General features: G+C 52.5%; 3 protein-coding genes and 1 pseudogene across 19 annotated transcripts; 2 read left to right on the forward strand and 2 right to left on the reverse strand.

Annotated features, from left to right (window-relative positions):
- Positions 1-7,151: 7,151 nt before the first annotated feature.
- Positions 7,152-58,171, forward strand: SHANK3 (SH3 and multiple ankyrin repeat domains 3). 6 transcript variants are annotated; one of them, XM_036867394.1, is made up of 22 exons: positions 7,152-7,430; positions 7,738-7,941; positions 8,732-8,803; positions 10,897-11,005; positions 11,081-11,232; positions 11,326-11,493; positions 11,596-11,712; positions 12,096-12,173; positions 13,121-13,187; positions 18,858-19,131; positions 22,075-22,277; positions 23,406-23,519; positions 29,651-29,726; positions 29,919-30,001; positions 30,464-30,588; positions 30,685-30,817; positions 31,740-31,820; positions 35,883-35,906; positions 39,851-39,981; positions 40,624-40,708; positions 45,116-47,366; positions 55,618-58,171. In XM_036867394.1, the coding sequence occupies exons 1-22, from the start codon at positions 7,152-7,154 to the stop codon at positions 56,207-56,209; spliced, it is 5,418 nt and encodes a 1,805-aa protein (XP_036723289.1). In that variant the 3' UTR covers positions 56,210-58,171. The 6 variants fall into 6 exon arrangements, with proteins under 6 accessions (XP_036723289.1, XP_036723291.1, XP_036723295.1 ...); XM_036867396.1 differs by lacking the exon at positions 55,618-58,171 and adding an exon at positions 54,402-55,565; XM_036867400.1 differs by lacking the exon at positions 55,618-58,171 and adding an exon at positions 48,618-54,494.
- Positions 58,172-63,298: 5,127 nt separating this feature from the next.
- ACR (acrosin) lies at positions 63,299-69,317 on the forward strand. Its single transcript, XM_036867405.1, has 5 exons — positions 63,299-63,375; positions 64,384-64,590; positions 64,812-65,095; positions 67,990-68,135; positions 68,664-69,317. Exons 1-5 carry the CDS (start codon positions 63,308-63,310, stop codon positions 69,219-69,221), a joined length of 1,263 nt encoding a protein of 420 aa, XP_036723300.1. The 5' UTR covers positions 63,299-63,307; the 3' UTR covers positions 69,222-69,317.
- A 6,552-nt stretch (positions 69,318-75,869) lies between these two features.
- On the reverse strand, positions 75,870-83,510 carry LOC118902836 (annotated as a pseudogene).
- Positions 83,511-84,342: 832 nt separating this feature from the next.
- RABL2B (RAB, member of RAS oncogene family like 2B) lies at positions 84,343-97,086 on the reverse strand. Of its 12 annotated transcripts, none has more exons than XM_036866724.1 (9): positions 97,031-97,083; positions 95,157-95,319; positions 90,212-90,241; positions 88,970-89,049; positions 88,251-88,330; positions 85,921-86,032; positions 85,482-85,576; positions 84,998-85,081; positions 84,343-84,826 (listed from the first exon to the last, which is right to left on the reverse strand). In XM_036866724.1, exons 2-9 carry the CDS (start codon positions 95,261-95,263, stop codon positions 84,746-84,748), a joined length of 669 nt encoding a protein of 222 aa, XP_036722619.1. In that variant the 5' UTR covers positions 95,264-95,319; positions 97,031-97,083; the 3' UTR covers positions 84,343-84,745. The 12 variants fall into 12 exon arrangements, with proteins under 12 accessions (XP_036722619.1, XP_036722617.1, XP_036722614.1 ...); XM_036866722.1 differs by having other exon boundaries at positions 85,482-85,579; XM_036866719.1 differs by having other exon boundaries at positions 85,482-85,609.
- Between the last annotated feature and the right edge of the window lie 13,731 nt (positions 97,087-110,817).

The raw sequence follows: 110,817 nt of genomic DNA on the forward strand, positions 1-110,817 counted from the left end.
CTGGAATCTCGGTCACTAGCAGTTGCCGAGCTACATCTCTCCTGTGAATCCCAAGAGTAGAAAAAGGGTTTCTTCCCTTAGTTACAAGAGTAGGACTCCAGGGCAGGATTCTCATTGGTCCTGCTTGGGTCAGATGCCCACTGATGTGTTTCAAATCTTGGTTTCTCCACTGATGAGCCACATGTGATTCTGGACAAGTTAAGTTACTTCTAGTTTGCTTTGTTTCCTCATCTGTTACATGAGGACAATAATGGGCTTGCTTACTGATTTTGTGATGACTGAATGAGTTAATACGTGTCATACACTTAGGATGACATGCAGTGCTCAAAAACCTGGTGAGTAATCTATTTTCATAATTCTTATATTTCTCTTTTATTTAAGCAATTTTCATAAAGCTTTGTGGTGATCTCGCTGTGGAGAAGTCTCCCTATGAAGTTGTAACCACTGCCTGTCCCCAACAATTTTGGAGTCTGAACTGTATTACTCTTTGTAGCCCCCAGGACCACCAAGCCAAGAAATTAACATAAAACAGGTCCTGGGCTAGTCGTACTCCTCTGAGGGACACATCTAGGCTGCCCAGGATTTCCACATAAATACAGGCCCAGCTGAGTCCGTAACCCCAAGTCACAACACTGTCACAGAAAGAACCTACAGTCCCCCTACAGTGAGTGAGTCGGTGGACACCGCAAACAGGATTAGACCACCAAAAATTTCACATAAGGGAACTACTGACTAGAATTTTAAAATAAATGTTTTTAAAATAATTAAAGACAAAAGAAATCTAAAAATTGCATTAAACAAAGAAGAAAAAACCAATATAAAGAAAGAGCAAGGAGATTTGATAATGTACCAAACAGGGCTTACAGAAATAAAACCTATGGTCATTGAAATTTAAAATTCTATGGGAAAAAAACCAACAACAACCCTATGGATGGGATTAACAGCAGATTAAAATCAAACAGAATCAGTGAGATGGAAGTCAGCATTGGGAAAATTACCCAGAATACAGCACACAGAGAGAAAAGTCTTCCAAGTATTGAGAAAAAAATAATTTGTCAATTTAGAATTCTACACTGGCTAAATTATCACTCAAAATGAGGGTGAAATAAGACATTTCAAAGACTGAAATTTGTCACTACTTTCAGGAAGAAGAAAATTCAAGCCAGAAGGAAAGTGAGTAAAGAGCGGGTTGACATGTGACTCCTCAAGCAGCCTCACTGGAGTGAGGACGATGTGGACAAAGACCTGCAGCTAAAGCATCTGCAACTCCCACTAGTGCACGAGGTGGGTGGAGACAGTAATTAACCTCAGGCTTTGTTAATCCCACATGCTGAAAATGTAAGTGTGTTTATGAAAATGATAGAAAGAGAATGCTGGGCCCCCCTTCCGAGGCGGCAGCGTGGGTGCCACCCGCTGGGGCTCCGCTCCCCCTGCGCGAGCCCACGCGTCCTTCCCGGGGAGGTCCCTCCGCGGCGCGGCCAGGCCCAGTGGCACGGATGTTTCCTTGCAGGCGATTTTGACAGCAATCATCATACCAAGCTATTATGAAGTGTGATGTCAGTCTGGAGGACGGATAATATATAAGCCAGTTCTTGACACGCTATCTTACAAGGAAACATCTGAGACCATCCGTCCACTTCACTTTGCCATTGAACATGAGCCCTATAGGCATATAATACATAATTGTTGAAATGTAACTAAAATGTGGAAAATATATCTTCTTCTGGCTCAAGGAATATTATTATAAAAGAGTTAAAAACTGTGGCCTTTCATTTATACAAACGGAAAATTGTATTGACTTCTCTCAAGTAGTAAGGTAAGAAAAATGAGAAATCAGAAAGTTTTCTCCAGCCTATGCCCTAGTCACAGTACCATATATTTTTCTCCTTAAGACTTTCAAAGCAAAGTTTAAAGGACCTGCATGATTGAATGGGTTTATGATGTCCTTTTTTTTTTTATTTTTATTTTTTATGATGCCCTTTTAATAATTTTAGAATATAAAGTTTTCCTTAAAAGGTAAAAAAAAAAAAAAAAAAAAAAAAGAGAATGCTGGACTTCCAAAACAATGGGAGTTGAGGGAAAAAGGAATAAAGATAGTGTGATCAATCAAACGGAGGGCCCAAAGGGAGAAAAAAGCAGCACAGAGGAAAAACAAAAACAAAAAACCAACCGACAACACAAAATAAGATGGTAAAAATCAGTGAAAACATATCAGTAATCAATAATCACAATAAAACACCATCAAAAGTTGAAAATTGTAAGATTGGTTTTCACAAAAATCTGGCCACACATACTATTTACCACAAGCACACCTAGGAATGTAAGATGTAGAAAGGATAAAAGGAAAATGAGGGGAAAAGACATACGAGGTCAATACTCACAGAGAAGTGCTGTGCCTAGGCTAATTACGGAAAAAAAATAAAATTAAGGCAAAAAGCATAGGGATAAAGAAGGGTACCATATAATAATAAAAGGAATAATTTATCAGGAAGCTATAATACTCCTAAACCTGTTAGCATTAAAAACAAAGTCTGGAAAGACATATAAATCCCAAATTGGCAAAATTTCATGGTGAGACTGCTAAAGTGGGATTTTATCCCACTTCTTTTTTTTAAAATTGATTAATTAATTAATTTATTTTTGGCTGCATTGGGTCTTCGTGGCTGCACGTGGGCTTTCTTTTTTTAGTTGTGGTGAGCGGGGGCTACTCTTCATTGCCACGCGCGGGCCTCTCATTGCGGTGGCCTCTCTCGTCACGGAGTACCGGCTCTATAGCGCAGGCTCAGTAGTTGTGGCGCATGGACCTAGCTGCTCTGCGGCATGTGGGATCTTCCTGAACCAGGGCTCGAACCCGTGTCCCCTGCATTGGCAGGCGGATTCCTAACCACTGCGCCACCAGGGAAGCCCATCCGACTTCTTTTAGTAACTTATAAATCAAGCAAACGGAACATTAGAAAGGACATAGGATATTTGAATAATACAATTAACAATCTTGATATAATGGAGATATATATATATATATATATATATATATATATATATATATCTGCATTATGCAGATCACCTTCTGACCACAACACAATAAAAAAAGAAATCAGTAGCTAAGGGTTAGTCCTCCCTCCAAAGAAAACCTAGTATACATTTGAAAATTTAAGTAAGCATATTTTTCAGCAATTCCTAAAGCAAACAATACAATTGATATTAGAAAATCAACAAGATGAAATTAAAAATACTACTTTTCAAGACTTACTGGACATAACTAAAGTCACACTTGGAAATTTATAACCTTAAATACTCATTGTCAGAGAAGAGAAAGACTAAAAATTGAGTTGAGTACCCAGCTGAAGAAATAAGAAAAAGAATCTTAACAACAACCAAAACAGTAGAAAGAAATAAACAAAATAGAAATAGAGATGATTAACAGAATGAAAAGTTGATTCTTTAGAAATAGATTTGTATTCCTAGAGAGATAAAACTTAACAAATCAGACTCAGGATGAAACAGAATCTAAATATACTGATAGATGTTAAATAACTAGAAGCAAAACAACAACAACAACAGCAACAACAGACAAACAAACAAAACCCCAAAACCCTACCCACAAAAATTACACCAGATCCGGACAGTCAACTGAACAATCAGGTCTTCTGCCCCTACAATCTGCTCTGGAGGTTGGAGAGGGTCTGCTCTGAAGAAAGTTGGGCGTGAACAGTCTGTAGATGAAGGTTCAGCAAATACACGCTGAGCATCGACTGAGCACCAGGGCCTTGGACACAGCAGTGAACCAAACAGGCAAAGCTCCCTCTCCACAGGGAGCCTACATTCTGGGGGGAAAGACAGATCCTAAACAGTGAGCAACAAGTAAGTGAATTACAGGGCAGGTAGACACTAGGGTGCTGCCGAGGAAAGATCAGAGTGGAGGGCAGAGGAAGAGTATAGACTGCGAGAGAAGACCAAGGGCAGCTAGGGGAGCACCTGACAGCAGGACACTCATCTGCCCCACACCCCCAGTTGTCAAGGAAACCAGGGGGTGAGGGGAGATAGGAGAGAAAGCAGGCCTGTGGGGTTTTCAGCAAGAGGCGGAGTGTGGGGCCAGGCCACTGTAGGCCGAGGGGTGAGAGGGAGGGAAGGGTTAGGGTTTGGGTGAGGAGGTGGCCCCAGGAATGTAAAAGGAGGGAGGGATGGCATGGTGAGGGAGGGGGACACAAACGGGCTCACCAGGAAGGGCCAGGAGTTGGGGGTGGACCACCCACGCTGGGGGGGGTGGGCTTAAGACTTTGAGGGTGTGGGGCACCAAGGGTGTCAGATGGCCTATGCAGTGGCCGGTGTGCAGGGGTTCACCCACGGATGGGTTTAACCCTGTGCCAGGCACTGTTCTGGACGCTTTGCCCACATGAGCTCCCAAAGGCCCTGGGCGTCTGAACATGTGTGGTGGGAAGAAGTGGGGATGGGAGAACCATGGGTCATTCTGGAATCTTAGCCCTGATGGAAGGAGTGGAGATGCAGAAGGGCCATGGAGTCTGGGGAATCCTCACCTTCAAGGACAGAGACAGGAGAGCAGAGGGGTGAGTCCGGGAGGTGGTGAGGAGCCTGGGGGTCTTTTATTCTCAACAAAACAGCTTGTCCCGGGGCTTCCTCCTCTGTAAACCCACCATGCTGCAGGGACAGGAGGACATTGTGCGGGTAAGGTGCTTCTGGGTGTTGGAATTTTTGCCGTTTGCCAGGGTGGTGGTGGGTCCAGAGGAGTGGTGCCGGTTTGGCATTCGTTCATTATGTACCCATCCTTTGCAGCGGGTGCTCTGTGGGAACAGCCCTGGCAATGCAGGCCCGTCTGAGCCTGGAGACCAGGAATGTGGCCATCAGCAAGGCTGTGAGGTTTTCTCCTGAAAGCTCGGCATTCATGGTGCTGGACTCACCGAGGACAGTGGGTTGCTGGGGAGGCCGAGGGGGCCTCCGTGAGGTCCAGGCGGGGTGGCCAGGCGGGCGCCTGGCTCTCCAGGTCAGGGGCAGGTTTGCGGGGAGAGCTCTGAGGCCGGGGGCCGCTCTGCGGCTGGGTGTGCGCCTCCTCCTTCAGTCCCATGGCGAATCGGGGACTCCGGTGAGCACGGTCCGGCCTTTCAGCCGCCACAGCGGGAGGGATGAGGGACACGGAGGGGGGGGGGGTGGGGGCAGCTCTGGGTGACTCAGGGAGGGGAGAACAGGGGCAGGAAGGCAGTGGAGACAGGAGGGGGGCCGGGAAGCACTAGTTTCCTCTCTCCAGGGCTGGGCCACGTGCTTCCCAAGGTGCTTCCTGCAGATAAGTGGGCTTCCGACAGCCCCTTCCTGCTCCCCCCTTCCCCTACCCCTCCCATCCTGCTCCAGCCCCTGGGGACCCTCAGCTCCCCCACTCAGGCCAGGCCAGTGGCCTTGGGAAGAGCCTGGACATCCTGGGGCCGCATTTCTAGGCAGGCAGGGTCCGCCCAGGCTCGGGAAGAAAGTGGGCCCAGACCACAGACAGCGCTGGAGACTCGGCTCTGCGGGGTCAGTGAAACCCTGGGAGGCAGAGATTTTTTCTGAAGGGGGGCTGGCTGGGCAGGGAGAGAGCCCGGTTTCCCTCAGGGGTCAGGGCTGGTCCTGGGGAAGAGGGCCGCGCTCTGGGGTGAACAGAGGCTGTTCTGGGGGAAGGAGGGGTGGGTATTGCGGGGCTCTGTGGGCAGGAGGCTGTCCTTGGAGGGGGTGTCGAGCGCTGGTCCGTGTGGGGTAAGGCTGCTTCCAGGTTGTCATGGGGAGGGGTAGGGAGGCTTTCTGTGTGTGTGTGTGTGGGGTGGAGGTTCATTCAAGTTTATTCCCGGGAGGCTCAGGGGACCCAGGGCTGCTCTTGGAGAAGGTAGGTGAGGCTGGGCTGTCTTCTGCCAGGGGCCGGAAGGTGTCCTCATGCTGGGGTGTTCTGTGAAGGTCGGCCAGGGTGTCTTGTGCGAGGGTGAGCGGCTGCGGGGGTCAGGGCCTGTTTCTGGGGAGGAGTCAGGCATGTTGGGGGAGTTCTGTGGGAGTCAGAAGCTGTTTCTCGGGAAATCAGGGCTATTTTGACGTTAAGCGGCCGCTTTTCGCTTTTAGGGACCTTGGGGGCACAGCGTTTCCCAGCACTGGGGTAGTTCTGTGAGGCTGATGAGTGTTGGGGGGACCTGGCCAGCTCCAGTGGGGCGGTGGCGCCTGAGCTAGTTTCTTTACTGCGCTCCCCTCTCCTCCGCCTACTCATCACCCCCTCCCGCGTTGCCACGACAACGCGTGAAACTAAAATTCACTTCCCGGTTGCAGGTGGAGGCTAGTGGCGCCCCCTCCCCTAAGCCCTTCCTCTCAGGTCGCGCCCCCATCTTGTCGTCGCTAAGGTGACTGGGAGGGCGTGACAGGCGTTGGAGCTAGGCGGACTAGGGGACCTGAGGAGGGGGGCAGAAGAGGCGGGCCTCAGAGTCCGGAGTGAACTCCTCAGCCTCGGCCAGGGGTGGGGGAGCCGGGAGCCGCGTGGCACACTGTTCGGCGTGGTCCTAAGGGTTAAGTTGTAAGGTTAATTGGTTCTGGCTGTGGGAGAAGCCCCGGCCCCTCCAGGGCTCCGAGGTCCCCACCGTCCCACCCCAGGACTGAGGCAGTGTTGGTCCCTGTCATCTCCTCCGGGGCTTGAGTGGGGTGGGGAGGGGAGGTCGGTAGGGTGGTAGAGAAGCTGCCACCCCCGGAAATTAATTTTCCTGTTTTTCTCTCCCCTTCCTGCCCTGCCTCTGGTCCCTGTGCCCAAGGCGGCCCCCACGCCAGGTCCAAGACCCCCTCCTCGCCGCATCTTCCCCTGTGGGCCACAGATGCTCTTCCGCAGCCGAACGGCGGCGCGGCCCTCGCTGCTGAGCCACTCTCCCCACACTGAGGCCTAGGACTCCCCACACCCCCGGCGCAGCCCCTAGGCCCCCGCCCTGCTGCGCGGCCCTCGCCCTTCGCACCAACCCCACCCCTCACCCCTCACCCCGGGACCCCGCAAAGTCCCCCTCGCCCTCGGCTGGCTCTGAGCCCTCCCGGCCCCCGCCTCCGGCGCAGCCCCCTTGCCACCCCCGCTTCCCTCGCCGCTCAGGCCCCCTCCCCCCGCCGCCCCCGCCCCCGGGGAAGGCAGGCGCCGAGCGGAGCCGGGGCCGATGCAGCTGAGCTGCGCCGCCGCCGCCGCCGCCGCCGCCGCCCCTGCGGAGCCCTCGGCGCCGCTGTCCCCCGTGCCGGCCCCGGCCCCCCCCGGCCCCCTCCCGCGCAGCGCGGCCGACGGGGCTCCGGTGGGGGGGCAGGGGGGGCCGGGGCGCCGCGAGGAGCCCCGGGGCGCCCAGCTCCCGGCCGCGAGCGGCCACGGCCGGGGCGCGGGGATGGACGGTCCCGGGGCCAGCGCCGTGATCGTGCGCGTCGGCATCCCGGACCTTCAGCAGACGGTGAGCCTCGCAGCCCGGATCCCGGCGGCACCCCCGCCCTCCTCTCCCAGCCCCCCACCCGCGCGCTCGGAGCCCGGCGCGGGAGACCCCAGGCCCGCGGCTACTCACCCCTCCCCCGCCACCTCCGCCGGGACCCTCCCCACCTCCAGGGCGGGGGCGGGGCCCGGGGAAGCACCGCCCTCGGGGCGAGGCCTAGCCGGCGGGGCGCGGAGGCTCGGGGTCCGCGGCCTGGGCGCGCGGGGCCCGGGGGCTCAGTACTCAGCGCCGCGCGGGGCCGATCCGCGCTCACGCTCCCGCTCCGCCGCAGAAATGCCTGCGCCTGGACCCGGCCGCGCCGGTGTGGGCAGCCAAGCAGCGCGTGCTCTGCGCCCTCAACCACAGCCTCCAGGACGCGCTCAACTACGGGCTCTTTCAGCCGCCCTCCCGGGGCCGCGCGGGCAAGTTCCTGGACGAGGAGCGGCTCCTGCAGGAATACCCGCCCAACCTGGACACGCCCCTGCCCTACCTGGAGGTGAGCGGCGGCCGGGGGCGCGGCAGGGGGCGGGCTGAGAGCTCCGAGCTCCGGGACGGGAGCGGCTGAGGGCGCGGCAGCGAGGGGCACGGACGCGGGGAGTTAGTGTGGAAGCGGCGGGCGGGGGGGTTGAGTTGTGTGTCTGGCGCGTGAGGTGTGAGCCGCGGCACGTGCGATGGGGTGTGAGCAGGAGTGAGTGCCCGGAGCGCTGTGTGGAGTAAGCCAGCCGTGGTCTGTGTGCACGTCGGTGTCAGCGTCTCCCCCTCCCCGCCCGTGAAGTTGTCCGAAGGGCGACCTAAGCTTCCTCGTTTGCGCACCCGTCCACGGTGTAAAGGCTGTTGAGCGCCCTGTGAGCAAGGGGACCCAGACCCACGGTTTGGAGGTGGGGGTGGCAAGTGCAATGAGCACTGAAGCAAGAATTACGGTGGCTGAGCTCAGAGCCGGCTTGGCCTCCGTGGTGGCCCAGGCAAGTAGGGACAATTCTTCCCAGACACGGGATGTCTCGGAAGGTCAGCCTGGAACCTGGTCTTGGAAGAGGCCTGAGGTTTCCAGGGAATCCCGGGGATGGGAATGAGACAGAAAGGGCACTGCAGGCGGGCAACTGGGCCTACATCGCGCCTGACCTCTGCCTTGGTGGCGTCCATGGTAGTGTGCATGGCTTTGTGTGACGGGGGCGGCGAGCAGTGTGGGGCCCTAGCCGCACGGAAGTGGGCAGGACTCGGTTCTGTGCATACTGTCACTCACTCAGCCCAGGTGGATGCCTTTTTCTGCCTTGTCTTTACCTGAGCAGTTTCGATACAAGCGGCGAGTTTATGCCCAGAACCTCATTGACGATAAGCAGTTTGCAAAGCTTCACACAAAGGTAAGGAGGCAGCCACGGGGAGTGGACTCCAAGGTCACCTTCTACACCCCCTCCGGCCGCCCCCCCCCATGACCAGTGTTCACCCACCCCAGCCTTAACTGGGTTTTGTGGCGTCAAAAATGTTGTTTAAAAATTCCCTTCTTGAGGCCCTCCCCCTGTTCCCAGAACCCCCCCACCCGATCTTGGTTGGGGCTGACCAGTCAGTCCTGCCAGCCTTGGCTCAGTCTGCTTTCTCTTGTTGTCAGGGGCCCAGAGTGGGCGTTGGGGACGGCTAGAGGACTGGGTGCAGACTCCGGGCACCATGGCTTTGGGGTGGTCGGTCTGGTGATGGGTTCTAGTCAGATCAGACTCTGGCTGACCCCTCTGGTGGGCCCCTGGCTAAGGGGTGGAGTGCGGTAGGGCACGGTGTCTTTGTGGGGGAGAAGTGAGCAGGCACCAGATGTGGTTGTTGCGGGGAGCTGGGTAGCGGTGGGGAGAACAGGGAGCCCAGCACTTAGTGGTCATCCAGTGCTGGGCACTTTAGGCATCTCATTAATTTTTTCTGTGAGGGACTATTATTATCCCATTTCACAGATGAAGATACTGAGTCCCAGGGAAGTTAAGTGACTTACTTACAGCTCTGCATCCAGTGATGCTGGGGCTGAACCCAGATCTGTCTGACTCTGGGGCCCTCTCCCTAGGCATACTTGTGGAGTCTTTACTCGTTGGTACTGTTGCTAGGAGGGTCTGACCCCAAGTGCTCTTTGGGGGGCACCTCCCTGTCTTCTCTGAATGTAGGAGGGGCAGGGTGGGTGCCGCGGCCCTTCCCACAGGCAGACTCCCTGAGCTCCCACCCCAGGCTCCCCTAGGCCAATGGACATTTGCTTGCTGGATACTTCATTGACAGTCTCTGGAGCCTAAGAGAGGGATCTGAACATTCACCCCTGTGGCCCAGTGACCGCGCTGTGATCCTGGAGCCTCCGTGCCAGACTTCTCTGCTACCCCGGGGCATGTGGTGGTCAGTAGCCATGACTCTGTGGCTGGGCAGAGACTCCCTCACTGGCCCCGGTGTGACCTATCACCCTGGGTTCCTCCTGTAGTTGCCCCTCCTCCAGAACTGTCCCCAGTGACCCACAGGACACCAGTGACTCCTGACCTTCAGTGAGTCCCACTCGTTTTTAGGATGAGTTTCAACTCCTTGCCACAGTCCCGTGTTTCTGCCTGCCTGGGCTCCAGCTGGCCCCCACCATCACACCGCCCCCCTCCCTCCCTGCCGGCTGCAGCTGAGGTCTTTCCTCTCAGCCACGGGCATCGTTCCTCCTGTCTCATTGCCTGACCCCCCGAGGATGCTGCCTCCTATGGAGCTGTCCCTGTGGCACCCTGTCTTACTTCTGATGCACTTTGTTTCTAGAGGGCCTGGGGCCTCTGGCCAGGGCACCTTGCCTTGTGCACGTGGCATTGTAGCACCAGCAGGAGCTCAGTGAGGCTTTGCTGAGTAAATTAGCGCACGACTGGGGGTATGAATGAAAGGCAGTCAAGGTCACGTGACAGGAGGCGACACCTGGTGATGGGGGAGGGCCCCGGAGTTGGGAGTCTGCCATGGGGCGAGCTTGTGAAGAGAACGGGCTGGATAAGGAACAGGCTACCTTGGGAGTGATGGGGATGTGGGCTGCCCTGGGCTGGCCCCTGCCCATGTGGCCTCGGGCTCTTCCAGGCTGGACAGGTTGGGGCCCCTGGGCCAGGGAGAGAAGCCAGGGCAGGGGCTGAGCTTGGGGTAGGGAACTCACTCAGGCGGCGTGAGTGAGGGCAGCCTGGCCTTGTCGAGGGGCTGGCTGGGCTCAGGCTGACAGCTGTGTTGGGCTTGGGATGCAGGGAAGGACTTGGAGCAGCACGTGGGTCCAGCTGAGCTGGGATCGGGGCCACAGCGGGAGTGCAGGGCTTAGGGTGACGCGAGAGGAGTGACAAGGTCATGATGTAGGCTGATAGGTCAGACTGAGGGCGGGGTGGGGTGGCAGATGCCCCACAGGTAACCTGAGGCTCCCTGGTGGAAGGTGGGTGATGGTCAGATGATGGTGGCCGTGCTGTGGGCTGATCAGGATGGCTGGGTGTTCCAGGCGAACCTGAAGAAGTTTATGGAATACGTCCAGCTGCACAACACGGAAAAGGTGGCACGCCTGCTGGACAAGGGGCTGGACCCCAATTTCCACGATCCTGACTCAGGAGGTGAGAAGCAGAGCAGGAAGGGGCATGGCCTTGGAATGGCCAGGACTATAGCCTTCTTCTATCCCTTGAACCCAGAGTGTCCTCTGAGCCTTGCGGCCCAGCTAGACGATGCCACGGACCTGCTGAAGGTGCTGAGGAACGGCGGCGCTCACCTGGACTTCCGCACCCGCGACGGGCTCACCGCCGTGCACTGTGCCGCGCGCCAGCGGAATGCGGCGGCCTTGACGGTCAGTGCGGGCACAGCCCTGGCCTGGAGGGGCACGCGGCCCGGTAGCGGGAGGAGGCTGGCCTGGCGTGAACACTGAGGTTCTCGCTCTCAGACCCTGCTGGACCTGGGCGCTTCCCCCGACTACAAGGACAGCCGCGGCCTGACGCCCTTGTACCACAGCGCCCTGGGCGGGGGGGACGCGCTCTGCTGTGAGCTGCTCCTGCACGACCACGCTCAGCTGGGGACCAGCGACGAGAACGGCTGGCAGGAGGTCCACCAGGTGGGCGGGGAGCGTGAAGGTGGGGGCGTCCCCGGCTCCGCCTCTGGGGTTTGGGGCGTGGGCTCCGTCCAGGGGCCCAGCAGCACCTCTTCCCTCCCCAAGGCCTGCCGCTTTGGGCACGTGCAGCACCTGGAGCACCTGCTGTTCTACGGAGCCAACATGGGGGCCCAGAACGCCTCGGGGAACACAGCCCTGCATATCTGCGCCCTCTACAACCAGGTGTGCCTGCGCCTGTGCACACGTGTGTGTACACACAGGTGATGCTGTACAGTGACTACCTGTGTGTGCACGTCTGACCCGGTGTGTCGCGCCACAAGTGTGTCTTCTGCCTCCTGCAGTGAGCTGTGGCCTTGCAGGCCTACGTGTGTGTATCAGTTCCCTGCACACACGTGTCACACGTGTGTGTTCTGCACAACCAGGTGTGAATTGTGTGCATCTGGGCCCTCTGGGCCAGGTGGGACCTGCACATGTACACCTGACCTGCTTGTCCCTGTGCTACAAATGTGTGCGCTGAACATGTAGGCGTGGGTGTGTGTGCCCTGCACTCCTGTGTGCGCATGTGCTGTCGCCCAGTTGCAACCCCTACTCCGACCCTCCCACAGGAGAGCTGTGCCCGCGTCCTGCTTTTCCGTGGAGCCAATAAGGATGTCCGCAATTATAACAGCCAGACAGCCTTCCAGGTACACCAGTGCCTACAGGAGCACGAGGCTGCCCCAGGGCGTGTTTGTCTGTCTATATGTGGCTTGGTCTCTCTAGACCTTGCTTTTTTGCCCTGTAGAGTAATAAGGGAGCTCTGACCCCAGGATCGCCCCAGGGTGGGGCGGAGGAAGGGGGTGAGCCAGTGCAGTGCCCAGCTCGTGGTGGGGGTGTTCGTTGAGGGTGGTTCCCTTGGTCCCCCTTCCAGGGAGAAGAGAAGAGGGTTAGAGGGCTCTGGGGCCAAGGGAGAGCAGGTGTGGGCCTGACCTACCAGAGACAGGTGGGGTGCAGAGGCCAAACCAGGGGCGAGAGGGGTGGTCCCAGATCCCGACTGAACTCAGGTCATGTTTCTGGGCCTTTTCTCTGGCCAGGTTTGGTTCTTAGCACCAGGATGACCAGATGGATGGGTCTCTGTGTGGCCTGGAGTTGGTGGGGGGAGTCGGGGACCACGTCCTGGGGACTTTGGACACGGAGGGAGCTGGGACTGCACTCTCAGTGGGAGCAAGGGCCTTGATAGGAGACGTGGGAAGAACAGGTCTGGCCACTGATCGTCCAGTCAAGGGGGCAGAGGCAGCAGTGGAGGGCTTTCTGGATGATGAGAGGCAGGGGTGAGGGCACGGAGGAGAGAGGGTGACAGGAGTAAGGTAGTGGTGGGCCATGTCTGAGACAGAAAAGATGGTGTGTGGAGGGGCCATTAAGGGAACAGGCAGAGTGGCCAGCGTGTCCCAGCTTTAGCTCCGAGAGTCTCGTGTCCCAGGAGACCCCTCAGTCCCGTGCAGACTGGGGTGGTGAGTTTAGGCAGGGGACAGGGTCCGAACCTGGGGCCCCCAACTGAGGAAGACCCCACACAGGGGTCGAGAAGGAGCCACCAGGGCCGAGGGGAGGCGAGTTTGGTGCTGCTGAGCCTTCCTCCTGCCCCTCCCCCCCTCAGGTGGCCATCATAGCAGGGAACTTTGAGCTTGCGGAGGTCATCAAGACTCACAAAGATTCGGATGTTGGTGAGTTCTGCCCACCCAGGTCCCTGCTGAATGTGGGTTTGTGGGGGTCGTCGGGGCCCAGCAGTGCAAGGGTCAGTGGGGATGTTACAAGGAAGCCCCCATACCCTGAGCCTTTTCCTCCAGTTCTCCCAGTACAACTGGGGTGGTCCATTAGTGGCCCTTGCAGGTATGGGGAATGTGCTGAGGGAAGGGCCTGTGTAGGGTGGACAAAGGGTCAGGGTCAAGGTCATGGTTAGGTGAGGGCTGTGGATTGGGGTTAGAGTCAGGTCAGGGTCAAGGGTATGGTTATAATGGCTAGGGCTGTGGCTTGGCGCCAGTGCTGGGTTTAGAGATCAACTTAGGTTGAAAGCAGGTTTGAAGTTAGGGTCAAGGTTTGTTTTCCTGTTAGGTCGTGTGAAGGGCCAGCAGGGGACATGTGGCAGTGGACCCTCAGTGTTTCACTTCATCCTGGCACATAAAGCGGTTCACGTGGCCCATAGCAAGCCTCGACCGTTGTATGCACGCGTAAAGAAATCAGAACACGGTGGGGATGCACGTGGGAAAGGGTGGCAGCGGTCTCGGGGCAAAAGGGGCTCAGCCTTCGGCAGCCAGTGCTTCAGGGGGAGCCCCGGACGTGCCCCAGAGGGAGAACCAGGGGGTGCCCTGTAGTCTGAACCTCAGGGCAGGCGGGCTCACGTCGGGCCTGGGTCGGGGGGCACCCACTCCTATATCAGTCCTCCAAATCCTGCCGCCCCTCCCTGTGTGGGGTGGCTGGGGGGTGGGCCTCTCTTCCTGGAAAGCATATTTTCTGGCCACAGGCTGCCCCCTCCAGCCAGCTAGCCATAGAGGGACTTCCTGCTCAGCTCCCCCTGTCCTTGATGGACAAGGCTTTTCTGCCCACGGCTCTCTTTGGAACACAGACTCCCAGGCTCCCCTTTCTGCTGGGACTGCGATATCCCGATTTTTATAAAATTTAAAGTGACAGTGGACAGCAGAGGGCTAGAGCTGGTCTCAGGTTTTGAGTCCTTGTTGATTCTAATGTGAGGTTGTGGTCAGGCAGGGGTTAAGACTAAGGCCAAGTTCATGTTTAAGAAGTCTTCCTATATAGAGTCTCTCCTGAACAGTCCTCCCCACAGTGAGGCTTGGTTAGGAGCCCCTTGTTCCCCAAGCAGGGTCAGTGGACCGTGAGAGTGGGTAGGCTGCAGAATCAGTAGGTGTGAGTCGAGCTCATAACTGAGCTAATGAAGTGGTGTAGGCTTGGGGCCCAGGTTCTGCTTGGGAGAGAACCGTGATGAAGTTTGAGGTGTGAATTAGGGGTGAGGGAGCAAGGGCTCCAGTTAGGGTCTGGTAGGGGCTGCTGAGTGTTTGGAGGTGGTTGTTAGCCTGGGAGAAGCCTGGTTTGCGGATGTGGGTTCCCTCTTCTGCTTGTGAGGTCACCTTGGGAAAGCTGCTTGGGACCTCTGTGCCTCAGTTCCTTTCAGTAAAATATGGTTATTTGCAGCGCCTTCCCCCTCTGACCTCATGTGGGATTCGATACCGTGGGTCTGGACTCTGGCAGGTGGCCTTGAGGGTGGGGGCCAGGCCACGGTGCAGGCGGAGAGGCAGGCAGGCCTCAGCTGCCCCTCTTCTCTGGACAGACATGCTAGGGCTCCTGGGGTCACCATTATCTCAGCTTCCTGTCTGCCTGATCCAGAGTGAGCTCACCTGGCTGGGGTTAGGCATTTGTCGCTGAGCTGGGAGGTCCATATCAGTTAGTCCCATTGTGGGCATCAGCTCTGCTGGCCATGTACCCTTACCTGCTCAGGTGTCACACATACACTCAGAAGACACAGCCAGATGTTCATGAGTATTTATGATAAACCCTGTTATTTTAATTCACTCTTTTAACAACCCCCCAATGAGTGATTGTTGTTAGTCCATTTTTACAGAGGAGGAAAGTGAGGCACAGAACGGTTAATGGCAAAGCCTGTCTTCAGTCCTGAGCAATCCAGGGATCCATCCTTGTTACCCGACTCCCTCTGCACACCCTCCCTCCATGAGTCAGTTGTCATGTCCCACCCCAGCTTGGGGACCCGGGTGGGACCTGCACACAGAGGAGGAGCAGCAGGGAGGCCTTGCCCAGTCATCCTTCCTTTTCCTCAGGCACGAAGCCCACCTGGAGGGATCTGGTAGGCTGAGACCTGTCACCCTTCCGGGGACAGGTCACCTGGAAGCCTCTTGGCAGCCTCACCTTCCCCCTCTAGACTGACCAGCTGGAAGCAGGGGTCCTACCTGGGACCAGCCACCTCTGCTTCCTCACCTGTTGCCTTGGGCTACCTCTGGGTCCACAGGCTCTCCCGCCCTCTCTTGTGTGTACACTTTCAAGTACACGGCTCTCACTGACTTGCTATCCCAGAGTGCTTTTGAAGAGTGCCCTAGGGAAGTGCTTCTCACTTTGCAATGTACATTTGAGTCACCCAGGGATCTAGTTAAATGTAGATTCTGACTCAGAGGGTCTGGGTGGAGCCTGAGATTCTGCATTTCTAAAAGCTGGAGGTGAGGTCCAAGGCCCACACCTTGCATAACAGGAGTCTAGAATAGGGCTTGGCAAACAATGCCCCCAGGCCAAATCCAGCCCACCGTCTGTTGTTGTTGTTTTTTAATCGAGGCTTTAAAATTGAGGATTTAAATTCAGTTAAAATCAGATTCTCGTAAGGTAAAATTAACTATTTTAAATTGAATAATTCAGTGGTATTTAGTACATTCACAACCAACTCTATTGAATTCCAAAACATTTTCATCCTCCCAAATGGAAACAACATATATATTAAGCAACTATTCCACATTCCCCTCTCCCTCAACCCCTGTCAACTATTAACATACTTTCTGTCTGTATAGATTTACCTATTCTGGATATTTCATTTAAGTGGAATGACCCTTAGTATTTGGCTTCCTTGTTTTCAAGCTTTATCCATATTGTAGGATGTATCACTACTTCATTCCTTTTTATGGCTGAATAATATTCCATTGTTTGTATATGTGACATTTTGTTTATCCATTCATCCTTTGATGGACACTTGGGTTGTTTCCACCCTTTGTCTATTGTGAATATTGCCGCTACGAAGATGTGTGAAATGTATTTGCTTGAATACCTGTTTTCAATTATTTTGGGTGTACACTTAGGAGTGGAATTGCTGGGTCATATGATAATTCTATATTTAATTTTTTGAGGAACTACCAAATTGTTTTTCACCATTTTACATTCCCACCAGCAATGTATGAGGGTTCCAAATTCTTCAAATCCTCACCAACACTTGTTATTATCTTTAAAAGAATTTTTTTTATTAAAAAATTTTTTTATTATAGCCATTCTAGTCCAAGTGAAGTGGTATCTCATTGTGGTTTTGATTTGCATTTCCCTAATGGGTATTGATGCATCTTTTCATGTGCTTATTGGCTGTTTGTACATCTTTTTTGGAGAAATGTCAGGTTCTTTGCTCATTTTTATTTATTTATTTTATTTATTTAAAAACATATTTATTTATTTATTTATTTTGGCTTTGCCTGGTCTTAGTTGCGGCACGCGGGATCTTTTAGGTGCGGCATGCGGGCTTCTTAGTTGCGGCATGCATGTGGGACCTAGTTCCCTCACCAGGGATAGAACCTGGGCCCCCTGCATTGGGAGCACGGAGTCTTACCCACTGAACCACCAGGGAAGTCCCTTTGCTCATTTTTAAATTGCTCATAGAATAAGTTAGGAAGTGTTCCTACCTCTTCCATTTTTTTGGAAGAACTTGAGAAGGATTTTGCTAATTCTTCTTTAAATGTTTGGTGGAATTCATTAGCGATGCCATTTCATGCTGGATTTTTCTTTGTTGGGAGATTTGTGATTACTGATCCAATCTCCTTGCTTTTTATGGGTCTGTTTAGATTTTCTATTTCTTCTTGAGTCAGTTTTGGTAATTTATGTTTTTCTAGAATTTGTCCATCTAGTTTATCTAATTTGTTGACATACAGTTATTCATGGTATTCTCTTATATTTCTTTTTACTTGTATAAGGTTGGTAGTAATACCCCAATTTTCATTTCTGATTTCAGTTATTTGTGTCCCCCTTCTCTTTTTTTTCTTAGTCAGTCTAGCTAAAGGTTTGTCAATTTTGTTGATATTTTCAAAGAAACAACTTTTGGTGTCATTGATTCTCTCTGTATTTCTATTCTCTATTTTGTTTATCTCGTGTAAGCTTTATTATTTCCTTCCTCTGCTAGCTTTGGGTTTGGTTTGCTTCTCTTTTTCTAGTTCCTTAAATAGGTTATTGATTTGAGAACTTTATCCCTTTTTAATGTAGGTGCTTACAGCTATAAATTTCCCTTTTAGTACTGCTTTTACTACATCCCATAAGTTTTGGTATGTTGTATTTTTGTTTTTATTTTCTCAAAGTGTTTTCAATTTTCCTTATGATTTCTATTTTGACACATTGATTGTTTAAGAGTGTTGTTTAATTTTTCACATATTTGGGAATTTTCCAGTTTTTTTTCCTGTTCTTAATTTCTAGCTTCATTCCATTGTCATTGCAGAAGATACTTTGTATGATTTCAGTCTTTTTAAATTTATTGACGCTTTTTTGGTGACCTCATTAATGATCTATCCCGGAGAATGTTCCATGTGCACTTGAGAATAATGTGTATTCTGCTCTTGTTCTGTGGAGTGTCCTATATATATATATCTGTTAGGTCTAATTGGTTCAAGTCTTCTATGTTCTTACTGATCTTCTCTCTAGATGTTCTATCCATTATTGAAGGTGGGGTGTTAAAGTCTTAAATATATTGTAGAACTGTCTATTTCTCCAAATATATCAATGTTTGTTTCATATATTTTGATGCTTTGTTGTTTGGTGCATATGTATTAATAATTGTTAATCTATTTGACGAATCGACACTTTTATCAATATATAATGTCCTCTGTCTCTTGTAACACTTTTTATCTTTAAGTCTATTTTGTCTGATATTAATGTAGCTACTTAGCTCTCTTTTGGTTACTATTTACATGAAATATCTTCCTTTATCCTTTTATTTTAAGCCTACTTGTGTCTTTGGATCTAAAGTGATTCTTTTGTAAATAGCACATAGTTGGATCATGTTTTTAAAATCACCATCTGCTATTTAAATAAAGTTTTATTGGAACTCAGCCACACCCATCTGCTTATACATCATTTGAGGCTGTTTTCATGCCGCAGTGGCCGTGCTGAGTCCTTGCAACAGAGACTGTATGGCTTGCAAAGCCTGAAATGGTTACTATCTGATTCATTACAGATGTTTGCCAACCCCTGGTCTAGAACATCTTTTACAGTTTCTCTGGTTATGGTCAACTGCAAACAGTTCTATACAGTGGTAGTCTGGTGAGATTTGTCACATGTGGCCGTCTTTGTCTCTCTGGAAGCCTGTGAAATAGGCAGTTCCAAGACCTCATTTGGCTGACAGGAAGGGCAGGCTTTTACTCCTGAAGGTAGAGGTAGAGGCAGTTTGGTATGTGACCCGCCCCGCATCATAGTTTCAGTCATGGGGTGACCAGCTGTCCTGGTTTGCCTGGGACTGAGGCAGTTCCTGGGACATAGGATTCTACTTTTAAAATCTGGAAATACCAGGCAAACCAGGACAAGTTGGTCACCCTTTCTGGCTGCCCAGAGTCTCACCTGTCCCCCCTCCCCCCTCCCAGTACCATTCAGGGAAACCCCCAGCTATGCGAAGCGGCGGCGGCTGGCTGGCCCTAGCGGCCTTGCCTCTCCTCGGCCCCTGCAGCGCTCAGCCAGTGACATCAACCTGAAGGGTGAGGGGCAGCCAGCAGCTTCTCCTGGACCTTCACTGCGAAGCCTCCCCCACCAGCTGCTGCTGCAGCGGCTGCAGGAAGAGAAAGGCCGGGACCGGGATGGCGACCAGCAGAGTGACGGCAGTGGCCCCGCAGCAGGCAGGGGCAGCCAGAGTAAGATCAGGTATGTGGGGGCCGGGACCTGAGCCAGGAGGAGCCAGCATTAGGCGGGCAGGGAGAGGCCTGTTGGTGCCTGGCACCTCTGCAGTGATGAGCTGCGGCTTTGGGTCGGGGGGTGGGGGTGGGGTCTCTTTGGATGGGAAAGGGAAGAAGGTGAGGTCCTGTGGCCTGGGGCAGGCTCCCCCATGCTGATCTGTGGTTGGAGCTGGACTTGTCCCGAGGGCAGTGGGCAGCTGAGGGAGAATGCTGTGGGGAGAGGGTCTGGTCCGACCTGTGGTTTAGAGAGGTTCCTGCAGTGCCAGGGAGGAGGATGAGGGCTGGGATGAGGCAGGGCTGGGTGACGTGTGGCAAGAGGTTAGGGACTGGAGCTTCCTCTCCATGAGGGCTCAAAATCTATAGGTGGACCCTAGCCCTGTTCCCAAGGGGGGAGTCTTCATCCCAAGACTCCCTCTTGGTGTTTCCCCAACCCCTCTGGCCCTGTATAACCACAGGACCCCATGGTTCTTCTCTTTATCCCTCACCATGAGTGCTGGGACCCTGAGAACCAAGGACGTCTGAAGGACTTGGCATTCCTAGAACTTAGAGCAAAAAGCCTGGGCGGGAGCCCCAGCAGACTCTGTGGGCTGGAGCCCCGCGGAGCTAAGCAGTGGGGAGTGGAAGGTAGATACTGGCTCTGCAGACAGATGGACGGGCTCCAATGCAGTCCTTGCATCTGCCGCCCGTGTGGCCTTGTGCGGATTAGCCAACCACTCTGTGCCTGGGTTTCTCATCAGTAAGGTAGGCTAATCCTACCCGAAGGCTTTCCTTTGGGAAGCCTCCTGGAGCCTGGGCAGTGAAGGCTCCCTACTGGGACCCCCCTGGCCCACAGCAGCGGCTGCTGCTGCTGATTAAGGCCTCTCTCCTCGCTGCACCTTGAGGGCAGGAGCTGTCTTTCTCATTTCCCACAGTTGCTCCAGAGCCAGTCACACAGAAGGTGCTCGGGAGACATGTTGATTGAAAGAGTTACATAAATAGCACTTTGTGTTCACAGTGACAGCTGGGCTGAGCAGCGTAGTGTGTATCATATCACTTAACCTTGACCGTGTATGAGGCTGTGCTGTACTTTACAGATGACTGTCCTAACTCTCAGGTGGGGTAAATGACTTGCCCAAAGTCACAGAGCTGGGAAGCAGCTTAACTTGCCCCCAGGTAGACCTGATTCCCAAACTTTCTAAGCCTGAGCGTTCAGCAGAGGGCTTGGGGTGCAGCAGGAGCTTATAAAAGCCATTTCTTCCTCCGCTGTCGTCCCTGCTCATACAGCCTCGACCTGTGATGTCTCCTCTGTCTCTGCGTGTTCCTACCCAAATCACCTCAGTTCTCCCCCAAAACTTTTGCATGGCCCAGTGGCTAAAAGAACAAACTTTGGGATGTTTCAGTTTTGCAGATGGGCTGCTCCTGAGTTGGAGCTGTGTGGAAGCCCTGCTTTCATGTAGTTTTCGTATATCGGTCATTCTTTTAGTAAACACAAGCTACGACCTGCTCTGTGGGGAGAGCAGAATTATTATAACTTTTTTTCCAGCAAACATTTAGTAGGTGCCTAGGGTGCCAGATGTGGTGGGGGGGCTAAGGGCGAAGCAGCAGCTGGGGGGGAGCGATCCAGGTAAGGGAGTCCCCCAGTGAGTGGCCAGGAGGGGGCTGAGGAAGTTTGGCGCACCTGGAGGGAGAGAGCCTCAGGGGGAGAGATCACCTTTGGTGAAAGGAGAGAAGGTAGATGTCTGAGTTTGAGCTGCTGTTGGGGGGTGGCGGGTAGAGGTGGCCGAGGTGGCAGTTTCCCCCGGCTCCCCCTGTTGGCAAAGTCTGGCATGAAATGTAGTCGCAGAGTCCCCACCACCATCACAGAGCCGGACAGAGAAAGGTGCATCCGGAGCTGAGAGACAGCAACTTAATAGTTGGCCGCAGGAGCAAGATTAGGATAGTTGAGGTGTTGGGAACAGCATTATGCGCGGCCGGGGGAGGGAGAAGAAGGTACCCAGCCTTGTTACTGAAGTGTAGCTAATTCTCGTCCCAGAGAGCCCGGCTATTGGCGGAGAACGTGGACCTGGTCGGCCTAGGTGCCAGGGAGCCAGTGCAGGCCGTTGAGCAGGGCAGAGGCGTAGGGCCGAGGCCTCAGGCTCGGTGCCCAGATCGGGGGAGTGGTCCGGGCAAGGCGGTCAGCCTGGAGGGGGCATGAACATCCGAGGCAGATGTCCAGGAGGAGAAGACCCAGGTCGGGAGGGGGCTTCTGGCGCCCAGCACACGCAGCGGTCAGGGTGTGAGGAGGCCAAGGCCCGGCTGGAGGGTGCGGGCGCGGACCCGCTGGGGGAGCCCCTCCTGGCGGCGAGGCGAACCCTCACGGAGGCGCTTCCCTCCTGTCCGAAGCCTCCAGTCCCCTCCCCGGCTCCCACCCGGCCGGTCCCGCCTCCCCCTTCCCCGCGCTCCTCCGCCGGGCCGACCCCTCCCCCAGCTTCCCCTCAGGGCGCCGTAGTTCCCCTCGGCCCCTCGGCCTCTCCCGCGTCGGGGCCGCGGCGACCGGGCCGCAGGGGGAGAGGAGGCAGCCCGGCCCGCCGCCCGCAGAGGGAGGAGCCGGGCCGCGGAGGAGGCGGGGCGCGCGGAGCGGCCGTGGCATGGAGCGAGCCCGGCGCGCCCGGGAGCGCAGCCCCGCGGCCCCGGAGCCCTGAGCGGGCGCGGCTCGTGCGCTGGCGGGAGCGGGCCGGGCGCGGCGGCGCGGCCCATGGAGCGGCCCCGGGCCGGGCCCCCGGCGGGCGGGCGGGCGGCGGCGGCGGCGGGCGGCGGGCGGCGGGCGCTGCGGCGGCGGCTGCGGTGAGGCCGGCGGCGGGGCCGGGCCGCGCGCCATGGAGGCCCCGGGCGCCGGCTTCGCGTGCCCGCTGCCCCCCGGCATCGCGTCCGTCACCTACGTGTTCGTCTACAGCCCGAGCGGTCCCGGCGGCCCCGGCGGCCCCGGCCCCGCGCCCGGCCCTGGCCCGGCGCCCCCCGCGGCCCCCGCGCCGCCGCCCCGGGGCCCGAAGCGGAAACTTTACAGCGCCGTCCCCGGCCGCAAGTTCATCGCCGTGAAGGCGCACAGCCCGCAGGGCGAGGGCGAGATCCCGCTGCACCGCGGCGAGGCCGTGAAGGGTGAGGGGGCGCGGGGGGCGCGGTCGCGGGGGGCGCGGCGCGGGGCCTCCTGGGGTTCGCGGGCGCCACTCTGGGGTGCCCGGCCCGGCTTCCCGGCGACCGTGGAGCGGCTGGTGCCATTTTGGGGCGTCTGTCATTAGGGGTGTCCCTGGGAACTCTGAGTCGCCGTGGTCATTATGGGGTGCATCTGCCACTGGGGATTCCTGGTGTCACTGCGAAGGGCTCCGTCAGGGAGGGGTGTCTGTCTTTATGGGGTTCCTGTCGTGGGTCCCTCTCCATCCTCTGTCATTCTGGGCTTTCCGTGTCACAGCAGAGGCTCCTCTCGTCATGGGGGTGTTTCTGTGTCATGCTGGGGGCTGGTGGTGGTGGGGTTCTCTGTGTTCGTAGGACCTTATCCTGTTTCAGAGCTTCCTTGAATTATGGGGTTCCTGTGTCACTTCTGGGACTTTCTTCATTGGAAACGCTTGTGATATGTGGGAATTCTCTGCCATTCTGGGGGTATCTGTGACAGTTATGTGGGTGTCTGTAATGAGGGGGTCCTGTGCCATGACGAGCTCCGTTCATTACGAGGGTCTCTGTCGTCACTGGGGTCCTCGCCTCGTGAGTGCTCTCTGTCCGTGGAGCCTAAGAAAGACACAGTTGCGAGGGTCAGCTCTCCATGGGCCATCCTGTGGCCTAATCCCCTGGCCACAGCACAATGGCCCTGAGCTCTTGGCAGTGACCCCTGGGGTGGGCGACAGAGCAAGGTTGGTTGGGGGTTGGTTGAAGAGGTGGGAGGAGAGGGGTCGGCTGGGAGGGCAGGGGTAGGATTGTGGCCCCTGCCTCTGCCTCTGCCTCCTGTCCCCCCCTCGAGTGTGTCCATCTGTGCGTCTCTCTGTCCCCCACATGCCCATCCTGTGCTGTGCCCATCTGTTCTTTTCTCTCTTCTGTGTGGATCCCAAAATTTTCCCAGGGAAAAAGACAGGAGGATGAAGGAAGGGACGGGAGGAGAAGGAGAGAGAGGTGAAGGGTGGGTGGGCAGAGCCTGAGCCTGAGGTGGTGGAGGTGGAGCTGGTGGTGGTGGTGGGAGAGGTGGCCTCTGGCTGCCCTCCTGTGCCCTGACAGCCTGTCTGGCTTCTGTCCCTCCAGTGCTCAGCATTGGGGAGGGCGGTTTTTGGGAGGGGACCGTGAAAGGCCGCACGGGCTGGTTCCCGGCTGACTGCGTGGAGGAGGTGCAGATGAGACAGTATGACACGCGGCACGGTGAGTGACCCCTGCGTCCCCTGGGTGGCTCCTGAGGGTGCCGCCCCTTCCAGCTTCCCGTTGGTCTTGCTTGGAGGCAAATCCACATTGTATACACAGAGAAAAGACTAGAACAAATTCAAGCACACGTTCGAAGTAGGTACAAACTCGTGTACATGACAGACACAGCACGCATTCATCCCATACTTACTTACCAGCACACGTGTGCATCTGGATCCTGGACAGCTGTGGAGACACATGTGACGTGCCCATGGGACGCACACGTATGGACGTGCACCAGTCTGTGATCCCACGTGTGGCTCTCAGTGACCACAACCCTTCCCAGACATGGTTCTCACAGAAATGCTGGGTACTTGGAGTGTGCGATTGCTGTGTGGCTGGCAGACAAGTAAAGAGGTCAGTATGAGAAAAGAGGCATCTTTCCAAAGTGGACAGATTGTCCAAGTGGGCAGTGCAGGGAGGCCTGGACCAGCCAAAAGGAAATGAGGCCAGTTGGGCCCAGAGGGGCTGTCATGGGTGCCTTGGGGCCAGGATGGTCTGAGGGCAGCAGGTGGGGGATGGCTGCATCCTTAGCCTGCAGGGAGGACGTGAGGGCAAAGGCCGTGGCTCCTGGGGCTGGTGAGCAGCCTCGGTCCAACCCTGCTCACCACCTGAACCTCCAGGAAGGACCCCTCTGGGAGTTGGGATCTGAGGTGGTCCTGCCAGTGGAAAGGAGAGGCTGGTCCTTTCAAGACCCCAGCCAGGGCTGACTGCGCACCCAGGAGGCCCCTCGACCTGCAGGTATTATTTCCGGCCCCGAGAGCTGGTGTGACAAGGGAGCCCCCTCCTGAGTGGTGGCTAGTGGTGGTCACTAGTGGTGTGTCTGGACCCAGGGTGCACACCTCTGTCTTTCTGCACGTGAAGGGCTCAGACCCAGGGTTGCTGTGCTCCCTTATCCTGGGTTGCGAATTTCCCCAGGGGAGCCCACCCCTGTGTGGCCTGGACCCCTGCCCTGGGTGGAGCGTGGCAGAGCCCAGGGAAGCAGGAGTGTGGCCGCTGACCCACTCCTGAGCAGGAGCCTTTACTTTTTAAAAAAAATTTTTACTTATTTATTTATTTTTATTGGAGTATAATTGCTTCACAGTGGAGCCTTTACTCTCATGCCTGGCTGTTCACCGCCTCACCCTGATGGCCCTCCTTGCGGCTGGGAGCCTGGGAGGGACACGACCCCCTGTTGTCTGCCCATCGTGGGCAGGTGGGGTGGTATGTGGGGAGGGGAACGGTTTCGGAAGTTTGGGCTCTGGTGCCAACTGGACGGGAGAGGGGAGGGGAAGGAGGGGCCTTCAGACCTGTGTAGGGAGTGGGTCCCGTGCGCCCCTGTAGGGTGGGCAGTGAAGGTTCTGGTCTGAGAGCTCTGTGGGTCCAGGGGCAGTTGGAGCTGAGTCTGAAGCTGGGGAGGAAGGAAGGGAGGTCGGGACTGGAGTTGGAATTTGAGAACAGCCCATGTTTGTTAGGTGTTTGACGTGTGCTGGACCCTGTGTTGGGAGCTGGGATCACAGGGGCTGGCTCCCCGCCCAGCGGGGAGCAGGCGTGCACACCGCATGGCTGTGACGGGCGTGAGCACAGGGGGCTCCCTGGGTCGGTCTGAAGGAGTCAGAGGGGCCTTTAAAGCAGAGGTGTTGTTTGAGCTAAGCCTTGAAGGATCGCTAGGACCATCTAGGTGGTCAGCATGATGGGGGTGGGGGCAGAGCCTGTTGGCCAGAGCACGGCATGGCCTTCTAGATCTACATGTGCTGGCACCCAGTGTGCTCCAAGCAGTGTCAGGATGCCTGGCTGGGTTTTAAGCTCTTTTACATCTAAGAATTCACTGACTCGTCCCAGCATGCCTGGGAGGTGGGGACAGTTGTTAGTTCATCTCTAGGAGGGTGGGTTCCACAGCCCAAGGAGCAGAGTCTTGTTTGCAATGTAGGCCGTGGGCTGCAGGGTCTGTGCTGTAGCTGCCACGCTTCATGGGCTCTGGCTGAGTAAACCTGTGTGTTGAGGGGAGGGTGGCAGGGATGGAGTGGGGAGCGTGAGGGCTGGTCAGGTGTCCTGGGACCAGGGGCTAAAGTTTGTGGCGGTGTCGCAGGAGGAATCTGGGGGGCGCTGTCCTGATTGTGCTGGTCATTCAGGATTAGGGTGACGGCCCAGGCAGGGCAAAGCAAGGAGATGGAGACGGGGTGGGCAGGGCTGGACTGGAGTCATAGAGAAGGCAGAGGACACAGGGCAACCTGCTGAAGGAGCTATAGGCCTCCGGGCAATTGTGGGGCTCCTAGACGGGGGAGGCTCTGGGGTTTGTCATCTGAAAGTGTCAGGAGGTACCTGGGTAGATGGGAGCGTTTCATGGATGGGCAGGGAGACAGGCCTGCGGGGGCTGCCTGCTGGGAGGGGGTGGGAATAACCTCTGTCCTCACCTGCAGGCCCGGCCGCCAGCTGCTCTGGGCAGAGCCTCTGGTTTGGGACTCAGGGGCTGAGTTCTGCCAGAGGTGAGAGGGCAGCCCAGGAACAGGAAACTGCTTCCAACAGGCCCAGATCCAAAGAAAGATCTGTTTCTGAGACTGGAGCAGGGACAGAGAGGGACTTAGAGGCCAAGGAGGGGATACTGCCAACGCGTGTGGGCCAGGCCGATGCCCAGGGTCAGCAGAGAGCAAGGCTCCCACGGCACCCATCTGGGTGAAAGGAGCAGTTGCAAGCAGGGAGAGTTGAGCTGTGAGGGGAGGGAGTGGGGAGGCGGCCCTGGGTATCCTGGAGGCTGGTGTAGAACACCAAAGCTATGGCTCTGGCTGGCATCCTCCCTCCTCCCCCTTTCCTTCCAGTACTGGGGGTGGGGGGGCATGCGGTGTGGTTTCATTTGAGCTGGCTTTTACGTGTCTGATTATAAAACTGGAAAATGAATTTGCGTTATGTAATAATTTGTGTTTGGTCGATAAATATAAAAATAGGAGGCCAGTGATCTGCAGAGGGTCTTTTTTGGGGGAGGGGTCCTTCTGCAGGCATGCACTGTGAACATTTCCGAAGTTGGGTCAGCGTGGAGAAGGGTGTGGTGGAGGTGAGGAGAGGTCTGGGCCCTACCTGAGCAGTGCTGAGGCCTGGCCTGCTCTGGCTTTGGGGACGGCAGGGTGGTGGGTGCAGGTGTGCTGCAGAGGGAGGAGAGGGTGTGAGCACTGGGGACGGTGCCAGTGAGATAAAACTATAGGCCATCAGAACCTAGGGGGCCTCCAAGGTGAATTTTCCTGCTTTATAAGGAGAGGGCCAAAAGGGACTGTCGAACATACTGAGAGTCACACAAGTTAGTGGCAGGGTTCTGAAATCCAGATCAATACTTTTCCTGATATCTGGGTCTTCTGATGTTAACAGGAGCTCTTCTTTCCATCCAGCCACTGCTCCATCTACTCTTTTTTTTTTTTTTTTTGTTGCGTTGGGTCTTCATTGCTGCACGTGGGCTTTCTCTAGTCGCGGCGAGCAGGGGCTACTCTTTGTTGAGGTGCGCGGGCTTCTCGTTGCGGTGGCTTCTCTTGTTGCGGTGGCTTCTCTTGTTGCGGAGCGTGGGCTCTAGGCATGCAGGCTTCAGTAGTTGCAGCATGCGAGCTCAGTAGTTGCGGTGCATGGGCTCTAGGGCACGCAGGCTTCAGTAGTGTGGCTCGTGGGCTCAGTAGTTGTGGCTCATGGGCTCTAGAGCGCAGGCTCAGTAGTTGTGGCGCACGGGCTTAGGTGCTCTGCAGCGTGTGGGATCTTCCCGGGCCAGGAATCGAACCTGTGTCCCCTGCGTTGGCAGGCAGATTCTTAACCACTGCGCCACCAGGGAAGTCCCTCCGTCTACTCTTTTTTAAAAAAAAAATAATTAATTAATTTAGTTCTGGCTGTGCTGGGTCTTTGTTGCGGCGCACGGGCTTTCTCTAGTTGCGGCAAGCTGGGGCTACTCTTCGTTGCGGTGCGCGGGCTTCTCATCGCGGTGTCTTCTCTTGTTGCGGAGCACAGGCTCTAGGCGTGCGGGCTTCAGTAGTCGTGGCTCGCGGGCTCTAGAGCTCAGGCTCAGTAGTTGTGGCGCATGGGCTTAGTTGCTCCGCGGCATGTGGGATCTTCCCAGACCAGGGATCGAACCTGTGTCCCCTGCATTGGCACACGGATTCTTAACCAATGTGCCACCAGGGAAGTCCCCTCTGTCTACTCTTCCATCCATCTATGCTTTCACTCACCCACCCATCCTGTCATCCATCTACTCATCCATCAACCCACCTAGCAGACCCAGTCCACCCATCCCCTCCTTCCATCCATCCCCCCCCCGCCCCTACCCTGCTCTCTTTCCCTGAATCCACTTATACATACATTTACCTTTTGGTCCATCCTTCTGTCTGTCTCTTGTTCCATCCATCCCTCCATCCATCCACCCACCCATCCACCCAGCCAGTTGTCCACCTGTCTGTCCTTCTAGTTGGCATTTGGAACGCCTGTTATGTGCCAGGTGCTGTGTGCTTGGTGGTAGGATCACAGAAATAAGTGCGACGTGGTGCTTACCCACAGGAGCTTACAGTTAGTGGAGGAGACAGTCGTCAGAGTCCTAGGTGCCCTCTCGGACCTCCTTTCCTACCGCTCTGCTGCTGCCTCTGCCCCAGCTGCCCAGGCTGCTCACTGTGCCTTGAACACGCTGAGGTGACACCTGCCACGTGACTTTGCCCTGAGTGCCCCCACTCCCAGAAAGCCCTTTACCCACATGGAGGGCTGCTCCCTTACGTCCTCGTGCCTTTGTTCACCTCTCCCTTCCTGGGGAGGCCTGCACGTGACCACCTAGAATTGCAGCGCCCCGAACGGCTTCCTTTTTTCTTACCGCTTACCAGCATTCCACACGTTCTGTGTGTACCTGTTTCTCGTCTCCTCTCTCTTTCCAGCTGTACAGTTTAGCCTGTAAACTCCGCAGGGTAGGGGGGCTTCGTTCTGTTCTCTGCTCCATTCTTGGAGCCTGGTACGTAGTAGGAGCTCAGTACGCACTTGTTGAATGAATAAATTAATCTTGAGGAACGCTGAGTTGGTAGAGAGGGGGGAGGAGCTGCGGGGTGGAATTTGAGGTGGTGGTGGAGCTGGAGACAGAGGTGCTGGGGGCTGGGGGCCAGGAGTGGGTGCAGGGGTACCAGAGGATCCAGCGTACAGGCAGCTGGAGAAGTAAGCCTGGAGCAGGGAGGGTAGTGCCTGGAGGTGTGGAGCTGGAGATAGAGGTGCTGGGGGCTGGGGGCCAGGAGTGGGTGCAGGGGTACCAGAGGATCCAGCGTACAGGCAGCTGGAGAAGTAAGCCTGGAGCAGGGAGGGTAGTGCCTGGAGGTGTGGACTGGAGCCTGCAGGCTTGCAGGACATCAGCGAGGCCGAGCGAGGCCGAGCGTGGGGCGGCTCCGCAGTGGCTGTGAGGGACTGTGAGACCAAGTACAGATGGGGATAAAGCTCTGTGGGATGCAGTGACAGCAGGATAGGGGGACCTAGCCCCCCATACGTGGACCCCTCCCTGCCCACGCAGAGGTAGGGTCTGGAGCAAAGGACCCCGTGAGGATGAGCATCCCTGTGGTGAGGGATACGTTGACACAAGGCCACCTCAATGCCAGTTCACAGGGGTATGTAGCGTGACACTTGCACATGACTGTGGGTCACGCACACACAGACATGCACACGTATGAGCACAGCACCTGCACACGACTGCAGGTCACACACAGAGACACGCCTATATGAACACAGCACTTACACATGACTCCAGGCCCCACGTGCGTGTGTGCACACCTTCTCTGCCCTTAGTTTTGGGGCTTGCTGACTCTCTCTGTGGTTGCCCTGGCCCTGTCCGGTCTGCTGTGTGCAGCCGCTCAGGAGAAAGATGAGCCACAGCTCCTGCCCCCGTCTGGACCCTGACCCCTAGAGGCAAGATTTCCTGCATGGTCCCCTCAGCCTTCTTACCTAGGACCGCTGGGCCCAGGACCCCAGCATTTGGACCCCCCACTTCCACGTGGGCACTACCAGGCCAGGGGTGTGTGCGCGTGTGCGTGCGCGTGCAGAGGCTGGTAACCGGTGTGCTTGAGGGGGTGGTTCACGCCACTTGGAGGATGAGACCCTCCGTCAGCTCCTGAACCTCCCCTCAGAAACCCGGGAGGACCGGACGAAGCGACTTTTCCGCCACTACACGGTGGGCTCCTATGACAGCCTCTCTGCACACAGGTACAGGTGGGGCAGGTGGGCAGGCGGGCGAGGGTGGGCACGCGTGCGATGGAACGTCAGATGTGGAGGGAGGCCTCCCGGGTGAGTCCAAGGACAGCTCCCAGGGAGGACTGTGCCCGTGCCCGCGGGATCCTGTCTGGGGCACGTGCTTTCCCGGCAGGGTTCTCCTCACCTTTCTGTCTCCCCCGTCAGCGACTATGTCATTGACGACAAGGTGGCTGTCCTGCAGAAACGGGACCACGAAGGCTTTGGCTTTGTGCTCCGGGGGGCCAAAGGTAACGGAGGCGGGCAGCCGGCTGGCAAGGGCTGCGCACCACTCGGGGTGTCTTCTGTGTCCTGCCTCTGCTCCTCTCCTCTGCTCTCCTCCTGCCGCGCCCCTGCCCCCCTTTCTTCTCCCCCACCCCCTTCCTCTCTCCCTGCTGTGACTCTGTGTTCTTGGTTTGGGATGTTGGTAGGAGGCAGCGGGTCCTTTCCCTCATTGGTTCCCAGGATCTCGGCTGTGCGTGTCTGATGGAGCGGGGGCCTTTCTGGTGGGGTGAATGGCGGGGGCGGGGGCGGGGGGGGGTCTCTCAGAGGGGCGTGTCCTGGATTCCCGGGCTGGCTCCTCTCGCGCTGGGCAGCCCCCGCCTGCTGCCCCCCGGCCCAGGTCGTTCGTGGGAGGTTGCTGTGTGGCAGGCACCTCCACCTGGCCCCTGCTGGCAGGACGCCGTCCTCATTGCCCTCTCCCCGTCCCACAGCAGAGACCCCCATCGAGGAGTTCACGCCCACGCCGGCCTTCCCGGCGCTTCAGTATCTCGAGTCGGTGGACGTGGAGGGCGTGGCCTGGAGGGCCGGGCTGCGCACGGGGGACTTCCTAATCGAGGTGAGGCTCGTCCTTCCCTGTGCGGCCCCGTGGGGTGCTGGCCTCCGAGCCCGAGGAGGACTCACCTGGACGGCCCCCGGGCCCTGACTGTCCCAGGTGAATGGAGTGAACGTGGTGAAGGTCGGGCACAAGCAGGTGGTGGCTCTGATCCGCCAGGGCGGGAACCGCCTCGTCATGAAGGTGGTGTCAGTGACAAGGAAGCCTGAAGAAGATGGGGCTCGGCGCAGAGGTGAGGGCTCGGGCTTCGGACCTCGGTGCCCAGGCTCCCTGCTCTGTCCCCTGACCTTAGACCTTTGACCCCAGGCCCATGCTCCTCTCATCACCCCCGGCCCCAGACTGCTGACGTCAGAGGCCTGAACCTAGGCGAACGCCCACGTGCGCCGCCTGGGTGCCAATCCCTGATGTTAGACAGCCAACCCTCTCCCGGCCTCTGACCCCAGGTTGCCCTCCTAAGATCCCTGCCCCCTCCTTCCCGGCGCCCCCCAGCCCCTGGCATGGAAGAGCCCTCCTTCCCGACGCTGCCAGCAGCTGCCTGGAGGCCGGGGTTGCCATAGCAACTGTGAGGTTGACGCTGCCGCTGCCGCTTATTGTCGGAGGGAAGGGGGAGGCGGCACCTGAGGGAAGAGGAAAAGCGTCTTCTCCCCGCGCCAACGTCGCGGCACAGCCTGGGCCCAGGAGGCTTTGCTGGCCGGGTCTAGCCCAGCCCAGGCCCTGGCTTGGCTGACCACACCCTGGTCCCCCGAGGGGCAGTGGCCTCCAGGCCTGGGGGGGGGGGGGTGGCCCTGGAGCAGCAGGAGCCCGGCCTGCCGGGAGACCCCTCCCAGCCCCCACCCCATGACTCTGCCCTCGAAGCCTTCCACGTGGGCCCTCGGGCTGAGGCTGGCCAGCACGGTGACCCCCCTGGGGCCCTCGAGCACCGCCTGAGGCCCTGGCTGCCCTGGCCCAGCCCGGCCTTCAGCACCCCCGAGCTGCCAGCGCCATGAAGAAGTTTGCGTCCAGCCGCAGCCTGAACAAGATCCTGGCGCAGTGTGACTCGTCCTCCCGGGAGTACGAGGAGATCCAGGCGGTGGAGCGCAGGTGGCACCTGCACCTGGCCACGCCGCGCTGCCTGCTGCTGGACAGGAGGTCCAAGGCCTCCCTCTTCTTTGCAGCCCCGCCGCCCCCTAAGAGGGCCCCCAGCACCACGCTGACCCTGCGCTCCAAGTCCATGACGGCGGAGCTTGAGGAGCTTGGTGAGTGGCAGGGCAGACGGTGGGCAGATAGCCCGGGGGGGGGGGGGGGCCGGGTCAGGGGAGCTGGGCCAAAGCCAGGCAGAGACAGAGGGGAGGGAGGACGGAGAGATGGACGTATGGACGGGTTAGAGGTGAATGGCTGGGTGCTGAAGTGGTGGGGGAATTGGGTGTCTGTGGGCTGAAAAGGGAGCTGACGTGTGGATGGATTGAGGGCTGAGGGGCAGGGTGGCAGGGCTAGAGATGGACAGTGGGACCACCACGTCTGGCGGTGGGGAATCAGGCCCTGGCTCACCAGTGTGTTTGCATGCGTGTGCACATGCTGCCCCTGGCCCTCCACACCTCCAGTATGACTTTACGCCTTCATTTCATCCAAGTGAGAAAAGGGGACCTGACCTTTGCTCCTGGCTCTGCCAGGCACTAGCTGTGTGGTCTTTGCATTTCCTTTACCCTCTCAGCACCCGTTCACACGTCGGTTACGCAGGGGTCAGTAGAGTGAGCTGCCGACCTCACGGGGCCGTTGTGAACATTGCTGGTACGATGATGGGACAGGTCCTCGTAAGTTGCAGGAGGCAAACAGGAGTGTGTCGGGGCTTTGATGGGTATGTGGGGGGCACGATCCCAGGGTGACCACCAGCAGCCTCATCGTGGGTGTGTCTCAATATACGTGACCGTTAATAGCCTCATCACTGGCATGTTCAGATATACATGACCATGTCCTGACATACGTGACAGTTAATAATGGTTATGCCCTGACTTACATGACCATGAACATCTTTATCATGGCATGTCCCAATACACATGACTGTTAACGTGCTCTATCCTTCTATAACCTGAACCCAATTCGAGTCCCAGACTTTGTTCTCGTTCCAGCCATAGAAGGACCCCTGACTCTGGTCCTGTGCTGAGCTCTAACCCAGTCGTGGGCACAGGAAGGGCCTTGATCCTGGTTCTAGACTGAGCCCCAACCCTGGCTTCCGGCTTGGTTCTGCCCCAGCCATAGAAGGAACCCTTACCTGTCCCCTAAAATTATTTCTGACCTCCCTCATGGACTGATCCCTGACCCTAGTCCTTTGCTGAGCCCTTCCCTTCCAAGCAGGGACTCTTGACTGCTTAGTTTAGTTTGGTGTGGAGGACAGCCACCAAGATAGATTAGGCTGATGTGGTCAGGACCTTCTTCCCCATAAATATTCTGAATAAAGTAAAACTCTAAAAATACATAGCCATCTCAAAACAAAAGAAGAGGAATTTCCCAGTTCTCAAAAATGAAGAGAGAAGTCAGAGCCAAGGGAGTGAGAGGAAGCAGATGCTCCCATAGTCCATGAGGGCTTGGGACCGATACAGATCCTACGGGCAGGGCACTGGGGCTCTGATACCCCCCCAGAGCCAAGAGATGGGGGAGAGCTAGAGGCAAGCCCGAGACTTGCAATAAGCATCAGAAGAACTGGAAACCATAGAATACTATGAAAGAGACAAAACAAGGTGTTTAAACACAAAGTTTGAGAGAACTAACAGAACTCATAATGAAAGAACAACACAGTTGGGGGGGGGAAAAAAGGATAAGCAGATTTAAAAAGGATTCCTAAAGAAATGTTATTGAAACAGAAATATAGCCCCTGAGATTTTAAAAACCCGTGCCTGGGAAACAGTATGGTAGACCCACCTGAAGGAAGAAACTATGAATTAAAAGATAAATCGGAGGAAATTACCCAAAGTTCAGCACAGAAAGATAAGGAGATGTAAAATATCAAAGAGTAGATAAGAAATATGGAGGACAAATGAGAAAAATCCCAGCCTAAATAGAGTCCCAGAGGGAAAGAGTAAAAAGATTGGGGAAGAGGCAATATTTGAAGAGTAAATGGCTAAAAATTTTCTAAAACTGAACAAGGACATGAGACTCCAGTTTGCAGGAGTGTAAGTCTGAAGCAATGAAGTAAAAACAAAGCTACCTCTAGACCTGTCATAGTAAAATTTCACAACACCATACACAAAAAGAAAAATCTTAACTGCCAGAGAATGATGACTTAGAAAGGAACAGGGGTCAGACTGACAGCGGAGGTCTGATCAGCAGATGCTAGAAGACAACGGAACGGTAACTTCAAAGTCTTGGGTCAAAATGCCTTTCCACCTGTAATTCTATGCCTAGTAACCTCGCTCATTCAAGAGTAAGGCAGAGAAGCTGGCGGACTCCGGGCCCCGGGGTCACAAGGGTGCAAGGCTAGTCATGGGGAGCTGACCCATTGCACTGACTGAAGATCCAAACTGGTCAATAAACCAATACCAGTAGGCAGCTGGGTCTGGCTAGACCCCACACCAGGCTCTGGTGGATGGTTCCTGGGAGTCTCTTGCCAGAGGCCGTCACGTGGCCACGTCCAGCTGCATGTTCAGAAAGAGGTGCTTGGGCAGCCTGCGGTCTGTCATCCAGGGACCCAGGGACTCTGCCCTGTAGAAACAGATTTGCCTTTTGCTCTCTGGGCTGCTTCTGTGTGCGGAGACCAGTGGCTGGAAGAAGAGCCTCCTTCCTCTCTGGCCTGGGCGTCCCCTCTGTTGCCTTGTGACAGGGTTGCTGCACAGACGCCTGTCTTCCAGAGGGAGGGGCTCACTCTTGTGGCCCGAGGTCAGCATCCTTTTCACCAGCTTTTCCTGAGCAGAGTCTGGGGGAGGGCGAAGGGACAGCCTACCACAGAGCCCCCATCCACACTGCTGAGTGAGGGGGTCACAGCTTTTGTTGAACTGGACCCAGGCCCTTCCCGTGGCTCTGTTCAGAGAAGGGCCTGGGCAGCTGGGAGCACAGGAAACCCACTCCTGCCCCTGGACGACAGCTGTCCTGGGAAGCCAGGCCACCTGCCGACCTTCTGTAGACACACCTGGTTTGAGGAAGCCAGGCCAGCATCAGGGTTTTCCCAGGTACCTAAGCGATCATCCCATGATCCAGTGTTTGGGCTTTTACGGGATAGAAATAAGACCCGTGGGTTCGTCGCCAGCATAATCATGTCAGTTTTATGTCACAATATCGAGGGCTGATAGGGCCCTTTAGTGTCTGTAGTCTATTGAGAAGATGACCTGAACACCTGGGAAGAAAGAAAAGCGTGAGGCGACAGAAAAAGCAGGTGGCAAGGATGGGGGCTCACGCAAGGTGGCTCCTCGTGGCTTGGAGGGCCTGCAGGAGGAAGAGGAAGGGAAGGTATATCCTGGGGGGGCCATTGGTGTCCCAGAAAAGGAGGGGCTGAGGTGGCTGGCAGAAACGGCATTAAGAGGAGGGGTTGGGTGGGGACTCTCCTCCTGAGAAGGGAGAGAGAGGGAGAAGGAGGGAGGGCGGGACCCCTCTAGTGCCCTTCAGCCCTGGGGCCCCTCACACTCAGCAGGTGCTCATTGCATAGCTCGAACCAAGGACGTGCTGGGGCTGCAGAGGTTGGTGGAGACCCAGGCCAGAGGGGGCCCTGATGGGTCCAAGCCCCTCCTGTTCATCCTCTTTCCCCTAAGAAATCTGGAACTTCTGGGTTCCTTTTTCTTTCGGGATGAGAATGTCAGGGCAGGTGCCATGCCAGGGTGTGGTCCCTGACTGGCCTTGGTCTGGAAAGCATGCTGACTTGCCTGTTGTTGGAAACACACTGCAGGAATGCTTGTGGGTGGCCACTGCACCATTGGTGGTCTCTGAAATGGGTTTTTATGGGGTTTTGCCTTTTTTCTGAACAAACATTTGCTTGAACCAAGTGTGACTTAGTTTTGCGTCCACACAAGTGTGTGCATGTCTGTGTGTGTGGACGTACACAAGCACGCGTGAGTGTGTGTGTGTGTGTGTGTGTGAGCATGCATGCACACAAGCATTGTCCCTGCTGTGGTTGTTCCCACCTTGAATTTCAGGTACTGACTTGGCATTTGGGTCGATTTGCCACTCACGATCTGATGAGGGTATAGGCCAGGGGTGGTGGGGGTCTGGGAGGTCCTGGCTGTTGGGAGGGTAAGGATGGGCTAGGAGGGGGTGGGAGTGGGGGGGAGTGGGGCCCGGGTGCCGAGGGACAAAGCCTGCCTCTCACCCCGTTTACTCTGTTTCTTGATTCCAAGCCTCCATTCGGAGAAGGAAAGGGGGTGAGTCATCTGCTGTGCTCCGGGCCCAGCTTTGCCTGACCCTTGGCTGCGGACGTGCTTGTGTGTGAGGGGGCTCCAGTTTGAGTCAGGGGGTCTGGGAGCCTGGGTTGCACCCTCCTGTTGGCCTTCTCCGTGGGGGGCTGCTGGGGGCACAGTGGAAGGACCTGGGAGGGGTCAGATGGGCCTGGGATGGTGAGTGTGGCCACAATCCTTGGGGGCTCGAGTGAGCTGGGGGCAGCGGTGTGAGGGCCACGGGGGCTGCCGAGGCAGAGCTGGAAAAGCGTCCCAGTGGAGGCCGCAGCTCGGGCCACAGCCTGGAGCAGAGCGGGGAAGGGTTCAGGAGGCCCAGCTGTGGAGCTCGCCTGGGGAACAAGGTGACTGACCGGGTTGAGGGGGGCGGGGGTGTCAGGTGCTCAGCCCCAGCCCGTGTTGCTTCTCTCTGCTTGTTTTCTGGGGCTCCTGTGCCTGGTGTGTGGGTCCCGTTTCTGTGCTGATCTGTTATGGGGTCAAGCCCAAGGCTGACGCCCTCTAGGAGCAGGAATCTGGGCCCCAGAGCTTTGTCGCCCAGGTTGTTGACTTGACCACCCCCGCCCCTCCCGTCAGACCTCCCACCCTGTACCCTTTGACGCTCCTTCCTGTATGTCCTGGATGTCCAGCCCGGCTACATGAGGCACAGCAGCCAGGCGGGGACAGAGTCTGGGCCTGGGCGCTGAGGTCCAGTGTCTGGTGGGGTCTAGGGCCTGGCCTTTGCCAGCCGGCTCCACCTGACATGGAGACTGGAGCCTCTGCTGCACAGGAGTCCGTGCCACGCAGGGGCCTGAGATGGCTTTGTGGCCCCAGGCGTGTGTGTTCACTCGTTTGTCTTTGTGCCTGGTGCCCGCCCACCCCTCACTCCGGGATCCACTGGGCCTTCCCTGTGCCAGGGACACATTTGCCCGTCTGTCTGAGCCCAGGTTCCCTGTGTGACCTGCGATCTCACCCTCTGAATTCTCCCGTTGCCCTTGCCCCGGTCCCAGGTGAAATGCTTTCCCTTTTCAGGGTCTTTTCAGGTATAAAACAGATGACTAGGTCTCCTCTGGGGACACTTTTCTTCACACCTTTGAGGCAGACACACAAGCTATTTCTGGAATATTTTGGTTCTTTCCTCAGCTCATTAGCGGGGCTCCCAGGGTGCTCTGCTGTGGCCTGTGTGCTTCTTCCAGTTGTAGGGGAAGTGACGGCGATTCGTCGCCCCCGCAGGCCCCTCATCCCTGCTTGGGTCCTGGTTCAAACAGCTGCATCCCCAGCTGCGTCCCTGCCACATAGCGACTCCTGACAGCCAGTGTAGTGCCCCAGACCTGGTTCCTAATGGGCTTCATTTCTTTTGTTAAGTATCTAAAGTCATTTATTTAAGAATATATTTTTCTCATTTTGTTGGGGATTGGTGTCAACCTCACCAGCTTGTAGTTTGCAGAATTCTTGATTCTTTTCCTTTTGAAAATAAGTCTCGTCTGGCCTCAGCACCATCGCCCCATGGCCAACAATATTCGCTTTGCTAATAACTTCATGTGCACGCTGCTTTGGGTCTCTGAGATTGAGTGCTTCTGGACCTAGAGACGCAGCCTCTAAATCCACAGCTCGGGTGAGCGTGCGCCCCGTGTGTCCCACGGAAATATCTTCTCTCTGCTCATGTCTTTATGTCTGTGGTTTCCGGATAATCTGGTTGTTAAGTCTGATCTCTTACTTATCGGATCTATGATCTGGGGCAACTTAGCTCTCTCAGAGCTTCAGATTCTTCTTGGGTAGAATGGGGGCAGTAGCGATCCCTTCTGCCTGTGGTGGTTGCAGCATGAGAGGGGGCCACAGAAACCTCCTCCAACTCTGGAAATCCCCACGGACTTAGCAAATGGTGATCATGGTGATTTCAGCTTCCACAGGGAAATTACTCACCTCATTACAGAAGCAAACAGGGAGGCCCCTCTAACAGCCCGTCCCTGTCTGCACCTGGCGGCGCTGGGCGCTGTGCACAGGCCACGCGAGCTGGTCTGTAGATGGAGCGTGTTTTGCTGGTGACTCGTAGCATTTGTTGAACTCTCTCGTGTTTGGGGACCAGGCTGGACGTGCAGGGCATGCTGGCAAGGGTATTTGCCCTCTCCTCCTGACAGCCCATGTGCTGTTCGGGGAGATGAGGCGCACAGACGTGAAGAATTGTAGCAAGTGTGTCCGCAGTGCTTGCGTTGAGCCAGGCACAGCTGTAGCACTTCTGCCTATGTGCTAATTCTCACAACAGACACTGAAGCAGGTACCTTTTTAAAGGAATTCCTTTATTTTTATTATTTATTTATTTATTTATTTATTTTTTGGCTGTGTTGGGTCTTCGTTTCTGTGCAAGGGCTTTCTCTAGTTGCGGCAAGCGGGGGCCACTCTTCATCGCGGTGCGTGGGCCTCTCACTATCGCGGCCTCTCTTGTTGCGGAGCACAAGCTCCAGATGCGCAGGCTCAGTAGTTGTGGCTCACGGGCCCAGTTGCTCCTTGGCATCTGGGATCTTCCCAGACCAGGGCTCGAACCCGTGTCCCCTGCATTAGCAGGCAGATTCTCAACCACTGCGCCACCAGGGAAGCCCGCAGGTACCTTTTTTAATGCCTGTTATCAGATCAGGAAATCAAGTCACAAAGAGATTAGGTCAGCACAGTCAGTATACAGGGTGGGTCTGGGCTGGGTCGGGTACTGTACATCTCGGAGGAGTTTATGTCCTTCCCCACAGCAGTTGCTGAGCAGTGCTGGGAGGAGGTGTCAGGGCTGACCACAGTTCTCCAAGGGGGGCACCTGGGGCATGAAAGGACTAAGTGTAACCAGATGCGTGGTCCTCTGTGGTTGGCACAGCTCCTAAGAGTCTGGAAGGGCTCAGGGATTTGGAGGCTGAGTGATGGGTGGGCTGCGGTGGGGCTCCTGGATGAGAGGGGCAGTGTGGCAGCCAGGTGGACATGGGAGCTGCCCCCAGCCCCTGCTGTGTCCCGTGTGCTGGCCCTAAGTGGGCCCTCCCCAGTCATCCGTCCACAGCTGATAGTTTTCAGACACAAGTGTTTAACAAAATTTCCAAGTCACTTGGTAATCAAAAACACCACTTTCAAAAACATTAAATAGCTTTAAGAAAAACAAGCAAACAAAGCTTTTCTTTTATAACAGATTTGAAAAGAGCGCCGCCCGAGGGCACCTGGTTCAGGCCTCAGCCCTGGGCTTGTCCTTCCCCCTCCTGGCTTCTGGGGCTGCTTTCTAAGGGGCTGGTGGAAGCCCCCTCAGCACTGCCCCTCCCAATATCCTCTTCTCTGCACCCCCTACCCTTGGTGGGGCTGCTTTTCGGGGGTTGTAGGTTCTGTGGCCTCCTGATCTGCATACAGCTATTTCTTAGGTCTCTAGCCTCTGGCAGTGAGCCCCGCCCCCCTCCCCCCCATGGTTCTTGGTTTATACACATTCTTTGTGGGCAGCTACTGTACATCAGGGTCTGTTCTGGGGCTACAGCTTATCTTTTGGTGCAGTGGCGGTACAGACAGGCGAGTAATGCCATGTGCTAAGGAGAAGAGTGGAAGGGCAAAGGGAAATGGGGAAATTCAGGAGGTCTCTGGGCTGTAAACAGTCCCGCCCCCTGCCTGGTTCTCTCCCTAATGGTCAGCCAGGCTTTTCCTGGAGTGGGGTTCGTGGAGCCTCCCTGAGGCCGGAGGGGCCAGGCTGGAGCAGGGTCTGGGTTCTGGTGTGTGAGGGGCTTGGATGGGATACGAGTTATGGGGCCTCCTGTCTTGGTTCTGGATCGCGTGTCTTGGGGAGTGAGGGGCCGAGGTGGGCGGGGCCCCAGTGGCCTCTGTCAGCAGCACCGGGAGGGCCAGCCGGGATGCGTGAGTGGGGCTGCAGGGGGCTGTAGCGGGTTCCAGGTCCCTGTGGCTGAGACGGCACCTCCCTGGCTGTGCAGAGAAGCTGGACGAGATCCTGGCAGCCGCCACGGAGCCGGCGCTGAGGCCAGACATCGCGGATGCTGACTCGAGAGCTGCCACCGTCAAGCAGCGGCCCACCAGCCGCAGGATCACCCCTGCTGAGATCAGCGTAAGCCAGCCTGGCAGCTGGGGGCACTGGGGGATGGGTGGGGCACGGGGTCAGAGTGCCACGTCCCCTACCGGCTGTTTGTGCGTCTTGGAGGGTGAGGGTCCATCATTTGGACTCCACTCTCCAGGGGTGGGGGTGAAGGACCCCACAGCGTCTCCCGAAGACACCTGGGGCCATCAGCCCTCAGAACAGCCACAGTCCGGCTCGTGCTGAGCTCTCACTCTTCTGGCGCCTCCCGCCTTAGGCAGGTTCTGTGCCACCTAGAGCAAGGACCCCAGCCACGCTGAGGCCACAACATGGTGTTGCTGTCCCCCCGCCCACTCCTCTCACTTGGCACCTTCTGGGCTGCTCCCCCAGCCTCACCCCGGCCATACCCAGGACCCCTGACTGCTCTGGCCCGTCTGCATCACCCCTGCCCAGTGCCGCCTATGCCTGTGGGCCCACAGCCATGCCCCTGCTCCTTGGAGGCAGGGCCTGGGCCTGGCTTCTGGGTCAGACACCATGGGAATTAGCACTGTTGGAATTAGCACATGGGGTGTCTGATCTCAGGCTTAGGAGGAGGATGGGTGGGGCTGGATGGGCAACTGGGGACCCCAGTGCTCTGGAACCTCCATATACCCCCGCCCCCTCCAACTCTCACAGTCACTGTTTGAGCGCCAGGGCCTCCCAGGCCCAGAGAAGCTGCCAGGCTCCCTGCGGAAGGGGATTCCACGGACCAAGTCTGTAGGTATGGCTGGGCTGGGAGCTGCATGGGGCTGGAGGACTGGGGCGGGGGCTGGAGTGCGTGCGGGGCTGGAGGACCCTGTCTCTCCCCACCCTTTGACTGAGGTTTCCGGTTTCTCTCAGTCCTGCCTCTTCCTGGCCCCAACCCAGGAATCTCATTTTTTGTGGACGTATATGGGGGTGGTGGTGGGGGGGGTGTCAGTCCTTCCCCCAACCCAGAGATACTTTGCTGAAAGATACCCTTGAGGCTTCTCGCCATCTGTCACCCCCTGCCAGCGGGCACCCCCGTCTGTACTTCCCACAGACACCAGCGTCCCCGTCCCTGGGTCTTCCATATCCTACCTGGCTGTGCCCCCTGCAGCCCGAGCACCTGTCATGTTTCTGACGCTAAGCTACCCTCCCCTTGAATCTGCCCTCTCCCCCCCCCCCCGGCACCCCAGTTATTGCTCTATATCTCTCCTCTCCTTCACAGCCAGTTTTCTCCAGAAGTCACCCATACTTGCTGTCTCCCATTCCCTGCCTGCCTCTCGGCCTGTTAGGGAATTGTCCATACCTGAAACTGAAATTGTTCTCACCAGGGTCACCAGTGGTTTCCAGGGCATTCCTCCCAGTGGACCCGTTTGATTTTGCTGCCCCCTCCTCCGTGAAACCTTCCTACCCAGGGCTTCTAGGACAACACTTACTGGCTTTCCCCTCAGTTCTCAGGCTGGACCTGTTCAGTCCCCATCGCTCCCCTGCAAGATGTGGGTCCTTCTCAAGGCTATGTCCTTAGCCTCTTTGCCTTCTGCACCCGTCTCCTTGGGGCCTCATCACGTCTCGCCCTTGGCCATCTCCTCTCTTGTTGACCCCAGACTGGGTCATCTAATAAGCCCCGCCCACTGCCCCTCCCGCTAGGCATCGAGACCCCCTTACCTGCCCACCTGTCCATCCGTCCACCTACACACGTGTCTCGTTTTCTGTCCATCTGTTCACCCACTGACCTTTCCACTCGTCCATCCATTTGTCCCTGTGTACCCCACCGCTCTGTGTTTTACACACACTGGTTCATTTAATACTTGCAGTAACCCTGCTGAGGTAACACCATCAGTACCTCTAGATTATAGATGAGAAAACCGAGGCACAGAGGTAAAATGACTTGCCCAAGGTCACACAGCTGCCTTACCTGTCTTCTATTCACTCATCTGGCCAATCAGTTTCCGCAAACCCAGTCCCTCTTTCACCCCAGGGCCCCTGCTGATGGATGCACACTCCAGGCTGATGCTGGGCAGGGTCTGGGGGCTCCGTTGGAGGAGGTGACGTGTCTGCGGACAGCTCAGCTCAGCAGTTACCTGGTGGGGGCAAAAGCACATTTACTAGGGAGCACCAACCATGCTCGGGTGTCAGGAAAGGCCGGAGGTGTGTGTGTGTGTTTGGGCTCAGATATGCAGGATGAGTGGGGGTTTCTGAGAGAGAATGGCGTGAATTGCTGACAGCAGTGGTCCTTCAGAGGCCGCTATGGGTCATTTCTGTAGGTAGGAGGGTGGGGGAGAGGACACATGAGACTGCAGCTACTTTGGAGCCAAGAGGCACTCCCCCCTCACCTCCCTGGCCTAAGCCCTGGGCATCCTCTGTGGTTTCCTCCTTATTCTCTGCCTCCCCGGACAAATTAGGGATGGTCGGCTTCCTCACCGTCCTCGCAGCCCTGCCTGGCCAGGCCCCGTTGTCTTGCGCCTCAGCGTCTGGAGGCCACAGCTTTGGTCTCCTCTTGACCTCCTGCCCCGGCTTCACCCTCTACTCCGTCCCTCTGGCCACAGGGGGCTTTCTGCACAAGATACCACCTCACATCCCTAGAGCTGGTCCTCTGTGGGATCTGCCTTGCCTTGGGGCCCTGAGGCCTAGCCCCAGCCCTCTCCTGCTTCTTCTAGGGACCTTTGTCTCTGCCTCCCTCTGATTTACATCTGCCAGGACCGGCTGTTCTCCACCTGCCCTCACTCTGCCTGGATGGCCCGTCCCTCAGCCCCACCCAGTCTCAGTACTGACCACCGCTGGTCCGCATCTAAGTGCCTGTCCTTCAGGCTGTAGGCCTCTCAGTGGAGGTTGCCAGCTGTTCCCTGCCCACCCTCCTGGGCCCTCCTGTGCTCAGTCCATGGGTGGCTCATCTTTAATCCCCCTTGCCCTAGCCTGCCACCTGTCACCCACTTGAACGCTGGCTGAGGTGTCAGACTCCGGGGCTCTTACCCCTTGTCCTGGCTCTGTGGCCCTGGGCACACATCTCAACCCTTGAAACCTGAGGGTCCTGATCCATAAACATGGGGACCATCTAGTGCCTACCTCCTCAGGCCACTCTGAGGTTCGCACAGAGGGCTGTACTCACAGGCTGAGTACTGAGTAACTGCTCACGGTGATAGTAGATGTAGGTCCTGCATCTTGAGGCTGGTGCGCAGAAAGTGCTGGAGAAATGCTCACGGCTGTTATTTGGGCAGCGGCCCCACCCGCTCTGTATCAGAACGGATTCCCATTTTCATCACAAGGAAAGTGACTTGTCTTTACCCTGGGTCAGAACGTGGCATGCTGACCCTCCGGCGTGTTCCAGGTGCACTAGCTTGTCCCACGTAGCTCCGTCTCATGCACAAGCTTGTGGGTGTTGAGCTGCGTTTATATGCTGCGCAAGAAATGCAGCAGGGAGGAGACCCAGGCCGAACCTGGCACAGAATCTGTGTCCAGCAGTGGGGGTGGAAGGCTGGCCTGAAAATGATGATGGTGATGATGATGACGTCGACCTCAGCCACCTTCCTGGGGGCGCTGCTGGGGGCTCAGCCCTGTGCTATAAGCTTTAAATGGCTTCACTTTGCACTTCAGTGGGAGGGGGCAGGTCTCCAGAGACGAGGAAACTGAAGTGCCAAGAGGTTAAGAGGTATCAGACAAGAAGTGGCAGAGCTGGAATTCAAGGCTTATCTTATACAAAAGCTCCCCCACGCCCCTTGCTGTGCCGGGGGTGGGGGGGGGTAGAAGAGCTGTTATGCAGGACACACGCAAACAGTGTGGGGTGGGAGGCCTGGTGAGCACTGTGGTGGCCAAAGGAGGAGGTGGTTGGGAACAGGCAGTCTGCATCGTCGTGAGTTCATAAAAATGTGACCAAGCCCAGAGTGAGGCCAGGTGTAGATTCCCAAGGAATTGTTCCAGAGACCTGTGTGTCAGCACTGAGGAGCCACTCCTCCACTCTCCTTGGATTGGGCCTTCTTACACCTGCAGCCTAACTGAACACACCTGCAGCACAGGTGTACGCATTGTGTACACAGGAACACTCGGGAGGTCCTGCCCCGTCCTAGCTGGGCGGCAGGACAGTGGGGGCTCTGAGCGCTCCAGCCCTGCCCTCGCACAGATCCTAATGACAGCTGAGTGCGGCAGGAAGTAGGGTTCACTTTCAGTCTGTGTTGTCCATGAGAGAACTGGGGCGTAGAGGGGCTCAGGGCCTGGCCTGGGGTCACACAGCCAATAAGGAGTGAAACGAAAACACGTGTCAGGTGCTCAGGCTGCCGTTCCACTGCAACCCTCCCTCCCTCCTTCCGCCCAGCCTTTCTGAATTTCCGCCACTAGGGCTATGGCAGTGACCTCCTGGCGGCCTCCCCCAGTCCAGTGCCCGTCGGTCTCTGGGGTAGAGCCTTTCAGGACTTCTCTTTACAAAGCCTCCCTCACCAGGGCATCGGCTCTCTCTCTCCCCGGCCACAGCCCTGCTGCCCCCTTGTCCACAGCGTGTCACTCCTGCTTGGGAGATTTCCCTCTCACTTCTGACCATCTCCCTTCTTCCCGCCTCTGGTTGCCACCAGGGCCTCCCAGTGACACCTGCTTGTTCCACTGCTGGTGGTTCTGAGATGAGGCCTTGCTCAGTCTTGTGTGCGAAGGCCTGTGCCAGCCACCCCCTGGCCCTTCTCTGTAGTTCTGTCCCCACGACTGGGGGTGGGGGTGGGGGTGGGCCTGCCCCTGCCCTTCTGCGGTGTTGTCTTTGGGCCCTCTCCATGTCCCCAACCTGAGTAGGCAGAATTTGGGTCTTCTGTCACAGCTTCCGCTGGGGGGCCCTCCTCTCCGCTATATCTGAACGGATACCTCTCCCCAGTCTCTGCAGGAGCCCTCCCGACCCAGCGGAGACGAGCCCAGACTGGGGATCTTGCTTAGATCCCCTGCTCTGGGATCCCCGTGTCTCCCCCTGATCTCACCCTAGCGCCCACGCCCACCCTGACTCCGTCCTCTGGCTGGCGGCCAGCACCTCCCGCGGATTTCGAAGGCGCCTTGGCGTCCGGGACATTGGCTGCCCTGGGGTGGGGGGGCGGGGCCGGCCTGTGCGGACGGGGAGGGCGGGCGCCTGGGTCGGGAGGGGCCTCCTCGAAGGCCCCTGGCTCCCGGGCCAGGCTCACCGGGGCCCCTCTGTCCGCAGGGGAAGATGAGAAGCTGGCGTCCTTGCTGGAGGGGCGCTTCCCGAGGAGCACGTCGATGCAGGATTCAGTGCGCGAGGGCCGAGGCATCCCGCCCCCGCCGCAGACCGCACCTCCGCCCCCGCCCGCACCCTACTACTTCGACTCCGGGCCGCCCCCCGCCTTCTCGCCGCCGCCTCCGCCGGGCCGCGCCTACGACACCGTGCGCTCCAGCTTCAAACCCGGCCTGGAGGCGCGCCTGGGCGCGGGCGCCCCGGGCCTGTATGATGCCGGCGCGGCCCTGGGGCCGCTGCCCTACCCGGAACGGCAGAAGCGCGCGCGCTCCATGATCATCCTTCAGGACTCGGCGCCCGAGGCAGGCGACGTCCCCCGGCCCCCGCCAGCGGCCACCCCGCCGGAGCGCCCGAAGCGTCGGCCGCGGCCGCCCGGCCCCGACAGCCCTTACGCCAACCTGGGCGCCTTCAGCGCCAGCCTCTTCGCGCCGTCCAAACCTCAGCGCCGCAAAAGCCCGCTGGTGAAGCAGCTGCAGGTGGAGGACGCGCAGGAGCGCGCGGCCCTGGCCGTGGGCAGCCCTGGCCCGGCGGGCGGCAGCTTCGCCCGGGAGCCCTCCCCGACACACCGCGGGCCTCGGCCGAGCGGCCTCGACTACGGCCCCGGAGACGGGCCCGGGCTCGCGTTCGGCGGCCCGGCCCCAGGCAAGGACCGGCGGCTGGAGGAGCGGCGGCGCTCCACCGTCTTCCTGTCTGTGGGCGCCGTCGAGAGCAGCCCTCCCAGCGCAGACCTGCCCTCCCTGCAGCCCTCCCGCTCCATTGACGAGCGCCTGCTGGGGCCCGGCGCCACCACCGGCCGTGACCTGCTGCTGCCCTCCCCTGTCTCCGCTCTGAAGCCATTGGTCAGCGGCCCGAGCCTTGGGCCTTCGGGCTCCACCTTCATCCACCCGCTCACCGGCAAACCCCTGGACCCCAGCTCACCCCTGGCCCTTGCCCTGGCTGCCCGGGAGCGGGCTCTGGCCTCCCAGGCGCCCTCCCGGTCCCCCACACCTGTGCACAGCCCTGACACCGAGCGCCCTGGGCCCTTGTTTGTGGACGTGCAGGCTCGTGACACCGAGCGAGGGCCCCTGGCCTCCCCAGCCTTCTCCCCGAGGAGCCCAGCCTGGGTTCCTGTGCCTGCTCGCAGGGAAGCCGAGAAGGCCCCCCGGGAGGAGCGGAAGTCGCCGGAGGACAAGAAGTCCATGATCCTCAGCGTCCTGGACACATCCCTGCAGCGACCAGCCGGCCTCATCGTCGTGCACGCCACCAGCAACGGGCAGGAGCCCAGCGGGCTGGGGGCCGAAGAGGAGCGCCCGGGCACCCCAGAGCTGGCCCCGGCCCCCCCGCAGTCGGCCGTGGTGGCAGAGCCCCTGCCTAGCCCCCGGGCCCAGCCCCCTGGCAGTACCCCAGCAGACGCCGGGCTGGGCCAGGGCAGCTCAGAGGAGGAGCCAGAGCTGGTGTTCGCCGTGAACCTGCCGCCGGCCCAGCTGTCCTCCAGCGATGAGGAGACCAGAGAGGAGCTGGCCCGCATCGGACTCGTGCCGCCTCCTGAAGAGTTTGCCAATGGGGTCCTGCTGGCCACCCCGCTCCCTGGCCCAGGTCCCTCGCCCGCCACGCTGCCAGGCCCGGCCTCAGGGAAGCCGAGCAGCGAGCCGCCCCCTGCCCCCGAGTCCGCAGCGGATTCGGGGGTGGAGGAGGCCGACACGCGCAGCTCCAGCGACCCCCACCTGGAGACCACGAGCACCATCTCCACCGTGTCCAGCATGTCCACCCTGAGCTCAGAGAGCGGGGAACTCACCGACACCCACACCTCCTTCGCCGACGGACATACTTTTCTACTCGAGAAGCCACCAGTGCCTCCCAAGCCCAAGCTCAAGTCCCCGCTGGGGAAGGGGCCGGTGACCTTCAGGGACCCGCTGCTGAAGCAGTCCTCGGACAGCGAGCTCATGGCCCAGCAGCATCACGCCGCCTCCGCCGGCTTGGCCTCTGCTGCCGGGCCTGCTCGCCCTCGCTACCTCTTCCAGAGAAGGTCCAAGCTGTGGGGGGACCCCGTGGAGAGCCGGGGGCTCCCCGGGCCCGAAGACGACAAACCAACTGTGATCAGTGAGCTCAGCTCCCGCCTGCAACAGCTGAACAAAGACACCCGCTCCCTGGGGGAGGAGCCAGTTGGCGGCCTGGGCGGCCTGCTGGACCCTGCCAAGAAATCGCCCATCGCGGCAGCTCGGTGAGCAGGGCAGTGTGGGGAGGGTCCTGTCCCCTGTCCACGCCCGCCCCGTTCTTCCTCTCGTCCTTCCACGGCTCCCTCTGTTCCTCCTCCACGGCCCATCCTGTCCCATCCCTCACCTGTCCGTGGCACCCACCCCTGTGCTCCTCCCGTCCGCATCTCTGTCCTTTACCTGGCCTTGCTTTATCTGTCTGAGACCGAAGGCTCTTTCAGCGATCTGAAATATCAGGGGTTCTGTTCTCTCTATCCCTGTTGGTGCTGGCAGTGGGAGCTGGGCACCCACCGAGACCCCGGCTGGCCATGAGCGCCTCCACAGCCCTCCTGGAGGCTCCCTGCCCCGGGGTCCCTGCGCTCTCACTCTCACACCTGACGTAGCTGCCTCTCCTACCATCAAGGGTCGTTCTCTGGCCCGCTCTCAAGTTGCAGCTCTCCCCCACCCCCACCCCAGCCACTTGGCTTCTCTGTGGCCACATGGCTGTCTCACGTGGCTGGTGCCATCTTTCCTTGCTTCGCTTTGTAGCTGCCTTGCTTCCTTTTGAAACCTTGAGTACACTGGATCCTTTTCCTCTTAGGACCCACCACCAATTTCCTGTTTTCTGCCCCAGAAACATTTCTGTCTCTCAGCACCACCTCAGAGTCCCTCAAACACAGATCCCTGTGCGTGATTTTCAAAGTGCATCAAGAAGCCATTCTCAGGCGGAAATCATGCCGTTTCTCTGCACCTCCATCTGCCCTCTCTTCTCCATACCTTACCCGTTCCTCTGTTCTCCCCGCCCACTTCCTACACAAGGTGGGGACTTAAAGAGGCCACACGGCGCCCTGGAAATGGGGGGACGCACTGGCTTGGGGGGAGGGGCCAAGCAGGGGGCTGGGGTGCTGTTCCGGCTGGGCAGAAGCTGCCAGAGCCTCTGGGCTCATCCCTTGGCTCTTTCCTTGAGGACCTCATTCCCAAGGCTCCGCCCCCAAGGGGTACCTCCTCGGGCCTGTGGGCGCCATGCTTGCTGGCGGGAGAGCTGGTTCCTGCCCACGAGTGGTCTGAGGCAGAGCTGGTCGTCCCCTGGCCAGCCCTTGTCTGCCTTTGCCTTCTGTGCCCCATAGGCCCTCCCCCACTTCTGGCTTTGTGGGTAGCACATGGGGTGCCACCTCCTGACCTAGTGAGTCTTTGCTGCCAACCTCGGAAGGCAGAGTTCACAAAGCAGCGAGGAATGCAGGTCTTACTCACAGGGGCTTGTCTGGTCTACTTTCTTCCAGCTGAGGACTCGGAGGATAAGTGGGGGCTTGGGAAACTGCTGCTGCCTCCCCCGAGGGGTTCTGGTTCGGCAGCGCTGCCCTCCAGCTCCCATCACCCCAGGCTTGCGCTGCGGCCCTCCCCTTTTCGCCTCTTCCATCTCCCAGTTGAATGTGAAAGCCCTCTTCCCAGCAGGGCGATGTTTAAAGTGCCCTTCGAGGGGGTGTTAGGGGTGTGGCCAGGAGCGTCCAGTTGGAGTGAGCGGCCCAGGTCCAAGGCCTCTGAGGAACGGAGGGTGGGGATTCCCTGATACAGCCTGGACCAGTCCCCATCTTCGCTCTCTGTCTCTCCCCCGCTCCACCAGCCCTTCCTTTCCTCTGTGCCCCTTGGTCCTGATGAAAATTAAAGCCATTGACAGCGGGCAGCACAGTGCCTGGCACAGTGCAGGCCTCAATAAAACATTTGCCAAACGTACGAAAGAACAAAGCTAAATGCAAGTGCTGTCTTTTGTGATCTGAGGTCTAGGGAGGCGGCTTAGGACAAATGCCACAGAAGGACAGACACTTGGTTGAGGTTTGCTGGTTGTCGAGCCCCTCGGCCGAGCTCAGGAGAGCCCAGGTGTTGCCTTAGCTCTGCTGGCTCCCGTGGTGCAGCTGGGCAGTCACAGGGCAGGAGGAGGTGGTCTCTGGGCTGGACCTTCCGCCACGTCCCTCACGGTCGTCCTCAGCATTTCCCCTTTGTCACGGCGAGGCTCTCTTGTCCAGTGGGTCTGGGTCATGCCAGAACCTGTGTTTGTTTCCTTTCTTGGAAGTGGTGTGGGGGAGGGGGCAAGGCCAGCAGTTCCAACCTTTGCATCCCATCTGTCCTGCAGGCCCACTGGAGAGTGAGCCTCTTTCCCTCAGGAGTTCCTGCAGAATCCCGGCCTCCGATTGGCTTCGTGTGGATCCCCTGCCTCCCCTGAAACGGGCACTGGGGTCAGGGAGACATAGGGCTGCTGTTGGCCAGGCCTGCCTCATATGCTCTCCTGGGAGCCAGGGCATGGGGTCAGCCAGAGCTACCGGATGGGTGCTGAGTGAGGGGGGCGGGTATCCAAAGGAAAATCAGGTGCTGTTCCCAAAGGTACCAGATGCCGGAGAGCCTAAAACAAGAGACTCCCTGTGCCATGGCATTCACCAGCTTTAGCACCTCGCTTTGTTCCCTGACATCGGCCTGGGGTCAGATGGCCCTGGATTCCAACCCTCAGCAGGTTGCATCTGAGTTTGTATTCTTGGACAAACCACTTAACCTCAGTGGACTTCAGTCCCACCCCTGTGAACTGGTGAGGGTGACCAGGCACTCAGCCAGGCCGGTAGGGGGACTCTTAGGGTCCTTACGGGAAAATGAGCGCTCTGCACTGGAGAAGGCCAGGTCACGTTACTTCATCTTCAGAGCCATTCTGTTCGATGGATAATAATATAATCTCCATTTTCCAGACAATAAAATTGAGGTTCTAAGGAGATCCATTCCAGCCAGTAGATGGTGGCATCTGACCTCAAGCCCCGCTATCTGTCCACTCTAATCTGGAGCCTCCGTCATTAAACCCCTTCTAGTGACAGACACTGTGTTTATGTGCAGTAGTTCCCCTCACACAGAAATGCATATGTGTTCATTGTGTAGCCCGAACCTTTGTTTATCAGTCAGGCGTATAACGAACAGCACGTGGATTCTGAAATCACTCGCAGTTGAGCCCAGCCGGTGCCGCTTGACAGGCCCAGCGACGTTACCCGTCTGCCCTGCCTTTCCTTCCCCACCTCCCTCCACATTCCCTTCTGCTCCTGTTCACACTTCCTTCCTTCCTTCCTCTTATTCCTCTTCCTTCTTGCCCGCGGACCTGGGTGAAACCATGGCCCTCTGGAGTGGGCCCCACTGCCTGTCGTCGACCCTTCACTTCTGGCCACTGGCGGGCGGCTGAGCAGGAGGTGCTGTGGCCACGTCCAGTCAGCCCCGCATGTGGCCGGCAGTGGCTGTGTTGCCCGTCGGCGCTGCTGGGCAGCTCTTGTTTTGCCGCCAGCAGTGGCTAGAGTCTGACACTCATTTCTCACGTAGTGATAAAAGTGCTAGTGATACTGTCTTTCAGAGACATGTCCGAAGTGCAGGAAGTTCTGATGTCCCGGTGGGGCTGTGACCTTCCCAGGATGGATCCTAGCTGAAGCCCTAGGGCAGTTGCCACGGCCACCCAGTGGGTCACACCCCTGTGCCTTGTCCACTGGCCCCCCATGTGTTCCCTCGCAGGCCTGCCCCTCTCCTCACCCGACAGGCACCACAAGAAAGGAAGCGCCTGCTCTGCCCACCTTCCTCACTGACAGCTCAGTCTAGGCTCTGGCGTCCTTTACCCGCAAGACACTCTGCGGCCCGAGATCTAGGAAGATCTCAGAAGGGGAAGGGGAGGTTACCCCTTATGTCATGGACTTGAAGCTCGGCAACTTGTGGAAATGCACTGGGGCCATCCAGAAGGCCCATGGCCTTTGGCTTTTTGGAACTTTGATCCCAGACCATCCACCTCTTTATGCTTCTAGCTTTGGGTCTAGCCTGATAGGCAGAACATTTGTCTGCTCAGAGCCCCACATCTGCTCTGAACTCCCTTTGTCTTCCAGACCCCACGGTTGGATCTGAATCCCACATGTGGTCTGAGGGCCACATGTCTCTGAGCCCCACAGCAATACTCAGTTTTGCTGTGGCCCTCAGTTTTACACCTGTCTGACCGTCACATCTGATTTTACAGAAAAGAGTTCATGGCGAAATAGCTTTGGAAACACAAAGTTGATGAGGTTTCTTTCCTGCAGTACTTCTCAGAACTTTTGATGTGCTGTGTGCTGTGGTCTCGGACAGCTTCTTTAGTAGATCACTAATTAGCATCCCACAGGAGATGCACGTTTCTGCGATGGTGGAGAAACCCTGCCCTAGGGACCTACTGTGAGCCCGTCCTGCTAGCACGTCTGACAGGGATCTGCATAAAGCCATGCATGACTGCAGGTGCCTCAGGGCTTGTTCTTTTGAAACTGGACCTGTTGTGTGCTGGCCAGTGCAGGGCACAGGGGCCAGGCTGTGCTCTGTCCTTGCGGAGGTCCTCACAGGTTGGGGACCTGTGAGGTGTGTTCGCAGGAGATGTGATCAGGGCTTCAGGAGTTCACGGAACTCTGCTAGGGGAGCGGGAAGGGGTCACAGAGGAGGGGTCATAGGGGCATCTGGGTGCATCAAGGTTGGAGCCATGAGCTGGTGTGGGCGGTGAGAAGTTAGGGCTGGAGTGAGACACGGAGACCAGAGAGAGTGCGATGGGACGCTCACAAGCCCGTATATAGTTTGTGCTCCTGTTGAGGATTATTTCCGTTAATGAGGCTCTTAAATTTCAAAAGGCCACAGGCCTAGACCTGCCCTGCGTGAGTGCAGTGGCAGAAGGCTCCAGGCAGAGACCAGGGCCGGAGTGGGCTTTTTCTTGCCTGTTGGCACCAATGGGTTGACAGGCAGTCAAGCCTGAGAGTGACATGTCACATTGTTTTTGTTTTGTAACATTTTTTTTCAGTGCATATTGTGTTCCTGGCTTTGAGCTAGGTACCAAGAGTCAAGGATAACAATTAGGAAGTGAGATGAAAGGTCCTGAGTGGGACCATGAAAGGTCTGGATCCAGAGGTGGCTGGGGGTGAGGAGGAGGGCCAGGGTTAATGCTGGGAGTTGGTGACATATCAGCCATGGGGGTGAAAGGATGGAGCAGCTGATGGTGGCTCCCAGGCCTCTGGGGCGAGGGAGAGCATGTTTGGAGACCCCAGGAGAGGTCTGGGGAGAGCTCAGGAGAGAGTGGCTTGGCTTCACATGTGGCATTCATGAGCACGTGGGTCACAGAAAAGGGTGGGAGCGGATGACATGGCCTGGGAGAAGGTGTGAACTAAGAGGGGAACCTATCTAGGAAGGAAGGGGTAGAGGAAAGGGTGCCTAAGAGGGACAGCAGCGGACAGGTCAGCAAGGGGATTCTGCTGACGGCCTCGGTACCTGCGGGGCGAGGGGTGGGGGGCAAGACCAGGCCTCACTGGTCGAGGAGTCACGAGGAAGCCAGAGACACTGCAAGGTTCAGACACTGGTGGGAGAGTTGCTGGGGAGTGTGGAGCCTGGCTGAGACGTCTGGAGGAAGAGCGGAAGGCACCCAGGGGCGCTGGTGCCTAGCGAGGTACCCCATGTTAGAGAGTGGGTGGCCCAGAAGCCCTCTGGGGGGCCGGCAGGGGTTGATGTGGCCATGCCATGGTCAGAGCCTGGCTGGGGAGGCCGTCAGACAGCTCAGAGTGGTGACGGACAGCGATGGCTCTGCAGAGGTGGTGTGGAAACATGTGGACCTTGACCATGGATGCTCCCAGGGTGCCTGGCCTGGGGCAATGTGGGAAGTTCCCTGTTCCCCAAGAGGAAGGGGAGGAGGAGCAGACGCCTGGGCCGTGGGCATCCCTGGCCACTCCCTGCTATGCCCTGGGGTCTTGGGAGGGCAGCCTTAGGAGTGTGACCGGCCCGCTCCCCTGCACTCCAGTGGATCAGCCCCTCACTCTTGGCACCTCCTGGCACCAGCCCTAGCCTCTGGCAGGTGCCCACCTCCCCACACCCAGTATCTCCCCTCGGCAGGGTCTCCCTGGTGCTCCTGAGCCGGTCTGCCCTCATCCTAGGCCTCCAGCTCACCCCCTGCCAGGGCTCCAGACCCTGCTCCGGGGGACTCTGGGGGTGGGCCACGCAGAACTCCATCCTGAGGTGCAGGTCCCCATGCCAGGGTGGGATGCGTGAGGGCCCGGGGTGGCGGGAGGGGAGCGCTGTACTGGGCCCAGCCCCCCAGCGCTGCTCCCTCGCCCTCTCCCTAGCAATCACCACCACTTGGGCGCCCTCCCCCACCCTCCACTGCTGCCCCACTTTGCTCCGAAACCCAGGCGGTACCATGGAGGTCAGATGTGGGAGAGGGGAGGGTTTCTTCTGGTGATTGGTGCCTGTTCCTTGAGCCCATCACCCCAGGTGTCCTTGGAGTCCCCCTGTGCTGGGTGGGGGAAGCATGGTCTGGCCTCTTCAAGAGGCTCTGCTCTGGATCTGAGCAATTGGGCAAGGCAGCAGGGACAGAGGCAGAGGAGAGGGAGCCAGTGGAAGGCAATGGAAACCAGGTTGAGTAGGAGGGACAGAGCTGGATCTCCAGGGGGAGGCTGACCTTGCACGGGTGAGACGGGAAAAGACAAAACCTGCTTTCAGGGGAGGAAGGATGCTCAGGGTGCCCGTGCGGTGTGGGACAGGGACCAGTCAGGATGGCACAGAGGTGGGTGGGGGAACCCAGGGGAGGGGTCCTTAGCCCAGTGCGGGCAAGGGCAGGGAGAGGGAGGTGGGATGGCAGCTGGAGAGAGGCCCTTCAGGCAGCAGCAGCACAAGGGGACACAAAGCATCCCCAAGTGCCAGGGGTCTGCTGAGCAGCTGCCACACAGGGTTCTTAGTAAAGCCTGTGGATGGACACCACTGTGGTCTGCACTTCACGGACCAGGGAACAGGTCACAGGGAAACCAGGAGCCCACCCAGCTCTGCCCACGTCGGGCCTGCACTTTCCTTCCTCCAGCAGCTCCAGATGTGTTCCCTCCCATCGCACCTGGGCCCACTGCACCTGAATTCCTCCCTTACTGGGTATCTGGCCAGGGGGTCCCTGCACCTGGCTGCCCTCACTGTGGTCGTGACTGGGGGCCGTGTGCCTGCTTTGAGGGCCTGGGCCGCTAACACTCTCTCTCATTGCTCTCTCCTGCCCATCTGCATGTGGCTGCTCTGTCTAGCTGCGCGGTGGTCCCGAGCGCCGGCTGTGTAAGTGAGCATGCCCATCCCATGCCTCTCACTGTCCGTGCGCTGCACCTGCCCGCCTGGATCTCTGCTCTGCGTGGCTTCACGGGGCTTTGGTGCCACTGACGGCCCCATGAGGCTTCCCGTGGCCACAGTAGGGGATAGGGAAAGAAACGGGGTGGAGGTGGCATGGGATCTAGGAGTGGGTTTTCTCTGGAGGGGTCCCCCCAGCCAGGCTTCCCACCATGGCCATGCTGGGGGGCGTGGCGGGGCTGAAGGCCTGGGGTCCTATCAGGTGATGCTGGGGAGTGAAGACCCATCTGTGTGTGTGTGTGTGTGTGTGTGTGTGCGTGTGTGTGTGTGCGCGTGCACATGTGCTGCTGTGTCACTGTCATGAGCAGGCCACTGCCACTCCTGCCACTGCTGCTGCATGTATGTAACACACGTGGGTGCTACTGCTGCTGCATGTATGTAACACACGTGGGTGCTACTGCTGCTGCATGTATGTAACACACGTGGGTGTTACTGCTGCTGCTGTGTGCTGCCCTGTGCGGGGAGGCCGCGTGTCATGGGTGTGTTGCCGCCTCACGCCTGTCCTGCACGTGCCGCTGCTCTGTGTGGGTGTGAACGCCGCCTCGTGTCTGTCTCAGACCTCATGGACTTGTTCAGTCTTGTGCTGCCACCAGCCTTTATCACGACTCAGCCAGCCCTGCAGCCAGCCCAGGTCTTTCTGGGTCTCCTCATGATGACAGAGGGGGAAGGGGTGTGTGGGAGAAGTGGTGAGGGGTCTTGCCAGAGTCTTACTCTCCAGGGTGTGGGTGGACGGGGCAGTGTCCAGAGCCGGTGTCCCGGGCTGTCGGAAATGCGGTGGGAAGCCCTTTGCCCCAGCGGCTGTCTTTCCCCCGGCAGCCTGCTCTTGGAGCCCGCAAAGAGTGGAGGGGGCCAGGGGTTTTACTCCTCACGGTCCGTGCAGTCTAGGGCCCCCCCTCCCCCAGCAGGGCACCGGCTCCGACTCTGAGGACCAGGCCAGAGTAACCACAGGACCCTACCCTCCTTTCTTCCTCTGGCCCTAAGGCTACCCACCGAGTCCCAGGCCGCCCCCTCCCGCCCCCGCCCTCCCAGAGTCCTCCTGGCCGCTGGCCCCCGCCCCTCCGCCTACCCCCACCTCGCCTAGTGCCCCTCACCTGGCCTTGACCCCCTCTCCCTCCGCAGGCTCTTCAGCAGCCTCGGTGAGCTGAGCTCCATCTCAGCGCAGCGCAGCCCTGGGGGCCCGGGCGGCGGGGCCTCCTACCCGGTGCGGCCCGGCGGCCGCTACCCAGTGGCGCGGCGCGCCCCGAGCCCAGTGAAGCCCGCGTCGCTGGAGCGGGTGGAGGGGCTGGGGGCGGGCGCGGGGGGCGCGGGGCGGCCCTTCGGCCTCACGCCCCCCACCATCCTCAAGTCGTCCAGCCTCTCCATCCCGCACGAGCCGAAGGAGGTGCGCTTTGTGGTGCGCAGTGTGAGCGCGCGCAGCCGCTCGCCCTCGCCTTCGCCGCTGCCCTCGCCAGCGCCTGGCCCCGGCCCCGGGGCCCCCAGCCCGCGCCGGCCCTTCCAGCAAAAGCCCCTGCAACTCTGGAGCAAGTTCGACGTGGGCGACTGGCTGGAGAGCATCCACTTGGGCGAGCACCGCGACCGCTTCGAGGACCACGAGATCGAGGGCGCGCACCTGCCGGCGCTCACCAAGGACGACTTCGTGGAGCTGGGCGTCACGCGCGTGGGCCACCGCATGAACATCGAGCGCGCGCTCAGGCAGCTGGACGGCAGCTGACGCCCCCCCCCCCCAACCCACGCCCCGGCCGCGCCCTGCCGGCAGGGCCCCCCACCTCCGCCCCCGGGCCGCGGGCTCGGCCCGCCCCCTAACCCCCACCCCAACGGCGCCCGGGCCAGGAATGTTGCATGAATCGTCCTGTTTGCTGTTGCTCGGAGACTTGCCCTGTACATTGCTTAGTGCCCTCCCAGGCCGTCGAGCCCCACCCAGCACACGGTCAGGAAGGGCGCGGGCCGTGGGGCGGGGCGGGGGGCTGGAGCGGGAGGGGGTTGGGGACGGGGGTGCTCCGGCCTGACCATCTCCCGCTCAGCTCCTGGTGGCTACTTTCCCAGAGGGGGGAACCTAGTCCAGCATGCAAGGTCAAGACACACCTTGGTGACTCGGGGGGAGGGGGGAGACATTGGGGTTCTCGGTTGGGGGCCAAGGAGCCCCCCTGTTTTGCATATTTTAATCCACTCTATATTTGGAACGAGAAAAGGAACAAATATCTCTGTCCTCAATAGCTTCCCTTCCCCTCCCCTCCAGCCCCCCAGTGGTTCCGCTGCGGCTGCCCAGTCTTCCATCTCTGGCCCCTCAACTGCCACTGCCACCCCACATGGGGCGGGGGACGCTCCAGCTGGTCTGGGGTTGGCCAGGGTCCCAGTAACCCGCCCTGGGGCCCCGGCTGGGCCCCCTGCCCTCGCTGAGCTATAGTGTGCCCCACCGACCCTTCAGGTGCTGCGTGGAGGAGGGGCGGCAGGCAACGAGTCCTGCTGGGCACTAGCAAGGTCAGGTCGCCTGGGAGACCGTGGCCCTGGAGTGGGGGGGGGGCAGGGCCCTGGCACCCGCCCCCAGCTGTCTCTCTCGCAGGGTCCCTCCCCAGTAGGGGTCTAGCCTCCTCCCCACGCTGCTGGGCGACTACAGCAAAGAAGCCTCCCTGCCTCAGACCTGAAGTCTCCAGTTCCGCCCTGTGTGTGTGCGCACATGTGCGAGCGTGTGAATCTCGGGGTGCGACTGAGTGCATCGGAGCCCCGCGTGTGCCTGACTGGAGAGCGGTCCCTAGGGGCCACTCTGGACTAGTGTAGGGGCTTCGGAAGCGTGCACAGGGTGCGTGCATGGGTGTGTGCCTGTGAAAGCACCCCGTCTCCACTTCCAAAGAAAGTCAGAGGTCGTCCTGCACCCTGGGACCTGCTGTCTGCCCAGCCTGGCCCTCCAGAGCCTCGCCGAGCCTGAGTGCGCCTTCTTGGTGAAGGCTTGCTGCTTGGGAGAGGCCCCCGAGGGCCCCTGGAGGCAGTGCTCCCCCCGTCGGGCTTCTAGGGGGCATCATCGGGGCAGCCCTAGAGTCAGGCCACTGCGCGCCCTGGGGAGAGGCAAGGAGCCCAGCAGGCACCCCAGCCCCCCTTACTGTGACTCCTCACACTCAGCAATGACCTGTGGGGCGGGGGGCCCGGGACGTTTTTAAACCTAGGGTTTGGAGTCTGGACTAAGCTCCATCCACGTCACTCACAAGTTTCTGTTTATATTTCTAGCTTTTTTTAATAAAAATTAAAAAACCCAGAAAACAGAAGTTTTCACAGCCCAGGGACCTGGCACGCCGGTCTGTGCCCACCCGCCCCGCCCCCCGGCCCGCCGGCCCCATTCCCTGGGCAGATTCACACCCAGTAACCCGTTCGCCAACAGACCAGGTCACACACACGGCGGCAGTCACTGTAACAGACTGCCACATACACACTCGTCTCACACTCACCTGTGGGTTTTTGGTTCCGTTCAATTTGGGTTTTTAACTTTACAGGGTCAGTTCTGCTTCACCCCTCCTTTTGTATGGAGTTCCAGCTGGGGGATTTCACCCCCTGCTCCAGTCCTGAGGCCTCCTGACCCTGACGTTGTGATACACCCCACAGAGATCTATGTTTCTTATATTATTATTATTATTGATAATAATTATTATAATATTATTATGTAATAAATTTATAAGAAATGAAACCACCTCTCTGTTGCCTGCTTGAGGAGGTATCGGGAGCACAAACTCTGCTGTCCCTTGGACAGCTCACACAAACCTCCCCGGCCTGGAGCAAGCACTCAGCCCCACGCAGTGATCACCTGCAGATCCCTGTCTCTGACCCAGTCTCTTTGCTGACCTCCATGCCCACGTGCCCGGCTTCTCCGTGCCTCTCTCTCTTTCCGAGGCCTGCTGGACCCGAGCCCATGCCTCCTGAGCTGGAAGCTTCGCTCTCTGCTCCCCAGCTCAGTGAATGACACCCCCTGAGCTGTAAGTCCGGTTGTCCTCCGTGGCCTCTGTCCACTTTTCCCCCCGGTATCCAGTTGCCCCTAAATTCTGCTGCTCCTGTCTTTGAACCCTCTTCTGTCCATCCCTGCTTTCCTGCCCCCAAAGCTTCTGCCCACGTTCAGGCCTTCTCCCCTCTGAGCCAGCTGCCACCGGCCATCGATGGGGCAAGTGCTGTGTGGCACCTGGTGGGGGGTGGTAGCTCACAGGAAGGGCAGAGGCACCTCAGAGAGTGAAAGGAGGAGGAACAGTGAGGTGAGAGGGCACAGGAGACCCAGAGGGAGCCATGGAAGGGTGGAGACTGCGGGGCCCAGGTCTGAGAGAGGGCCAGAAGCCGCAGAGGTGGGATATCAGACCAGTTGGGCACCAGTCACCCGGTGGGGTTTTAGGAGGGGCAGTGGGTGCAGAGCCTGGCCACGCTGGGTCAAGGCGGAGTGTGAATGTGGCACATGCAAATGTAGACCTCGATTCAGGATGGGGCCTGGGCGACGCCTCCCGGAAAGCGTGAGGATCCCGGGAAGAGTAAGAACGGTGGATGGAGTGAAGCCTTGTGGGCAGGAGAGGGGTGGACTCGGGGGTCTTTACCCAGAGCGGGCGGGAAGGCAGAAAAGCTCTGAGGAGCAGGTGAAGGTCTGGATGGCCTGCAAGGGAAGGTGAAGGCCCCTGTGAGGCTGCGGCGGTGACTGCTTGGCAGTGGGACCTTGAGAGAGGCTCACTGTCTGCCTACAAAGCCCCCCAATTTCAAATTTTCAACATTTTTCAAATTTTTGGCTTCGTTTTCAAGTTAGAAACAGTGGTCATCCTACAGAAGAGGCCAAGAAGGGAGTCGAGGAGTGGGGACCCGGGAGGGTCCGAGTGTGGGGGGCAGAGGTGGGACCCCGGCTCGCTCTGGGCCTGAGCACTGTGGCAGCTGGGGCGCTGGGCTCCTCTGAGCTGCACACGGAACCCTGGGCTTCCCCGGAACGGGGCCCGGAACTTGGGGCGAGTCCTGCTTTTCAGTGGAGGAGAGGAAGGACACGGCAGTGGGAGCCACCTTCCCTGGAAATGGCGTTGCCGTCCCGGCCCCCGGGGGTCTGGGGAGACCGATATCTCCACAGGTCGGAAGCCACCCCAGTGCCTCAGAAAATGAGTCAGAACCTTCAAGATCTATACCGCAGAAGCCTGCAGGGGCAGGTGGAGAGATGGCAGAGGGACACAGGGCTGAGTGAGCTGAAGCCTCCAAACGCCTGCGGCCGCTTTCTCACTCGGGACTACGAACTCCCTGCCCCGCTCCTGCCTCGTCATGACCTCAGAATGTTCCAGCTTTATCCTCTCAGGGGCCCCAAGCAACTCACCAGTGCTCTCTGGAACCCGGAGCAGAGGCTGTGGCTCCAGCCGCCCCCAGGGTCCTGTGGGCACTGAGGCTGGATGGCTGGTGAGGGTTCTGCTCTGCCGGGGGCCACGCTGGAGAGTAACTGAGGGCGGGCGGGAGTGAGCAGGGTGGGAGAGGTGAGGCAGGGGCAGGCAGGAGCCGGCAGAGGTTAAGGCTCAGTGTGAGGAAGATGGGGTGGGAGTTGGCTGGCTCAGCTGAGTGGGGATGCGGAGTGCACAGGAGCAGGGGAGAGGGCTGGGGTCAGCTAGAGGGGCGTGTCGGGGTGGGGAGGGAGTGGGGCTGGAGAGTGGGGAGAAGGAACCTCGGGTGGAGGGGTGTGGGGAGCCCCTTGTCCTGCTCCCCGTGCTGGGAGCTCCACCTTGGCCTGAGCCAAGCCCACAGAAGCCATTGAGACCCCATCCTCTGGCCCCAGAATCCTAACTGTCCTGTACCTTCCCACCTCCCTCCTTTGCTCTCGGGAACAGCGTGGAGAAGGCAAACGACGTCACTCTTCCGTTCGGTTTAATGACAAAATTAAGGCTGCTGGTCCATGTGCCTGTCGCTCAACGCGTGACTGTGGCTGCGAGCAGGTACTGTAACCCCTTCAAGAATCAGAAGTGGGCGCTACTCTGAAGAGTCAAACAATAACTGTCTTCTAGAATCTAGACATTGGGTCTTCAATCTTTGTTACTGCATAACCCCTAAATGTTTTGAAAAACTGGGTACCACTTTTCATTTTGAAGTTTGCATGTTACATTTTCATCCTATATTTTGAAAAACTTGCAAAAGTTATGATTTCCAGAAAATTGTACGTATTAACATTTAACATAAATGGTTACATCATTCTGTTAAATGATTCTCATGGATCTAAATACCGTATCAACTTTATGCCCATCAAAATCCTGTAAAAACACCTGAATAACCTTTTCTTTAACAAGCAAACCTTTAATATCACTTATAGAGTTCCTATTGCCATTTCTTGAACTATATTTCCAAAGCCTTTTTTGGTTACTTTATCAGGCACAGTCTGACACTGAGTTAAAATAAGCAAGACCTCAGGTTGGTGAAATAGGACCTCAAAACCTTCAGATAGAGGAGGTGAGACCACCTGAGATGAGAGAGAGAGAGAGAGAGAGAGACCTTGGACCCTTATGCAAGGCAGAAGAGTCCTCCTGAAAGTCAAGTAGAAGAAACAAGTCCTGTGACACTCAGGTATGGGAAGTAAGAGATCCTAACAGATAAAGTATCTAAGAGCCCTGAAACGGACGGAGGGGAGATGAATCCTCCTTACACTCAGGGAGCGGAGAGGGAGACCTCCCGCCATGCAGTAGCAGAGAGAAAAATCTCGTGACACTCCAATAGTTGATATCTTTGAGACCTGATTGCATTTATATAAGGGAAATAAAACCTCCCACTTGGCAGGAAGGGAAATAATGAATATCAAACTCAAGTAAGGAAGTTAAATCATCCTGCTCCTCACTGGCGGAGTAAGGCCTTGTCACTCCCTAGTAAATAAAGATGACATGTTCTGGCTTTGTAATAGGAGAGACAAGACCTTCTGACCCGCAGGGAGAATATATTTGGGGACAGTCATGTGGACAAAATAACTTCCTGATGATGAGGTGTGTGAGAGGATGTCTCTGGACATTGGAGAGGAAGTGAGATGCCCTGACAATTAGGTAGAATAGATGGAAATGCCTGATACCCGGGGACAACGAAGCCTCGTGACACTCAAATAAGGAAGATGAGACATGCTTGTACTAAAGTAAGGGAGAGGAGACCCCTCGGTCACTTAGAGGGAAGAGGCAGGACCTCCAGACACAGAGCAGAAGAGATGAGGCCTGTCAGGTAGAGACGAGACCTCCCGACACTCAGGGCCTGTAAGACCTCCTTGCGCTCAAATGGGAGATAGAGATTTCATGACCCTCAGGTAGGGGAGGTGAGACCTCCAGACACCCAGGAAGGGGAGAGAAAGACTTCAGACAGTCAGGGGGTTGAGAGGAGAGGTTTGGACACTTATGTAGAGGAGAGGAGACCTTGTGGTGCTCAGGTAGAGAAGATGTAAGCTCACGACATTCCAGAAGGGAGACGCCGGCCTCCTCAAGCAGGGGCTGGGAGACTTCCTGGCAGTCAAGTGGGGTTGCGAGAACCCCTGACACTCCAGTGTGGCAGTTGAAGCCTTGGAGTACTCATATAGGTGAGATGCAACCTCTTGACACTCAGATAGAGGATGTGAGACCTTTCGGTTCTCAGGTAGAGAAGATGAGACAAAGTGACACTCAGGTGGTGGAGTTGAGGCCTTTGGCCCTGAGGTGGAAGAAAAGAGACATCCTCACAGTCAGGGAGAGGAGATGACAGCTCCCTGATACTCAGGTAAGATATATGCGACCTGCTGGATGTTCAGTTGAGGGGGATGTGACCTCCTGAAGGTTACATGAAATGAGAAAGTAGGACACTTAGTCAGAGAAGATGCTTGGGTAAAGGAATCGAGATCGTCTGACAATCTGAAAACTCTTCATACCTGGAAAGAGGACATGAGGTGTGCTGACACTCGGGTAGGAGAGGTGGGACCTTGTGACACTCATATAGGTGGGGTGCAACTCCTTGGCATTCAGATAGGCCAGTTGAGACCTTATACTCAGGTACAGGAGCTAAGACTGATCCTCCAGTAGGTAGAGATGCGACCTCCCCACACTCTTACAGGGGAGGTAAAACTTTTTAACATCCAGGTAGGTGAGGTGAGCATTCTCCTACTCTGGGAGGTGAGATGCTGTCTCCTGACATTCAGAAGAAACATTACTTCATGACATTCAGGTAACTGTGCTGAGAATTCCTGACACTCAGGTATAGGAGAGAACACCCTGCTGCTCATGGCCCCAGGGAGGAGACCTGGAGACACTCAGGTAGAAGATACCGAGACCCTGTGGAGAGAAAGGTGGGCTTTGTAGTCTTAAGCTGGGTAAGTTCAAAATGGTCTTCAGAAAGTGTGCTGATAGCACACACTTGGAAGAGGGAAAGACAATTTCCCTCCGCAGTGTTAAGGGCCTGTCAACCTGTGGAGCCTCCCTCGAACCGCTGACATATTGCACCGTCTTGTCACAGAGTGGCTCAGCTGCCCCTCAGTCTGTGAGTTGGAATGGGACTGTGGCTACAGCTTGCATGAGGGTCAGACCCCGAACCTGCACAAAGCTGGAACCTCAGATGGTGTGGGACCTTGGAAGATAACGGGAACTGAAGATCCTGGCCTTGGGACAGAGGGAGGGGGCTGCATGTGAACCCGCGTCGCCCTGGGGTGGGGGGAGCCTGTGCCGGAAGTTGGGAAGTCACTTCAGCATGAACCGGTTGAGCTAAAGGGCTCCTCCTGCCTGGCCTGACTGCTGGAGGGTGGGGGGTGGGAGGTCACTCTGCTGATTGGTCAGAAGGCCACGGAGCTTTGTGAGGTCACTGGGCTTCCAGGCCAGGCTGGGGCAGGAGTTTGGTAGAGATGTTGCCAACTGCCGTTCTGCTGGTCTTGGCAGTGTCTGTGGTCGCTAGAGATAACATCACGTGTGAGTAAGTGTCACAGACACCTGGGGTGGGGAGGGTGTCTTCTGAGTAACAGACCCCACCCAGACTCCCTGTGTCCAGGGCTCTGGAGGAAGCCAAGCTGGGGCCTCAGCAGTCCCTCGGGTCTCACAGCGCCTGTTACCCACATCCCCAACCCAGACCATCCCTGCTCCCAGCATCCTCAGCCCAGAGCCCCCAGGGCCCCAGACGTCCATGGTTTCCTCCAGAGACTGACTCCTGGGGCCCTGCAGCACACAGGCCTGTGCTCCCTCCCCGCCCAGTGACTGACTTCACTGCCTCTTGAATGGGAGTCTTGATTCTCAGGAGCTCCTGTCCTCCCACAGACACTGGGACGCCCCCCGCTGAGGCTGACCCCAAAGGCCCCAGGGTGTCGTCAGGCGGTACCTCTGGGACCTCCACTCCACGTGTAGCATTCCCAAGCCCCCAAGGTACCCCGCAGTGCCAATGACTGCCAAACTCCCACCAGCGACACAGAGCCCTGACCTTCCGCCTCTGGACCGCTCCCGCCCCAGTGTGCCCCACTCCCCTGGGGGTCACTTTATCGACCTGCAGCTGCTCTCCTCCTACAACTGTGCAACCCAACCCTGCAGCCCCAGGACCCGCTGGCTCTTCCCGGAGTCTCCCACACAAGATGACCCCCCTCCGCTCCCACCTTCAGCCCCCCCCCTCTGACTAGGGATCTCCCATACTTCTAGGGCCCTCACAGCCTGTCCTAGCTACCCGTGGCCCCCTCTGTCCCCACCTGGTGACCACACGCACAAGACCCGAGAAATGTCGCCCCTGGAGCCCGTGGCTTCCTGTCCCATCACAGCCGCCACAGCGCCACTGCTCAGCCGTCCCCTTGGATCCCACACCCTCGAGCTGCCCCTGCTTTCCCAGGACCCCAGCTCTTCCCCGCCGTGACCAGCCCCACGCCGCTCTCCCCCCGCTGTGGAGGCACGAGGGAAGGCTGGCCTATTCCTGATTCGAACTGTGCCCGTGGTCTCTCCTCAGCGGCCCCTGCGGGTCACGGTTCAGGCAGAACCAGCAAGGGGGCACGCGCATCATCGGTGGGCAGGCCGCGGCGCTCGGGGCCTGGCCCTGGATGGTCAGCCTCCAGGCCTTCACGTACCACAACAATCGGCGGTACCACGTGTGCGGGGGCACCTTGCTGAGCTCCCGCTGGCTGCTCACTGCTGCCCACTGCTTCCGGAACAAAAAGTATGTGCGGGAACACGCAGAGCGGGTCTTCAGAAAGGCTCTTCTCAGAGCTGGGCGTTCTCCAAGGGTCTGTGTGCCGGGGAAACCTGAGGCTTTGGGCCCAGTGGTAACCAGACGGCGGGGGTGACCCGACCCACACCCGCTGGGGATGGGGTGCTCCAAGGTCACGGTCACTAGCCAATCCACAGCGAGGGTGACCTGGCTTACCTCTGTGCCCACAGAAAAGTTACCGACTGGAGGCTGATTTTCGGAGCAAAGGAAGTTGTGTGGGGAAGCAATAAGCCAGTGAAGCCACCACTGCAGGAGAGATACGTTGAGAAAATCATCATTCACGAGAAATACTCCCCGGGTTCAGAGGCAAACGACATTGCTCTCATGAAGATCACCCCTCCTGTTCCCTGTGGGCACTTCATTGGACCAGGCTGCCTGCCCCAATTTCGGGCAGGCCCACCCAGAATTCCCCAGACATGCTGGGTGGCTGGCTGGGGATTCTTAAAAGACAATGGTGAGTAGAGGCAGGGAGAAATGCTGGTCACCCCCTCGGCGGTCCTTGAGGTGAAGGGGAAATACGTGGACGCCTGCCCTAGCCCCACCCAGGCCCCAGCGCGGTGCTGTGAGTGGGTCCTGCCGCTGTCCCCTTTCACAGCCAGAGAAACAGAGCAGAGTTCCCTGTCCAGGGCCCCTCACCGGCGGCTGGTGTGCCCCCCCGGGAGAGGCCGATGGCAGGCACAAGGAGAACCTTGGCGTCTTTAGCATGGGGTCGAGGCTGTGCCTGGAGCCCCGGGGTGAGTTCTGGAAGCGGGGGATGCGCCCCGACGCAGCACTTGGAGAAGGGCTTTAGACCGAGTTTCCCTCTCTATCTGTATATGGAAGGGCCAGGGCACGTGGTCTCCAAGCTCTGCGGCTCCCGAGCCCCGCCCTTCTGCCCTAGTGCCACCTCTGCTCCCCATGCTTGCCGGCCGTCCATCCTTCCCAGCCGTTACTGCGCGTGTCCCCTGGGGACCGGGAGAGGGGCTGGTGGCGGGTGTGGCTTTCTGCGGGTCAGCGACGGGCAGCAAGTTTCTGCTAGCGGGGCGAGACGGAGTAGGACAGGCCTCTGCTCGTGAGCCACCCTTTCAGCTTTCTGTTGGTGTGTGCGTGAGTCTTCACCCAGTCACATTAGGGATGTGACGATATGATTGAAATTAACTTAGCTTTCAATCTCTTTTGTTCATTGATAATGGAAAATCTGGGATTCCGAATTCAAGGCAGTTCAATCATTTGGGGTTTAAAGCTCAGTATTTTTTTCTTTTTTTGGTAACAAAAATCGGTAATTTTGGATTCTTCCCTTAACTCTTCTTCTCTCTCAAAGTTTGATCTTAGTTTCTGATAAGATTGCCACCTATGCTGTCCCTCGGGGAAGGGCATCTCCTCCCAGTCACCTTTGCTTTCACTGGCCTTTGCTGACTCACAACCTTTCCTCCCTGGCCTGGGGTGTCAATCCCTGTCCGGCTCTTGGTGTCCGTGGCTCTGCCATGATCTCTAGAGCAAGTACACACTTTCTTCTTGTCTCATCCCCTGGCCTGCCCTGCTCTGCCCACCCGTCCGACCTTGTCCTTAGCTTTTGGGGGTTCTTGCGGTCCCTGGGAGGCTGATCTCAGAGTTTCCATCCAATGACCACCCCCCCCGCCCCGCCAACCCCACCTCTGCTGTCCTTTTGCTCAGGAGAACTGTGGGCTCCCACCTATACCCTGGACGTCACGAAAGACCTATTTTGTTCTAGAATCACCTTAAATTTAATGAGATTTCTATCCTTTTTTTTTTTTTGCAAACACATCCCCCACCTTTAAGGCCAAGTCTTAGAGAAACCCCCAGCCTCCTGTGATATTCCTTCCGACCTTTCTTTTTCTTGACCTACCTCTTCCTTGAACTCAGATGCTTTGGGGCTGGAAGAGCACTTTTGGGAATTGGCCTCTTTTTCCATTGAATGTTTAGCTCCTGCAGGCTTTTTTGGCATTTGATGTTTAAAGCCAAGGTGCTGGGACTGAGAAAACTCTTCTGTGTTTCAGGACACCTGGCTCTTAACAATGAGTCTCATGGCTTTCAAGACTGTGGGCTCTGCCATAGATTTAAAAGGTCACCTTAATGGCCAACAAGCCAGGCTTGCCATTGTTATTTCCGTGTTACCCCTACCCGAAGGGCAGTGCATGTACAAAACCCTCATTGCTGCTTGGATGGGAAGGAAAGGTGGGGGCTAAGGAGATTGGAAGCATAACCAAAGCCCCGCGAACACGCATTCAGCAGCCATCTACTGAATGCTTGCTGCGCCTGCCCCACCCACAGCGCTCCATGGGGCGCCTGCCTTCCCTCTCGGCCTTCAGAGCCATGCTCCGGGTCTGCCCCTCCGACGGGTCTGATCTGGCAGCTCCGCATCTGTACTGCACACGACGTTCCAGCCCACTGGGCTGTGGCTGGGCTGTGGGTGCTGCTGTGGCAGGGCCAGTGGAACCCTCCCGTCTGTGGGACCGCGTGATGCAGAGCGGACCGTCGCATCGGCTCTTGGGCTCCAACCAGATGCAATGGATCTGGCTGTTCCAGCCCCAGCACAGGCTGGGCCTTTCTTAACCCCTGGTCATGGCCGAGCATCTGAGGCAATAAAGGAAGCTCTGACGTGGCCTCAGGGGTCATTTCAACCCCCCGTGCCCCTGACAGGTCTGCCTGTGTGTGGAGGCCCTGCCATAGCTCTGCTATCTCCACATCTCAAAACAGATACGAGGCACATGGGGAGGGACTCATCAGACCAAGTCCAGCAGGTCCTGTCCACACCCGGGTGGAGGGTAAGAAGCAGGGGGGGTGACCTGTAGCCAGAAAGAAAGGCGTGGCCTGGACTTGAGTCTAGAGAGGACAACCTGGGTGTGGATCCAAGCCGCACCAGGCCCCTGCCGTGACCTTGGCAAGGGGTGCTCCAATCTCCTGGTTGGAGAAAAGGGGAATAACCGTCCCTAACTCGTGAGGTGGCTGTGAGGAGTGAATGGGACGAAGCCTGTGTGATGCATAGTGAGTGCTCAGCGCACCCTCAGTGTAATTGTTAACGTCCCCTCTGTAACCATCATCTACCGTTAATGTACGCGACTCTCCAGCTGTATCCGTCCAGGCTCCATCTGCCGTCTGCCCACCGTCCACCTCCTTTCTCTCCTCCTCTCTCCTCCACCTCCATCTCCTGCCTCTCCTCTGCTCTTCCAGCTGTGTGTTTTCTTCCCTTCAGGAGTGGGTACGGAGAGGCCGGGGGCATTGACTTGCATGGATCTTAGGTTCAAATAGAGCATTTCAGGACGACGGGGTTTTAGTGGAGGGAGGAAGGCAGGGCTTTCCCAGAACACGTCTTCTGTGATCACTGACCACTGAGTCACCTGGCTGTAGCCCCCAGGACATCACCTATACTGCAGGAGGCACGTGTGGACATCATCGACCTCGACTTATGTAACTCGACCATGTGGTACAATGGGCGCATCCGTTCAACCAATGTGTGCGCAGGGTATCCTGAAGGCAAGATTGACACCTGCCAGGTAACTTCCCTTTGGGTGCCCAGGCCCTTGCGGACACCTCTTTTTTGGATCCCCGAGCAAATTTCCCGGGTCCCGTCTTCCAGCATCTGCAGTCACAATGAGCTTGGGAGGTGACACCCACCAACTGCCCCTACAAAGAATCAATCACCATTTGTAGAACTTTATCCCACCCTAACGCAGAGATCATATCATCCAAACACTGCTCCAAAGAGAATGCTTACCTCTCTTCACCAGAATGCAAAACAGTCAAATCCACTTGTACACACATGCTGACGTACGCACGTAAAGCCACGTGCACAGGCACATGCGTTTGCTCATCTTGCCTCCTCACCGCGAGGAAACCCATGACAATCCACACCCTTCTCACATCCCCGAGCAGCTGTTGGTGCACCTCAACTTTACCACAGCTGCCTGTGTTTACGGCAGCAGGGAACCATACGACTGCAAAAATGCCTCCCAGAGTCTATGACCCTTCTGGGCAGGGAAAGTGGCTCCGGCAGAGAGTGACTTCTGTGTCCTTCTGGGCAGGGGGACAGCGGCGGGCCTCTCATGTGCAGAGAGAGCGTGGAAAACAGCTACGTGGTCGTGGGAATCACAAGCTGGGGGGTAGGCTGTGCCCGAGCTAAGCGCCCCGGAGTCTACACGTCTACCTGGTCCTATCTGAACTGGATTGCTTCCAAGATTGGTTCTAATGCTTTGCACATGATTCAGTTGCCCACCCCTCCCCCTCCTTCTACTCCAGCACCCCCCGCTAAACCCACCTCCACTCAGCCTTCTATTCGCCCACCTTGGTACTTCCAACAACCTCCTCGACCACCTCCCTCCCAGAGCCCCGCTGCAGTGGCCCGACCCCAACCCACAGCTCCACCGCCCCACCCTCCTCCACCGCCCCACCCTCCTCCACTGCCACCCCCTCCCCCTCCCCCTCCCCCACCGCAACCTTCCACTAAACCTCCCCAAGCACTTTCTTTTGCCAAGCGACTACAGCAGCTCATAGAGGCCTTGAAGGGGAAGGCCTTTTTTGACAGAAAGGGCACTTATGAAATGGAGACCACAGACATCCCAGAGCAGCCTGCCTCCTCCTGATCTGACCCCCTTCTCAATGGACCCAGTGAACCCCTCGCTCCTGAGGAAAAAAAGACGAAATAAATGATTATAAATACAAATATAAATATATATTCATAAAGAGATGTTTTCTGGACTTCTTCCTATCTGCCCTCCCCAACTCAATCCCTCATCTCATCTACCTTGCCTCCTCCGTTCACCGCCCGACAAGTTGGAATTGCTTGTATTAATGATGTCAATTGTGGTTCTTTTTAAATCTTGATTTTAAAAACTAGAACAAGGTGACCTGGGGCTGTGGTCCAGGTAATCATTTAGCGCTTAGTGTCTCTGCATATTAAATCGACGGGCCTCCCAGCTCCTGTGAGGTGAGCTGACTGGAAATGAAGGGTGTGCGCCCAAGTCTGCTGGAGGCCATGCTCTCCTGGTGGTGTGAAGAGACAGACCCACGAGAGGAATCTGTCCTTAGTTTGTTTCTTCTCTCCTCCTTGAGGTGGAAAATTCTGCCCTGGGCCTGTGATCTGTAGCTGACACTTGGGTCTCCTTCCTGGAGGGACAGGGCTGAGCTCAAGGAACCCTCCGATGGGAGCCTGCAGAGTCTAGGCGACGGGTTCTTGCATACCATCTGCAAACTTCCCATGCACGTGGCTATAACCTAATCCCCTTCTTCTATTTTCACTGTTCATATTACTCTTTGACTTCCTTTTTATCATTTATCAAATACAGACATTTCCATATTAGCACATATGGACCCCTTCTCTAACTATGCTCCACAGTATGGGCATTTATGAGCCACAGTGTCACGTTTCCTTCCTAAGAGGGAATTTCCAGTCTTCCATTTTAGCTCCCCCTCAATGTGCACATTTCCCCACATCTGGCTCATAACAAATTCATCCATCCTTGCCAATCTAATGGATGTTTTAATTTTCATTTTTAAAATTATGAATGAAGCTGTTTATAAGTGAAGTGAGACTCTTTGATCGGCCTTCATGTCCCTGTGGATACTCTGGCCCTGAAAATGGCTCACAGATCCTGGCGCAGCAGCCCATGCCCACAGCGACAGGAGGAGCAGGGAAGAAATGGGTAAAAGCTGAACCAACACCGAAGGGCATCCAGGCATCCGAGGACTATGCTCGCTCTTGCCCTGTGGGATCGTGAGGCAAATGATAAGGATTCTCAAAGAAATAAAATTCATAATGAATCTTATTGCGAGGAAGAATAACAGAAAATGATGAAACGGTGGCTAAACCTGCACATGGTAAAACTCTGACGCTAGAAAACCGGGCATGTCAGGAATAAAAGATGTACAATGATGACTCTTAAAGGGGCAGAAGTTCTAGTTGTGAATTTGATCAGTATATGAAATCTAAACATATTTGCAAGGAAAAAAAAAACTGATCCCAATGAATATAATTGTAGTAAATTTTAAATGGAAGTGGAAAAATAATGGAGGTAATTCATTTTTAATGTGTAGAAAACCGATCAAGAAACAGAAGTTAGCTTATTGGGGTTTTCTGCAGAAACTACATTCTTGGTAAAGAATCATCAATGACCTGCTCTGGTCACTACAGGTGAGTCTTTGTATGGACACGTGCTTTCAGTAGTGGAACGGCTGGGTCGTGAGCTTCGGTGGGTGTGAGTTGTGTCCTATGACTACACCCACAAAACCAGCAGCACAATCAATACAGTGAACATATCTGTCACTCCCCAAAGTTTCCCTGTGGCACTTTGTAATCCCTCCAGCCCTTTCCTCCCCGGCTCCAGGCAATCTCTCATCAGCTTTTTCTCACTATAAAGTTACATTTCTAAGGATTTTATACAAATGGAATCACACATCAAGTACTTTTTTGGTCTAGCTTCTTCACCTAGCATAATCATTTTGAGATTCATCTATATGGTAGTGTGTCCAGCAGTTTATTCCTTTTTATTGCTGAGTATTTCATCATATGGCTATACTACAATTTATTTTTCTGTTCACTGTTGATGGATGTTTGGTTATGTTAAATGAGCAGCGATAAGCATTCACATACAAGTCCTTGTATGGACACACGCTTTCACATCTCTTGGCTGAGTATGTGTGGAACGGCTGGATCGTATGGTAGGTGCATGTTTAGCATCTTTAATAACTGCCGAAGTGTCTTCTCCAAATGGTGGAAACACTTCGCGTTCCACCAGCAGTGAGGAGAGTTCCAGTTCTCAAGCTCCTCACCAACACCTGGTATGGTCAGCCTTCTAATTTTAGCCATTCTGATAGGTGTGTGGTAATATTTCATTTGTGGAATTTTTTCCATAAACAAGTGTAGTTTATGAATAAGTTTAAAGCATTCTGAATGAATACAGCTAAGAGTTCTTATCAGTAATGTAATAGGGCAATAACTCTTGATAGTAACAAACGTGGAAGGACTCCTAGGGAAAGAGGTAGGTAGAGAAAAAAAGGCGTAAAATAAATTTATCCAAGCAGAATTTGGAGTTTTCAAGCATCACAAACATCAATGGAAAACTGAAAGATATACCGCTAGGAGCAGTTCATGGCACAACTTCTCCATTAAACTCCAGCTAATATTTCTGTTGCACTAATTCCAGAAGCAACCTGCTTAAGAAATGGGATGTCTCTTTCTTATATAAAGATGTTCCGAAGTATCCAATCTCTCAGAACCTCTCTGGCTGCTGATGTTACTACATCCAAATAACAATATATTTAAAACAAAATCCTCAGATGTTCTATAATGCTATACATTCTTCAAGGTGAACAAAAGTGTGTTCAAGTCTCAATTAATTTGCCAGGTTAAATTAAAAATAACATCCAAGTAGGTCTTAATTCATTACACTCATGCATCTACTACACAAAATATACAAAAACTATTTTGTGAGCTAAATTCTTCTAGATATGGCGCTAAACTCAAAGGTTACATTCGGTGCTCTTTATGACATCATCTTTGTTCCAACATGAGTTTTTAAAAAAAACAAGTGTTGAAAGGAAGCTTCAAAAGCCATTCAGTATATCCCTTAAATTTAAAATTTTTTATTTTCTTAAAAGTAAAGATTTCAGGGCTTCCCTGGTGGTGCAGTGGTTGAGAATCCGCCTGCCAATGCAGGGGAAACGGGTTCGAGCCCTGGTCCGGGAAGATCCCACATGCCGCGGAGCAACTAGGCCCGTGAGCCACAATTACTGAGCCTGCGCGTCTGGAGCCTGTGCTCCGCAACAGGAGAGGCCGCGGAAGTGAGAGGACTGCGCACCGCGATGAAGAGTGGCCCCCGCTTGCTGCAACTAGAGAAAGCCCTAGCACAGAAACAAAGACCCAACATAGCCATAAATAAATAAATAAATAAAATAATTAAAAAAAAAAAAATAAAATAAAGATTTCAGGGACTTCCCTGGTGGCGCAGTGGTTAAGAAGCCGCCTGCCAGTGCAGGGGACACAGATTCGAGCCCTGGACCAGGAAGATCCCACATGCCGCAGAGCGATGATGCCCGTGCACCACAACTACTAAGCCTGCGCTCTAGAGCCCGCGAGCCACAACTACTGAGCCCACGTGCCACAACTACTGAAGCCCGGGTGCCTAGCGCCCAGGCTCCGCAACAAGAGAAGCCACCACAATGAGAAGCCTGCGCACCGCAACGAAGAGTAGCCCCCGCTCACCACAACTAGAGAAAGCCCGCACGCAGCAACAAAGACCCGAAACGCAGCCAAAAATAAATAAATAAAATAAATAAATTTATTTAAAAAAATAAAGATTTCAAATAGAAGACTTCATGACAATTCCTGCTCAAGAAGTTCTTAGATCTCAAACTTTTCACACTGCAATTTTTTTTTTTTTAATAAAAAAGATCCTTATTCCCTCCTTTTCTGTCCTCACTGGAAATGGAGAACAACTTATCATATTACTTCTTACTTTGAGTCCTTTAATAAAAGTCACAATAACAAGACATTAAACCATGTCAACAGCTTTTTCCTCTCCAGAGCAAAATGGTCTTAACTTTTTGAACTTTTTCTCAGAGGTCTTATTTTACAATCTGTATTTCATTTCTTTTTATTTCTCCTGTATCTCCTTCCGAGTTCCCATAGGCCCCTAAGACACAACATGCTAGCAGGGACTGAATTAGTGAAAGGGATACTTTTTCTCACCTCCTAAAACTAGGTCTCTTTTTAGTGTTTACTAATAAAGGAAAACAATTGACTCATTATCTGCTCATATAATAACAGATAAGCACAAGTCAGCAACTTGCCCACAGTCAGTTTGTTCCTACTTTTGGGTGGTAAGTAGGTTTGCCCTTCCCAAGAAGCATTTCCTGTGCGGCCTTACTGACCTTTCTGTTGTGTGTTTGTTTTTACTGCTAATTTCCAACATATGCTTTGATCTTGCCCCACTCATTATTTCTTTTTCCCCAAACTCTAGAAAATTGAGTTTTGATATGTGCAGTCAAGGAGAATTCATTCATTCCCGTGATATTATTCCTAGAGAGAAAGATAAACAATGCAGAGCCCAAGGCTGGGACTTGCTGGCTACCACCTGTGTCTCTCCTGGCTGGCCTGGGCACTGAATTTATCCTGTTAGCCAAGCGTTGAGCACTACGTTAAGCTCTTGCTAAACGTCATGCTCGGACAGACTCCAGAGCTTGGCTGCAATCAAATGATTCCTCAGTCTATATACTTGGGGAATTTGTAAGATTTCTGTTCATTTTAATTTTGGATTTTTAAATTTTTGAGATAAGAATCCAAGCTTCTAACTTCTCACCTTGATTAAGATGACTTAAATCTTGTGTTATATTAAAGCACTCAAATAAAACTATGCTCTCCATAGAGAGTAACCATCAAGACGTGGCTTAGTGACGATGAACGGGCTGTTGTATCATTTCAGCTCCACTTTGTTCTTCAGTCACTGAAACACGAATATCAAGCCAAATATACATATTTTCCACATACAGAGTATTATACCACTTTGTAAATAGAGGCCATTTCCTAAATGACGATCTACATTCTTAAAAGCAAGTAAAAATTTCAACATATTTCTTCTTCAGTGCAAAGCCTTTGAAAACAAACTCATTCAGAAAAGTGGTGCTTTACGTTTGGCTAGCTGTCTATTACCTAAGTCATACAAGACACAGCTATGAGAAAGTAAAGAAGGAAAAAATTAACAACAGTGGCAATATAATAATTTGAAAATTATATTTGGATTATATGCATTCAACCAAATGTTAGCTGATAGCTGCAACAAACCAAACCATGATTTAATGAACATTCTAATCAGTTCAAACTTTATATTATTATTATTTTAGGAAATAAATTCTCTTATACCACTGCTCTCTCCTATAGGTAATTTGTTTAGTATGATTACATTCAAGGCCTTGTGATTGTTACCTCTTAAACTATACCACGTGTGTTTAAGTATTCTGTGAACTATGTAGGACAGAATATACTTTAAGATTAAATAGCACTTCTCTATTAAGTCTTTTTTCAGAAGCCTGCAGAATCAACCAAAAATGACCTTCCAAAATTTTTTTTCCACGTTAAAAATCATAAATGGTTCTTATATGATCAGAAATTTTGTACAGGTCAGAAAAATGTTACAATAAACTGGAGCTTTAGTGTTTCATAATACCTAAAATCTGTTTATTTCTTAGTAACATTAGCATAAATCTACTTACAAAAATATAATTCAAAAGTTAGACTTCTAAAAAATTCCAGCTCCTTTCTCAGCTCTGATTTTTTTTTCTTTACTTAAATCAGCAAACCCATTTGATATAGAGGTGAAGCACCTAAATAGTTCAAAAGATTTTTCTCAAGCTGCCTAAAAATTAACTGATTAAATCATATTCAATGCAGGAACATCATTTCAGTTCACACCAGACCCTGAGAAGGTTCCAAGAAATTCGACAAGAACAAAGCCACCAGGAGTGTTGCCTATTGTTTTATGTTCAGTAAACATCAGGATTTTAAAAATATACAATAAATGTATACTGCACCAAGAGCATCTTCAACAGAGGTGCTGAAACCACATATAGAAGTGCTAAATGCCCTATTTCAGATATTCTAATTTGTAAATAAATACCTGTGATGTAACAATAACACGTTTCCACAGTGATCTGGGAACAGTGCCATTTTCTTGCCAATTGAATGGATTAATTTCCTTAACTAACTCTACAATTAAATACATAACACATGCTTCTTTTAAAAATGTGCTATAGGGACTTCCCTGGTGGTCCACTTGTTAAGACTCCACGCTCCTAATGCAGGGGCCTGGGTTTGATTCCTGGTCAGGGAACTAGATCCCGCATGCCGCAACTAAAAGAGCCTGCATGCCGCAACTAAAAAGGTACCGCGTGCCACAATGAAGGCCTTGCACCCAGCAACGAAGATCCCATGTGCGGCAACTAAGACCTGGCGCAGCCAAATAAATAAATAAAATGTGCTATACACAATTACAAGACCCTGGAACTAAGCTTAATCACACTTTAATTAGTAAACTCACTTTTGTTATGTTTTTGTTAAAGGAAGAACAATGTGTTGCTATGATACTTCTAATGTAATGACTTTTGTTCAAGATTATGAAAAGTTTGAATAATTTCCCTCCAGACCATTTCATTTCAAATTTATATAGTTTGTTTAGTTACTTGACCAAAACAGAAGAAAATGAAAGGAAAAGAGACACTCAGCCAGATGAGATAACGAACGCTAACACGAGGTCCAGGCGCAGCTTGGTTTTTCTGTCCCAAGTGCCAGCGAAAGCAACGACGGACGGGTGTACACCTAAACAGAGCGCCAGGTCAGTCCATTTTTACTGGGCTCAAGAAAATTTTTAATCAGAGTGATGAAATAAAATTCACATTTTGTGGCAAGACAAGAAACAATTAAACTTAAAATTTCTCTTTCCCGGTCTGGGCCTCTTCAGACCCTTTAGTGTGTGCTGTGCATCTGCATTAACCAGACCTCCTTAGGTGAGAACCTTCCTTCCTAATCTTGTAAGGAGCAAAGACGACCCACTACTGCCTTTGTACATGCAGATCTGGATTGTGTAAACTATCAATATGTCATTTGATATATAACACTTTGTCTCAAAAATGTATATAACTGTTCTTTGACCTCTAATGCGCACAACAGTCCTCAGGGCTTTCTGAAAGACTGTCTCCTGGGTTATAACCCTCAAATTGGCTCAAGTAACATTTTCCATTTCTTCCTTAGATCAACTATTGATTAACTATTGATTAATTGATTAATTAATTGAAGAGCCTCAATGAGTTTCTTCAATTCTTCTTTCAGTGAGGCAGCGACACTCTGGTTGGGTGATGTGCGCTTCTCTGCATAATACTTTATCTTTGGTTTTGTCCTGCTTGTCTGAAGAATAGCAACACAGCATTTTGAAAAGCAAATGTGAAAGTAGCTCTTTTGCCCATTTCTGTTCCCCTCTAAACTTGAAAGAACCTAATTAACCTGTTTATTCTTTTCCTAGATAAAAAGAAGTAAGAATAAAGAATTAAGTAAAGAATGACCAGCTCTCTATCCCTAACAACCTCCTTAGCAGCCCTGCAGGCAGATCACACGGGCAAGACGGCGTCAGGAGGAGAGTCAGCCAGCCCGCACGCAATAGGGAAGGAGGCAGAGCACAGCCTCCTGCCTCGATGATTCACTGAGATTCTCCCCCCTTTCGCTTTTCCCTTTAAAAACTGTCATGGCTGAGTAGAGTCTTTGGATTTGGTCTTGGGATATGAGTCTGCCTTCTCCCCAGATTGCCGGCTTTTCTGATTAAAACATCTTTCCTGTCTACTGACACTTGCCTCTCGATTATTGGCTTTTGAGCGGTGAACAGCTGAACCTGAGTTTGGTAACAAATGTAACCATTTGGTTATTTTTATTCACAGGCAGCACTGATTTCTTTCTTTCTTTTTTATAAGTTTATTTATCTTTGGCTGCATTGCGTCTTTGTTGCTGCGCGCGGGCTTTCTCTTGTTGCCGCGAGCGGTGGTGGGGGGCTACTCTTGTTGTGGAGCACGGACTCTAGGTGCGCAGGCTTCAGTAGTTGTGTCACGTGGGCTCAGTAGTTGTGGTTCACGGGCTTAGTTGCTCAGTGGCATGTGGGATCTTCCTGGACCAGGGCTTGAACCCGTGTCCCCTGCATTGGCAGGGGGATTCGTAACCACTGCACCACCAGGGAAGTCCAGCATTGACTTCTTTTTTTTTTTAAATTAATTAATTAATTTAATATATTTATTTTTGGCTGCGTTGGGTCTTCGTTGCTGCGCGTGGGCTTTCTCTAGTTGTGGCGAGCGAGGGCTACTCTTTGTTGCAGTGCGCGGGCTTCTAATTGCTGTGGCTTCTCTTGTTGCAGAGCATGGGCTCTAGGCGCATGGACTTCAGTAGTTGTGGCACGTGGGCTCAGTAGTTGTGGCTCACGGGCTCTAGAGCGCAGGCTCAGTAGTTGTGGCGTAGGAGCTTAGTTACTCTGCGGTATGTGGGATCTTCCTGGACCAGGGCTCGAACCCGTGTCCCCTGCATTGGCAGGCGGATTCTTAACCACTGCGCCACCAAGGAAGCCCCAGCATTGACTTCTTATTAGGTTGGCTGCTGTCATATTCACAGGTAATGTCCCGTGTATGCAATATGATGGATATTCTTTTGGAGAATCAAAATTGTGAAGACTTTCAAATATGCATTTGTTGGTAGTCAGATCAAAACACAAGAAATATGAAGTTTTTGAAATATGATCATATTTTTCACAGACCTTAATCGGTTACTGGCTCAGTGTTATATTTATGGTTTCCAGTTAAGATAACATCTCAGCCACAACAATGGCTGTACTCACCCCATCTTTATTCAAAACTGAAGTTCCACACAGAAAAGCAATGGACTTTTTAAATGCAATAATGACTTCTTTCCCATTTTCCAGGTCTTTTATCCTACTTCGTAGCCATTTAAAGTCTGGTAATATTTCTTCAAAATAAAATCCATCTTTTTTAAAAAAATTAATTAATCTATTTATGTATTTTATTTTCGGCTGTGTTGGGTCTTCATTGCTGCACATGGCCTTTCTCTAGTTGCGTCAAGCAGGGGCTACTCTTTGTTGTGGTGTGAGGACTTCTCATTTTGGTGGCTTCTCTTATTGTAGAGCACAGGCTCTAGGTGCGTGAGCTTCAGTAGTTGTGGTACGTGGGCTCAGTAGTTGTGGCTTGTAGGCTCTAGAGCGCAGGCTCAGTAGTTGAGGCGCATGGGCTTAGTTGCTCCATGGCATGTGGGATCTTCCTGGAGCAGGGCTCGAACTCGTGTCCCCTGCATTGGAAGGCAGGTTCTTAACCACTGCACCACCAGGGAAGTCCCTAAAATCCTTCTTTAAGTGCAACTGGATACAAAATGTTGGAAGAGAGACTGTGGAGGCTAACATATAAACATTATTCACAACAGAATTTCTTGATTTATTTTTCCGGCAATCAAATATCCTCCCCCCCACAACCAAACAAAGTTGCCAACTCATTCCCCGTGAAAACTTTCCATTGACCATCCTCCTGGAGTTCTGCTACAGCCAGCTGGTCTGCATTGGGATCTGTAGATAGCACTATCCGAGCGTTCTTTCTCTGCCAGTCTCAGGGAAATTTCCAGCACAGATTCTCCTTCATATTTGGGCATTTAATGGTAGAAAAGTCTGGATCAGGATCTTTTTGTTCTGGTAATGGAAATGGAGGCTTAAAACCAAACACTTGCAGAGTCAACTGCACATAGTCATGTCCGACCCCATGAAAAGATATATGTACAAATGTCAAGGTGGTCTTTGAGTCTGATTCCCTGTGAAAATCAATCTTTTTCAGATCTTCCATGTGTCTCCTGTAATGTCCTGCAGAGAGTCTCTCTCCAGTAGGCTGGCATTCACTAAATCATTATTCCAGGAAGCATTCCAGGGTTCCACACAGTCCTCTATACGTTTTGGACTTTCTTCATCATGAGGAGATGTGATCTAAACACCAGTTTCCCAATAAACCCTTTGTCTGTTCTCTTCCTTGCAGTTGTGAGAGGCAGTAATCATCACACCTCCAACTGCTTTGAGCTCCTGGACTGCATATGATGTAGGAACTTATTTTGGAAAAAGGTACACAGAAACATCTTTAGCCAGCAAGACTGAAATGGTGAGTTTAGGAAGTCTTTGGATGCTGCAGCTGCTAGTTACTTGACCCCAGCTGTCATACCCAAGACAAAGTTTCTCAACATCTCTCAAGGTATTTGTGCATCTTCTGTATTGACTGGATTACTGTAAGGTCATTAATATAGCAAAACCCTGCCACCAGAGCAGAACCAAGTCCTGCAGCTCCAAAAGTCATCCAGCAACAAAGAAACTCCTTGTTTGTCCCATTCAGTAACAGATTTTCAAATTGCTCTTTTGTTTTGGCATTGTTTACTGGTTTGCAAAGGGTGGCTCAATATAAAAAAATCAATCAATGTAATTCACTACATTGATAGCAGTGAGGTGGAAAGACCACACAGTCATCTTAATTAATGCAGGAAGAGCATTAGACAAAATCCAGCAGCCTTTTATAATGAAAGCACTCGGAAAATCAGGAATAGAAGGGAACTTCTACAACATGATAAAGGCCATATGAAAAATCCATAGCTAACATCACATTCAGTGGTGAAAAACGGAAAAATTTCCCCCTAAGGTCAGGAACAAAACAAGGATGCCTGCTTTTACTACTTAATTCAACATAGTACTGGAAATTCCAGTCAGAGGAATTAGGCAAGAAAAGGAAATAAAAGTTACCCACATTGGAAAGGAAGAAGTAAAACCTTTTCAATATGCACATGGTATGATTCTATTTATAGAAAAACCCCAAAGTATGCGCAGGAAAACTATTAGAATTAATAAAAGAATTCAGCAAAGTTTCAGGGTACAAGATCAACACACAAAAGTCAGCTGTTTCTATCAACAGCAATGGAAAAATAAAAAAGTAAATAGCATCTAAAAAAATCTGGAAATAAATTTAACCAAGAAGTGAGAGATTTGTATGTGAAAAGTACAAACATTGCTGAAAGAAGTTAAAGATATAAATAAATGGAAAAAAAAAAAGGAAAGACATCCAGTGTTCATGAATTGGAAGACTTAATATTGTTAAGATGTCAAAACAATCTTTAGAAAGAAGTTGAAGGACTCATACTTCCCAAGTTCAAAACTGTACTACAAAGCTACAGTAATTGAAATAGTGTGGTATTGGCATAAGGATAGACATGTAGACCAATGGAATAGAATTGAGAGTCCAGAAATAAACTCATACAACTATGACCAATTGATTTTTGACAAAGGTGGCAAGACCATTCAGACAGAAAAGAATAGTGTTCTTGACAGATATTGCTAGGACAATTGGATATCCACATGCAAAGGTATGAAGCTGGATCCCTACGTTATACTATATATAAAAATTAACTCAAAATGGATCAGTGACTTACATATAAGAGCTAAAACCATAAAACTCTTAAAAGAGGACATAAGGGTAAGTCTTCATGACCTTGGACTTGGCAATGGATTCTTAGATATGACACCAAGAGCATGAGCAATAAAAGAAAAAAAAAAGATAAATTGGACTTGATCAAAATTAAATACTTTTCAGGGAATTCCCTGGAGGTCCAGTGGTTAGGACTCGGTGCTTTCACTGCCAAGGACCCGGGTTCGACCCCTGGTTGGGGAACTAAAATCCCGAAAGTCACGAGGCATGGCCAAAAAAAAAAAAAAAAAAAAAATTAAATACTTTTGTTCATTAAGGACATTATCAAGAAAGTGTAAATACAACCTGTAGAATGGGAAAAATATTTGTAAAAGTCATAAATAAGAACTTAATATCCAGAATATGTAAAGAATTCTTATAACTCAACAGCAAAAAGTCAAACAACTCAATTTAAAAATAAGCAAAATACTTGAATAGTTGTTTCTCCAAATAAATAATACAAATGAAGGGGAAATGTATCTCAAAACCACAGTGAAGCACCACTTCATAACTACTAAGATGGCTTATCTTTAAAAATGGAAAATAACAAGTGCTAGCAAGGATGTGGGAAATTGGAACTCTTGTACATTGCTTGTAGGACTGTAAAATGGTGGTTCCACTGTGGAAAACACATTGGCAATTCCTCAAAAGTTTACACATAAAATTACTATATGATCTTTTTTTTTTAAAAAAATAAACTTATTTATGTGTTTTTGGCTGTGTTGAAAGCTGCGCGTGGGCTTTCTCTAGTTGTGGCGAGCGGGGGCTACTCTGCATTGGGGTGTGTGGGCTTCTCATTGTGGTGGCTTCTCTTGTTGCAGAGCAGAGGCTCTAGGCGCACGGGCTCAGTCGTTGTGGCACGAGGGCTTCAGTAGTTGCGGCACGTGGGCTCAGTAGTTGTGGCTCGCAGGCTCCAGAGCACAGGCTCAGTAGTTGTGGCGCACAGGCTTAGTTGCTCTGCGGCATGAGGGATCTTCCTGGACCAGGGATGGAAACTGCGTCCCCTGCACTGGCAGGATTCTTAACCACTGCGCCACCAGGGAAGTCCCACTATATGATCCTGTAATTCCACTCCTAGATACACTGTGCTATGCCCTCCTCCCCCACCCCCCCAATTTAAATGTTGAAGCCCTTACCCTCATGTGATTGTATTTGGAGACACGGTCTTCAGGAAGTAATTAAGGTTAAATGAGGTCATAAGGGTGGGGCCCTAATTAGGATGTCATGATGAGGGTCACAGGATAGTCTTTTTAAAAAAAAATTATTTATTTTTTGGCTGTGTTGGGTCTTTGTTGCTGCGCATGGGCTTTCTCTAGGTGTGGCGAGCGGGGGCTACTCTTTGCTACGGTGCGCGGGTTTCTCATTGCGTTGGCTTCTCGTTGCGGGGCACAGGCTCTAGAGCACAGGCTCAGTAGTTGTGGAGCATGGGCTTAGCTGCTCCGCGGCACGTGGGATCTTCCTGGACCCAGGCTCGAACCCGGGCCCCAGCACTGGCAGGTGGATTCTTAACCACTGCGCCACCAGGTAAGTACCAGGATATAGTCTTTTAAGAGGAATATACCTGAACACAAAGAGGTCATGTGGGCACACAGTGAGATGGCAGCTGCCTACAAGCCAAGAGAAGAGGCTTCAGAATGAAACCTACCTTGCCAGCACCTTGATCTTAAGACTTCCTGGCCTGCAGAACTGTGAGAAATAAATACCTGTTGTAAGCCACCCAGTCAATAGTATTTCGTTACAGCAGCCTGAGCAGACTCTGACACCCAAAAGAATTGAAAACTGCTCATATAAGCACATGTATAAGCATGTTCATAGCAGCACTATTCGCAATAGCTGAAAGATGGATCCAAACGTCCATCAATGGATGAATGGATAAACAACTTGTGGTATTTAATACAATGGAACATTATTTAGCCATAGAAAGGAATGAAGTACATGATATATGCGTGGATCTTGAAAACATGCTGAGTGAAAGACACAAAAGGTCACATATTGTTTTATTTCATTTATATGAAATATCCAGAATAGATAAATCCATAGAAACAGAAAGAATGTAGATCAGTATTTAAAAGGGGCTGAGGGGAGGGAGTGTTGGAGAGAAACTACTTAATGAGTAAGGGGCTTTACTTCAGAGTGATGGAAATGCTTTAGAACTAGACAGAGGTGATAGCTGCACAACACTGTAACTGTAATAAACGGCACTGCATCGTGTACTTCAATTTTATGCTACGTAATTTCACCTCAATAAATTATTTAAAAAAGACTCGGGGTGGTCCTGTATGTCAGGATGAAATGATCTTTAAGAAGCAGGTGGATTTGAGCAATGTATGGGTAGGTGGCCATGGATATTGCTGGCACCCTGCCTGAGCACTTATCCCCTACCTACTTTGAGTGTTGAAACTCATAGCTGCCCTTTCCCCAGAGAACTGTCCTTGCTAAAACAGGAGCCACTTTGCCCTGGACACTAGCAGTCATCCCTTCCACCTCCTCCTCCTCACACACTTGGCCAACTGGCACAAAAAGCCCCCTGGTCTCAAAGTGGGACCATCCTGGTGGGGCAGTTTGTCCTCCAGAGCTTCCCTAGGAAGGGGGAGACTGAAGCTGGTCCCCAGCAGAGACAGAAAACTGCCGCAATAAGTCATCTGAACAAGAGTTGCCTTCTCAGGCTTTGCTTCTAGGGAAACTGATGCAAAATGGTTGTTACGTAAAACCAATACTGATGGTGAATTATATGGTTTTTGATTTATATCTCAGTGAAGCCATTATATTTAAAAAACACTTATTAATCATTTATAATAACTGAAGGGTTGTTTTTATTGTTGTTTTTAAAAGTACATCTCACCAGGGTAACGCATTCCTGAAATTTCCTGGTCGGGTTAAATCTGTGAAGTTGAAATTGTAAGCATCAGTAATCTAAAGGGTAAAAATGCTTGTTCTTGACTCCCAAATACCCATTCTTTTAAAAGCACTGAATTCCACTGAAATGGTCTCTGTGACAATAAATCAAGAGATAACATGACAGATCACGGCGGTCTCCCCTTATTAATGTGGCTGATGAGCCGCTCGTTCTCTTGTGACTTTTTGCTCAGAGAAATCCATACCCACAAAGCATGCACATCTATTCAATGTAAATAAAAATAAATTTAAAAAATGGAAATGATGTACAAGATGATCATAAAAACATCCTAGTGAACCACAAGTCCTGGAGACAAATGGAAAAGGCAGCACGACAGTTCTCAGCAGCCCTTGCCACCCAAGGAGGTACAATGTCCACACTAGTCCTCAAAAAAAATGAAGGAAAGCCTCCCTTGTTGAAATAGGGGTTTTAAAGGAAGCTTTCCTAAAGTCAATTTCTTACAATGCAAACAGGTGTGCCTTGTGGTGTGGCTGTACTGACCCTTGATGTTTACAACTACGATGTTTGTGTATTACTAAGCATGGCCAGACCAGTCACCTGCTTTCACGTGATGTTAACAACAAACTTGGGCCTGTGATCTTGGCTTCGCTGTTCATCAGTGTACTGGCTGTACCTAGAAGAACTCTGGAAAAACTTATGGAATGAACAGCTCTCTGCTCAAAACCATTTTCTTAAAATGGCTGGTTTCGTTGGGAGACTAAAGAGGAAAAAGGATAGTCAGGAATTAGAAATCATTCCCTTGGTAGAAATGCAACGAATAGGCCCTGAGGTCAGTTCTGGGACGGGGGAAAAAACCCACCTAAATTTCCTTTTATTTAAGAGACACACACAGAATGTTCCCCGATTTTCTTCACTGTCCCACATAACCTGGAGGGTCCATCCTTAATTCTGCCTCAGGGTCTGGTGTGGACCTCTTACACCTGTTGATGGCTCTTGCTGGTGTTGACCCCTTCCCTGCCCGTGACTACAGGGGAGGCAACAACTGTGAAGGGTCAGGTCTCATGGGCCATGGAAGTGGGGGAGCAAACGGGATGGTTGGGTCTGCAGGAGGTATGGCAGGGGATGGCCCGGAAGAATGTCTCAGGTGAGAGCTGAAGGGCTGCCGAAGGCAGGGGTATGCTGAACTCCCCCTCCCCACCGAGCCGGCCACGGGGAGAGGCCTCCTTCCGTGACTCAGGAGGGAGGCGGGCTCTCGATGCGGCCACGCTGCTCTCTGTCCAGCATATCCTCCTCCTCCTGCTCCAAGCTGATGTTCTGTGAACAAGCGTGCAGGTGAGGCCTGGCCTTGCACTTGCCCAGCTGTAGCTCTGACACCTCTAGGGGCAGTGCCCTCGACGAGCACGTGTTGCCTGCAAAGTCAGTCTATTGGGTTATGCTCTGCACCCCTAGGAAGAGGAGCTGCTTTCTCTATGCCACCTGACCTACCTCAAGCTCCTGCAAAACCTCATCCATGAAGTCCCGGGAGTTCTGTTTGTAAGACACAGCTAATCGAATCGCATCGCTGAAGAGCTGGAGGTAAGGTGAAGGTGGTGGGAAGGAAAACGAGGCCGTGGGGCCAGTGGCCTGGACTCTGCCTGCCCTGTACCCACTGGCCCCGTCCCCATCATATGTCCACACAGTACTCCACCCTCAAATCAGCAAGGTCACTCCTCAGTTCACCTTTTCCCTGTCACCCTGACCCCATGCATGGTCAATGTACCTTTTCTTCACCAAGCCCAACCCATCACCGCCCCTACTGTCAATGCTCACACGAGCCCTTCCTGTCACCACATGCTCAGCACAGCCCCCACAACAGTGCCCGTCCTCTCCACCATCCCTGCAGCCAGCCCTTCTCTCCGTCGCTTCCCTGGTAACTTCAGCACCAGGCCTTCCCCGGCCTTACAAGACTGTCTCTGCAGTCTCCCATTACCTTCACAACGTTGGTACCATCAGCAGCTGAGACAAAGTACAGGGGCAGGGAGAACTTCCTGGCAAAATTGAAGCTTTTTTGGGTCATCTTTATGTCTGCTGTAGAGAGAAGGTAGGACATGGGCCTGTCTACAAAGGGAAAGGGAGAGAATTTTGCAGGGTGGGTCACTGGAGGTCCCCATTCTAGGAAGAGGGATGAGCAGGGACAACCAGGGGACGTGTCTTAGAAAGAGTTCATTTCACTGGGATTTGTGTCTCGAGAAGGCAGGTTGGCTCACTTGGATCCTTACTGGGAGGGGAGTGATGGCAAGCAACCAAGGGCTGTATGTTGGGAAAAAGAATGGACCACTGATGGTTCGTTGGCCCAGGAAAGGAAGAGGAAACGTGTGATGGTGGGTCCCCCCATGAATTGCTGGCACTCAGATGTCGGGTGGCCTCACCATCGATTTTATTGGCCACCACAATGCATGGAATCTCTGGCCTGAACTCCCGAAGCTCTGTATACCAGGTGCTCAGGTTCTTGTAGGTGATTTTCCTCTGCACATCAAATACCTGCAATTAGCAGAGGAAAGAAGACAGCCCAAGTGTATCAATGTCTCTGCATGCCACCCCCAGGTGACACACACACAAGCAGGCAAACACGGGCTTGCGAACTCGGACCATGCACCGCTCTGAGCTGCATCCCCTCTCACCACAAAGGCTATGCCTTGCCCACCCTTCTCACCCTCTAGAACCTTCATCTTGTCACCTAACCTTATTTACCTATTTTAACCAGATTTTATCATTTTACTTATTGTATCATTTACTTATTGATAAGTCCGTTACAAATGGTAAGCTTTTTGTTTTTTTCTTAGTCTAATTACTGCTTAAACTTTGTTTAAAAACTCCTTTATAATGGGACTTCCCTGCTGGTCCAGTGGTTAAGACTCCACACTTCCAATGCAGGGAGCGTGGGTTCGATCCCTGGTTGGGGAACCAAGATCCCACATGCCATGCGTGGTGTGGCCAAAAAACCCAACAAAACACCTCCTTTATGATAATCTTAAATGTTTCTAGAATTTCCTTTCAGTTATTTTGATTTACTTTTAATTATAAACTTTTAATTTTGTATTTTAAACTTTTTAAAAGTACTTTTGTCTTTTATTATTTTGTAGCTTATCATAATTTTATTAACTTTCTCTGATTTATAGTTTTTACCTATTTAGAAGTATCCGCAAGAAGCGTGAGCACTGTGCCTGGCTCTAAGGGCAGGGAGGACAGAAGTCCTAAGACGCTTCAAGTTGCTGCTGCAGGGATCCTTCAAGCCCCTCACAGGAGCTCCTCAAAGGCCAGCTTTCTGTTGCCAAGCCACCCTCCAGAATAGACTCACACGTCCAAACTGCCCCAGCACAACAGTGGATTGAGATGCACAACCCTGTAACCTGCTGGAATGGCAGATCTTACTTCTAAACAACCCAGCCCTTCCTGGGAGTAACCGTGTCCAGGGCCAGAGATTCCCCCTGCATGGCAGTGGGCTCTGGTCAGCAGCTGTCACAACTGAGGCAGCAGGAGGTCCACTTGAGAGGCTCTTCTATGGTACTCCCCAGGCCCAATTTCAATAAATGACTACTTTGTCTTGAATTCCCAAAAAAGACTTCTTTTAAAATACACTTGTAATGAAACTTCCGGAATCTGCTTCACACCTCCCATGGCTGCCTGCCATGATCACTGTCAGTCGCCCTTTGTCCAGGTCTGGTTTCCTGAGCTTCCTTTCCTTGTTTTGAGAGCTCAGGAGGAGCTGGTTAGGCTGAGAAGCATACCCTTTGGGGTTTCAAGGAGGGGGGTGGAACCCCAGCTCCCTCTGGGACTATCAGGTCCCCATGTGGTCACGAGAGGCTGAGCGCTTTCTACCTGCAAGGCCCCCTACAGCAGGCTGGGGCTGGTGGTAGGCACCTGCAGGTACAGGTATGCAGGGATGCTGGCAGGACAAACGCCCCAGGTCTCAGAAGAGGGCCCAAAAGGAGCTAATGGAGATGTGTCAGAGGCAAGAGGTCACGACTGCTGGCACTAGTCTGCCCCCAGTTGCCTTACCTTGTTACCCTCTTTTGTTTTGTCCCATTAGAGGTACTAGCATTAAATTTTGGAAAATTTCAAGAGATCGTGTGCTTAAGGGACAGAAGAGCCTGAGAAGGAGCCAGCGAGTTTGTGGGCAGGCGGTCCTAACGGGCACAGGTTTACAGTTCTTCTCTCTACTCGTGGCCCTTGCCATAGCTGAGTGTCAGGCTCTCCTGCGGCACTTGTTACCCCCTGGCTACGGGGGTGGACCTCCGAGGACCGTGGTCTAGACAGCAAAGTGAGAGGCTGACAGGGAGGAGGGGGCCACTTTGGAGGGAAAGCTCCCTGGGAACCAGGGCCCGCTCAGCCCCAGCACCTGCCCCGAGAGCGCAGCGGATGAGGGAGGCCTTAGCAGCTTGCCTGAGTAGGTAGGCCTCCGTCAGGGAGACTGTGTTTGACCCTCAGACGCTCTGCCTGATGACGAAGCCCTGACCTTGCTCCTCCCGCTGGAATGGTGGCTCCATACCCCCCCTCACCCCCAGCCCCGGAAGAGAAGCTGGCCCTGGCATGTGCTCCCTCAGAACCTCTGGGAAGCACGTGCAGTCTGAAGCCTGCCCTGATCCCTCCCGCCAGCACCCCGCCCTGGTGAGGAGGGCTCAGCCCTGCTGGGCCCTGCACCCCTTCGCCCCTCAGGCCAGACTTGCCCAGAGCCTTTGCCCTCCAGTCGGTTTCATACCATGATGCAGGCGTGGGCCTTGTGGTAGTAGGAGGCGTGCATGCTCTGGAACCGCTCTTGGCCTGCTGTGTCCCAAAAGTCTGCAACGTGAACACAGCTCTGACTGCCTGATGGGGGACGAAGGGCAGAGAGCCCCAGACGCTGAGCATCTCTGTGCGGTGTCTGTGTTCAGAAACACAGGCACACGTGGGAGGATGGGGAGGAACGGAGACCACACAGCTCGCAGGTGTGTTGTCAGGGTGTAATGCACCTGGGGGTGCGTGGGGGTGGGTGAGAGGGAGACACAGGGCCAGGAGGAAGGAGAATACAGACAGGAAGCCCCAAGAGGGAGAGGGTCAGTGCCCTCCTTCCCCCACCTATAAGATGCAGGACGCTCCAAGGTCAAAACTAGGCCCAATTCCCATGTGTGCTGATCACAGAGGGCGGACACAGTCAGGCTGGATGTGTGGCCTGGCCAAGGGGAAGGTTGTGACCCCATTTAAAGCCAAACCCTTTGTGGCAGACGACATTCAGACCAACCCTGTTATTTCTTTACACTGGCTGAAGAGCACGGAACAGAACCCTGCGTGCTTCCTCCCACCCTCCCTGGCTTCCTGGCTCTCTGGGTTGTACCCATCACCCTTCATCCACGCCTGGGGCCTCATTTCCCCCTGCTGGACTCTCTCCCCCACCACTTCTCCCTCTTGAGAGTTGGCGTGGCTCGGCACCGTGCTGCTCACCCACAAGGACGGTCTTGCCGTCTACCGTGGCCGTGTGCTTGTACAGGGTCAGGGCGTATGTGGACAGCTGCTGGGGCTGACTGCATTTAGGTTAAGGAGCAAAGATGAATGAAAAGAGACGTAAGAAAGGTGCTGGGGGGTGGTTGCTGGTGTGATGGAATGGGCCCTCTCTCTCCTTTTTTAAGAAGTTATTTAGATTTTAAATTGAATGAGTGTTGCAGAGGATCAACTTCAAATATCACAGGCACAAGCTCCATGGAAAGGTGAGGGGTGGGAGAGGTTGGGATTATGTGCTGGCCAGCTAAGTCCAAGGGAAAACATGGAATGGAATTTTACAGAGCAGCTGTCTGAAACAGCATCACTTAGCTGGCAAATGAGACCGTGGGGATGCCCCAGCTCCTTGTGGATGGGGCTCTTGCAGGCCAGAGAGGAAACCCAGCCATAAGAAGCAACGTGACAGTCCCAGGGAAAAAAAGTCTTCATAAGCCAGACAGCTGACAAACTGTTTATGAACTGTAGTTTGCATTCTGCAACCCTATCAAAAAGCTTGGGGAATAACATTTCCTGAAGCTGCAAGATGCTGTGTGGTTTAACCATGAGAGCTGGGATGATGCAGGTGGGTGGGGGCAAAGGAGAACTTGGTAGAAGGTGAAGTCAGATACACTTAGAGTCCACCATGGGGGGCTGGGGCCCAGGGCAGGGAGCAGGAGGCTCTAGGGCTCTTCTGAGAACCCACAGCTCTCAATGCACTCACTTGGGAAGCTTTTAAAAACCATCCCAATTGTCTCATTCCAAACCTGCACAATGCAACGATTCACGGAAGGAGGATGGGGCTGGCAGTTCCTATTTTACAAAGTTGATTCATACCAGAGAATGTTTAAATATTAGAGAGCCCAAGCTCTGAGGTCAGAGACGTTAAGTGACTTGACCAGCGCCAGAGCTACTAAGAAGGAAGAGGTGGGGTTTGAGCCCAGGCATCTGACGAGGTACTGTTAGCCATTCCACTGCTTTCCTAATATAAAGCAAATCCAAATGTGAGTAAGCTTCAAAATATGCAGCACCAACTACATGTGATGCCATGTAGGTCAGCTGGTGAGAAACCAGCATGAAATGAAACCTGTGAATTTACTCACTTATCCCTCCTCCCTGGCACTGGAGCAAAGGGGTGGGCAGTGGGGCTGAGTTGGCACGAGGGTGGAAAGGGCCACAGGAACAAGGAGCATTTCAAAACTTGAAGGATACAATCCATCCATGAGAAATCTCTCCACAAGTCTGTAAGGAGAATGTGCAAGGTGGTCAGGTGCATCCCTCACCGCTCCTCCTCCTTGCCCCTGTTGCACCACCCAAGGGTTGAAAACTTGGAAGCCAGCTGTGGCTTCCCCCCTCCCATTCCTTCCACAGCTACACAGTTTCCTTTCAAGGACAATGCCCAGGAACCACCCACCCACCCTCTTTCTGACTCCCTTTAAGTTCCTGACCCCCTTCGGCTATAACGCTGACCCAGCACCCACAGATGCTTTCCCTGCGGGCAGGGACCCCAGCTTACTCCTTTTCGGGAATAAACAAACTGTGGTACATCTATAATATGGACTACTACTCATAACAAGGAACAAATTACTGATATACCCAACAATTTGAACAAATCTTAAGGGTATTATGCTGAGTGAAAAAGGTCACATGTTGTATAATTCCTTTTATACAATGTTGCCAAGATGACACAATTATAGAGATGGAGTATATTAGCGGTTACAGGGGTTAGGGGTGGCAGGAGGTGAAGTGGGGTAGGTGTGACTATAAATGGACAGCACGACCAAGGCCTCCGCAGTGATGGAATAGTTTTGTATCTTGAGTCCAGTGATGCTTACACAAATCTACACATGTGACAAAATGACACAGAGTTATACATATGCATTGAACTAATGCCAGTTTCCTGAATTTGATCTTGTACTACAGTTATGTAAGATATAACCACTGGGGAAACTGGGTGAAGGGTACACAGGCCCTCTCTGTATTCTCTTTGCAACATCCTGTACATCTGTTATTTCAAAATGAAAAGTTAAGAAAAAAACAAAACAAAACAAAAACACAGACTGGGAGAAGATACGTGCAATGCCAATCACTGACAAAGAATTAATATACAGAGATTATGAACAGCTCTGATACGTGAATAAGAGAATACACACACAACCTGGGTCCTAAGAATATGAACAGGCAATTCAGAAGAATGGCTAAAAAACATATGAAAAGATGCTCAATCTTGAATGATTTTAATGTAAATTAATGATTTTCATGCAAATTAAAATAAAATGAAGTAGCACACACATCCTTCAGATTAGCAAAGTTGAAAAAGTCGTATGATACCAAACGTTGCAGATTTTGTGGAGCAACAGAAACTCTTGTACTGTGCCGGTAGGAGGGCGAACTTAATATACTACTTTGGAGAGCAACTGGGATAAGTCAAAGTTTGAGCTAATCCTAAAACTGGGCAATTACACCCCAAGTCTAATAGACTGTGTGCCCAAGATGATAGGCATAAAAATATTCACTGCAGTATTGTGTCTAATACCATAAAAATGATAATTTCATAACTGTTCTTCAACAGAAGAATGGACAAATACATTTTAGTACAAAAAAATTTAAAAATATTACTGAGTGCTTGCCATTTGCCAGATACTATGCTAGGTGCCATGATATAACATTTAACAAAACAGAGGAAAATTCCTGTCTTCATGGAGCTTACAGTCTAGTGGGTGAAGACAGACAGTAAACACACACTTAAAATATATATAGCCACGTGTATGGTCACTGGATTTAGAACAAAAGCATTACTGCAATTCAATGGGGTAAAGGATTGTTTTATCAAGGAATGGTGTGGAAACAATTGGATATCTGTGTAGGAAAAAAATGAACCTTGAGGACATTACATAAAATGGAGGAGTATGAAGTTCTATGGGTCACTCCCTCAACTGAAACAACCAATAACTGGAAAAAATGACCAGAATCAACTCCTTCAGAACTCTGGAACCTGACTGGACGCAATGACAGGAGAGTGCTAGATAAAAGGAGAGTGCTGGCCTTATGCAAAAGAACAACACGCACAAACCAGCAACGGTCACCCGCTCCTCAGGCCCACTGCAGCTAGGCAGTGACCCGTGTTCCAAATGTCTGGCTCCAGTAGAGACACTTTCCTCAAAAAGTTTGGCTGAGGAGCCGGATCTCAGCTCTCTCAGGCTTCAGAGTCTTCCCCTGCTGGCATCTATTGGAAATTTAAAGGGATAGGAATACCTCTTTGTTTCTTTCCCCTTTTGGAGCCAAATATTTAAGGAAATCTTTATCAGGTCACTGTCTGATCACAGATAATGGAATAGAAATATCAGTGACCACACACAAGAAGGAATATACACTTTGCAAAAACAGTATGGAAAAGTTGTAAGTGGATACTCCAGCTCTAAACAAGCAGAAGTCAGCCATACCCGAGGAGTGGGAATAGCTGAGTTCCAAAGTCACCACATCAAAATACTCAGAATGTCTAATTATCAACCAGAAAATTACAAAGCATACAAAGAAACAGGAAGGTACAGCCTATTCTCATCATAAAAAGAATTTAACAGAAACAATACCTGAAGAAATCCAGACCCTGGAATTACTAGTCAAAGAAGTTAAATCAATTATCTTAAATATGCTCAAAAAACTAAAGAAAACCATGGACAAAGAACTAAAGGAAATTAGAAAGCAATATATAAACAAAATGAGAGTATTAATAAAGAGATAGAAATTATGAAAAGAAACCAAACGGATATTCTGGAGCTGAAAAGTACAGTAATTTAAATGAAAAACTCCCTAGACGGTTTCAACAGCATACTTGAAAAGGCAGAAGAAAGGATCAGCAAACTTGAAGATAAGGCAACTGGAATTATCCAGTCTGAGAAGCAGAAAGAAAAACGAGTAAAAATGACCAGTGCCTAAGGAGCCTATCAGACAACATAAATCATCCTAACACATGCATCATAAATAGAAGAGGGGTGGGGGCAGAGAGACTGTTGGAAGAAATAATGCCTAAAAACTTCCCAAACCTGATGCAAGACATGAATGTATCCACCCAGGAAGCTCAACAAACTCCAAACAGGATAAACTCACAGAGATCCACATTATAGGCAAATTGTCAAAACTCAAAGACAAAATCCTCAATAAGATAAACAGCCAATTTCTCATCAGACACCACTGAGATCAAAAGGCAGCGGAATGATATATTTCAAGTCCTGAAAAAAAAATTGTCAACAAAGAATTCTATGTTCAGCAAACTAACCTTCAAGAATGAAGGAGAGGGGCTTCCCTGGTGGCGCAGCGGTTGAGAATCTGCCTGCCAATGCAGGGGACACGGGTTCGAGCCCTGGTCTGGGAAGATCCCACATGCCGCAGAGCAAACTGGGCCTGTGAGCCACAATTACTGAGCCTGCGCGTCTGGAGCCTGTGCTCCGCAACAGGAGAGGCCGCGATAGTGAGAGGCCCGTGCACCGCGATGAAGAGTGGCCCCCGCCTGCCACAGCTAGAGAAAGCCCTCGCACAGAAACGAAGACCCAACACAGCCAAAAATAAAATAAAAATAAATTTAAAAAAATTAAAAAACAAAAAACAAAAAACTAGGAATAGAAGGTAATTACCTCAAGGATAAAGGCCATATATGAAAACCCCACAGTTAATACTCAATTGCAAAAGACTGAAAGCTTTCCCTTATAATGAGAAACAAGAGAATGCCTACTTTTGCCACTTCTATTCAACATAGTACTGGAAGTTCTAGCCAGAGCACTGTGATGAAAAAATAGTTATTTTGAGTTGCTTCCTAGACATTTTACAGTATGACAATCCTGCTCACACCTAAAGTCTGGACATTTAGATGAGGACCTGAGTTTAGGATTCCCACCACAAGTTCCTGCTTTGCTTTTCCCAGGGCACCTTTTAAAATAAACAGACTTGAGGCTGAGAAAAGTTAGTGACCTCTGCCCCAGTCAGCAAAGCCCCTAGGGAATTACTGACAGCTACCTGGGTCTAAGGATATGTTAATAACAGATAAAAGTGGAAACCATGGTGGAACTGGGGCACCTGGGGTATAAGACTAAACTAGGCATCTGGTTAGGGGCAAGTTTACCCTCATCCTGCGAAGGCAGAAATGGATGTGTGCCCCACTGGTCCAAGGCAGCTGAGACACAGGTTCACACCTTGTGGAGACAAGCTGCCAGCATTGCAGAGCCTCCCTTCAGGGGGAGTTCCACGCCTGCGCACAGAGGCCCTGAAGTCAGTTAAAAGAGTGAGTCAATCTTTACACTGGGACTTCCCTGTTGGCGCAGTGGATGGGAATCTGCCTCCCAATGCAGGGGACACGGGTTCCATCCCTGGTCCAGGAAGATCCCACAGGCCGCAGAGCAACTAAGCCCATGTAACACAACTACTGAGCCTGTGCTCTACAGCCCACGAGCCACAACTACTGAGCCCATGTGCCACAACTACTGAAGCCCGCACGCCTAAAGCCCATGCTCCACAACAAGAGAAGCCACTGCAATGAGAAGCCCACTCACCTCAACAGAGTAGCCCCCGCTCACTGCAACTAGAGAAACCCCGCGTGCAGCAACCAAGAGCCAACACAGCCAAAAATAAATAAAAATTAAATCTTTTAAGAAAAAAAAAATCTTTACGCTGATTATAGTCAGGCATCATTTCTATCCACTCTTCTCAACTCTGAGGTCTTGCAAGACAGTATCTTCACCACCTTTCTTCGTCCTGTCGCTGGCTGTGCCAGTCACACTTCTCACACTTTCCTCTCCCCATTCCCACTGTCTGCATCTTGCAATCTCTCAGCCCCACACCACACACAGGAAGACCCCAGCTCTCATCTCACCAGGACTGCTTCAGTAGTCTCTAGGGTGACCCGTCCCATACTTTCTGCCAGGACTAATGCATAAAGCTCCATTTCCTCAGTCCTGTGACTTGTCCCTGGGGACGCCCTCCTCCCCAAACACACACAGCTGCTGATGTGACGCTCCCTTGTGCCCCCATGCAGACCTGGGCTCCAGCCAAGACTACTCTCTCACCACTCCCACAGAAGCCATGCTCCTCTATGCCTCTGGAGGACTTTTCTAATAACCCAGACCCACTCTAGGCCTGGCATTTCTTCCCTAGTCTCCCGACATACTTGGACTTGCCCACAGCGCTGTCCCCCAGGCAGATGATTTTCACATTGTCATCGGCATCGTATTTCTCTTGGTCCAGCTCACAGGGTTTGGCTCTGTCCCCGGCCATTGGCTCCTGGCTGTAGAAAGGGGATCAGCTCAGGGGAGGGGGGGTCTTGTCACCATCTGGGAAGATCAAGAAGAGGCTGTTGTTAAAGAGATGAGAAGTCCCCTCCACCAAATCCACTTCCTCTTCCTGGACAGGGGAGACAATGAGCTGACAAGAGAGGGGCCCAAGGAAACACTTAACATCCTTCTCTATTCACCATCAACCTGGCTAGCACTTGCTGAATCATGGGGCTGTAATCTTGTCCCCACCCAGATCTTCTGAGAGTGGTTTACCCTATGTCATCTCTTTACTTCAGCTATGCTCAGAACCACAACTCCCACTCCTACCTGGAGAGACTATTCTAAAGCCAAGTTGAAGCTTTACAAGTTTTACCTACAAGCGTTTTCTCACTTGTAAAGCAGGGACAAAAATCAGTGCCCACATCACATGACTGAGTTTAGACACTGTCTGACAAAGAGACAGGGCTCTGTAAGCCTGAACTCTCATCACTGAATGACAGATCACACAGCCAAAGAAACCTAACCTGTGTTCCTGATCCTCTACTTCATGCTTCTCACTTCCACTTCATTTTCCATCATACTGCCATCAGTAGCTGCCTGTTCCTCTCTCAGACTAGGCACTCCCCAGACCCTCTTCTCTAGGGTTATTTCAACCTCTGCTAGTTTCAGGTATCTCCTAAATGCTGCCAAATGATGATGCCAAATCTGTATCTCCACAGAGATCGCTTCCCTCAGTGCCAGACTCAGGTATGCAATTGCCTATCAGATTTTGAATAGCGAACTATTCCACACAGGCAAAAATAACCTGTGAGACCTAAGCCCTGCCCACCCCAAAGTCGCCCCTCACGTTCCCTGTCTGTACAAGACATCACCAGCCACCCAATGCCAACATCGAGGCGTAACAATTCCACTATCCTCATGTCCTTAAGCCCAAATATAACTTCACAAACATTACTGGGAATGTGCTGTAGTCCACACTCTGAGTTAACTCGGCACACAGAAATGATGCAACGACAACGCAGCATCAGTGCTTGCACTTACTGAGGGTTCATCACGGGTACACCTTGCACCCGGATAGGAGACACGATGGCAAAGTCTACTGTGGCAAGAGCTATGACAGACGTGCACACAAGGGTGGAAAATACCGACAGGACCCCTGAGTTTCCCTAACTGCAATGCTATTGTTTCTTCTCAGGTAGGGACCCAGCCTTCTTTACCGAGGTACCCTCAGCCTCAAAAGCAGTGACTGGGAAGTGGCAGATGCTTGATAAGCATAATGAGGGGCTGCCCCTTCCACCTCCACCCTGTAGCTGGAGCGACCTGTTCGGAAGCCAAACGCAGCCAAACCCGTTCTCAAAGACCTTCAATGGTTGTCGATGTCCTCGTCATCCAGTGGATAAGTTCTCTTTCACTCAAGTAGTTTTCGGGCACCAAACAGGTCTGAGAACCACTTTACCCCCGCAGCCAGGCTGGGCTGCCTTCGCCCCCCCCCCACCGTTGCCAGAACCCACTGTCCCGTTCTTCCCCCCACTGGCCAAGGGCCCGAGGACGGCCTTGGAGGGGCGGTTCCCCCATGCGAGGCCGCCACCCGCGCGGCTTCGTCTTCTCGGCCGTTCCCGGGCGAGCGCTGGAGACCAGGAGCGCCGCAGGTCGGTCCGCCCACGGCCAGCTGCCCTCAGGGCCCCGAATACCCCTCGGATCCCGCCCCGTCCCGGACCCTGCCCTGTCTCAGACCCCGCGAGTCAGCCCGGGTCCCACCGCGGCTCACTCAGCTTCCAGCGCTGCCCGCGTCCTCGCAGATGCTACGCAACCGCGCAAGGACCCTAGGCGGGCTGCCCGGCCAAAGGCCTGAAGGACCTCGCCGGGGGCTGGCTGGCTAGTGCAGTGCCGGGCGAGAGTACTGCCGGTCAATGAGTATCCGGACCGGGCCGGCCTGGGGCTTCCAAGAGCCGGAGTCTGGGGTGGGCTTTGGCCCCGGGACTGAGCCAGGGTTCAAGCGGCTGTAGGCCTTGGGGAGTGACTGGGCGGCCGGGGGCAACGACTGGGGAAGCGTTCCTGAGGCGTGGGGGCGGGGCCTGAGGCGTGTGGGGCGGGGTGCAGGCATGGGGGCAGGGTGCTCAGGTGCGGTGGGTGGACCATAGGTGTGGGGCGGGCGTCTTGTGTGGGAGTGGGTGCCCAAGTGCGGGGGCTTCTTTGGGGGTGATGGAAGGGGCGCAGGGCAGCGCTGGGGAAAGTGGAGGGGTGGGGCCTCCTGTGTGGGAGGCAGAAGACTAGGTGACTTCTAAAGTTTGTAATTCTCTCTTGGGGCGATTCTGAGAATATTTTTCTTTCTTTTTTTTGAAAAAATTTATTTATTTATTTTAAAATTTATTTTTGGTCTTTGTTGCTGCGCGCGGGCTTTCTCTAGTTGCAGCGAGAGGGGGCTACTCTTCGTAGCGGTGCGCGGGCTTCTCATTGCGGTGGCTTCTCTTGTGGCGGAGCACGGGCTCTAGGCACATGGGCTTAAGTAGTTGTGGCACGAGGGCTCAGTAACTGTGGCTCGCGGGCTCTAGAGCGCAGGCTCAGTAGTTGTGGCGCACGGGCTTAGTTGCTCTGCGGCGTGTGGGGTCTTCCCGGACCAGGGATGGAACCTGTGTCCCCTGCATTGGCAGGCGGACTCTTAACCACTGCGCCACCAGGGAAGCCCCATGAGCATATTTTTCTACTCCATTGTTGTTAACCGAGAACTGGGACAGCCACGACTGAGCCAGGTTTATCAGGTAACCTAGTTCTCCCTGCACACAGCTCGGCAGTGAGATGCTGGCTCAGGGACATTTATTGATTTATTCAAGAAGTACCTGTTGAGGGCACCTGTGGGCTAAGGCAGACATTCCTCCTGGGGACTGAGGGTACAGCAGGGAGCAACAGAGCTGCCATCTTGGAGCTGACCTTCCAGTGGGGCAGACGTGTAAATCAACTAGCTGTTGTAATAAAATTACAGACAAATCCTCTGAAGAAAGTAAGCAGGGAGACGGGAGAAAGCAACAGGGGAAGTGAGCTGGGCTTCAGCGGGTAATTAGGCGCTAACATAGGGAAAGGCCCCACTCAAAGGCTGTCTGGCAAAAGAGCCTTTTGGAACGGAATTAGAGTAGTCATTGTATGATTTGTATTCTTTTAAATTTGTTGTGTTTCATGACCCAGAATGTGGTCTGTTTTGGTATATGTTCCATGTGAGCTTGAGAAGAATGTGTATTCTGCTGTTGTTGGATGAAGTAGTGTATAGATGTCCATTATATCCAGTTGATTGAAGGTGCTATTGAGTTCAGCTACGTCCTCACTGATTTTCTGCCTGCTGGCTCTGTCCGTTTCTGAGAGAGGGGTGTTGAAGTCTCAAAATAATACTGGAATCATCTGTTTCTCATTGCTGTTCTTCTTTTTGCCTCAAGTAGTTTGACACCCTGTTGTTTGGTACATACATTAAGGATTGCTTGTCTTCTTGAAATATTGACCCCTTTATCATTATGTAATACCTCTCTTTATCTCTGATAACTTTCCTTGGTCTGAAGTCCTCTCTATCTGAAATTAAGGTAGCTACTCCTGATTTCTTTTAATTGGTGTTAGTATGATATATCTTTCTCCATGCATTTCCTTTAGACAGCAGATAGCTGGGTCTTGTTGTTTGATCCACTCTGACAATCTGTCTTGTAATTGGTATATTTAGACAATTGATATTCAAAGTGATTATTGATATTGTTTGATTAATATCTACCTGTTTGTTCCTAGTTTCTATTTGTTGCCCTTGTTCTTTTTTTCCTATTTTGTCTTTCCTACTTTTTTTTTTTTTTTTGCCTTTTGGGGTTTTAATTGAGCATTTTAATTTTATATAATTCCAAATTCTCCCCTCTCCTGTCATATCAATTATGCTTATTTTGTTTTTACATTTTTGATGGTTGCCCTAGAGTTTGAAATGTACATTTATAAAATATTCAAGTCCAGTTAATAACACTATACCACTTCACAGATAGTGCAGCTGCCTTATAATAATGAAATACTCCTATTCTTCCCGCCTGTCCTTTATCTCACTTATATATAAGCATACATAACTGAATGCATTGTTGATATTATTATTTTGAATAAACTGTTATCTATTAGAGCAACTGAGAAAAAGAAAAATTAAAAGTTTTACCTTCACTTATTCATTCTCTGATGGTAGATTTGGATCCAAGTTTATGATCTACATTATTTTCCTTCTCTCTGAAGAGCTTCTTTATAACATTTCTTGCAAGGCAGGTCAATTTTTGTTTGTCTGAAAAAGTCCCCTTCACCTTTGAAAGATACTTTCATAGAGCCTAGAACTCTAGCTTCGTGGTTTTTTCTCTCAGTACTGTAAGTATTTCACTCCACTCTCTTCTTGCATTCCTGGCTTCTGAGAAGTATGTAATTCTTACCTTTGTTACTTCACGGGTAAGATGTTTTTTCCCTGTGGGTTTTTTCAATGTTTTTTCTGTATGTTGGATTTTCTGAAGTTTGAATATGGTATGCTTAGGTGGTTTTTTTTTTTTTTTTGGTGGCATTTATCCGGCCTGTTGTTCTCTGAGCTTCCTGGGTCTCTGTTTTTGTGTCTGACATTAATTTGGTGGAAATTCTCAGGCTTTAGTGCTTCTGTTCTGTTCTGGGTTTTTTTCTGGTATTTCCATTATGTGTATGTTGCACTTTTTGTCTTGGATATTCTGTCCTGGTTTTTATATCCTCAAGCTCAGAGATTCTTTCCTCAGCCACAACCCGTATCCTAATAAGCCCATCGAAAATGTTCTTCATTTTTGTTACAGTATTTTTGATCTCTAACATTTCTTCTCAACTAATTCTTAAAAATTCCATTTCTGTTCTTACATTATCCATGTTATTTATTTTTTCCATAAAATCCCTTAGCATATTAATAAAAGTTGTTTTAAATTCCCAATCTGATAATTCCAAATTCTTGCCATATCTGACTCTGGTTCTGATGCTTGTTCAGTCTCTTCAAACTAAGTTTTTTGCTTTTGAGTATGCCTTGTAATTTTTTGTTGAAAGGTGGACATGTACTAAGTAAAAGGAACTGCAGTAAATAGGCCTTAGTAATGTGATGTTAGATGTGGGAGAACAGAAGCGTTCTGTAGTCCTGTGACTAGGCCGCAGTCTTTGGTGAGCCTGTGCCCCTGGACTGTAAACTTCACCAGTTTTTCCCTCCTAAGGTGGGACGGGATGGTTAGAGCTGGCTGGAGTTGAGTATTTCTCTTCTGTCAGTTCGGTTGAGCTCTGATAAAACCCTAACAGGTCAGGCTCTGGTAAAATGGTTTCTCCTGAGGGCAGGCCTTGTTAAGAACAGAATGCCCTGGTGTATTTTAAAATGGTTATTTTTCCTTTCCTTCTGCTGGAAGCATGAGGGATTTTTCTCCAATATTCACTGTGAAGACCTGGAGCTCTCCTGGAGGTAAAACTCACAAAAGTGTGGGAGCTCCCCTAAGACTGGGCCCACCCTGGAGTTTTTAGTTCTCAGATTTGTCCACACTGAGTGTCCAGTGACTTGTCAATTACAGCAGGTAGGTTTTCCTTTCCTGATGCTGGTTCCTGCGATGTGTTTCTGCTTGTGGGTTTCTGCTCTGCCTGTCTTTCTCTTCATTTTTGGGGGCAGTGGTTTGCTCTGTGACCTCACCTCTCCAAGAATAGCTGGTGATTTTTCAGTTTAGCTTCTTACTTGTTAGGACAGAGTGTCAACTTGTGAACTCCTTGCATGCTGGACCGTAAACTGGAAGGCTACCAGGTACTTTCTTTTGGGGGTGTATTTTCGTTGGTGGCTGGTGGAGTTCACAGCCAGACACTTTGGACTTTGGTACCAACATCTTTGCTCCCCTTTCCCCAGAATAGATTATTATTATTATTATTATTATTTTTGCTACTCTTTGAAGTTGCATGTCATCACAGCTGAGCCTCTGTCTCCTTTGGTCACTCCCATTCATTCAAGCCCACTCCAACCTACTTTGAATGCCCAACACTACAGAAATTGCACATGCCAATGTCATCAGTGACCTCTCTGGTGCCAGATATAGTGACTACATTCCAGGCTTAGTTATACCAGACTCTCAACAGCATTCAACTGCTTTTTTTGATACCACAGTCTCTTGGTTTCCTTCTTGCTTTTCTGGCTGTTTCTTATTCTCTTTAATTATCTTAGATTAGGATTATGGTGAGAAGTTAGGGTTTAGTAGTTAGGGTCAGGATCAGGGTTTGAGACAGTGGTCGGGGGTCCAAGATCTAGGATAGGGTTCAGGGATCAGAAGTTAGAGATAGGGTTCAAGGGTTAGGAGTCAGGGGCTAGGGTTCAGGTTTGGGTTGGAGTATGGGTTAGTTAAGGTATGGGTTTGGGTATGGGTTAGAGTACAGGATAGGGCTAGGGTTAGGGCTAGGGCAAAAGCTAGGTTTTAGGATTTAGGGCTTAGGACTAGGGCTAGGGCCAAGGGAAAGGGTCTAGGGGCTAGAGTTAGAGGGTTACAGGGTTAGGGTTAGGAGTAGTGAATTTAGGCATAGAGATTAGTGATTAGGGTTTGAGGGTTGTGTTAGTGTTAAGGGTAACTGGCCCACATTTCTCTCCTTTTTTTTCCATCTCCCTGAGACCTCTAGGAGGACGGCATTCTCTAAGGGTCACTCATGAATGAAAGGCTGAACTGGACCATTAGTTGGGTTAGGGTTAGGGGTCAGAGTTAGGGTTTGATATCTTCTCTGCTTTTCTGACATGTATTGTCATTGAAAAGCAATTTACTTCCCAGTCATTTCAAACATACAGAACACTTTCAATAACAGTAAAAAGTGCTCACATTTGCCACTTCACATGAAATATTCTGGTGTATTTTACCCAAAATAGGGACATTCTCCCCAGGAACCAGCATATAACCCCAAAATGAGTAAATCAAAAGGTTTGCACCTTATAATTTAATCCACAGGCCCACTTCCAACTTTCACCAGGTTTTCTAGCTGTTTGAAAGTGTCTTTTTGCATCCTGATCCAGTTTTCTTTTTCTGGAATCGTTACTGAGATTTTCCCTTATTTTTACAGTCTTCATGGATTTAGAGCACATAATATGAGTTTGTGTTTGGGTGGCCTTTTCTGTATGGCACCTTTTACTTTGGATGATTTCAGTGTTCATCCATGTTGTAATACATATCAGTACTTAACTTTTTTTTTCATTGTGATTAGAAATGTGTAACATGACATTTACCATTTAAACGTTTTAAGTGTACAGTCCTGTGGCATTAGCTACCTTCTCATTGTTGTACAATTCTCACCATCCATCTCTGGGACTTCTTCATTTTCCCCAAATGAAGCTCTCTATCCATTAAACACTAACTCCACTCAGCCCCTGGCAACCACATTGTTTTTGTCTCTGAATTTGACTTATCTGGATACCTTATATAAGTGGAATCATATAATACTTGTCCTGTGACCAGCTTATTTTTAGCCTGGTGACTTCAAGGTTCATCATGTGTGTGATGTGTGGGAATTACCTTAGTTTTAAAGGCTGAATCATATCATATACCACATTTTGTTATTTGTTCATCAGTCGATGGTTACGTGGGTTGCTTCCACATTTTTGGCCATTGTGAATAATGCTGGTATGAATATGGTTGTACAAATAACCGTTCTACTTACTGCTTTCAAATACTTGAGTCTATGCCCTGAAGTGGAATTGACAGATCGTATGTTAACTGCTTAAGTGTTTGAGGAGCTGCCATATTGTTTTCCACAGCGGCTGCGCCATTTTACTTAATTTCTTTGTATGGTAGAATAATAGCATAGTTTATGGATCTACCCATTTTGTTTATCCATTCACTCTTTGATGGACATTTCAGTCATTTCTACCTTCTGGCTCTTGTGAACAGTGCTGCTATGAATATTCTTGTATATATATTTTTTGTTTGAACACCTATTATTCAATTCTTTGGGGTCTATATCTAGGAGTGGAGTTGTTGAACCATAAGGTAAAAAGGTAATTGTATAGATATATTTTTTAATAAGTTTATTTATTTATTTTTGGCTGCATTGGGTCTTCGTTGCTGTGCCTGGGCTTTCCCTAGTTGCGGCGAGTGGGGGCTACTCTTCGTTGCGGTGCGCGGGCTTCTCATTGCAGTGGCTTCTCGTTGTGGAGCACGGGCACTAGGTGCGCGGGCTTCAGTAGTTGTGGCTTGAGGGCTCAGTAGTTGTGGCGCACAGGCTTAGTTGCTCCGCCGCATGTGGGATCTTGCCGGACCAGGGGTCGAACCCATGTCCCCTGCATTGGCAGGCAGATTCTTAACCACTAGTGCCACCAGGGAAGCCCGGTAACTGTATTTTTATCTTTTTGAGGAAATGTCAAAAATGTACACATAGGCTGCACCATTTTCCATTTCCACAAGCAATGCTTAAGAGTTCCAATTTCTCTACATTGTTGGCAACATTTGATATTTTCTATTTTTTTTTTATAACCATTCTAGTATGTGTAAAGGGGGATTGCATTGTGGTATTAACTTGCATTTCCATCATGATTACCGATGTTTGACATCTTTTTAAGTATTTATCGACTATTTGTATTTCTTGTCTAGAGAAGTGTCTATTCAAGTCCTTTTCCATTAAAAAAATTGGGTTGTCTTTTTGTTGATGATTTGTAAACGTTCTTGATATATTCTGAAGAACAGACTCTTGTCAGATATATGATGTGCAAATATTTTCTTCCATTCTGTGAGCTGTATTTTCCCTCTCTGTATATCACCTTTTGATGCACAGAAGTTTTTAAAATTGAGGAACTATAATCTGTCCATTATTACATGGATACTGTAACCGTCCTCCTTTGCTTATCTGTAACTTCCCACTCCAAGGGTAAGATAACTGGCTTCCACCTCTGTCATTTATTGAATTCATTGCTTGCTCCAGTCCAGATTACAGATTTAGTAGTTTCAGTATTGTTAGCTTCTATCACCATGGGAAAGAACTTAGACTCCAGTATTTATGCATGGTACATTTCGCCTTTGTTCTACAGATTCCATTGTTTTCCATAGTTAATTAGGTCAAGTACCTTTTGCCCCCCCACCTCACCCCACGAACAGTGAGTTTTGTCATATACTTCTAAATCAGTTAGACTCCTTGTCACATCCTCTATTCCATCCTGTGAAACTCCCATATCCTAAATAACTAAATTTGAATATATATTATTTACTTGTTGGGTTGTAAAAATCCATGGGTTTAAACTAATGCATAGTGGCAGGTATCCCACATTAAATTATCATATGGAATATTTCAATGCCCACCCCATAACTTGTTTACCATCTCTGTTTTACCTGTTCCAGAATGTCATACAAACGGGGTCATACCGTGTGCAGCCTCTTCAGACTGGATTCTTTCACTTAGCAATATACATGTAAGAATCACCCATGTTTTGTGCATGGTTGATGGTTTATTCCTTCCTATTTCTGAATAGTATTTCATTACATGTGAATGGGAGGAAGAATAATTTTCCCTCTACCCTCCTAGGTTCTTGGATGAGGACCCCCCCCCCATAATAAGAGACATACATAATCATCCAGACAAGTGCATACAGACAAATTTCCAAAATTTTGGCCGTGAGTCAGTAAAACGGAGTAATACAAAATCATCTGTTTATGTAAAACAGTAGAGTCTGAATTGTGTTTCTGGCAGAGGGAAGACAAAGACTGCTTGCTTAGTGAGAGCTAAAGCTTTTTACTAATATATGGGGAGAAGACTTTTAAGATTTTTGATTTGCCCTGATATGTAATCTTATGGAGGCTGTGGACTAAATTCTGGACAACGGAATTTCTGGAAATACTATGTGTCCATCTTGGTTTTTTTTTTTTAAATCAATCTGAGTGGATAAAATATCTAGTTTGTCTACAATTAGCTTTTTCCTTTCTGGTCTCAGGTAGTGATTTTAGTGGAGTAAGTTACTGTTCAATGGTTGGGCATGATAGGCAAGAAAGCATTGCGCATTTTTTTTGGGGGGGGAGGGGGTGTTAATTGCACTTATGAGGTGAAGAAATAAATGTCTAATTTTTTTGCAAGAAACATTATCAACCTTGAGACTAGTTGAATATCTTGAATACTGTAAATCATGTTCAAATATCCTTAATAATAATATATTTTTGTTTTTGTTTTTGTTTTTGTTTTGGCTGCACCAAGTGGCATGCAGTTTCCCCAACCAGGGGTCGAACCTGTGCCCCCTGCAGTGGAAGCCCAGAGTCTTAACCACTGGACTGCCAGGGAAGTCCATGATATATTTTTGAAATGTCTCATGTTTTATGACAGGAGGCAAGAAGCACAATTAAAGGCAAGACACCCTCAAGTTAGAGTTATTTCCTTGGATGTTCACATTTAAAGACACAGGTCTTGCTGGCAGAAGGGCCTGAGGAAGGATGGAAGCATTTTAAATAAGAATTTCTGGGGCATATTTCCTGTTATCAGAGATGTAGGGCAATGGCTATTTAAGTTTATCTTCATTCTGGAGTGTAGGACAGTTCTCTTTCCAATCCCCAGACATGAGAAGAAAGTGGAGACTTTCATATCGATAAGAAGGGTGGGTGGGCTTTGAATTCCTCCTAGAGCTGCATTTGTTGCGTGCAGATGAGATTAGTAAAGCAAGGATGGTTGTTTTTAATTCTTCAAGGAATTGTGTATCTTGCTCAGTGATTATTTCAAGAGGCTGAACTGTCCATCCAACTTCACTATCTTGAATTTGCCTCTTTATAACAAGGAGAAGATTTCCAACTAAGATGTAAATCAAAGAATTCTTGTGTGCGGATTTAGAGCTGTGTGCCTTCGGGATGTTTTCATGAATCCTTCCACAAAGGCTCGGCGTGCTCTGTCTCGCTCAGAGCGCGTGGTTCCATTTTAGCCCAGGTGGTCTTAGCAGAGGAGGCCTCACAAATAGCTCCTCTCAGGCCTGAATAGCAGCCTCCAACTGGGCCAAGTTCTGAAAATTAGCAGGAGGTTCTGGCCAAGGATCTGGCCGTTTGCAGTCTCGGTGAGGATTTTCTCCGGGGGCCATCTGAAAAATGGCATGAGCACAGTGTATATATATGGGGGTGATGGTTGATTGTGTACATGGATTTTATTTTTTCCTCTAAATCTGATTTCCGTTCTTTTGTTTTGTTAAGGAAGTGTTCTTAGGTTCACTATGATACTTCTTTGTCTTTTTAAAAAATTTGATCATCTGAGAGGTTTCAATAGGATATTTGTTTTAGGGTGAGAACATTTATTTATTCATCTATTTATTTATTACATCTTTATTGGAGTATAATTGCTTTACAATGTGTGTTAGTTTCTGCTGTACAACAAAGTGAATCAGCTATATATATACGTGTATCCCCATATCCCCTCCCTCTTGAGCCTCCCTCCCACCCTCCCTATCCCACCCCTCTAGGTGGTCACAAAGCATCGAGCTGATCTTGTGCTATGCAGCAGCTTCCTAGTAGCTATCTGTTTTACATTTGGTAGTGTATATATGTCAATGCTACTGTCTCACTTCGTCCCAGCTTCTCCTTCCAGCCTTGTGTCCTCAAGTCCATTCTCTACATCTGTGTCTTTATTCCTGCCCTGCCACTATTTTGATCAGCATCAATTTTTTAGATTCCATATATATGTGTTAGCATACGGTATTTGTTTTTCTCTTTCTGACTTACTTCACTCTATATGACAGACTCTAGGTCCATCCACCTTACTACAAATAACTCAATTTCGTTCCTTTTTATGGCTGAGTAATATTGCATTGTATATGTGCCACGTCTTCTTTATCCATTCATCTGTAGATGGACAATTAGGGGGTGAGAACCTTTTAAAAAAATCCTTGCAAATATCTTATCAGGTGTTTGGCCAGGACAACCAGTAAATTCTCCTGCCAGTATTGAACCCTTTTTTTTTTCCTCCCAGGTGGTTTCCAAAGGTATACCTATTCCTAAACATGCCTCAAAACCAATATGCCTTATTATAGCTTAACCATGGACAAAAAGATGTCACTAAAGAGGGTGAAAAAAGAGCAGCCGTGATACAGAGTCACTCTCAAAGACAGCCAAAAGAAATAAAGACTACATGAGTCCCTGAGAGCTGGCAGCCTCCTTAAGTAGCACATCAGCCTCAAGTGGGGTGCAACCCACATTTCTGGACAACCAGCTACAACTTCTAAGGACCCAAATGTGACAGTTGGCTGCCAGTGCACTCAGGCTGTACAACCAGTGTTCCTTGCAGGAGGAAAGACACAGAGGGAACACTCTCAATGGATCCAGGCCAATCTCCCAGGATACCAAATGGGGCAAACGGGAAAGCAATGCTGTACCTGGAGGGAAAGGACACTGAGAGGACCCAAAACTGAGGGCCATGCAAAATCACAACGCCCAGAGAAGAGGTCCCCCCAAGTGTTTCCTCCTGCCAGTCTAGATTAGCAAAGGAGAAGACAAGGAGAGATTGTCACTGTCCTCATTTGACCCAGTCAGAGCAGATATCTGGGGTGCTGACTTGGTCAGAATTATTACCTTTTCTTAGTTCTTTCAGACGTCCTGAGAATCCATCACAGCCTCCGGAGTGAGCGGTGTGCCCCAGCCTTCCCTTTGTGTTCACCAAAACTGTGAAGAAAGAAAACAATTTCCTCGACCTTCTCAGGACTCGTGGCTGGGACTTGTAAATTAAACTTACAGAAGACAGGTTAACAGGAGAAAAGGTTTGTTTTCATGCATACAGGAGCCAACCAAAAATGTCACTCAATGCTAAATAATGAGAGTCAAAGGCTTATAACCTAACTTAACAGGGAAAGGGTGAGGGGAGAATTGGCTTCTATGGGAAGAACAGAGAGGTTTCTTCAGGAAAGACAAACAGGTTCTTTGGAAAACAATGGGATATGAGAAAGTTTGTGATAATGTTTGCGTCTTCTTCAGGGTCATAAAACACCTCACAGAAGGGACTTATGATGGGTTTACTCTTGGTCTCTCTCCTGGGAATAGAAGCCACCCTGAAGAGGGAATTTACAGCAGTTGTCATTTCTCAGAAGTTTCTGCTTTTATTCAGATGAGGGGAGCTCCAAGGAAGCTTTTTTTCCCTGTATCTATTGAATCTCAAGTATCTTCAGCTTAAATTGTCTTTATACCAACCATGGGGTTCTGTCTGGCTCTCCATACCTCCAACTTTGTTCTTCAAGATTCTTTGATCTATTCTGAGCCCTTTTTCCACATGAATTTTAGACTGGTTGTCAATTTCTGCAAAACACCACCTGGAATTTTGGTAGGGATTGACTTGAATCTTTATTTGTGGAGTATTGCCGTCATAATAGAATTAAGCCTTCTGATCCATGAATATGGAATTATTTTCTATGAATTTAGCTCTTTCTTAGTTTCTTTCAACAAGCAATTGTTGTTTTCAGTGTACAAGTCTTATCCACATTTCCCTCACCTCTACTGGATGCTGATTCAGAACATATACAACCTCCTGGAGAAACTGGCCCCAACCCTGCCATTTACTGCTGCCTAGCTGGCCCGGAGCTGAGTCACCAATAGCTTTTGTTCTTTACTTGATTCTTAATTCCTTTAGAATTCATTATTTTACTCTCATAACTGGTTACTGTCCTTGTAATAAATCTTTAAAAAATGAAATGATGTTATTTTAATTATTCCATCGATGAGTGATAAATGGATCACACTTAACATGATTTTAATCTTTTTAGAATTATACACATATTATAAAGTGATATACACATAAAGAATTGAAATATCACCTAAAGGAGAAGAGAAGAGGTTTGCAAATCCCACCCCCAGAGGTGACCATCATGAATGGTTTGGTGCATCTCTCTCAGGCTCTGTCTCTCTCCTGTCTCTTTCTATCTCTGTCTCTCACACAAGCAGATTCATTGACATCTCTGTTTATTTCACCTCTTTGTGGTCTTACAGATGGGATCCAGGCTGCAGATGGTTGGTCCTCATGCTTCCCACCTAAGAGAATCCTGAGGTCTCCCCTTTCATGAGGTAGACACCCTGTCCCCACTTTCCTAGCTGCAAAGCATTCATTCATCCATGTGGACCAGAAATGATGGATCCCACTCCCTCTCCATGAACATTGGTGTTGTTTCCAATCACTTTCTGTTTCAGCCAGTGCTGTGATGAGTATCCTTGAAGTGACATCTTTGAAAAATGGTGCAGGAATTGGAGTGGGATCAACTCTAAGAATCAGCACCGCTAGTAAAGGGACGCACCTGTGGGACTTCGATGGGTCCTTCACACTGTTCTCCCAGAGAGGAGTGTCTGGTCACTCTTCCCTCTAGGGGATCTGCTGGGGCCTCTTCTTCCTCACTTTGTCCCCTGGGCTGGTGGTCACCAGACTAGAAACCTGCCAGTGTGATGGTGACCAAAGCTGTCTCCATAGTGTTTATGTTTGCATGTGTCCTCATCTGAGAGGTTGAGTATCTCTCACATACACTGGCCATATGCATGGCCTCTCCTTGGAATTGCATGTGTTTGCTCTCTTTTTAGAACATTGATTTTCAAGAGGTTTTTGGACCACAGGTATTCTCTGGCCTTGGTTATGAGGAATGCTTTTCCAGTTTGTGTGTGTTGGCTCCTGCAAATCAATTCATTCTGGGAACCTTCTGTCGTGACTACTGTGGTGCCAGTTAGCTTTGTGATGACAAAGCCAACTCCCCTCCCTGCCTGTTTATGAGAAAAGGCCTGAGTCTGAGCCACTATAGATTCTCTAGATATCTTGGCACACGGACTGAGCCCCACCCTCCCATCCTGCCAGAGCCCTTGTACAAACACCTCCATTTGAAGAGTTCTTTCGCCTCATCCAGAAAATAAACAGCACACCCCCCTCCCCCCCAATACCCAACAAACAAGCAGACAGATATCCAGCTGGCCTCCTTCTACCTCAACCTCTCCAGAGAGTCACTCTCTTAGAAATACCTTAAACTCAATGACATACCGCTGTCTCCCTTTCTCTGGCACCATGGCAACCCTGGGTGAGCCCCGTCTTATGTGGGCACGATGGCACCACTCAGGTGAGCCGGAGACAGTACCCCAAAGTGGCCTGATGGTACCACCGTACATTGAAAATGACCTACACACCAAATCGGCCTTAAACATGGTGGTTCAGAGACCAGAGATGTGCATGTGCCTCTGATAAAATCATTGCTCAGGAGACCCCAGCACCTATCAACGATCTTCTCCATATTTTTCTGACCTTTATTCTTCCTCTTTTCAGCTGATATCTTGCTAGATCGTTCATGGAGAAGTTAGATCCCATTTGGCAAGAGCAGAATCATCTTCCCAACACATGAGAAGAGAACAGGCACAGGCCCGCACCCATCTTATCCCTCCTTGCCTGCCCAGCCCGTCATGTCAGAGACATGTGTCCCTCCTGTCAGAAGCCTAACCCCAGGTAAAGGACTTAGATGTAAAGGAAACCAGAATATTGTCTTGAGCTACGGACACTTCAAAAAACAAAGCAAAAACAATCCCCCCCAATACAGCAGGTGCAGAAGGGGGTGCTGAGCCTTCTCCTCTTTCTTCCTGGAAGCAGCAG

This window comes from Balaenoptera musculus, chromosome 10, assembly GCF_009873245.2.
Source record: "Balaenoptera musculus isolate JJ_BM4_2016_0621 chromosome 10, mBalMus1.pri.v3, whole genome shotgun sequence".
NCBI lineage: Eukaryota > Metazoa > Chordata > Mammalia > Artiodactyla > Balaenopteridae > Balaenoptera > Balaenoptera musculus.

Bases quoted from the DNA above. Each gene is read 5' to 3' on its own strand.
- SHANK3 (XM_036867394.1), top strand. From the start codon at position 7,152: ATGCAGCTGAGCTGCGCCGCCGCCGCCGCCGCCGCCGCCGCCCCTGCG. The intron at 22,278-23,405 runs GTGAGGGGGCGC...CTGTCCCTCCAG, and splicing joins CCGCGGCGAGGCCGTGAAGG to TGCTCAGCATTGGGGAGGGC. The intron at 47,367-55,617 runs GTGAGCAGGGCA...CTCCCTCCGCAG, and splicing joins TCGCCCATCGCGGCAGCTCG to GCTCTTCAGCAGCCTCGGTG.
- ACR (XM_036867405.1), top strand. From the start codon at position 63,308: ATGTTGCCAACTGCCGTTCTGCTGGTCTTGGCAGTGTCTGTGGTCGCT. The intron at 63,376-64,383 runs GTAAGTGTCACA...GTCTCTCCTCAG, and splicing joins AGAGATAACATCACGTGTGA to CGGCCCCTGCGGGTCACGGT. The intron at 65,096-67,989 runs GTGAGTAGAGGC...ACCTGGCTGTAG, and splicing joins GGGATTCTTAAAAGACAATG to CCCCCAGGACATCACCTATA.
- RABL2B (XM_036866715.1), bottom strand. From the start codon at position 95,263: ATGGCCGGGGACAGAGCCAAACCCTGTGAGCTGGACCAAGAGAAATAC. The intron at 86,033-88,250 runs GTATGAAACCGA...TGCTAATTGCAG, and splicing joins AGGCCCACGCCTGCATCATG to GTATTTGATGTGCAGAGGAA. The intron at 85,610-85,920 runs GTGAGGCCACCC...TTCCCTTTGTAG, and splicing joins GGTGGCCAATAAAATCGATG to ACAGGCCCATGTCCTACCTT.